Source organism: Vigna angularis, chromosome 8, assembly GCF_016808095.1.
Source record: "Vigna angularis cultivar LongXiaoDou No.4 chromosome 8, ASM1680809v1, whole genome shotgun sequence".
NCBI lineage: Eukaryota > Viridiplantae > Streptophyta > Magnoliopsida > Fabales > Fabaceae > Vigna > Vigna angularis.
This window is the reverse complement of record NC_068977.1, coordinates 16,281,620-16,425,798: the sequence shown is the minus strand read 5'-3', so window position 1 is coordinate 16,425,798 and position 144,179 is coordinate 16,281,620. Positions and strand designations below refer to the sequence as shown.

General features: G+C 36.4%; 5 protein-coding genes and 1 long non-coding RNA gene across 6 annotated transcripts; 3 read left to right on the top strand and 3 right to left on the bottom strand.

The window, feature by feature from the left end:
- Positions 1-66,497: 66,497 nt before the first annotated feature.
- Positions 66,498-68,317, bottom strand: LOC108344893 (uncharacterized oxidoreductase At4g09670). Its single transcript, XM_017583427.2, has 2 exons — positions 67,742-68,317; positions 66,498-67,295 (listed from the first exon to the last, which is right to left on the bottom strand). The coding sequence occupies exons 1-2, from the start codon at positions 68,204-68,206 to the stop codon at positions 66,675-66,677; spliced, it is 1,086 nt and encodes a 361-aa protein (XP_017438916.1). The 5' UTR covers positions 68,207-68,317; the 3' UTR covers positions 66,498-66,674.
- A 1,894-nt stretch (positions 68,318-70,211) lies between these two features.
- LOC108344400 (protein MAIN-LIKE 1-like) lies at positions 70,212-71,094 on the top strand. Its single transcript, XM_017582845.2, has 2 exons — positions 70,212-70,598; positions 70,672-71,094. Exons 1-2 carry the CDS (start codon positions 70,212-70,214, stop codon positions 71,092-71,094), a joined length of 810 nt encoding a protein of 269 aa, XP_017438334.2.
- Positions 71,095-72,568: 1,474 nt separating this feature from the next.
- On the bottom strand, positions 72,569-82,774 carry LOC128193735 (uncharacterized). The gene is made up of 8 exons (XM_052867820.1): positions 82,585-82,774; positions 75,839-75,919; positions 74,784-75,199; positions 74,046-74,329; positions 73,721-73,968; positions 73,018-73,586; positions 72,837-72,908; positions 72,569-72,643 (listed from the first exon to the last, which is right to left on the bottom strand). Exons 1-8 carry the CDS (start codon positions 82,772-82,774, stop codon positions 72,569-72,571), a joined length of 1,935 nt encoding a protein of 644 aa, XP_052723780.1.
- Positions 82,775-107,297: 24,523 nt separating this feature from the next.
- On the top strand, positions 107,298-110,033 carry LOC128193734 (uncharacterized). The gene is made up of 5 exons (XM_052867819.1): positions 107,298-107,684; positions 107,773-108,018; positions 108,332-108,461; positions 109,060-109,203; positions 110,017-110,033. The coding sequence occupies exons 1-5, from the start codon at positions 107,298-107,300 to the stop codon at positions 110,031-110,033; spliced, it is 924 nt and encodes a 307-aa protein (XP_052723779.1).
- A 9,918-nt stretch (positions 110,034-119,951) lies between these two features.
- LOC108346049 (uncharacterized) lies at positions 119,952-124,266 on the top strand. The gene is made up of 5 exons (XR_001833768.2): positions 119,952-120,382; positions 120,548-120,592; positions 121,479-121,517; positions 122,066-122,208; positions 124,140-124,266. It is a non-coding gene; the product is annotated as an uncharacterized LOC108346049 (long non-coding RNA).
- LOC108346048 (uncharacterized oxidoreductase At4g09670) lies at positions 124,052-126,141 on the bottom strand. The gene is made up of 2 exons (XM_017584983.2): positions 125,487-126,141; positions 124,052-124,843 (listed from the first exon to the last, which is right to left on the bottom strand). The coding sequence occupies exons 1-2, from the start codon at positions 125,949-125,951 to the stop codon at positions 124,223-124,225; spliced, it is 1,086 nt and encodes a 361-aa protein (XP_017440472.1). The 5' UTR covers positions 125,952-126,141; the 3' UTR covers positions 124,052-124,222.
- Positions 126,142-144,179: the final 18,038 nt, after the last annotated feature.

Genomic DNA, 144,179 nt, shown 5'->3' with positions numbered 1-144,179 from the left:
TCCAGGATTCAATTCTTCCTACCACCACTTCATTGTCCAACCACTTGGACTCGTTCATGCCTTGCTTGTTCTTGGTTATACCTTCCGCTACTCGGTCTTGGTCATACCTCACTTCGATCATGCCTTCGACTGCTCGGTCTTGACCGCTCGGTCTTGGTCATACCTTCTATTGCTCGGTCTTGGTATCTTTTGTTATGCAGAAATGCTTTTAAACTTAATGCAACAAGGGTCTTCATATTCTTCACTTTGTAACATCGTCAAAATCATTATCTTCAAGACACCAATGCTTCCCATTGGTAACAATCTCCCTCTTTTTGATGATGATAAACAATTCCCTGTTTAAAAGCATTTTTTTAAAATTTGCACAAAATTCAATCTTACAAACAGGTTAGTAGTAACTGCACTCTGCACTAGAAATTGTTCTCCCCCTTTTTGATCATAAGCAAAAAGTAAATGTACTCCCCCTCAAAATGTTCTCCCCCTCACAAAGTGAATTGATGCGATGAAGGAAAATGAAGAAATTTTATTCATTCAATCAAAGGAAAGTACAGTGCACTCAAAAGAGAAAATATAACACATAATAAAATTTTAAGACAATTATTTAATTCCTAAAAAGTAGGACTAGGGGGATGTTCTGGAGGTTGAAGATTGAGGCGTTCCTCAATGTTGCCTAAGCGAGTATCAAACTCTTCAAGCCTTTCATAGACATATTCTTGATGAGTTTGTTGCATTTCAATAATCTGATCAAATCGCGTTTGATGAGCAAAACTCATGTCCTCCATTTGTTTGGCTAAATTTGCAAAGTATTCTTCCTTTGAGATAGAGGAGGATGAAGGCATGGTAGAAGGTCCAGCTTCAGATGGAGCAATAACACCTACTGGATCTGTCATACGTAATCATCATCTTTAGCTTCCTGATTTTCGTCATCCTTGTGAATGATCACATGCCCATGGGCGACAAAACCCATTTGACGAAAAGTTGTCTCTCCATTTTTAGTGCCAATTGATTGAATGGCTTGGGTGTGCTCACCATCTACACTAACTCCTTTGTATTCAAAAATTCTAGAAATTAGAAGAGTGTAGGGAAGATGATAAGCATGATACTTCTTGGCTTTCAGCATAGTATATGAGATGAGTGCAGGCCAATCAATATGGATATTATTTAAAATCCCATAAAGAAGAAGAAGGTCCTGCTCAGAACATTGAGCATGATTGGTAGCACGGGGACACAGAAGCCACACGATCAGATAATGAATTAAACGTTCCTCTACCTTGAAGCCACCCACCAGTAGTTGACGGTGATTGGTTTGTTGTTGAGGATGTCGTAGAAAGGATTGAAATGCTAACAAGCGATTGAAGTCCGGGACCCCAAGATGAACTTTGACAGCATCATCCCAAATGGTTAGCTGTGCCACGTTTGTCCATATATCATCATCCAGAATAATTGGGACCCCCTTCACCTTGGTTGTGACGATTCCATCGCGGTATTTTAGGTTGAAGTAGAACACTCTAATGAGATCAGGATATATGCAGCCTTTTTGTTCTACTAGATGAGTGAGACCTTGAGCTCCAAATAAATCAGGGAATTGGAAGCCATATAATTGGTAGAAATCCAACCTGATAAATTTAACTACCATGATCCGATGTTCCTGCCAAAAATTGGCAAAGTCGGCATGCTTTTCTTGATCGGAAATCCAGTCTTCAAGGGATGCAGGGTGATGAGCACAAGGTCTGGATGAAAAGCTCCAACAACCCGTCTGCAAAATCGTCTTGAATCAGCCATGACAAAGGGAGAAACGATGGGATATGTGAAGAGTGATGAAGGGAGGAGGGAGATTTGATGCAAATTTGAGATGGGCAGAGTTTTGGGTGCAAGGGAGTGTCTATTAATCGATTATGAGGGGTTATTTATAGGAGAAAGTGAAAAACTAGCCGTTTATGGTCGTTTTAGAACTTTTGTAACGACTCTTTTTGTAATACTACACGCGTGATAATCAATTATTACTAATGATAATCGATTATTTCATCAAACATTCATTTCCAGAAACTCAATGATAATCGATTATTGATGAAGTTAATCGATTATCCGTTCATGAATACCCAGATTTGAAGAATGAGTTAGGATAATCGATTATAGTGTCTAATATTCGATTATATGTGAACCGAAACCTTTTCAAACGCTCGAAATAATCGATTATATCCCTATGATAATCGATTAAATACATTGGAAGTACGAAAAACTTGAAAAAGTCATGAGTCTTAATTCTAAGACATATCTATTACTCCTAACTCTCTTCTAAGATCATAGAACGTATCCTTAGGTAATGCCTTGGTAAAAATGTCTGCTAATTAATGTAATGTATCAATATACTCTATTGTGCAATCACCCTTTTGAATATGGTCTCTTAAGAAACGATGTCTTATCTCTATATGTTTAGTTCTAGAATGCATTATAGGGTTCTTGGTTAGATTTATGGCACTAGTGTTGTCACATTTCAGAGGAATGTGATCAAGGAAGATATCAAAATCTTCCAATTGTTGTTTCATCCACAAGATTTGGGCACAACAATTTCTTGTAGCAATATATTATGCTTCTGTGGTAGACAAAGCTACACACGCTTGTTTCTTTGAGTGTTGATAACGATTGATTTTATCGTTATCTATGATGCAAGTTTGATACTAAATTAACTCTTTTCTAGCTTATAATTTGCTTAATCCTCTTCTTTTATCTTGTTTTAATGTTATATATATATATATTTTAAGTTACATTTATATAAATTCATCACTAGTCCCCTTATTTTGTAGCTAATAATGTGCTTGGAAGAACCTCCACCAATGTAGAGAACTGAACCAGCCAAAAAACCAACAAAACAACACAAATAAAGAGTTCTGGAATGCTGCCGCTGGGCTACCACTAAGCTGCCGCTAGGCTACCGTTGAGCGGTGAAAATCTTGAAATTGCTAGAATTTTGTGTCCGAGTGCCTCTTCAGGGGCGCTTAGTGCTAGTTGCAGTTAATAATTCATGCCCGGGCGCCCTCTCCAAAGGCGCTAAGTGTCAGGCACCTCGCAAGCTCGCCTGGGTGCCCCCACAAGGGGCGCTGAGCGCTGGCAGTTAGGGTTTGTTGCAAATCTGTTCTATTTAACCTAAATTGCCAAGGGTTTTGGGTCTTTGGTTCTTTGGAGGCGCGATTTCACTCAAAGGAGAGCTTGAAGGGCAGCTAGGGTTTGTGGGAACATTCCCTTCTTCCTCTTTGGGTTCTTCTTCTTCTTCCATGGTCATGTTGTAAGCTTTAAGGCTCTACATGACAATGGAGAGCCATACCCATCTTGTTGGGGAAAGATGTAACCTTTGAATTTCATGTATTTGAACATGTTTTAAATACCTTATGCTTCTTTCGTAGAATGTTAGTGATTTTCTCCTATTCGTAATGCTTGTTGTGTTTTGGCCATTCATAGCTTTATGATTGGATTTCTTTGTTATTGGGAAATACTTAGGAACCATGATATGGAGGATTTCACCTAAAGAAAATATTATTTAGGGATAGAGATAGGACGTTTGCTTGTCTTAAGCTTCTTTTCTTAATGAGGAATTTGTTATTAGGGATTAAAGGGATTGAGGTCTAATAAAATTGATCAATAGTAGAGTAACACAGAGATGAACAGATGTTGTTTAATATGAGATGAATATGTTGTTGGGATTAGATTTCACCAGGTTCCCTCTCATGTATATAAGAATTCCTCTTTATGCATTAATGTTAACGTCACTCAATAGAGTACTTAGAACCCAATCCCTTGGCGCAATAAGCTTGCCTTAATTCTTAGTTCGTGAAATTCCTAGCGTTCCTAGAAAATTAAGTCTGAAGATCAAGAGCTTAAGACGACCAAGTACTCATACCTTCATCCCTGAGAAATATTAGCCTTGGGAGAATTCAATAAGAACCTGAATTGTAAGCAACCTCCCAGCACTCATGCAATTCATAAATCATGCAACTAAATGAGTTAAATAGAGCAAGCATTAAAACAGATGAATTCCCTAAAAATTAATGAATAAAGCATATATGATTAAGAATCAATTCAAATACATGAGAGTTCACAAAGTTACATCATTCCCCAACAACAAATAGAGTTTAGTTCCCCATAGACATGGAGAAACTAGATGTACAATGGAAAAGCATGAGATAGTAAAACCCTAAGAGTAGAAGAGGAAGCTTCCGCCTCCAGATCCGCCTTTAGAGAGTAAAAGAGTGTGTTGTTGTGTTGCTCTCGCCAGAGATACCAAACCTAGAGCGCCAGAGTCCTTTAAAAAGTAGTCGAACAAAGTAGAAACAGGGCCCGATCCATTATAGGAAGAAGAGCATGCTGTGTTCTTGACTTTGAGGGTGGCTCAAAGGGTTTGGACGACAAGAGAGGTGATTCTTGCTGCTAGCCTGTTTGTATATGCCTATATTTTGATTAGAGGGTTAGAGAGGTGTTTTATATTTTTGACGTGAGATTGCTATAAAAGCCTTGTTGTAAAAACCTTGACCATTATAGTGGATTGACTTCCTGTGATTGGAAGGACATTGGATGTAGGCTTGGTCGAACTAGTATAAAAACTCAGTGTTTGATCTTTCCATCCCTATAGTCTTTTATTCAGTCGACTTCTTACTGTATTCAATCAATTTAATTTCCACTGCATAAACAAATCTTTTTTCTTGCGTTTCAAGAAACCTTTTAAAGGCATCCACTTTGCGAAAAAGATTTAAAGAAAACATTGTTTTTACATTTCACCAATTCACCCCCCTTCTTGGTGTGAGAAATTAAGCCATTCTATTTTCAACAATTGGCACCAGAGCTGGTTTTCATAAGATATTTGAAAAACAAGTCGATTATCTTTTTCTTTAAATCGACTGATCCTGAAAAATGGCTTTCAATTTTCAAACCTTTGGTGAAGGTGCATCCAGAAATAGACCACCACTATTTCCTGGAGAAAACTATGCTTTTTGGAAAATTAGGATGCAAATCTCTCTTGAATCTGTGGATAAAGGAGTTTGGGATGCAACTCTAAACGGTCCATTTGAGCCAACTCATGTTGTTAATGGAAAAATTGTTTTGAAAAACTTTTCTGAGTAGACTAAAGATGAGAACCGAAGAGCTCTATGATGTTAAGGCTAGAAATGTTATTGCTTCTGCACTAACCCTGGATGAATTTTTCAGGATATCACAATGCAAGACTGCCAAGGAAATGTAGGAGGTTCTTGAGGTGACACATGAAGGAACATATGAAGTAAAAAGGGCCAGAAAGAATTCTCTTACACAAGAATGAGTTATTCAGAATGAAGGCTGGTGAGACGATATATGAGGTACATAAACGATTCACACACATAGTCAATCACCTCATGGCTCTCAGGAAAGTGTTTGATAAAGAAGAAATCAACATAAAGATCTTGAAAAGCCTCAATAGAAGCTGGCAACTGAAATTCACTGCTATATCTGAATCAAGAGATCTTACAAGCATGAATATGGCAACCTTGTTTGGCAAGCTGAGAGAACATGAATTGGAGCTTGGAAGGCTAAAGGAGGAAGAAGAAATTAAAGAGAAGAAATCGATTGCTCTAAAAGCCACAAGCAAGAAAGCTACAAAGATTCATGAACCTGAAACAGATTCAGATGCAGATATACCAGAAAAAGAAATGATGAATATGATGGTAAGAAAATTTGGAAGATTCATGAAAAATAAAAATTTTGCATCTAACAATGTAGGTTTCTCAAGAGGAGGAAAGAAGAATTCAAGAAACAATGATTTTCAATGTTATGAATGTGGAAAGGATGGTCATATCAAGCTTGACTGTCCAAACTTGAAGAACAAGCAGAAAGAATTCTCCAAGTATCCTTAGGATAAGAACAGGAAACAGAGGAAAACTTATATTGCTTGGGAAAACAGTGATACAGATTCTTCCAGTGATGAAGATTGTGATCATGAAGAAAAGTCACTACAAGAAATAATGGAATTACATACGGAACTTTATATATGGATTTAAATTCGTATATAAATAAGGTATTATATACGGAAGTTATATACAGATATCATAAAAGGCGTTATATAGGAATATTATATACGAATTTTTATATACGGATTTTTTTGTATATAAATTCTGTATATAAAGTTGGCGCGTGGTGGCGGGAAAATTACCCTAGGATATCTCCGTATATAACCTGTATTATCCGTATGTAGTTAGAACGAAGTTGTTAACTGCGGATAATATATACAGATCTGGTAAATAGTTTTTTAAAATTTTTTTTTTCTGATTAATTGGATGGTAGAGCTGCGTATCACTCTCATTCTGAAGCTTTTTCCCCTCTTTCTCGAACACTACAAACTCTCTTCTCTCTCTCGAACTCTCTCTGCTCTCGAACCCTCTTCTCTGTCGAGCCCTCTTCATCAATCCTTCATCAAACACTGTCACCTCTCCTCTCCAATCTTCAGTCAGCTCTTGTCTCGAACCTTCAGTCACCTCTCCTCTCGAACCTCTCTTCTCTGCAACTGTCGGTTGACTTCTCCGGTCGCGAGCCTTGTTAATCATTATGTCGAACCTCTCTTCTCTACAACTGTCGGTCGACTCCACCCCTCTTCTGTCGAACCCTATCATGCCCTAAATCATTCTTCTATCGAACCCTAAATCATTCTTCTATCGAGCCCTAAATCTGGTAAGTGATTCTTCTCTTCCTTCATTTTTCTGGTAATCTGTACCTAGAAATCTTTAAAATTGAACCCTAATCTGTGTTAATTTTATTTTAATTGGCCCATTTTTGGTTCTTCTGGCAAGACGTAGTTGGATTTTGACGAGGCATTGATTGAGGCTGCTGTGTTGCGGTTTAAGCTGAAACATAGAACTTGATGCTACGAAGGCCGAAGGAACTAGAAAAAGGTGTTTTTAATTTGCTCTCTTGCTCGGTTTGGTATGCAATGTACTTTGGTATATATATATATGAACTATATATAATGTTAATTTTTGAGTTTTGTGGACTGTATTAAGTATGTAAAGTCGTGAATGTTATGATATATGTTAGTGTAATGCATGGACATTAATTTGTGGCTATTCTGCATTGCTAGAGTTGGCTGCCTTGTATTATAGCCTTTGTTAATCTTAACCTGGTGTAATATGTTATTTTTATTTGGTTTAGAATTTTCTGGTGTAAAGTCAAAGAAGTCCTCTGGTTCAGAGGACTCTAGCTTGCTTCCTTTAGATCTTCCTTCCTTTGTTCCTTCATTATAAGGAAAATTTTCTTCTATAGTAGTGGTAACAAATTAAGTATACTCTCAAGAGGTGTCCCGTTATGGGTATTATTGTTGTTGTTAAGGTACTGGTGTTGGATTTTACTAAGGTTTTTTATGGTGGTGTTAGTTGCTATGGTTGTGGTTGCTCTTCTACCACTATAACTACACTAGATTCCCCCATTTGAAAGGGTCTGTCTCCAGGCCAAGCCATTAGGTTCAGAACATGAAACTTTGAAAATCTCCTCAGTTATGACATCTGTTATGTCCAACAAGTATCCTCTTTTGATGTAGTATATGAATTAGGCTTAAGCAATGATGAAGCTAGGTACATGGGAGCTAGGGGTCACATTAGAAATCAGAAAGGTGACTCATATTTGTGATAGTTTTCCTGCTTTCACTTTGGAAGTCTTTGAGGTTGTCCAGACCTCCCTAGCTTAGTGTCACTCCTCTTATCAAATCCTTATGTCTAGTGAGCTACAAGAATCCTTGATACTTTTTTTAATATGCATTTCTCAATTTTCTCCAACTGAAGTAAATCATCAATTGAACTTTTAAATTCATTCAGCACCGCATTAGTCCCAATGAAAAAGTTAAGTTAAATGAATCTGAACTTTTGGTTCAATGCTGCAGCATGTAACAACTAATAAGATGCCTCATTTGAAAGGCTTAGACAACTAATATCTGTTTGGACACACGTCTTAAACGTATAAAATCATGTTCACTATGTGAAAGTAGCACATATTTTGATTCATAACTTCTGAAAAGATGTGTAACATAACATGTCAGTAAACAAAAGTTAAATGAATCTTAATTTTAGGTTCCATTCAGTGGTTACATACTGCCAGTAAGCAGAAAAGCCAAACATGCCCCAAATTAGTTCTCACACGTGAAAGAATTCAAAAACTTGTACATCAACATAATAGCCATTAATATCCCTTGCTATAATCTGCTGAATAGTAGTGAAGGTGATTAGTAGAGGAAAAACAAAGAGAGAATGAAACTTGCACTCAAATTTTTATGACTGTGGCAAGAAGTTTCCATAATACACAAAAATCGTTGCATTTAGGATAGTGAACCACTGAAACAAGACATTATGACATCTGTTTTTACAATAATCAAGGGATCTATAATTTCACCATAGGTTTGAATCCTATGTACATGTATTAGGTTTCTTGTAAATGTTTATTTTATGCCAAAATGGTTTGAATCCTATGTACATGTATCAAGTTTGAATAATTTCTGATTGTATCACATCATTCTTCCTTCACTGGATTGATCATGTTTTGATTAATTTGGATGATTGTTTAATCAGTTTGGTTTCAGCCCTAAATCACATCCATTTTCATCTGGTTAATGGTACATTTCCATGTGTATTTTACGGGATTTTGAGTTGACTTTGTGTGTGCATAGCTGATTTGTTGGAGTTTGTCTTTGTTTTCTGATTGATGCTTCTCCAGATTTGAATCCTGACCATGTAAGTCATTTTTTTCTCACTATATCTTTTACTAATACATTGTTTACTATGTGATTGTAACCTAGGTATTTAAACTAGACCAATTTTTGGTGATTAATTTTATAGTTTAAAACAGTAATCTATGCTACTATTTGTTACATCTGGGTTCATTGCAATGCGATTATTTTATTGTCAAGGATGTCTTTTAGGTAGTTGAACATGCACGAGAATGGAATCTTATAGCCATGGCATAGTTCTATTTTGAATTATATTGTATGTAAAAAAATTGATAAGTGTACGTGTGGCTATCTATTCTTAGTATGGGGAGCTAAATTTTCCTTGGGATTGTTTGATGTTCAATTGCATTCTATGTAATATTTCTGCTTCTGTTATGTAGCTTAATTAGGTCAAGTACTATGCACATGCACCAAGTTGGTGTTAGTTTCACATGCTTCTACCCTTAATTAAATATGAGTTAGATGAATAAACTATTAGGGATTCTCCCAAACTTCATTCCCTTTCCCTTCAAAAATTGTTGCACATAAGAATGAGTACTGCAAGCAGCTCCCATTGCTTGCTTTGGGTTCCTTAGTCATTAGTTTAAGGAAAGTTTTAACAAAGACAATTTCTTCATATTTATATACTACATGTTGGGTTTGTACAAGTAGCAATCGATGTGCATTCTATAAATGTAGATGACACTTCTAAAGACATAGAGGGGCTTTAATGAAAGAATACCGTTGAAGGCTATCCTAGATCATGGGCTTATTACTATATAATTGCAGAACTTTGAGGCTCTGCATCTCTCAATGCCCAAACACCCAAATCATCTAAAATTGAGAAGATGGAATTCCTATAATTCTTATTTCTTAGACAAACATGACTAATTACTTACCTAACATTATCTTCCAAAGACTGGTGATGGAGATTCAATTACTGATTGTTCAGTGTTGTACTTTGTTATTACTTAACCTTTAAGGAAAACTTGTAACACATAATTAATTAGGTGTGTATTAAGTATTGGCTAATTTTTCGTTAATTGGTATATATACAGAACATGGATCTTGCTCCACCAAATCGTTCATGGATGTACAATAGGTGTCATAGAGGAAGAGGTGCTTTGAAAGAGTCTTTTGTATTGGGTGTTGAAGAGTTTATAAGTGAAGCTTGTGAACAAGAACGTTATCGTAGAGACGGGGGTCTTCAATGTCCATGTTTAAAGTGCGATTGTACAAAGATTCTGAACGAAAGAGTTGTCAAGGTTCACCTCTACAAGGTCGGTTTCAAGCCTAATTATTTCATTTGGGATGATCATGGGGAAAGAATGGCAGAAGATGATGTAGAGAATCATGAAAGTTGGATGGGTGTAGAGACCGAAGGTGGTCCAGTTAACCAATTTATGACAATGGAAGACATGGTGCATGATGGTCTTAGGTAAAATGAGTCGTGCCAAGCATCTAATTCAGATACCATTGAAGAGGCTCCGAATGAAGAAACACAAAGGTTTTATAATCTTTTGTTGGATGCAAACAAGCTGTTGTATAAAGGAGCATCAGACTCGAAATTATCAATGTGTGTTAGGCTATTAGGTTGCAAGTCAAATTGGAATATTCCTAACCAATGCTTAGATTTTATTGCAAATATGGTTATGGATGGAACACCCATCAAATCAGGTTTGCCTAAAACATACTAAGATGAAAAAAGTGTGTATCAAAGTTGGGATTACAATCGTAGAGGATTGATTGTTACGTGGATGGTTTCATGCTCTTCTATGATAATGAATGTGGTAAGAATGATGGCGCGTTGCTTCAATGCAAATTTTGTGAAAAGGCAAGATATCAACCACGTAACACGGGAGCAACTACTACAAAAGAAGTTCCTGTGAAATCAATGTTCTATTTGCCATTAATTCCTAAACTACAAAGAATGTATGCCTCAACACAAACTGTAGGACATATGACATGGCACTATCAGAACAGGTCGACGAATGGTGTTTTGCGTCATCCATGTGATGGAGAGGCTTGGAAACACTTTGATACAGTATATCTTGACTTTGGTATCGAGCCACGCAATGTACGACTCGGTTTATGCTCTGACGATTTTAACCCATATGTACAGGCATCAAATATACCATATTCATGTTGGCCAGTTATTGTTACCCCTTACAATCTTCCTCAAGAAATCTGCATGTCTAAAACTTACATGTTCTTGACATGTCTTATTCCCGGGCCATTGAATCCAAAGGTTGGCATAGATGTTTACTTAAAGCCCTTGATTGACGAATTGAAGAAGTTGTGGACGGGTGTGATAACATATGATATTTCACGGAAACAAAACTTTATTTTGAGGGCCATGCTGATGTGGACAATTAATGATTACCCTATTGGAAGGATAATTTGTTAAGGCATAATCTTGATTTCATGCACATTGAAAAAAATTTCTTTGACAACATCTTTAATACTGTAGACGAAAAGGCACGAATGGATATAGCTTTGTATTGTAGACGAAAAGATTTGGAGCTAAAAAGTCATAGCAATGGAAACATGTACAAGCCAAAAGCAAATTATACACTTTCAGTAGATCAAACAAAACAAGTCTGTCATTAGGTAAAAGATCTTAGGATGCTTGACGGATATTCTTCTAACTTGTCAAGGTGTGTTGATGTGAATAGCGGAAAGCTCATTGGGATGAAAAGCCATGACTGCCATGTGTTTATGGAATGCTTACTTCCTATAACGTTTAGTTCTTTACCGACTCATGTTCTCAATCCCATTACAGAGATAAGTCATTTCTTCAGAGATTTGTGTTCTACAACATTGAACGAGAATGACCTTGTGAAGATGGAAGAAAACATTCCAATCATTCTGTGCAAGATGGAGAGAATATTTCCTCCCTCATTCTTTGATTCTATGGAACATCTCCCTATCCATCTTCCATATGAGGCAAGACTTGGTGGACCAGTCCACTATAGGTGGATGTACCCGTTTGAAAGGTGACAATATGACATCTTATTGTTCAATTTGCTTGGCATAATTCAAAAATCCTAACATGTCCCTTTCGTAATTGTAGGTTCATGGGATATGCTAAACGTTCGATTAAGAATAAATCTAGGGTTAAAGGATCTATTTACGCATCATACTTGCATAGAGAGACAACTCATTTTTGTTCCCACTATTTCAAAAACTTCATGTTAACACCACAAAGCAGTAGAAATGAAGTAGACACTGAAACAGAAAGTCTTACGACAACATTATCAGTGTTTGACCAACCTGGTCGTCATTCTGGGATGGAATCAACTCATTGGTTAAGTGATGAAGAATTGAGATCAGCTCATGTTCATGTTTTGATCAATTGCAATGAAGTTCAACCTTACCTTGAGTAAGCCTCCAAAATCAATTATATTTCCCAAATATTTCATTTGATATATTTAATTGTCTTTGATCTAATCTCGTCATACATGTCGACAACTTATTCTTACATACCTATCAACTATCTGAGTCAAATAGTTCGGCATAAATACATGTTAATTTCCCATTGTGGTTCAGGCAAAAAGTACGACAGCCAATCATTCTTACTCATTCATTTCTTCCTTAATTATTTAATCATTACATTATTGAATAGTTTCATATCCTCTATGGTTGTAGGTTCAATGTGAGCCTTTAAGTGTGAGGAACCAACATCTTAGAGATTTATCACTTGCTCCTTTAAGGTGTGTAAAGGAATGGCACACCTTCTTTGCTAATGGATACAAATTTCATACCCATGCATGGAGTCAGGGCAAGTGTGAGGTCAAGATGATTTCTATGGTGTGATTAAACACATCTATGAGTTGGAATACAATTCAACAACCACTGAAAAGAAAATTGTATTATTTTATTGCGATTGGTTTGATCCATCGAGAGTAGGTACAAGGGTGGATTCAAAGTATGGCATTGTGGATATTCGAATGGATAAAAAGATATGTGTTGTTTGATCCTTTTATAATTGCACATAATGTACAACAAGTTTATTATGTACCATATCCTACATCATGCACGGACAAACAATGTTGGTGTGTTGCGATAAAGACGAGGCCTAGAGGACGCATTGATTCTAATGATGTGAAACCGATGTGCCATACCATGTGGAGGAAATGTCACATGTTAATGACGTCATTGAAGTTGAAGAAGTTGTCCGATTACAAGATGTAGAAGTTGGTCTTGAAAAAGTGGACCCCAACAATATTTCAGCATTTCAAGGGCAAATGGATGAAGATACAATTGAATCAGAAGAATACAATGAGGAGGGAGAAGGTGAAGATGACAACGAAGATGAATTTCAAAGTTCTAGCACTGAATAAAGTTAGGGCGTGTTCTTGATTTATATTTGTTGCATTTATCATGTTGTCCAGTTTATAAATGTAGTATTCCAATGTACTAGGCCTTTTAGGCTTCTATTTTGCAACACACCTAATTCAATTGTAGTTAATTGTCTTACTATGTTCCAACTATTCAATTTGTATTTGCTTGAAGTTCATTATCACCAAATATTTTTGTCAATCCCATCGATTATTTTGACTCTTGTTCCCCAATCTAAAAATAGCATCGTAAGTATTATCTCAAAAATGTAACCTTATAGGTGTAGAGCAAAAATTGACAGAGAGGTTTTATGTTAGATCTCTCTGTACAGAAATTAAAATTTGAACTAGTTTTAAATTTGAACAAGCCTAACTGATAACCGTGGTTTAGATGATTAAATAAACTGCATTATTTCCCTATCCATTTGAATGATTAATGTGATTGTTCTGAAGATGGTAGTGGTACAAATGCTATGCAAAATTGCTGATTCATTCATTGAGGATTGTTGCCTTTCTTTTCTTTTTGATTGTGCCTATAGCAGTTCTTAAATTGTCCTGAAACTCTTTTAAAACTGGAAGCTTGGATTTGTAGTTTCATTCATGTGTTTATGACGCAATTGATGTTATTTTCTTCCTTTAATGGGTTCGGGGGGAGAATGAAACTAAAGTAATTTTGAAATAAAATAAGGTCCCTATTACACGACTAAGTATTAAAGGCTGGAAGCATGGTAATGCAGGTTACTCAACAATGGATCTTATAATAGCCTCTATTATCATCTTAAAATTTGGATTTAAAATTTCACTTATTTCTACAAAACTGACTTGTCCAACAAGGATGGGTCAAACTTTATTAGCATTGCTTAGGTTTTATCTCTACATGATGTGATTCAACCCCCTATGAGATGATGTCTCAGTTGCCTCACACTACCTCTCCAATCAGTCTTTCTGGTCAACCTCTTCATTGGTAGCCTTTTCCTAAACACTGACAACTTTGATAGGCCACTATATTGATGTAGGCTAGGGGTGACTGCAATTAGGGCTATCTCCCAAACGAGAATCATATGTTGTAGGAATTTATGAGTTTGACTCCCACCTATAGTAGAAATGAGAAATTTGAACTAAATATAAGAAATAAGACCTCTTCTTTCCCATTGATTCCAACTCAGGCTACCTAGAATGCATAGTTCCTAATAACTGTTTCAGACCTGCTTCCTCCAGAACCAACAGTTCAAATTCCAGAAAGAGCAAAGTGAGCAATCAAAAGGCTAACACAAACTCCAGTGAGAGTACTAATCATCATGGACAGTACTACTCTCAATAAATGGCAGGAATGGCCTCTAACTTTTCAGAGTTTTGTTATCCAAGTGAATTGAGTCAAAGATCATGGGATGATCAACAGTCATGGGACAATAAAGGTAGTCATGGCACAAGCATATCCATCAAACAACATATATAGCTTCACATATATAGTTTCCTTCTTTTCCTCTTCCTTTTTCTCTTTTCTTTCATCACCTTCTAAAACAGGTTTAACTTTCAAACCAAAAATCAAACTTCTCTGCTTTATTAACCAATATCATCGTGGGAAGCAGGACACCCAAGATCCCAAATAAATCTTATGACTTCCATTTTCTTTTTCGATCAAATTATAACAAAATACTTACCAAATAAATTCTAGACATCTTATTAGGATCAATTTCTCTAAAAATACTAAGAGTATAATGTTATAAGAAAATTTTATATCTTGCATTTTCTTTTCAATTAGGATTAATGGTCTCTTTGTCATGCTTAAGTTCATTGGTAGCAGAAGGACTTAGGTTCACTTTGTCATGCTTTACTTAGAAGTTGAGAGGAAGATCATTTCTAAATGATTTTCTCTTTTAATGTATCCAATAACCAAACATCAGAATACCTACTACAAGGAGCTATTCAGTAGTACAAACAATTCAAAACTAAGATATCCACCTCCAAAAACCATTAGAAAATTCTACTTTGTCTTCAAGTTAGTCTTAACACATCAAATTTCCATAGCATTATATTGGGTGTGTCTTACAATTTCTTTTTTGATTTGTTACAGAAAGAAGAGTTTTCTAAGAAAGTCTTGATTATAGTTTTTAAAGTTCTGCAACCTAACATGAATACAATGAATTTCTCTTATTGATTGAATCATTTTTTCTGGCATGTAATTTATATTATTACCATTGCAACATATTTCTCTTGTTGATTGAATCATGTTTACACTCTTAATTCCATCATTGCACCTTCAGCAATATGGCATCAGGTGGTTCTGGCCCTCCTCTTCCACCTTCAGAAAAATCTGATAAGGGGAAGGGGAAGAAATCTTATGTAGTCAAGTTGATGGAGCGTTTCAATAATGAAATTGGTTCAAGCAGTCAGCCAACTACCACCCCTACCTCTACCTCCACTAGTAGATCTGTTCCATCTCCATTACAAGTTCCTGGCTTCACTTCCACTCCACATACATTTATACCTACCTCTCTTCCATCTCCATTACAAGTGCCTGGCTTGACACCTACTCCATACCAAGTGCCTACTAATCAAATGGCATCGCTCTCTGCCAATGTTGGTTCTAACCCATCAACTCCCACAAATATTGCACCATCACTTGGTACAGTGGATGCAGATCCACATTCTAGTTCAGCCGCCAATGACGTGGAAGAATGTTCCAATAGTCGTCCAATGATTACAGGAGGGTAACAAAAAAATTTAACTTAATTAATATATATATATATATATATATATATATATATATATATATATATATATATATATATATATATATATATATATATATATATATATATATATATATAGACAATTCATTGTTGTATTATTCTAATATTTGAGTTTAATTTTGGTTTAGGTTTTATCCTACAAGAACTCCATCGAAGGCAATCACAGCTACCATCAAGCAACAGTTTGATGAGCCATGGCTAACATGGGGACAAATCCCTAAGCCAGCTAGAGATGTTTTCTTCGATCATTTTAAGGTGCACACTTTTAGAAATTAAGATACAAAGCAACATGATGTTGATTTATAATGTCTGTGTTTCTGTCTTTGTAGTACACAATGGAAAATATTTGTTATACCTTCATTCTCTCCTTTACTCCCATTCTTCTTCATTTTCACTAACCATCATAAATCAAACTAGTTATTCCTTAGACCACATGCATATGTTATAAAGATTTTAACATTTCTACTTATTCAAACCTATTCTTTATAATATAACAGAGAAAGGTTTCATGGAAGCATGAAGATGAGGAAAAGGTAAAAAAAAAAATTCACACCAAGGCATCTCATAAACTCTCAAAGATGTATAAAAAAGCTAGAATTGTAGGAAAAAAACCCGATTGGCTGGGGGATGATACTTGGAATGCTCTTCTGGAAAAGTGGAACATGCCACTTTATAGACAAAAGTGTGAAACAGCTAAGAACAATCGGACATCTGAAAAGGGTGGTTGTTTGCACACTGGAGGATCTATTAGCGTGCATGAGCATGCTATTCGTTTGGTATGTAACTTGTGCATTTTATTTCTTAAATTTTTAATCATAAACTTTACAAATATTTATTCACAACTCATTTTGTTTGCAGTCACAGGAGCTTGGTCGGTCTGTGCATGTTGATGAAAAATTTCAGCAAACACATATTCGTCAATCAACAGGGGAATTTGTGGACGAAAGGTCTAGGAAGACCCATGTAAGTTTCTACTAACTCTATCACATTATACATTGTTGGTTTTTAAACCTTACGTTTACTAATAACAGGAACAATTTCAAGCAAAATTTTCTCAAATAAGATCTAAGACTACATCTGTTGGTGCCTCAGCATGTAGTCCTCTAGACCTTGCGGATGAGGAAAGATTGAGAAACCGATGTTGGTTAGAGGCTACTAGTGGAAAATACAAGGGATGTGTATACGGAATGGGAAATGTCAGTTTCCAAGATGCCTGTGTCGATAGTTCCATCCAACAGACACAGGCATCTTCTTCTACTCAGCAACAAAATTCAGAAGAAATTGTTAACCTTAGATCGCAGGTACAACAATATGGTCAGCAACTTGAAAAGTTTCAAGACTTTATTGGAGACTGGCATTCCTTCCGCCTTTGGCAGCCACAACTGCACAAGACTTTTTAAACCTCGAAAATCCTCCAGCTCAAAATCAAGCACCCAATGATGTCCAACCAGAACAACAACGTCCAGACCAGCAACCACCGAACTAGCAACCACCGGACCAGCAACCACCAGACCAGCAACCACTAGACCAGCAACCACTAGATGGAAATAATTATATGCGTTATTAGGCATTTTATACAACTTATTTCTATTTCTGTTGAACTTATTTAGAACTAGAACCAGTTTATGAACTTAACTGATGTTTAATGTTGCACTTATATTGATGTAAACAATATTTATGTATTCATGTACAATGTATTCTTTGTGGATTACGTGTATGTGAAAAGCTTATTGGTTTTATGTCAATGTGTAATGTGTAATGTCAAGGTCTACTTATATTGTGAATGTTGAGTATCCAGGTCTGCTTGTATGAATTGGGCATGTTCAGGGGAACTCTATATGCAGGACATGTAGTTATGTCTTCTAAAACCATTATATACGGATATATCCGTATATAAGTTATATACGGATATATCCGTATATAAACCTAGCTACGATAGTATTATATACGAATTTTTGCCCGTATTTAATCCGTATATAACCAAGTATTATATACGGATTTTGGTACGAATTTGGGTTGTAAATAATGACGTTTTTTCTTGTAGTGAGTCAAATCTATGCTTCATGGCTAGCTCGGCACAATCTGATGATGATAGTGATGATGGCTTTGAAAATGAACCAATAGAAGTCAAGTACCACATGCTACTGGATGCATTTCAGGAAATTCATGCAGAGGCCATGCGATTTCAGTACAAAGTGAATCGATTATCATCTGAGAAAAGATTATGAATACATAATTGATAATCTTTTGCAGGATAATAAAAAGCTTGAAAAAGATCTTGAAGAAGCTCTGAAATCTGCAAAGACAATAAAGACTAAAGTACAAGTTATGGAGAAAGAGTGTGATAATTGTCCTCTACATGTTGAAAAAATTCAGTACTTAACCAGCACATTAGCAAAATTCACTCAAGGCAAAGAAAATCTTGATGTTGTGTTGAGATCATCTGGAAGAGCTATTTACAAACAAGGTATTGGTTATAAGGGTAAAAGTAATATGATAAACTCAAAGAAATTTATTGATCTGAGTAAACCTACTACTAATGCATGCTTTTACTGCAATACACTTGGTCACACAGTAAGAAACTGCTATTTTAGAAATGTTGGCGTTCCAAAAGGAAAATACAAATGGGATCCCAAGGAACAACTACCTGCTACTAACAAGACAAGACCCAAATTAAAATGGGTACCCGCGTCAAAACCTTTTAACTGTTGTACGAAAAGGAGTAGTGGCTATTGTAGCAGTGCACAACTCAAGGATGAGCTAACTTGACTACATCAAATTTCATGAGTATCTACAAGCGGTAACAATCATCTTCACATTGCATCATGTATGATATGTATCTAAATGATTGTTTGATGATTAATTGTTTGTTGATTGATGGATTGAGATTAATTTATGTGAAAATCAAATTTTACGATTTTTAATCCATTGGATTAAGTGTGTAGTCGATTATTTGTTGTTGTATGTGTATTTTTGTTTTGTGAAAACCTTTGGAAATACTGAAGTCAACTTTACAATTAATGAAATCGAGTAGATATCTCTGTTTTAGGGCTTTCTATGTTTTTGAAAATTTAAATGTGAAAAGGTTATGTGAAAAGGTGTTTTGTGAATTCTGTGAAAATGGCATCATCTTCTTCGTCTAGGCGTACCAAAAACATTTCTCCATCCGAAAGAAATGCAAGTCCTTCAGGGTGGATCAGTGACAGTGATGCTAGAGAAAGATAAATATGTTGGAAGAATATCAAAGAAGTGGTTCCACACAAATCAATTGAGCTAGCTATTCTCAGAACTGAAGGCTTCACATTTCTAGAAAAACTTGATAATCAACGTTTACACACCTTTGTTCAAATGAAGGGTGACTGCTACACGAATATGGTAAATGTGGTTTATAACAATCTGAAAGTTGTTAACGGGGAAATCCACTCAAGAGTAAAAGGAGTATACATTGTTATCAACAATGATACCTGGTTACAAGTTGCCAATCTCAAAAATGAAGGACGCATGTCACATCTACCTGATTGCTTACAAAACAGATGGACTAGGAAGGCGAAAATGTTCAAAGACTGCATGAGGTATCTAGGAAGATACAAGAAGGAAAAAAGATTTCTACATAGATGGTTGGACAAAGAAGAGAAAATCATTGTTTTTATCATTGGTCGTGTTTTGTTACCTGGAAGATCTAATTATGAAAAATTAACTTCAGAGGATCTATATCTGCTAAATGCTATAATGTTCAAAATACCAACAAATTGGGTAGCTGTTTTCAAGTGACATATTATTGATGTCAGTATCAATGACTGGTGTGATTTACCTTATGGTGTGTTCATAAGCAAAATATTGTCTCTTAGTGACATTAATCTCACTAGTGAAACCAAAGTCACATGCAATAAAGCCAATCAAAATCGAAAGGCGGCTCTAACATGTATTGGTTTGAAGAAAACCACTCTAGGATGGATTTTCAATAATGAATAGGACTCAACCAAGAATCAAGATGAGTTACATGACTCCGACAGTAAACAGATATTACCATCTCCTATCTTTGAATTTCAAAAGTTTGTGGCAAATAGATTTGAGAAGGTTTCCAAAAGAGATAACCTGATGAAGAAATCTCTTATGAAAATGAATGAGAAGATGGATGAAATTATAGAGAATTATGCGGAAAGTTCTGCATCAACAGAAGAATCAATAGATAAAGATGGTGAAACAGAATAGGGATCTTGTGTTTACAGTCTAGTGTCATGCGTTTTGTTTGTTTTGTTTTAGTTTGTTTGTTTAGATGTTTTGAGTGTGTCTTTTGTAGTAGGCTTTATAAGCCATTATATTTTGGTTTATTTGATTGTAATATCTTTTGAGGATTAATGAAATCAAATATTTTGCTTAAAGTTAATCTGTATTGGTTAAGTCGATTGTGTTGTGTATGAAGTTGATTGCTTTACTGTTCACTATTGCATTCATAAAGTTACGCATAGAGATTATATCTGTAACATTGCTTCTAAAATGCTTGATCTGGATTCTAAAATGCTTGATCTGGAAAAGATATTGAAAGGTTTTACAGGAACATTGCTTCTGGATTAACTACTAGAGATACAATTCAAATGGAAAGCAATGAAGTCGATTGCAACAGTGGATAAATCGATTACTATTTAGCAGGGGTTATAAATTCCATGATTTGGAATTCGGTTATTCTGATTATTGATCATATATTGTTGATTGTTTCATTTTCAATATATCTCTGTTCTTATAATTGCTTGAAATTACCTGAGATAATATTGAGATTGTTGATTGATATTGTATCGATACTGCATTGATGTGTTTGCACAATTTTTGTCTTGATACAATATTGTCACATGCTTATACATGCTCTGAAATATTTTGTGAAAACTGTATTGTGCATTTGGATTTTGATTATATAACATGCATAATGGCAGGGGGAGCATTGCATAGGATCTTAGATAATTTCACATGCCTACACTTTAGGGGGAGATTATATCTTTATCATGTGATTATCTTTGACAAGGGGAGCATCATTGTTTGATTAATATTATTTACTAATGCATCTCTGACTAACTGTTTATCAGCATATCAGTATCATCAGGCATACCTTTTTTGCTAATGCACAAAGCGGGAGAATGCTAGAGAATTGCTAGAGAATGCTAGAGAATTGCTCTGATTTTTGTTTGCTCTGATATGAACTGATAATTTTTTGCTTTGAATCAAAATGAGATATTTCAATGTTTGCTTTGATACATTTTGATCATTTGCTCTGATACATTTTGACATGATATGATTTGATTTATACAACATGGTTGTTTATTAATCATGGTTGTGGATCATCAAAAAAGGGGGAGATTGTTGAGATTATTGATAAGAGGAGCACTGGATTAGCTGAACCTACAATCTCAGAGCTTCTGATTTTTAATGATGACAACATAATTAATAACACATGTGTTGTTTATGTGTTAATTATTCTATTGCTTACATGCTATATGTTTTAATCATTGTGTAAATCTGTTTATTCTTGGTTAAAAACAACCGGTATCTTCGAGTCGCGCATCGAAATAAAAATTGCGAAAAGCATGTACGGTCACTTTAAAAGTGGTTCCTTTAATTTTCTCTTAAACGTTTTATCAATCAGTTGATGAGAAGAAAATATAAAGAGTGCAGGGAGTAGAAAAAATCACACAAATGATTTTTATCCAGGTTTGAATCAAAAGATTCTACGTCCAGTCGTTAATCACTATGAATAGTGATTAACCTTTTCACTAAGACAATTTCACAATTACAATGAAAGTGAATAGAAAAATAACAATAACCAAAACACCTTCCTTCGACAAACGAACCAGAAGAATGCAACAAAAACCTTCCTTTGACAAACGAACCGGAAGAGCTTCCTTCGACAAACGAACCGGAAGCAACAACTCTGCCAACTTGAAGAGAATCGCTCCGACCTTTGACACACAAAGCGTGAGCTTCTCCTATTCACAAGACTTGACAAGAGCAGGAACTTGCACTTGAGAACTTCCTCAGATTTCCCTGTATTCTCAAATTCGCAAAAGTTATTTTCTAAAGTGTTTGGCAAAGGTATATATAGCCTACTGGTCCCAATTTGAAAAGACTCATTACAACTATGAGTGATAATCGATTATTGTAAGTGATAATCGATTACCCGCGAGACTTAGAATAATTAGAGTATTGACTATTCAACCGATCGGTTCTAGTTCTTCACCTCCTTCTACCGCTCAGTTTGCGCTCTGATTACCTTTTGCCATTCGGTTTGAGTTTGACATTGTTCGGTCTTCAACTTGCTATGCTCCATTAAGCCTTTTAGCAGTGTTCAACTGTCAACTGTGTTCAACATCGTTTGGTCTGTCAACTGTGTTTAGTCATGAACAATGTTCTGCCTTCAACTGATTGTAGCTGTTCGGTCGTTGACAGATAGTGACCGTTCGATCTTGATCTGCTTATCTTCTGTTCGGTCTTGGTCATCACTTTACCGCTCGGTCCTAAGTTCTCGGTCATAACTGCTTGTGTCTTGATTGCTTGGTTTTGGTCATGGAGTCTACCATTCGGTGTTTACCGCGAGATCATAACTTCTACCGCTCGGTCATTACTTATGTTGTTCAGTGCTTACCGCTCGGTTCAATTGTTACGACTGTTCGGTCTTAGTTGCTCGATCCTGCTGTCTTTTCTTATACATAAGTGTTTTTGAACTTCTTTTTTATAGCATTGAGAACATGATTGTGTTGATACATTGCATTTCACTGTGCTATATAATTGATTTTATTAGTGAATCCTTGTCTGATGTTTTATAGAAGGAAAACCACAAGCACTTATGTTGAACTTTTATTTGTGTGGCAAAACAGCAGTTTTAGGTCAACTTCATTATGGGGTGAGTCGATTAAACTCGTGGCTTTGCACAAACCATTTTCAAAGTGTGTTGTTAGATTTTCAAAGTTAAAGTTTTTCAAAACTTTGTTTAATTGTGTTATATAGTCTATTATATGCAACATGCATTTGACTAAGTCTATTATAGTTTTGAAATTCTGTTAATGCTTGAATTAAATGTTACAATGACTATATTTTTAAATATGTTGACCAAGCATTAAATGAGATTCGACTGCATGAATTGTATATTCAATTAACTGCATTGATTGCGGCTAACTGCTATAACTGAATTGTTATATTCGACTTCATTAGTAGCTAAGTCGATTAAAATGCGTCTAAATTGTGAAAATCTATAAATTGACGCGAATTTGATTTCTGTAAGAACTTTTGTGAATCTAACAGTTTGTGATATCTTTTGCAAAAAGTGCATTCTTACAGAAAGAGAGAAAGAGCTCCAAGAAATAAGAAGTGACCGTGGTGATCATCTACTTGTGGATTCTTGAAGAGAAAGTTGACTGCACATACAAAGGCTGATCATATTTGCACATTGGGTGTAACTGAGAGATCAGAGGCTACAATCTTGTAAAGATTGGATTGAGGTTCCCTATTGCGATTACATGAAGAAGAGTGTGCTGCGTTCTTCACTTTGAGGGTGGCTTAAAGGGTTTGGACGACAGGAAAGGGGATTCTTGCTGCTAGTCTGTTTGTATATGCCTATATTTTGATTAGAGGGTTAGAGATGTGTTTTATATTTTTGACGTGAAGTCGCTATAAAAGCCTTGTTGTAAAAACCTTGATCATTATAGTGCATTGGCTTCCTATGGTTGGAAGGACACTAGATGTAGGCTTGGTCGAACCAGTATAAAAACTCAGCGTTTGATCTTTTATTTAATCGACTTCTTACTGTATTCAATCGATTTAATTTTCGCTGCATAAACAAATCTTTTCTCTTACGTTTCAAGAAAGCTTTTAAAGGCATCGACTTTGCGAAAGAGATTTAAAGAAAACATTGTTTTTACATTTCACCAATTCACCCCCCTCTTGGTGTGAGAAATTAAGTCATTCTATTTTCAACTCTTTGGAATCATAGTTGATTTTGCCTGAGTTTCTCTGTTTGAACTATTTGATTGCTTGTTACAAATTATCAAAGCCATATGTTCTTCTCCCTTTTAAGCCAATGCCAATATTTTAACCCAAAAAAAGAAAAAAATTGTTTTATCCTTTGAACCTTGAGCTGAATATTAAAAAATAAAAACCTTTGAAATCCTTGCCTTGAGTTGAGTAGAGCATGTTTGTATGGTATAGGAGACTAGTTCAAGTTTGGGGTTGTTGGTAAATTGAGAAATTTTTGAAAAAGAAATTCGAATAAAAATGAAAAGAAAAAGGAAAAGAGCAAAAGCAAGAGAAGAAAGAAGAAGAAGAGAATATGAGCTCAATGAATAAAAGTTGGGATAAGTTGAGAAGTGGTATCCAATTGTAAAGCTAAAAGAGAGACTAATGCTATATCTTGAAGTAAATTGTTTTCTCTCTTAGCTTAAGGTGCTTTGTTGTCCAGAAAAACCAAATTTTCTTCTTAGCCTAGCCACATTACAAGCCTTGAAAAGTCCTTGTGATGATAACTTGCTTGTGAATGTGTTTGATATTGTTGAAACAAAAGGTGAAGTTGATTTGTGTAACACTGTGATAGTTGAGAGTTAGACACACATCCTTATACACCATTGTGCTTGAGTGAAACACTTTCCTTGGTGAGGACTGGTTCAATGCATTCAATGAAAACAACTTGTCGTGTTTGTTGATCTATCATTTGCATCTATATTGTGATTTTGAACTATGAGTACCATGATTGATGTTTAGCTTGTTGAAACCATATTATCTCTTGAGTGTGAATTATTAGATGAGCAAGCATGATTGATTTTGTTTATTTTGATTGAAATTGTTCTTGAGTCATTCGACCATTGCAACTGAATTGTTTTCTAGGTGAAGTACTTTTGCTTGAGGACAAGCAAAGTTTTAAGTTTGGGGTTGTGATAACAGTTGATTTTACCATTATCTGTGATGCAATTTTGATACTAAATCAACTTTTTTCTAGCTTATAACTTGCTCAATCCTCTTCTTTTATCTTGTTTTAATGATATTTATATTTTGGGCTACATTTATATAAATTCATCACTAATCCCCTTATTTTGTAGCTAATAATGTGCTTGGAAGAACCTCCACCAATGTAGAGAACTGAACCAGGCATAAAAGCAACAAAACAACAAAAAGAGAGTTTTGGAATGTTGCCGCTGAGCTACCGCTAGGGTTTGTGGGAACACTCCCTTCTTCCTCTTTGGGTTCTTCTTCTTCTTCCATGGTCATGTTGTAAGCTTTAAGGCTCTCCATGACAATGGAGAGCCAAACCCATCTTGTTGGGGGAAAGATGTAACCTTTGAATTTCATGTATTTGAACATGTTTTAAATATCTTATGCTTCTTTCATTCAATGTTAGTGATTTTCTCCTATTCGTAATGCTTGTTATGTTTTAGCCATTCATAGCTTGATGATTGGATTTCTTTGTTATTGGGAAATACTTAGGAACCATGATCTGGAGGATTTCACCTAAAGAAAATATTATCTAGGGATAGATGATGGAAACCCATTTAGGGCAGTCCATTAAAAGGAGTATCAACTTAAGCTAAGGCTAAGAAAGGGAAGTGAAGAAGGACTGTTAAAGACTCTTTCTTAATTTTCTTTCTCTAAGTCTTAGTAGGATTCTCTTTAATATGTTTATATGCGTTTTGTAGGGTCTAATAAAGCTAGGAGATCATGGATCAACTAGCCAAGAAACTTGATAAATCAAGAAGCAAGGAAACATCAAGAATGAAGAAGCAAGCCAAATCTTCACTTAGAGGAATGTTGGAATCTTCACTTGGATGCATAGTAAGCTGCTTTGGAAGCCCACATGAGTCACATTCCAACCAGCAGCTCGGTTGAACTTGAAGAAAGCCTAGTGCTCAGCAGATGAGGGTTTGCGCCCAGCGTCAACAAATGCACCAGTTGCCACTCACGTTTCTTCACCAGCTTCTTGTTTGATAGGCCACGTAGCCACTCACGTTTTCTTTCCACTTGCACAGCTGGCCCTTGCATCATAGCTAATGTAGCTAAGTGTAGGCGTGAACCAGGAGCTTTGTTTCTCCTTTAAATACCTTGCTCCATTGCTTGTAACCGGCACCTTTGATTTGAATGAAGAATTGTTTTCTACTAATGATGTCTAGAACTTTCTTCTTATTGAAGGTCACCGAGAGAGCTTGAGAATTTCCTTTAGCCTCTCTCCCTATCTAGGCTTCCATTCCTAGCATTCCTCTACACCATCCGCATCATATTTCAGCACCTAAACTTCTGCCTTCATTCTATTTTCTCCATCACCACTTCATCTATTTCTCATTACCGAACCATTGTTCAATTCAATATTCCTCTGCTTCAACCTTATCATCATCACCGAATCATCCATTCTCCTTCAATCCAGCCACCGAAGGTCGTCCACGCACCAAGAGCTAAGCTATTTCATCCAGTTTTATTCCAATTCTGTTTCTGTTTTTGCATTTTGTTCAGTTTTTGTTCCAACACTGTTTCCATTTTGTTTTGGTTCTGTTCTTCTTAATTTGGTGTGTTTAATCATTGTTTGGTGTGCTTCCATTATGTTATCATGTTTATCCTTTATTTTAAACGGTGAATTTTCTTTGTTTGAGTCATTTCCAGCTTTAATTTTCAATTTCAGTGTTGTCTTGGTCATGTGCAAGTGAATATTGCAGTTTTAATTGCTGTCACTACTTTAGTATTCTTTTCTGCAAGTTTAATTCGTTTTGCTTGAGTTCAAGTGCTAGATAAGTCATATATCAACCAATAAAGGCAATGAGAATTTGTTCTAGCCTTGGTGATACAAGCTAAAGCACTAGAAATCCATTTTGATTTCAAATCTGTGTTGAACTCTGCTTCAAAATTTCAATTCTGTTTTTAAATCATGAATCTGTTTTCTAGTTGATTTCTTTTGATTCTAGTGCTTTATACAAATTTGGTTGATGATATTGAATGATGCTAAAAGTGTAGCAGACCATTACAAGCAATGAAATGCAATTTGCATAGCTTGGTTGCTCACAATTAATAGCATTCCACTGTTTCAGCTTTTAATCCAAGCTTTTCACCGTGCTAAGTTTCTTTGAATTGTCCAATCTGAGTTTGGACATGCTAAGCATCTCAATTCTAGCTTAGTTCCATAGAGTAACATAATCTTGAGTCATTTTCTAGCTTTTGATGGTATTTTTGGTGCATTTTTGCTTCATAAATAGGTTATAGCAAGGGTGAATTGTTGAATCTTGCTATTTCTGTGCATTTACAACGCTTGAGCAAGTTTAAATTGTCATTTGAAAGTTGTTTGCACTGTTCATTTGGTCATTTTCCAGCCTATATGCAGATTTGCCTTTTAAACCTTCAAATTGTGCTTTAAATGGAAGTGAACCAGTGATTTTGCATTGAAGTATGTTTTTGATTGGTTTAACAGTTTGCACATGCTTAAATTCATTATACAAAGTTGTTTGAAGAAGCAATTCAGCTGTTGAATCACTTCCACACAGTTTTGGGTTTAAAACCACAAAATCAATCCAATTTTTCTGGTGCAGAGTTGAAAACTGAATCTGTTTTGATGAATGTGCTTTGAAATCCAATTTGAGGCATTTCATTGAGGCAAAATCTGGGTTTCTTTGAGGCATTTCATCGAACACCTTCTGTTTTTATCAAACTGTTTCGTGCTAACTGTCTTTCAAACTGCATTTTGGGTTTTCTTGCTTTATTAATCATTTCTAGAACCATTCATAAGTTCCTTTTGACGTGCCAACCTGATTTTAAAGCTTTAAACTCATTGATTGGTCATTCTTGGAATTCTGATTTTGTTCATCAAAGTAAATCTATTTCAGTTAAAAATCCTGGTCATTTGGTCACTTTTAATCTGATTTGTGGTGCTATTTAGATGCTTATTGGTGCAGATTTTGTGCTAGGGTTATTGCTCATACTAGTGGCAGCATCTTGAGGGGTGGAAACTTGTATAGCTCTTGATCTAAGTACCTTTACAGTAAGGGAAAATAGCTTCTAGAAACACCATTATGTAGTGAGAAAAAGAGTGAAAAATTGGCAACTCTTATAGCCAAATTTTGAGAGGTCAGCTCCATATCAAAGTGAATGAGAGATTGAGTGTTTTGAACCTGAAAGAAACTTGCTAGAGTACCCTAAAACAGTGCAGAAATAGAGTTGTGAGGTTGCACCCAAAGCTAAATAGCCCTGGTCGAGAGGAAAATTTTGGCACTGGAATATCCATTTTCTCAAATTAAATTGTGCTGTCAAGGTGGTTTCTACAGTTTCTAATTTGATAAACATTTTACATGATCAAAAGGATTTTGAAAACTTGTTAATTGAACTGGTTTCTATAAATGAAGGTGCAGATTTCAACTTCTCAAAGTTTTTCAAAATAGATTTCTTCACATCTTGTTTATATTAGTTCAATTTCTAGTTTTTTGGTGCTATATCTGTTTTAGCCAGTTTGCTCTCCAAATTCTGTTTAATTTAAAATCAGTTTTGCTAGTTCATTAATTTGTTCAGTTTGGAGCATTAGATATTCTTGCTGATTTGATATAACAGTGCAGGTTTTCACTTGAAGGGTGTCTTACAGCTTGTGCAGCAGATTTTCAAAGTAAAGAATTGAATTCAGTCACAGATTAAGAACCAGATTTCCATGTGATTTTGGAGTTTGAATAAGCAAAATTCATAGAGGGAAACCTTGCAGCAGAGTGCAATTGCTCGTGATTTAAGTTCAACCTATGCATAACTGTTTTGGAGAGCTTTGTGAAGACCATTAAGAGTGAGATGAATGTGCTCTAATTGAAGTTTCATGGTTGCATAAGGAGCTAAACAGCAGAATCAATACTCTGTAGTAGCCAATACTGTTCCAGAAGATTGAATCCTCTTTGAGCAAGGACTGAAGGGCTAAAGCACCAAGAGAGATACAGAAACAAATTCAAAATCAATGAATACATGGAGCAGTAGAGTAGTTTAACTTGATCCTATTTGAGTTTTGAACTAGTAATCTGTTTTCATTTGTTTTCTTGTAAAAGACCATTAAGACCAAGTGTGTTTAGAAGAGTCCTTGGTGCTCTCTCCAATCCTGGAAATTTTCTTTGCTTGCTTTGATAGTAGACGGTGAGTGTGTCTTGTTAGCCAAAGCTATAAGCCTCACCTAGGATTTCTTTTGTTTTATTTTCATGCTCTAAGATTTTGTTCCATTAGAAGTATAGGTGTTTTATCTTTCATTTAGATTGTTTGAGTCCATTTTTAAATTCAATAGTGAATCTTACTTTGAAAATGGTCAAGTAAGTAACCTTAGACATTCTGGCTAGGTAAGACTTGATATTTAAGCGGCCTTTGGCTCACCTCTCTTACCTGGGAATTGTCTCTAGGTAAAATCTTAAACATTTTCAAACTAAGAATCCACTTTCGAAATTAAAGAGATGAATGAGGAAATCATGATCACCAAGAGAGAAATAGAAATGAGTGAGCTTAGGAATTTGTTTGCCCAATACATGAAAAATCAAAATAAAGGTGAACAAAAAGAAAGAAGGAAGGATGAAAGGTACAACCAAGCTAGGAAAGATATTCCATTCTTTGGTAGGGACATTAGTGCTTTAACATATTTAGCTTGGGAAAGAAAAATTGATAAAATACATCCTTTTCTTGCTAGAGATAGTGAATCCTTTGCTCTTAACATATATCTTTCTAGATTAAAAGAACATGCAAGTGAGTGGTGGAATCATAGCAATATAGTGTCAAGAAAGGTAGAAAATCCTTCATTCATGATTGGTATGAACTAAGAGCTTGCATGAGAAGAAATTTTGTTCCTCCTTAAGGCAAGAGCAACCTAGAATTAATGGGACACCTCATTCAAGAGGGAAAAACATTTATGAAAGGTCTGGATTGTTTCTCTAGTAGGGAAATTGAATTTAAAGAAAAACTCGAGAAACTCTTGGATAAGAGAAGAAAGAGAGAGACTAGAAGGAGAGAAGAGGAATTGAGAGAAAAGATAGAAGAAGAAAAGAGAAAGGAAGAAGAAGAGAAGAAAGAAGAAGACGAGAGAAGAAAAGAAGAAGAAGAGAGAAGAGAAAAAGAAAAGAGAGAAAAGGAGAAATTGCTACTGATGGCAAATTCTACTCCTACAATTCAAAGGGAACCAAAAAGGGAACATTTCCAATCCTTTAATTCTTCTTCAATTATCTTTAAGTCTTTGCATGATAACTTCTCTTTTGAACCAATTGCCACACCAATTATCATTACACTACCTTCTTCAAAATATGGCAATTTAAATCTTGAGTTATTGTTACCCTTAAGGATACAAGAAACTCAAGATAAAAGAAAAGTGACTTGTGAAATAGGACTTTCAGATTTCTTTAAAACTATAAAACAAAGTCCTTATTCTAAAGTTACTTCCATAAAAAAATTCTTTCTTGGATTGATACTAATTAGAGATATATTTGATGCTTATTGTAGATATATTTTTGATCCAGGAGGAAAGTAACAAACCAAAGTTGTGCTTCTTTATATCTTCCCGATTTGAGGACAAATCGTTTTTCAAGAGGGAGGGTATGATGGAAACCCATTTAGGGCAGTCCATTAAAAGGAGTATCAACTTAAGCTAAGGCTAAGAAAGGGAAGTGAAGAAGGACTGTTAAAGACTCTTTCTTAATTTTCTTTCTCTAAGTCTTAGTAGGATTCTCTTTAATATGTTTATATGCGTTTTGTAGGGTCTAATAAAGCTAGGAGATCATGGATCAACTAGCCAAGAAACTTGATAAATCAAGAAGCAAGGAAACATCAAGAATGAAGAAGCAAGCCAAATCTTCACTTAGAGGAATGTTGAAATCTTCACTTGAATGCATAGTAAGCTGCTTTGGAAGCCCACATGAGTCACATTCCAACCAGCAGCTTGGTTGAAGTTCAAGAAAGCCTAGTGCTCAGCAGATGAGGGTTTGCGCCCAGCGTCAACAAATGCACCAGTTGCCACTCACGTTTCTTCACCAGCTTCTTGTTTGATAGGCCACGTAGCCACTTACGTTTTGTTTCCACTTGCACAGCTGGCCCTTGCATCATAGCTAACGTAGCTAAGTGTAGGCGTGAACCAGGAGCTTTGTTTCTCCTTTAAATACCTTGCTCCATTGCTTGTAACCGACACCTTTGATTTGAATGAAGAATTGTTTTTTGTTGATGATGTCCAAAACTTTCTTCTTATTGAAGGTCACCGAGAGAGCTTGAGAGTTTCCTTTAGCCTCTCTCCCTAGCTAGGCTTCCATTCCTAGCATTCCTCTACACCATCCGCATCATATTTCAGCACCTAAACCTCTGCCTTCATTCTATTTTCTCCATCACCACTTCATCTATTTCTCATTACCGAACCACTGTTCAATTCAATCTTCCTCTACTTCAACCTTATCTTCATCACCGAATCATCCATTCTCCTTCAATCCAACCACCGAACACCGTTGGAAGACTGGGTTCCAGAGTTTATGCTTTCTCCGGTCATCATCATAATTCATCTTCTTCCGCTGCAACAAAATGATGCTTATCCTCCTTTCCAAATCAGATTCCAGAAGTTCCTAGAAGAAGTTCCATTGATTCCATCTTCCACCAGAATCAGTTGGATCCTTCTTCCATCAATAGAGATAGGACGTTTGGTTGTCTTAAGCTTCTTTTCTTAATACGGAATTGGTTATTAGGGATTTAAGGGATTGAGGTATAATAATCAAGGTTAGGCTTTTTACGTCAAGGGATTGGGTTCTAAGTAATTTAGTAAGTGACATTAGCATTCCAACGAAGAAGATGAGTTCTAATATGCATGAAAGTTAAATAGGTGAAAACTAACCTTAACATTGCCATCTCATGCCAATTCTAATTTTTCTGCGCTTAAGCGTCTCCGGATGCCAAAGACCACTTTTATTTTCTATCAATTTATTTTGTTGCACTTAATCTTATATTCGTTAATCTAAATGAGTGGTTAATCGTGCAATTAACTAGTGTTACACGAGTCTCTTGGGAAACGGTACCTAGTCTTACCATTTTATATTACTTGATATGATTTGGTACACTTGCCCATGAGTTAACAAGTGCCAAGACACTAAAGAGAAACCCAGAAAATGACAAGTACCACTAGTACTTTTCCTATCTATTTTACAGCCTCCATAATATGCATTGGAATAACCTATCAAACTAGGTGTTGCATGAGAAGGATACCAAAGTCCAAAAGAAATAGTTCCTTTAAGGTACTTTAAGATTCTCTTAAGAGTTGTTAGGTGCGATTCTTTTGGATTTGATTGATATCTAGCACACACACAAACACTCTGCATAATGTCTGGTCTACTAGTAGTAAGATACAACAGAGATCCTATCGTCCTCTCAACATAGTTTTATTTAGTTCTTCTCCAGATTCATCCTTATTTAAGTAACAAGAAGTTGCCATAGGGGTGTTGGTTTCTTTACAGGTATCCATTCCAAACTTCTTAAGTACTTCTCTACAATATTTGGTTTGGGAGACAAAGGTTCCCCCTTCCACTTGCTTTATTTGTAGTCCTAAGAAGAAATTCAGTTGACCCATCATAGACATTTAAAACTCATAATGAATCATTAGTGGATCCAAATATAATATCATCCACATACACTTGAACAAAATATGTTTTCCTACTTTCTTAATGAATAAGGTTGAATAAACCTTTCCTCTAGAAAACTTATTTTCAATCAAGAAAGTACTAAGTCTTTCATACCAAGACCTAGGTGTCTGTTTAAGGCCATACAATGTCTTTTTCAGTTCATACACATGATCAGGAAATTTAAAATCTTCAAATCCAGGAGGTTGATTAACGTATACCTCCTCTTTTATAAAGCCATTCAGAAAAGCACTTTTTATATCCATTTGATATAATTTAAATTTCATCAATGATGCATAAGCAAGTAAAAGTCTAATTGCTTTTAACCATGCTATCGAGGCATAGGTCTCATCATAATCTATATCTTCCTCTTGATAGTAGCCTTTCGCAACTAGCCTTGCTTTGTTTTTTGTGATGTTTCCATCTTTATCTAGCTTGTTTCTGAACACCCATTTTTTCCCAATGACTTGATAGTCCTTTTTTCTAGGAATGAGTTCCCCAATGTCATTCCTTTCAAATTGTTTTAGCTCTTCTTGCATAGCAATGCTCCACTTATCACCTTCAAGAGCTTCTTTTATGTTCTTGGGTTGTATTTGAGACACAAAAGCTATTGTTAGGCAAAAATTATTTAAATTACATCTAGTAGTTACCCCTTTTGATATGTCTCCAATGATGTTGTTCAAAGAGAGGCCACGAGGTTGTTGGTAGCTCTTAGGATCCACTTCTTGATTTTGAGTTTCTCTATGATTGTTTTCATTTAGGTACATCTCTTCAAGAGCTTCCCTTAAGTAATCCTCATCACCTGCAATAGGTTTGTTTGACTCAAGAGGGTTTACCTCAAGGTCCACAATTTCATCAAAGACATGTTGACTCCTCAATTATTAAAGTTCTTCTATTAAACACCCTCTATGCTTTGCTAGTTAATGAATAACCCAAGAAGATAGCTTTATCAGATTTAGCATCAAATTTTCCTAGATTATCTTTACCATTATTCAATACAAAGCATTTGCATCCAAAAATTCTTAAATGAGACACATTTCGTTTTCTTCCTTTAAATAGTTCATAACGAGTTAACTTGAGAATGGGTCTAATAAGCATCCTATTCAGCACATAACAAGCAGTACTTACTACATCAGCCCAAAAATATTTAGGTACACTAGATTCATTCAAAAGAGTTCTAGCTAATTCTTCTAATGACCTATTTTTCCTTTCAACAACCCCATTTTGTTGGGCAGTTCTAGGAGCAGAAAAATTATGACTTATTCCATACTCATCACAAAACTTTTCAAAAGATTCATTTTGAAATTCACCACCGTGATTACTTCTTAAAGTTTTGAATTTCAAATCCTTTTCATTTTGAACACGTTTTGCAAAAGTTTTGAATGCTTTAAAAGCTTCACTTTTCAAAGTTAAAAAGAAATTCCAAGTAAATCGTGTATAATCATCAACAATCACAAGAGCATAATAGCTTCCACCAAAACTCTTAATTCTAGATGGACCAAACAAGTCCATGTGCAAAGGTTCTAGAGGTTTTCATGTAGAAATCATGCTTTTAGATGAAAAAGAGGATTTGGTTTGTTTTCCTTTTGGACAAGCATAACATAATTTATCTTTTTCAAATTTTAGCTTAGGCAGACCAATCACAAGATCTTTAGAAATCAATTTATTTAGATGTTGCATATGAATGTGTGTAGCTCTTTTATGTCATAGCCAATGATTTTCCTCTTTTGCAACTAAACATGTTATGCTATGACTAGATGCACTTTCAATGTCAATTAAATAAATATTATTATGCCTAACACCTTACAAAGCAATATCAGAACAATTCTTAAAATAAACAGTACATTTATCACTTTTAAATGTTACCTTGAGACCTTTGTCACATAATTGACTTATGCTTAGGAGGTTGTGTTTGAGACCTTCAACATACAATACATATTTTATAGTCAAGGTGTTTCCTCCTCTGATGGACGAACGCCCGAGAAGCTGACGACCGAAGCTGTGCGAGCTCGATTCGGATTCCTCGAAGCTTCCTCCAGAGAGATGACGCAGCGGAAAAAGGACAAAAACTCGAAGAAGAACAAGAACAGAAGGTTAAACTTGAATAGAAAACCCTAAAATCATGAATGAACACTAGAAAAGAGGGAAAACTCAAAATGAACCGATTAATCGATTCAAACATAAGATTGGAGGAAAACAATCGGTGGAAAAGAAGGATGAACGGAGGAAATAAGGTTTGTTCGGTGAAAAATGAAGGAATAATGAAAATGAAAGATGAAGTGAGACGAAACCCTAGAGGAGAAGATGAGATTCGGTGGAGAACCTGGATCTAGGGTTGCAATGACGGAAGCAAGGTAGAATAGAGGTTGAACCTGGAATCTGTGATGAAATCAAAGCAAAACGGTGAAGAGGATGTGGTTGATGGCCGAGAAGCTATTGAGAGAGTGAATTGCGAATGACTGTGGCTGAGGCGTGATGGAATGAAGAAAGTGAGGTAGAGCGCTGACGCATGCTCTAATGAGGTGGCAGCGAAGGAGAAATCAGTGTGGAGGATGAGAGAGAAAGCACCGTGGAATTTTGGAGAAATGGAAGAATGAAAGTGTGCTTGGAAGGTGGCTAGAGGAAGTCTTTGGACTCTCTAGCCTGACTTTCAAGAGAGAATAGTTTCTATTTCAGAAAGTCTAATTCTCATTATTCTCAAAAGTCCTAATACAAGAGAGGAGTTGGGTATTTATAGTAACCCATGCTCCTTAAGAGCTAAGCTAGGAAAAGTAAAAATACAAAAGGAGGACTACGTCAAGGAGGATTCCATCATGCCCTCCCTCTTAAGAAAATATTTGTCCTCAAATCTGACAATCGCCTTATGAAGAAGCTCCACACAATCTTTGGGAGCATGGCCATCTTGGAGTGGCCTTATTCTTTTAGATCTAGTTTTCTTCCGCTTGGATCAAACACGAATCTGCAATACACATCAAATATATCTTCGGTTAATATCAATCCAAGAAAGAATTTTTCTTTAAAAACAAGAGAATAAGAACTTCTAATACTTTGATTAGTAATCTTTAAAAATTTTAGAAGTCCAAATTCAATTTTATCTTGAGTTAATTGTTTTCTTAAAGATAACAATAACTCAAGATTTGAATTGTCATATTTTGAAAATGTTTTCATGACAATTAGTTTGAAGGAGAAGTCAAAAATTGAAAAGTAATCAATTATCGGAAAAGAAGTAAAGATTTGGAAACCTTCCCTTTTAGGTTCCACAGTCTTTGAAAGAATAGGATTTGTCATCAGTAACAATTTCTCATTTTCTTTCTTCTCTCTTTCTTGCCTTTCTTCCTTTTCTTTTCTCTCAATCTCTCTTTCTCTTTTCTTATCCTTGATCTCCTTAAGTCTTGCCCCAAATTCTAATTCTCTACGAAGAAACCCATGATCATTTAAACTCTCAAGAAATAATTTTCCATCATTAATGCAATCCCTAATTAGTTCTAGGTTTCTTTTAATGCTTGAAGGCACAAACTTTCTTCTCATGCAAGCTTTTAAATCATGCCAATCACGTATGGAAGACTTTCTACCTTTCCTAACATGATATTGTCTTTCATCCCACCACTCACTTGCATGCTCTTCTAACTTAGAGAGATATATGCTAAGGACATAACATTCACTCTCTTCATAAAACCAAGGATTTATTTTATCAATTTCTTTTTCCCAAGCTAGGTATGTTAATGCACCTATGTCTTTACCAAAGAATGGAAGATTCCTAGCTTGTTTAAACATTTCATCAACATTATCTAACCTAGAAGACCTATATGAACCATAAGAAGACATCTTTGTTTTTAAAAATTTTCTTAATCTAAAGGGTTCAAAACTTTCACTTAGACAAGTCCCAGGTAAGAGAGGTGAGCTAAAGAGCTGCTTAAGTACCAAGTCTTGCCTTGCCAGAAATGTCTTAGGCTACTAACTAATTACCCCTTAAACTAAAATCACCTTTAGAAACAAAGTACACAACTCAAACAATCACAAACAATTAATCACAATTAAAAGACTAGACTCTCGGACTCTAATGTGATAAGGCTTAGAGTTTAATCCCTTTTAGCCTAATCAACCCTAAACGTGAACACAAAAATCAAAGAAACAAAAACACTAAAGAAACCAGCGGACTCTAATGACCCCTACGAGATACACAAATTAAGTCAATATTAAAGTCTACTCCTATGGTGAAGCTTGTAGCTTTGGCTAACAAGACACATTCACCTGTCTAGCTATGCTAAAAATAAAAGCAAATAAAGTTGCCAAGAGTTTGAAAGAGCACCAAGGACTCTTCCTAAACACTTGGACTTTATAAAAGGCCCTTTTACAAAACAAAAATTAAAGCTACCAGTAGGCTAACACAAGCCTATTACAATCCAATGTGAACAAATCAAATTACAAAAGAAAAACAAAAAAATTATGCTAGGCTGCTACGGTCCTGGTCTACTTCATTCATCTTGCATGAAATCTTCAAGAGTCCAGATATTGCCTTCAACTCTCGGTCTAAATCAGGAACTAGTTGTTCTCATCCTACAACACAATTGCACAAAGTTTGTCACTTAAAAACCCTTAGCAAAACTGATTGCACAAAAAGATATAGGGCAGTAAGAACTTCCCTTTCTCTTGGCTGCACAAGCTTTCCAAGCTTTCTGGTGAGATTCTGCTGCTGTTCAATTAAACTCCTGGATAATTTGAATTCCAATGAAAGCAACTCTGCACAGATAATTCACATCAATTCAGCAGAACATGCAATCCAACAATGAACAATTTAAATCCAAAACAGTTTGAAGAGTCAGAAACAATTAAACTAGATAACTCCCTTTAGTCTCTAGCCTTCACCGTGTGCAAGTGTTGTGTTGCTTCTAAATGTCTTTCAGGAAAGAATTCTTATCCCACTTAATGATGCAATTTATCTATACACCAAGATCCCAGAGAAACAAAAGAATCAGTATTTATAACAGCACATTTCAGATTATCAACACAGAAAACAAATCCCAGCCCTAATCTAAACTTTCTCCCTGCATTAGTGTTTTTTTTTTTTAACCCTTAAAGGATCATTGCAGCTTTCAAACAACAATTACAACATACGTTAAATCTGCTAAGCCAACAATAACACTAGACCAGCACTATTACTTAATGTATGGATGTCCAAACTTGCTAAATCAAATTCAATTTTCATGAAAAGTGAAACCATATGATATCCAAGCATAATATTCAAGCAAATATGGTTTACTATTTCTAATCATGCACAAATCTAACACAAAACTACACAATAGAATGAAGATACTCCCTATTCAGCTTGGTGTAGTTTATGCAGGTAGCAAAGCTCCTTTTGCTCCACTTGAAGTACTCTTGTGTTAGACTTCCCACACTTACAAACTGCTTTTGAACAACTTTACTCCCTGTAAATGTTAATCAGAACAAAAAACTGCACAACTAAATGGTCAGCACATTTCAAGTTCAAAACTTATTTCAGCACTTTAAACAAGAACACACTCTCAACAAGAAATTTGGCTCTTAGATGCAGCCACACAAAACTCACAAAAATCAGTCTCTCTTAAAGCTTAAAGCACTCAAAATGGAAAGGTTTGGAAGGAAATTCTCCCTTGGCAGTACACAGCTGGAGAGTATTCCAGACCACCACCACCTAAAATGCTACCAAGCACACAAACCCTCTTTCAAATTCCAGAAACCAAAGTGTAACAAGCTTCTCAATCAAGAATGGCTAGGCTAAGGTCAAAATCAGAAACCAGAACAGAACAGGACAGCCACTAAAGCAAAGGAATTGACAGTTCAACAGAGAAACTGACTCAAGATAAACTCTAGACCAGATTACAAAAACAAACAAAAACTTCAATTAGGAACAGCAGAACAGAATGCACATACATTGAGACAAAACCAGGAAAGTCAATCAAGACAAACAAGAAACAAGGTAATGAATAAGGTGAGCACACAAACAGAACCTAACAAGGGATCTAGAACAGATTAATAAAGCAAATAAAAAAATGCAGTAATGAGTTGCAGAACTGGTTGGTGAACACAGATTTCAGATGCAAAATTGAACATGTCCAATAGCTATTTTTAGCAATTTCAATTCTGGACACAATTACACACTGAAATCCATTCGAACAAGTTTAATGATGCTTGTTTTGATCATTCAAGGCCAGTTTACACAATTTCATATGCTTTTACTCAAATTCACATGTTCAGTTCCTTGTTTTTCTTTTCAGAATTTGCCTCTTTTGAACTGATTTACTCAACTCATGCCTTTATTTCATTTTGGACCAAAACAGTGATTAACAAGCATTGAAACAACTTAGTTCTGCAGTTTAGAAAGTTTAAAAACGGTTTGCAAAGACTCTAGGATTAAATATACAAAATTCCAGCAATGATCTACTACTGAAATGAACAAAAACAAAGCAAAAGACTCAAGCAATGAAATATGCAGTTCGGCCAACTGCAAATAAGACTCTATTAGAGTTTTCTCAGTGGAACCAAGCTTTGCCAAAGCAATTCATTGCTTATATAGTATGCACGTGGTACTGGCTCAATCAATCAGATGCATCTCAATGCCAAATTCTCAATCAAGTGCAGAAATAACCAGAAACAAATTAGGCACTAAATTAGTGTTGTGAACCAATGCAAAGTTGCATCTCATGTCAAACACTAAGCACCCGAGCTCTTAATGAATTTGTCATTGCTCATATGGTGTACTGATGTTAATCAAAAACTAGCATGCAACAAAAACCTTAAGAACAGGTTACAACTGATTTAAAAGACAAATAACCAAATTAACATGACTTTGACACTACAGAAATAGATTTAAAAACTTAAAAGACTCAAAGATTAAATTGAACTGAGCAAAATGATGAAACACTGACTCAAAGCACCACAAGCACAGATCAATCAACCTTGTCAGAATTTGGAAACCTAAACATATGAAGAGATTCAAAACACGAAACACAAACAACATTCGCAACAATTCAAATCAGAAAACAAATCAAGACATTAAAGAGATGTAATGAACAACACATAAGTGAAGGAAACTCAGAAATTAACAAAACACAACAGAGAGGCGAAACAGAAACGCAAAACAGAAACTCAGAATCAAATGAACGCAACATGACTCAAACAAAACCGAATGAAGAAAACAAAACTCAAACAACGAAGGAAATAGAAACATGATACTTACCTTTGACGCGTGGACGACCAAAGCTCTGATGACACTTGATGGACGAACGCCCGAGAAGCTGACGACCGAAGCTGTGCGAGCTCGATTCGGACTCCTCGAAGCTTCCTCCAAAGAGATGACGCAGCGGAAAAAGGACAAAAACTCGAAGAAGAACAAGAACAGAAGGTTAAACTTGAATAGAAAACCCTAAAATCATGAATGAACACTAGAAAAGAGGGAAAACTCAAAATGAACCGATTAATCGGTTCAAACATAAGATTGGAGGAAAACAATCGGTGGAAAAGAAGGATGAACGGAGGAAATAAGGTTTGTTCGGTGAAAAATGAAGGAATAATGAAAATGAAAGATGAAGTGAGACGAAACCCTAGAGGAGAAGATGAGATTCGGTGGAGAACCTGGATCTAGGGTTGCAATGACGGAAGCAAGGTAGAATAGAGGTTGAACCTGGAATCTGTGATGAAACCAAAGCAAAACGGTGAAGAGGATGTGGTTGATGGCCGAGAAGCTATTGAGAGAGTGAATTGCAAATGACTGTGGCTGAGGCGTGATGGAATGAAGAAAGTGAGGTAGAGCGCTGACGCATGCTCTAATGAGGTGGCAACGAAGGAGAAATCAGTGTGGAGGATGAGAGAGAAAGCACCGTGGAATTTTGGAGAAATGGAAGAATGAGAGTGTGCTTGGAAGGTGGCTAGAGGAAGTCTTTGGACTCTCTAGCCTGACTTTCAAGAGAGAATAGTTTCTATTTCAGAAAGTCTAATTCTCATTATTCTCAAAAGTCCTAATACAAGAGAGGAGTTGGGTATTTATAGTAACCCATGCTCCTTAAGAGCTAAGCTAGGAAAAGTAAAAATACAAAAGGAGGACTACGTCAAGGAGGATTCCATCATCCTCCAATGTCTTCGGTTCCAATAATTCTCCCTTTGTTGTTATCCCCATATGTCACAAATCCTCGCTTTTTCTTCTCAAAAGAGATGAACCTTTTTTTGTCATCGGTCATGTGTCTTTAACAACCACCGTCAAGATACCACAATGACTTATTTGACTTTGCAAGTTCCTACAAAACAAATTTAAACAAGAATTTAAGTCCTCAATCTCATTATGGGTCCTTGGGGTTAGTACATGCAAGCAAGCATCATGTAACAACTTTAATCCATGCATATTTTCCAGTTGGAACTCCAAAATGTTTAATATTGCATTTGTTTGATGTGTGACCATGTTTCATGCAATAAAAACAATAAACCTCATGCACCTTATGATGGAAGCTACTCCAAGACATGCAGAAGAAGCTCCAAAACTCAGAGAAGTGGCAGCGGATTGAATGAACTCAGTGGAGTTCTGGATGCACGTAAGGTGTTTGTGAATATGCTGGAGGTGTTTTAGAGTGGCTGTTTGGTAGAGTTCTAGCTCAGTAGGCTTTCCAAAGGGGAAAGAAGCTAGAGGAGGTGCTAGATAACAAAGCACAGAGGTGAACTTGAGAGTAATAGCTGGAAATTGGCAGCATTTCTTTACTTCAATTCAAGTTATTCTTACAATGGATTGAGGTTCTCTTTTATAGATGAAGAGAGGCCTTCAAACGTGCCTAGCAAGCTACTAGAAATGTAAGAGAGACGTGCTGGAGAAGCTATACGGACTAAGCTACATGTTCCATGTGCACAACATTGAAAACGTGCTCAAAAGAGATGAAACTACACTGTTGCTTTATGTTTCATATATAACATGTGCTTCAAACTTGGACATTGGTGAGTGGCAGCGGCTGCAAGCTTCTTTGGCTGCTTGGTTACGGTTCCAAGCCTTATTATTGTCCTACAAAACAATGTAGATATATTTAGTAAAGTAAACATTCTAAGACTTAGAAAGAAAAGAATTTTTGTTTATTCAACTTCCCTTTCTTAGTCTTAAGTTGATACTTCTTAGGATGGAAAGTCCTTAAAGGGGTTGCCATCATTCCCTCCCTCTTTAAAAACAATTTGTCCTCAAATCGGGAAGAAAGAAAGAAGCACAACTTTGGTTTTTATTTTCCACTTGGATCAAAAATATATCTACAAAAAATAGCAACAATTAGTATGAGGAAAAGGATGTATGCAAAGATAAAAAGATAAAATGAAGGCCTTTTGACAAAAAATTTATTAGAAGTATTGGCCTTTAATATTTTTTTGAGTTCACTTTGTTTTGAACATTCCCCATGATAAAATGAAGAAACATGCATACCTTTGAGAAGAAGATTCAAGGTATTTACCTTTTAATGAAGAAGTTAACAACATGCATACCTTTGTGTCCTTCTTCTTTTCTTGAGAAGGTTGCTTGGCCAACCTATTTTCTTGTTTTCTTTCTTTTTCAATTTTTTCTTTGATTATTATCTCATCCTCTTTCACTTGTTCAGGTGTAAGAGGAATCAATGTGATTTTATTGCCTTTATGGAAGAAAGTTATTTTGTTGGTATAGCCATCATGAGTGGAATTATGATCAAATTGCCATGGCCTACCAAGTAATACATGCCCAGCATCCATTGGAACAACATCACATAAAACATTTTCTTCATAGTTGCCAATGGATATTGGTATGGTTACCTATGTGTTCACTACGATTTCTTCATCCTCTGTTATCCACTGAAGCTTATAAGGCTTGGGATGAGAAATAGTAGGTAAGGCCAATTTGTTCACCACTCTAGAACTACAACAATTGCAAGAGGAACCACTATCCACAATCAATGAACAAGTGTTTTCAAAGATTTTGCATCTTGTTTTGAATAGGTTTTCCCTTTGTGATTGCTCTAGTTCATGGGTTTGACTTCCAAGAAGTCTTTTTACCAATAATAACTCACCTTCACAAGGTAAGGCTTCTTCCTAGGATATAGAAGTATCTGAGTCACTAGAAGAATCTTCATTTTGACTTTGATGGTCTAAGAGATAAGTAGACCGTTTATGAGGACACTCAGAAGAATAATGTCCTCTCTCTCCACACTTAAAGCATTTGGTCTCTCTACCCCTTGTTTCTTTTGAAGATTCTTTGTGAAAGGTATTTCTTTCTCGCTCTCTCACTTTTTCTTTACCTCTCACTTTCTCTTTTTCTTTTTCTTTTTCTTGAGGCTTTTCATACCTCTTTGGACTACCCTCCCTCTTAGGATCTATCCTATAGTCGGAGGTGGTAGGGTAGTTCCTTTTAGTGGAAGCTTTTCTTCTAATTTGTTCTTCCATTCTCACACATAGCTGCACAAAATCATTGAGATCTAAATAAGGTAAAAGTTCTACCTTATCTCTTATCTCATAGTTAAGACCGCTTTGGAACCTAGCTATGGTGAATCTCTCTTCCTCTTTTATCCTAGCTCTTAACATGAGTAATTCTAACTTTTGTCGGTATTCCTCAACACTCATGTTTCTTTGTTGAAGTCGATGGAGCTTGTCCATGACTTCTCTAGCATAATAGGCCGGGACATGTCTTCTGTGTAAGGCTGCTTTCAATTCATTCCAATATTGGATGGTGTAGTCGCCATGCATCTTTTGATCTCTTATGATGGATGTCCACCAATAGAGGGCTGCTCCTTGAAAGGTCAAAGTAGCTAAGGTCACTCGCCTCCTATCATCTATGTGGTAGCACTCAAAAATCTGTTCGACCTTCATCTCCCACTCAAAGTATTCTTCTACATTGTCTCTTCCATAGAAGGGTGGAAGGTCAAGTTTAGGTTCCACATGATGGTCTCTATGGTTATGATGACGCCTAGGAGGGCGTTGATAGTGATCATAAGGGTGATAACTATGGTGATCACTATGTTGGGAATGATCATCATGATCATGGTTTTGCCTATGAGAGTGATCCCCTTGTGAATGCCTTCTTTGAATGAGAGTAAGATTGGCGACCATTTCCTTAGTTCATGTAACTCAGCCTTGGTTCTATTGAGCTCTTCTCTCAACTCTATGCTGTCCTGATCATGATCAGTGTTACCTTGAACACTAGAGTGACTCATGCTTGTGAAGTAGAGAAAGTGTTTTCAAAAAATTTGAAAACCTTGCACAAGTATGAATCAAAACTTTTGGAAAAGAGGATTTGTTTGTATTTGGTGAATGACTTCTATAGAGATTCTAAAGGTGAAGAAACTGAATAGCTCCCAGGAAGGAGAGGTGAGTCACAACGGACAAGCTTAGAAACCTTGTCCTTCCTTAGCTAGAGTGTCTCCTGACGTTTCTTACCCAAGTTTCTAGATAGAAGTCTTTCAAAACCTTTTTGGAATGTAACGATGTTATGCCCCTAATAAACCAAACGAAGGTTTGTCGATATGGTAGCACACCTAGCTATCACGGAGACGTAGAACACGAATATTCAATAAGCAAAAGAAAGGAAGTATGAAATGAATGGAAAAAGAAAAACGGCCCTAAGTGAAAGTGCAAATGACACTTGGAGCCACTTGACACACTTCCACACTAAGATGCGCAACTAGACTACTACAATGTTTAATGGAGTACTTGGAATTGCTTGATAAGCATTTTCCCAAGTAACTCAAGTTGCAAAAGCAAAGAAGAATTTACTACAAAGGTTCCGTGATAGAAAGCCAAATATACAATGAAATGTAGAATTATTTTAACAAAGCCAAGTGTGGCTGCAAAGGCAAAGTAAATGAGCTGAAATGGAACTTTAGAATGGTGTTTTTCTGCTGCAATGAGGTGCTGGACAGCCAATGTAAAGTCCTCTTGAAGTCCACTTGAAGCAATGTTAGCAAGACCTCCACTCCTTAAGATGCTACCCCTTTGATAAGGCCCAGCTGGATGTTAAAACTCCACCAAAATATGATGTTCCAGCAGACAAAAGTCACAAAACTCGTGAGTGATCAAAAGAATGCTGCAACAAAGTTTAATGCAGAAATAACATGACAGTAGTATATGATAGCCAATAAAAGTGATTTCTAAGCACTTTGGGGCTGGAAGAAAGGCTAGCACCCAAAAGGAACTTAAGATAGGGTCTAGAACAGATTAGAAAAGCAAGAAAAACCCAAAAACAGTGATTGAATTCTGTGCTGGAAAAGTGTTTGATGAAAATTCAAAACTGTTTTATGAAATGCCACAAAGAATGACAGATTTTGTGTTTTCTGGTTTTGACCTTTCAAATCTGGATTGCAGGGTGTAAATTGCTTTTTATGATTGCTATACACTTGGATAAGCATATAAATGTATCTGGAAACTTAAACCCAGCTTTTGCCAATCCAAAGATGAAAAACCAAAGAAGAACAATGGCAAACAGCAATAAAAATGAACTCTACACCTTACAAAGTGGCTGGAAAAATTAACAGCAGTGGCTAAAATGAGCAGCAGTGTATGTGAGGTTCAAATGATTTGTCAAACAAGTTTATATCATCAAATTGGATGTGTGCAAACACTTAAACAGCCAAGGAATACACTACAACAGAATTTCACTAGTGCACTTCCAAATGTAGGCAAAATGAATGATCTAGAAGGTGATTTTGAATATGGACTGACAAAAGACCAAATGAACAATGTGCACAAGTTTTAAATGGTAAAATAAACTTGTATACACTTTGAAAATGCACTTGCAGAGACAGATTCACAAAGTCACAGCAACTGAAGCCAAAAATGCAGCAAAATTTGGTGGTTTACAGAGGAAATTTGCATATAGGCTTCTTAATGACCATTTGAACAGTAGAAACCGATTTCAATTCACAAAATATTCTTGCACAAACATTGAAACATCACAGAAACACACAGTAGCAACAAAGGACAGTGGTAGTTGCTTAAAAATGCATAAGAATAAGGCAAAACTACAGCAGAATTTGAAATTCATGTGAATCAATGTTGGATGGATCAAGAAACATGTAGGAAAAGTACTAAGCAACCAGATCTAGCTTGAACATGTGAGCTAGGAGAATTCAAATGGCCTAAAACATGGCAAGGATTCAAGGACGATGCAAAAACTTGTGGAGAATACTGTGACAGTTTGTTTAGTGAATTTTGAAACAACTCAGCAACTCATTTTGCAAATATGTGATTGATTGGAGTTACTATCACTTGAAACATGCTTAAAATCAGAAAAGAAAATTGTCTCAAGTATTAGATACAACAAAACTGGCAGAAACAGTATGCACCAAATCAATGTAGAAATGAATTCTGATGCAGAATTTGAAACCAGATTTTATGAACTCAACCACACATTTTGCTTTTCTGAGTCTAATATGAGTTTGTACACTTCTAGCAATGCTTAACAACACCAAGGAAACTTACACAAAGCTTTAGAAGCAAGAAATCTGGTCTGAAACAGATTAAAGTACAGATACCAGATTTGAAAAGATTGTGCAGAATTTTGTGAAAACTGAAGCAAATGTTGGATGCTTTAGCTCATATCATCCAGGCTAGACATTGTGTCTTTGCCTTTGTGGATTGATTCATTGCTAAACGTGCATCTAATACATAGTTTGAAAATAAAAATTGAAAGCTAGAACAGAATCAAACATTTGAAACAGAAATAACACTGGACATAAGGCACATGACTGAGACAAAGCTGGAAAAGATGAATAAAGCTCGATTTGAACTCAAACAAACAAAGTGCACCAATTAAAATGAAGAACAAACACTAAGGAACAGTGAATGAACACAAACATCCACAACAAACACGAAATCAAATCAGAAAAGTGAGGAAAAAAAAATCAAACAGTGGAAAAACTGGAACAGCACATGACGGAAGTGAAAAATGAATGAAAACGTGACTTATCTCTTAGAGACTTGCGTGGACGACCTGGCTCTTGATGCCAAATGATGGAAGCTACTCCAGGACATGCAGAAGAAGCTCCAAAACTCAGAGAAGTGGCAGCGGATTGAATGAATTCAGTGGAGTTCTGGATGCACGTAAGGTGTTTGTGAATATGCTGGAGGTGTTTTAGAGTGGCTGTTTGGTAGAGTTCTAGCTCAGTAGGCTTTCCAAAGGGGAAAGAAGCTAGAGGAGGTGATAGATAACAAAGCACAGAGGTGAACTTGAGAGTAATAGCTGGAAATTGGCAGCATTTCTTTACTTCAATTCAAGTTATTCTTACAATGGATTGAGGTTCTCTTTTATAGATGAAGAGAGGCCTTCAAACGTGCCTAGCAAGCTACTAGAAATGTAAGAGAGACGTGCTGGAGAAGCTATATGGACTAAGCTGCATGTTCCATGTGCACAACATTGAAAACGTGCTCAAAAGAGATGAAACTACACTGTTGCTTTATGTTTCATATATAACATGTGCTTCAAACTTGGACATTGGTGAGTGGCAGCGGCTGCAAGCTTCTTTGGCTGCTTGGTTATGGTTCCAAGCCTTATTATTGTCCTACAAAACAATGTAGATATATTTAGTAAAGTAAACATTCTAAGACTTAGAAAGAAAAGAACTTTTGTTTATTCAACTTCCCTTTCTTAGTCTCAAGTTGATACTTCTTAGGATGGAAAGTCCTTAAAGGGGTTGCCATCACCTTATTTTTCACAAAAGTTCCTTTTTCAACCCAAACTCTACGAGTTCTCTTAACTTTAGACTTCTTATGATGATGCATGTTCTTATTTTTAGCATTGCTTTGTCTAAAGTTATTTTGAACATTTGAGTTAGCCGTAGTTGCATTTGCAAGTAAGTTTTAAAGTATGTCAATGTCAAACATATACCTCTTACAAGATAAAAATTCAACAGGTTGTTCATTTGCATTAGATTCAGACAATTTAGTTTCAAGATTACTAACTTTATTTCTTAATACTACTTCTTCATCTAATGCTTTTTCATATGTCAATTTTCATTCATTATGTTCTTTCTTTAGCTTTTTATGGGCAGCATTAAGTTTTTCAAATTCATTCATCAATTCAAAGAAAGCTTGTTGTAAATCTAATTCACTATACTCAAAGTTAGAATCACTTACTTGACTTCCAGCATCTTCTGAGTCCGCCATTAAACACAAGTTTGCTTCCTTATCTAACTCACTTAAGCTTGAAGAACTAGAAGCATTTTCTTCCCAAGCTATGCAAGCCTTCTTCTTCTTGGGAAATTTCCTTTCCTTCTTTTCTTCACTTCTTTTGTTTTTAGGATAATCAGTCTTTACATGTCCTCTTTCTCCACATCCAAAACACTTTATGCTTGATGGAGATCCTTAATTTTCTTTTCTTTCTCCATGGTATTTATCCTTTCCTTTTGCTCTCATGAATTTGGCAAATTTCTTTATCATGGGGCTCGTATTTTCCTCATCATCAGAGTCATCATCCTTGGTTATTCTTGAACCCTTTCCTTTTGAAATTTCTGATTTAAAGGCTAAGGTTTTCCTCTTGCCTTGATCCTCTTCCGCAGTCAATTCATTTAGCTCAAGCTCGTGCTCACGAATCTTCCTAAAGAGAGTAACCATTGACATTTGAGAGAGGTTTTGTGACTCCGAGATGGCAGTCGGCTTTGGTTGCCAAGACCTGTCCAACGATTTTAGAATTTTTACATTAATTCATCAACATCAAAAGTCTTACCCAACCCTGTTAAATGGTTCACAATGTGAGTGAAGCGCTTTTGGACATCAGAAATTGTTTCTCTAGGCTGCATCATAAACATCTCGTACTCTTGGATGAGCGTGTTCTTCCTTTCGCGTTTCACATCATCAGTACCCTCATGTGTGACTTTGAGGACCTCCCACATTTCCTGTGTTGTCTTACAAACAGAGATTCTGTAGAACTCATCAAGCACAACAGCAGATGAAATAATATTACGAGCCTTAATATCAAATTGGGCTCTTCTATTTTCCTCAACAGTCTAGTTAAAATATGGTTTTTCTTCTTCTACACCATCAACAATACTTTTCGGAATATAGGGACCATTTAGTACAGCTTCCTAGATGCCTTTGTCAACACACCCCATGAAAATTTCCATTATGACTTTCAAGAATGCATAGTTATCACTAGTAAAAAGTGGCGGTCTGTTAATAGAAGCACCTTCGGCATATACTTGACTTTGATGACCGGCCATTTTTGAAAATTTTGAAATAATATCAAAGGAAGCTCTGATACCAATTGTTGGTATCAGCAATCAGTATCGTCGAGTTGCGAAGCGGAATAAAATAGATTAAAGCGTGTTCGGTCAATTTAAAATGTTTCCTTTAATTTTCTTTTAAACGTTTTATCAAACAGTTCATGTGCATAAAATGTAAAGAGTATGGGGAGTAGAAAATCACAGAAATGATTTTTATCCTGGTTCGAATCAAACTATTCTACGTCCAGTCGTTAATCACTATGAATAGTGATTAACATTTTTCACTAAAAATAGTTTCACAGTTTGTACAGATTACAAGATAGGGAATAGAGATTAAGGAACAAGAACACCTTTCGTTCGACAAACGAACTGAACAATCTTCCTTCGAAAAATGAACTGGATCCAGCTTCCTTCGACAAACGAACCAAAAGCAAGAACACTCAGCCAACTTGAAGAGAACAACTCCAACCTTTGACACACAAAGCGCGAGTTTCTCCTTTTCACAAGACCTGACAAGGGCACAAACTAGCACTTGAGAACTTCCTCAAATTGCACTATATTCTCAAAATCGCAAAGTTGCCTTTGAAAGGTTTGGAAGAAGAGTGTATATAGCCTACTGGTCTGAAATTGAAACGACATATTACAACTGTCAATGCTAATCAATTATTGTAAGTGATAATCGATTATCTGCGAGGCTTGGAACAGTTTGAATATTGACTCTTCAAACCAGTCAGCTTCAGTTCTTCAACTCCTTTTGTCGTTCGGTTTGAGCCCTCAAAATCTTCTGACATTCGGCTTTCTTGTTCTTCTTTCTTACATCTTTCCACCATTCGGTGCTCTTCTTCTTCTTTCTTACCACTATCCACCGTGCGGATAAATTTCTCTCCGCCTTCCAATTTCTAGCATTTTATTCTACACTTAACATCATTCGGCTTGAGTTCAGTTAGTGTTCAGCCTTCATCTGTTAGTGACCGTTAAGTCATAAGCATGCCTTTGCTCGGTTGCCAGGATTCAATTCTTCCTACCACCACTTTACTGTCCAACCACTTGGACTCGTTCATGCCTTGCTTGTTCTTGGTTATGCATTCCACTGCTCGGTCTTGATCATACCTCACTTGGTCTCGGTCATGCCTTCGACTTCTCGGTCTGGACTGCTCGGTCTTGGTCATACCTTCTACCGCTCGGTCGTAACTGCTCGGTCCTAGTATCTTTTGTTATGTAGAAATGCTTTTAAACTTAATGCAACAAGGGTCTTCATATTCTTCACTTTGTAACATCATTAAAACCATTATCTTCAAGACACCAGTGCTTCCCATTAGTAGCAATCTCCCCCTTTTTTTATGGTTAATTCCTTTTACTTTGACTAGCTTTACCATTAACTCGCTAAATATGAGTTGGTTGGTTAAGTTATACTAAGGACCTTACCTGCTAAAGAATGGACTGACAAACTAACCTATTAAAATAGATAATTTCTCTAATAAATCAATTAAGAGAATATATATATATATATATATATATATATATATATATATATATATATATATATATATATATATATATATATATATTATTTTTATTATATATATATGTGGGTTAAATATGTTTTTCGTCCCTTTAGTATCACACGATTTTGGTTTTAGTCCCTACTCAAAACTTTGATGGTTTTTAGTCCTTGTAGTTTTGAAACTCTTAGTATTAATCCTTAAAAATGGATGGCGTTAAGTTTTAGTAGATGTGGCAAACGGCGAGGCTAGGTTTGATGCCAGCTGCGCTCTGCACTCTCTGCCACGTTAGTTTTCTTTTTATTAATGAGATTAAGTGGCACAAGTTATTGATCGAAATCAGATTAATAAGCACCTCTCCACCAAGCACATAATCTTTTTATTCCCGCATTGAATTCGGCCCGAATTCCCTTTCATTAAACCCCATTCTCACACCCTGCACATAATCCACTCCAGAAGGAGCCATCTTAGCATTCACATTCACATTCACATTCAAATTCACATTCCCATTCGCACCACCGCTTCCATTGTTAGTCAACTCATCCACCTCCAAACTAACACTCTTCCTAACCGAATTACACCTATCAAGACTCTTCCTCCTCCTAGAACTCGAATCAGAGTAGTACTCTTTAGTTTGTGCATTCCCACCAGGAACGCCCTCATCGTCATTCACCGGCTCCTACTCCACAGGAATCTGCGTATCAGTCCTCATCACATTTTGCACCGGCCTGTCTTCCACCACCGATAGCATCGTCGGCATCCTTGGAAAATTGCTCCGTCCGAGCAAATAACCGTCCCACGATGCTCGTGGCTCCTCAAGCGAGTACCGAGGGTCGTCGAATGACATCCTCCCGGCGTCAAGCGAGAACTGCCCCGCGTCTAGGGAGAACCACCCTACGTCCAGCGAGAACCTCGGATCGGTGTCGCAAGACCGCCGTCCGAAGCCGTAGTCGGCGATCTCCGACTACGTGTCCTGGAACTACCGCCCGATCGACTTCTCCACCGGAAGAGCACTGTTCCTCTGCTTCTTCCCTTTCTGCTTCTTCGCTTTCTGCTTCTACCGCCACTTCTGCAATTTCTTGCTGAAAACCGAAGCCGTGGAAAAGAAGCTTCTCGCGAGGTCCTTGAAGTCACGCGCTTTTTGCTGCTTCGCTTGTGATGAGTCAAGGTCGATGTGGTCCTTCATTGTCTTCAGCTCCTCCTCTTCTTCAACGATGGCAACAAGCTCTTCTTCCTTAATTAAGAACCCAATTAACAACCCTAATTCTTAATCTGATTTGAATCAAAAACTCGTGCCACTTAATCTCATCAATAAAAAGAAAACTAACGTGGCAGAGAGTGTAGAGCACAACTGGCATCAAACCTAGCACCGTCGTTTGCCACATCTACTAAAATTTAACGCCGTCCATTTTTAAGGACTAATACTAATAGTTTCAAAACTACGAGGACTAAAAACCATCAAAGTTTCGAGTAGGGACTAAAACCAAAATCGTCTGATACTTAAGGGACGAAAAACATATTTAACCCTATATATATTAAACTATATAATTAAGTTTTACTAATAATTTAAATTAGGAAAACGTTTCGTTGACAACCCAGATTTGTCAACTTTTTGACAACGACACTGGTCTTTTTTTATTGGTTGGTTTGTATTATTTTATTAAGAAGGTGCATTTTGTCGTGGAAGGTACTTTTGGAAAGGAATTTGAGATTCTCTTCTTCATTTCGCGGTTTCATTTGAGACTTCCTCTATCTTCACCATTTTCATTTTTGTCTTCTTCGTTTCTCTCCACCATTTTTACTTTCAGTGAAGTATTGCTTTCATTCTCGCGTGTCTTCTTGTCCATCGAAAGAAATTTCGCCTTCGTGTGTTTTTGTTTTCGGGTTGGCGGCATTCTCCTCTTCTTCGTCTCTCTCCACCATTTTCACTTTGTTTGGAGCATTGCTTTCACTCTCACGGGTCTTCCTCTCCATCGAAAGAAATTTTTCACTCGAGTTGGAACTTGTACATGTTTTTTGTATACAAAAGATTATGATTATAAATGTCGGGTAATATGTACTGATAATATATTACATGAACAAAATTTCAATTTTGATCTAGTACCATACGGTTTCTACTAGTATTGTTTAACTATATATATTGAAGCCTTTATTTGGTTATGGGTGCTTGGTACAAAAATTGATTTTGTAAGCCACCTTGATAGGCCTGAGCGTTCACTAGTGCAGAATTGGCTTTTAACGTCACCCGAAAACGTCAGACCAAAAAATAACCAACGTAAATTATTGACCGGTGGCATTTTCGTAAATAAGTTGGGCATATAGATCTCGGTTAGGAGGGGCCCCGACGTTTATAATATTATAGATGTCGGGGGCCCCCTACCCGACGTCTATATGCCTGACAGGTAGGTGAAAAGTCATTTTTTTCCGCCATATAGACGTTTGATCCCGCCAATCCAACGTCTATATACGATTATAGACGTCGGCCCCTGTAACAGACGTCTATATGGCTGACAGGGTAGGTGAAACATTAACTTATACGTCGGGCACCATTCTAACCGACGTCTATATGCGTCAGAATGTGAAAAGTCATTTTTTCGCTGTTTAGACGTCGGATCCCGCCACATCCGATGTCTATATACACCACGAATATGAATTTTTAAACCGAATGGACGTCATATTAGTGAGGTCCTCGACGTCTAGTCGAGAATAGATGTCGGGCACTGGGCACCGACGTCTAGATTCCTGTTAAATCAGAAATCGCGAACCCGTGGTTACGAACACTTTATCGTCTTTCTCCTCGCCTTTTCTCAATGCGGCATTGCATTTTCAGGTTCGTTTTATCTCTTTTGAACTATTTAAACTTACTTTTACTCCGATTAAATTAGTTTTTGATTGATTATCTTCCATTTGAACCGATTAAAATGAGTTTTTATTCTGTTTTGGTGTAGTTTTTCTCGTGTATTTGGGTAGCGTAGTAGCATATTCTCCCTTTGCTAGTTTCCTCATAAGAAAAGCTTGCGTTTTTTGGATATCTTATAGCGTTTCAACCCAAAACCAAACCTGGGTCCTTGCCTAGTTCTCAAGTCACCGTATTCGTTTTCCTTGCTGGTTGGAATGGAACTAGGCAAGGACCCAGATTCGGTTTTCGGTTGAAATGCCATAAGAGGTCCAAAAGACGCAACCTTTTTTATGATGAAACTAGCAAAGGAAGAAGGTGCTACTAAGCTACCCAAAGACACGAGCTGCAATAGACATCGATTAATGCCATGTCTGACTTTTATAATGCCCTTAGTCGTCGATTAAAGGCATTAATTGACGTCTATAGTGCCTTTAGACATCGGTTAATGCCATGTTCGACGTCTATAGTGCCCTTAGACGTCGGTTTTGGTGTAACATGACGTCTTTTATACACGTCAGACGTCTTTTATACCCCTTAACGTCACCCGTAAAGACGTCGGATCGGGATCTGACGTTAAAAGCCCAAAATAATAGACGTCTAAAGCCCTTTCTGCACTAGTGGTTGGTGCCAAAAAAAAAGATCATCCATTCAAGATATATGAAAAAAATCACATAAAGTGTCTTTGGCTACCTGTGTGCCCATAGTTGGCTCCTACAGCACAGGTTTTTGTACAAAACCATAATTTTGTTCGTGTAATTTTTTACAAGGTCCTTGTAATCAATTACAATTGCCAAATATACACTTGATTACCAAGGCATAACTTGGGCAAAAATGGTCATAGACTGCACCTACCTTGGTTCAAAAACCTTTGCTGACTATTTTAATCATAATTTTTCCCACAGACCTCCAAATGATGTGATTCTTTTTTTATTAGAAACTAGACCCAAAATTCTTTCCAATGACTACTGATTTGTAATTTTTGGAGTTCTAAGTAGGTACAGTTAATTCTTTAAAGTAACCTTTGCTGACTATTTTAATCATAACCTTTCCCACAGACCTCCAAATGATGTGATTATTTTTTATTAGAAAATAGACTCAAAAAGATTTATAATGACTACTAATTTGTAATTTTTTGACATCTGATTAGGTACAGTTAATTCCTTAAAGTTAACGTTTTATGTATTCCTACCACCTCTAACCTTTGCTTGTTGTTTTGCTTTTAACTTTCTCCGCCGAACTCCGAATGAGTTGATTCCTTTTTTAATAGAAAAAAGACTCAAAAATATTTCCAATGACTACTAATTTGTAATTTTCCCATCTAAAATAAGAAACATGAAACAATAACTTGAAAGTAAATCATTTAGGAAGCTTAGAAAAACGTTGTTTTTGGGAAATTAACTGCATCTAGTAAAGTGGTCTAAAAATTATGTGTTGGTAGTCATTTGAAAGCTCTTTGAGTCTAGATTTAAACAAAACAAGAATCAACGCATTTGGAGTTCGGTGGAGAAATTTAAGAGCAAAACAACCAGCAAAGGTTAGAGTTAGCACGAATATCTAAAGCGGTAACTTTAAGGAATAAACTGTACCTACTCAGATGTCCAAAAATTACAAATTAGTAATGATTGGAAATATTTTTTAGTCTAGCTTCTATTAAAAAAAGAATCGTATCATTTGGAGGTCGGTGGAAAAGGTTATCATTAAAATAGCCAACAAAGGTCAAAGTTGACAACATGTTGTCTCACTAAAATTGTCTTTGGCTACTTATGTGCTCACAGCTGGCTCCTGCAAGTTTTTGTACAAAATCATATTTTTTTTCGTGTAATCGTTTACAGGGTCCTTGTAATTGATTACAATGGCCAAAATGGCCTACACTTGTTTCATGACTTAGCTAACATGATCATCATACCAACATTGGTTCTTTCCTCCACCACGGGTTTCCCAAACCTCAGTTTTCAAGCTCTAGTCACACTTAAACACTAAAAAGAAGTCTCATCCATTCAAGAAACATGAAAAAATTACGTAAGATTTCTTTGGCTATTTATGTGCCCACAACTAGCTCCTACAACACAAGTTTTTGTACAAAACCAGATTTTTTGTCGTGTAATCGTTTATAGTGGCCTTGTAATTGATTACAAGAGACTATATGATAACATACAAAACTCAAATGCAATAAAAATGGTCATATCATTATTGATGGATGGTACTCAATCACATTGGCCACTTTGTTTATTCACATTCCAAACAACAACACATTTGATAATGACAATAATGAAGAGAATAAAACTTCAATTAACATTAACAATAATAAAGGTAAGTAAAGATGCATCTTTTATAACATTCAAATAATTGGGTACAATACATTTATTTGTTCATCTATGTACAATGTTGTATTCCTTTCTAAAACAAATGAATACACAAATCACTCATGTTTCGCCCAATTTCTAGTATACAGAGTTCTAAGTGCTTTGCTCTTGTAACGATTTCTTGATCCCACTCTCAAAAACCTCTGTATAGCGGGTTCGTTGGTGTAAATGTCTCTTGGGCTAATGAAGGCAGTGTTCGTGTTGGATTGTTGAAAAGGTGTATTGTATACACCATCATCTTTATTCCTTTATTTATTTTTCTCTTTATCCAACTTTTCCTCCAAAGCAACCACCTTTGTTTCTAGTTATTCAATTAGAGCTTCTTATTCCTCTATAGCACGCATAAAACTTTCTCTGTGTTTTCCTTTTTTTGTGCTTTTAGGTCTTGCTTAGTCCTCCTTCTTATGCTCTCCAACAAGGTAAATCCCAAAAACGAAAACAACAAAAATTTAAACACAATAGGGAAAACCCAAGTCCAAAACGAAAACGCAATCAACAAAATGGATAAACCTATTTACCTTGGCCGAAGGACCATCGTCACCAGACATTGCCATTGCGCACAATAAGGAATATGACAGTGGACGAAATGGAGGACCAAAATGAGGAGACAGGACTTTGAGTTCGTCCCACGCAAATGACGAGCTTCACCAAAGGTTGAAGCTTTAGGTTCGTCCACAGGCGAGGGGCTCAATCGAATCAACAGTCGTTCGCACATGCCCAGACCCCGCCCATATTGGAATTCCATGAGACTCATCAGAACACTGATCAGGACACTGACTAGGTTAATGATTAGTGGAAAACAGTTCCCGGAGGAGTTTTATCCGTTTGGCTCATGCCGCTCTGGCCAGTGCGCTTTACCCCTTTATAGTCGCGATCATGGGGAAGGAAATGTCGGATAGGGCGCTCCCAACTCTCAAAAAATATGATGGATCAGGGGATCCAGAAGAGCATTTGAGGTCATTTGCGACCTTGAGCCTAGGACCTTAAGCATCAGAGGTTCCACTACCTTCAGCCCAGGACCATTGATAGTTTTGCGACCTTGAGACACCTGTTTGAACGACAATTTGCCTCCAGAAAGACGCAAAATCTTACATACATGGAGCTGACTAAAATCAAGCAGGAGAAGGACGAATGCTTGAGGGATTTTATGCACCGTTACAATCGGACCGCACGTAAGGTGAGGAGTGTGGGCAAGAAATTCATAATGAGCACCTTCTCTACTACTTTAAGACCCTGTTCTTTCGCCGACAGCCTGTTTACACGGCCACCCATGACAATGGATGAATTGCAACATAGGGCGACTGAATTCATTCGCATTGAAGAAATGCGGGCTGTCCAGAAAAGGCAGCACAAAGACAATACTTTGTCCTCAGGCCAAGAGAAGAAAGATGGCAGGAAGATGTTCCTCTCAGACGAACGAAAAAAGGGGAAAAAGTTCAAAGATGGCCCAAAAGGGTCTAGATTTGAGTGGTATACCCAGTTGTATGCGCCAAGGGCAAGAATTTTGGAGGCAAACTTCATTCGTGAAGTCAAGTACACTACTTGGCTAGCGAATGTGGTTATGGTGAAAAAGTCGAATGGGCAGTGGAGGATGTGCACAGACTTCACGGACTTAAACAAAACTTGCTCTAAAGCCTCCTATCCTCTGTCGAGCATTGATGCTTTAGTGAATGAGGCGTCCGTGTATCAAGTTTTGAGTATTTTAGATGCCTATTCGGGGTATAATCAAATTCCCATGTACCCCCTGATAGTGATAAAACAACTTTCATTACTCAGCGATCAAATTACTACTATGAGGTAATGTCGTTCGGCTTGAAGAATGTAGGGGCTACATATCAGTGGTTGATGGACAAAGTCTTTTGTAATCAAATTGGGCGGTGCATGGAGGCTTACGTGGACAACATGGTTGTGCACAGTCGTTTAGTGGAGGATCATGTGAAAGATTGTTAACGCTCGGCAAGTGTACCGAATCGTATCAAGTAATAATAAAATGGTAAGACCAAGTATCGTTCCCCAAAGGACTCACGGCCTAAATAGTTATGTGATTTCTTGATTAAATTAGACTTGTAAACAAAATCTTTTAGGTTTAGATGCAAATACTGAAAAGTAAATATGAATGCATGTGTTGATCAATTGAATTGAAAGATGCAAAAGTGCTTGATGTAAAATATGAATGATTATGTTGTTGGGGTTTCCGACTCATCCTATACACTCTCATGTATCCAAGAATTCATCTTTCTTCATTAATGTTAATGCCACTTTCTAATTTACCTTAAACCCGATGTCTCGGTGAACAAAGCCTACTCCTAATCACTAGTTTACATTCGCATAGAAGCTTAAAGGCAATCGATCCTCCTATTCCTATGTCTAGGTAATATTGCTTCTGGGAGAATTTCCCCAGTTCTAGATTTACCTATATCTATCCATATAGATAACATCAATGATCAAGCAATTGAATGAGTTAAACAAAGCATGCATAGAGTAAAGAGGAAAAACCCTAACAATTAATGAAGTAAAGCATATAAAATCAAGAATCAATTCAATACATGAGAGTTTCAAAGGATTACATTGGTTCTCCAACAACAATGGAGGTTTAGTTCATCATAGACATGGTGAAAGTAGATGAAAAACAATGAAAGAATGAAAGATAGAACCCTAGAATTTGAAGAAAGGAGCTTCCGCATCCAAAATCCGCCTCCAAGGGGTGAAGAAAGTGTGATTTCGCCTCTTTCTGTCCAAAGATATCAACCCTAGGTCGACTAAACCCTTATATAGTTTATTATAAATTACAGAAAATAGGCCCAAGCCCAATAAAATGGCGCTCAGCGGCACTTTTGGCGCTTAGCGGTAAGTGCGGTTCTTCTAAATGGCGCTCAGCTGCAGTTTTGGCCCTCAGCGGTGACTGCGGTTGTTCAGAACGCCGCTCAGCGGTAAAAGTTGCACTGAGCGGTGAATACGACTCTTTTTTTGTGCACTTTTACTTCCTTTCCTGAGTCCAACTCCTTACTACTTCAACTTCTTTCATCTAATTCATCTTAATTCTTGCCAAAACAAGGAAAACCAAGCACAAAACCCATCCAACTCTCTTATTTCCAAAACTTAAGCAAAAGCATGATTTCAAGCTGATTTCTAAGTCATAAAGGTTGTTTTTAATATCAAAATTAAGTATAAAAATAACGGCTTTTCAACCGTTATCAAAGATCTTGCAGAAGTGTTCGGTCAGGTACGCAAGTATGGGATGCGTCTGAATCCAGCCAAGTGTACTTTTGGGGTGCCGGCCGGAAAATTCCTAGGCTTTATGCTAACAACTAGGGGAATAGAGGCAATCCTGATAAGGGTAAGGTGGTGCTAGAAATGAGAAGCCCACAAAATCTTAAGGAGGTACAACGCCTGGTGGGACGACTGACTTTGTTGTCTCGCTTTATTCCAAAACTGGCGGAACATATAAAGTCGATTGTAAAGACAATGAAAAAGAGTGTCGAGATCAACTAAGACGATCGGTGTGAGGAGGCCTTCAACGAGGTAAAGGACATACTGGCTAGCCCGCCCGTTATGGGTCGACCTGATCCAAAGCACGACTTGCAGCTATTCTTTACAGTTTCAGAGGAAACGATCAGTGCGACTCTAGTGTAGGAAAATCCTGAATTCAAACTCATCTACTTCATCAGTAAAACGTTGCAAGATGCGGAGACAAGGTACAAGAAAGTAGAGAAAATCGCTTTAGTCCTTATCGTAGTCGCACCACGATTGAGGCCTTACTTTTAGGGTCATCAAGTAGTAGTGAGAACTGATCATCCGATTGCTAAGATCTTGTGCAAACCGGATTTAGTGGGGAGGATAGTAGGTTGGCCAATGGAGTTGTCTGAGTTTGAATCGTGCGGATTTGTGCAGGGGCAACATTTAGCTTATTTTGCAGTTGAATTACCTTTACAAGGAGAGGAGCCTTTGCGGCATTTGGCTACTATAACAGTCGCACAGGTCCAAAATTTTTTGGACGCTCGTATGTCGGTTTGGTTTGAAAACCTAAAGAATGGAGCTTATCGGTTGGACAACCCGACTGGCAAAACCATCCCCAACACTTGGACTGCATCGCACCTCAAGTTCCCGTAACTCTCACCTTAACATGACCTAGGGAACGATCTAAGTGAACTCTTAAGTACACGCATAAATGCTAAGTTAAAAAATCGAGAACACGATCGGGAAACAAACATTTAAAAAGCAGGAAGAATAAGCAAGTGAAAGGAAAAACTTGTGTATTTATCAAAAATAGTTCAATACAAAAGATACAGACTCATGAACGAGCCCTAATACAAGGTAAAGATTGAACTGCACTAAGCATTAGCCCCATCGATTTCTACAATAACTTCAATGACTAGAGGGGGCTGAGTAGCTTCAACGGTCGGAGCTAGGGTCTCGGGGACAGGTATGGGAACAAGCTCCCCATTAACTATCATCTTCATAACATTGAAGCGAGAATCATCAAGTGGAACATGGTAGAGTAGGTTACACTGGGAGAAAGCCTTCTCGAAATCGAGGACGTGCTCGTTGATAACCTCTTCGCCTAGGAACTTATTCTCATCTTCCAATTTTTGCACATTGTCGCGCAGAGAATCCCACTTGCTCAGAAGATTGTCCCTCTCAGCTATCAGCTCCTTGCCTTTTTCAGTAAAGCGCAGCAGGTCAAGCTTCAAGTCGTCATTGGAGCGCTGCAGTTTAGGATGGAAGGAGCGAGACTCGACAAGAAGAGTGTTGGCTTTGTTCTTGTCATCCTCCGGCATCTTCTCAACCTCGGCCAACCGAAGGGTCAGATCCTTGTTCGACTTCATTGCTTTATCATACTTTTCTTGAAGCGCTTGAATCTCGATCGAGGTTGTTGCCTTCTTTTCAACGGCATAGGCCACGCACATGGTTGACCGAGCGGCCAGATCGAAGGCCATGTTCGAAGCCTCCTCCTCAGTCATCCCCTTCACAAAGCCCTTTTCTTCAATGAAAAGGTCAAAGTCGATGTGCTTGGCCACCCATAGGCTAGGGTCGACCGGCCCGGAAAGAGGAGCACTGTTAGGGAGGGCCCTTCTGCTGCGTTTGGAGGAAACCGAAAGCTCCCGAGCAGCCTTTCTTTTATTCTTTTTCTTCTTCTGAGTTAGATCAGAAAAGATGTGAATGGCCTCAACCACTTTCTTGATAGCAACAATGGTCGGCCGAGTCAAAGCGGTGGTTTGGGCCTCAAGATTGGGCGGTGGAGGTTGAGTTGGTGGCACTTGGGCCGACTAAGTTTGCACAGTCGATTAGTAGCAGTCGCACAGGAAGAGCCCTTACCAGACTTTTTCAGCTCTGTCTGCTTGCTGGCCATTATGCGAGCAAAGGTGCTGCTAGCTCCTTTGTCCATCTTGGTCAGATAATCTGCAGAGCAAAAACAAATTTAGATAAGTTACAAACGACTGTTCGGAAAAAAGTAGTGAAGTATCTTACTGAAAACCAGAGAGTAAAGACTTTTATTGCCCAGAAATCCTATCAGCCTACGAGAGGAGGACTTTAGGGGCAACTGACTGAGTTGGCGGATCAGGTCTAACTCATTAGGCGTCATTCTAGATTTAGGCCAAGAGACAACTTTCTTTGGACGATCAGTCCAGTAGAAGGGGAATTTGGGTTGGCCGTTCGGGAAATAAAAGCTTGGACGACCAGCCTCCAGAATGACCACCTTGACAAAGTTTCCTTTAAAATCCTTGTAGGAGGTGTTTAACAGCATAAAAATTTGTCTCTCCGGTATGGAATTAAGGGAAACCTAAGGCTTGTTTGGGTGTGGCATCACGCGGAAGAAGTAGAGGAAGGTGCCAAGAGTGGAACGAAGGGCAAGAGCCGTGTAGACAGCTGAGAATGCCCGCATGAAGGCCCAACCGTTCAGGTGCAATTGGGTAGGAGCCACATTGAGCTCTCGTAAAACGCCCATCTGGAACTCAGAGAATGGGATAAGGACTTTTAGGTCCTTGAACAAGGTGGAGTAGGCATAAAAGAAGTCTAAGGCATATCCCTCCCAACCGTGGCATGCCCGCTCCGTCATCCGGCAAACGGCTATTTTAAAATAGTCAGCATCCTTAGCCACCTTCACTAAGCCAAGTCCTCTGTTAAGCTCTTTGAGAGGAGGGCCAGAGTGGAAAGAGGAAGTGATTTGCTTTCCCTCGTGGGGAGCCAAATCATAATCGGCGACGATGGGCCATTTTTTGGGTCTTCCGTCCCAAGCACCGGTGAAGTCCACGTTGATACCCACTTCTTCGACGTCGTTGTTTTCCAGAACGCGTGAGGAATCCTCATTGCCCGATGGCCCGGCTGGGTCGTCAGCGGGGGAATTTCTTTCGTCGAGGGCACCCAAGGTGGCAGAGGAAGATGTAGCAACTCTGTTGTTAGCATACCCCTCGCCTTTTCCTCCGGCGGAGTCAGAAGAAACAGGTTGAGAAGACATGTTTACCTGAAAAACTGAGTTTGAAGCTCTTGAAAGAGGAAAGGGTAGGAAAACCGTGCGGTTGATGGAGAGCTCGAGGGTAAAAGTGAAAAAATAGGGTGACCCAACCACTATTTATAGATGGTAAAGGCAGTTCGCCAAACTCATCTAGGGTGTTCAAAGGGAAAAGATCTTACGGTTCAAGCATCGTGACGTTTTCACCTTTTCCCGCCCATTTTTTCAATCGTGACACTTTGACTTCCGCTCTTCCCACCATTTTGCAGATACTAAAGGGATGTGACGACTGATGAGCTCACAACCCAAAAACCCTAAACCGAACGGTCAAGACTTCAAAACCCTACGCAAAATCCAAGATGTTGTTAGGGCTTGGGGGGCCTATGTTACTATGGGCTTATAACTTACCGATCGGGTAAGGTGGCAAGATAGATGGAAAGGACCGAGCGGTTGACATGCCAGGAAAGCATATCATGACCGCTTAGTCCCAACAACCGTTGAGCATAGTTAAGGCGCAATTAATGTCACAACGGCTACTGTTAAGCAGTTAAGGTTTTCATTAATGATTATTAAGAGGTAAATTAATTGGTCAAATTCTTTTAAACTCCATAAATAAGGGTTTAATTTCAAGGTAAACTTTACTTTTACTTACGATTGAATTACAAAATACCTACAGAGAAAAATTATAATTTGAGCGTCGGAGTGTATTTTGCACGTCACATCTCTACACTAATCGGTTATCTGGAACAAGAAGCAAGGACGACGTTCGACAGGAACTCTTCAGGTGGCTATGCTCGTCCCATTTCAACAGAAACACATACCATAAAAATATGTCTTCCTTCTTTCACTTAAAATGTATCAAACAATTATACATTTAATTTTTTTCAATTGCATTTTCTTTTATTTTTTTTATTTTTGTGTAAGAACCTAGAAATGGAGTATTAGAGTAGATAGGTGTTTTAAAATATTGAGATCGACTATTTTATTTTAAAATAGTAAATAAGTCGATATTATAGATAAAAACTTCATACAGTTGTCTCATTACTTAAAAAACACTTCATATCTATAGAACTTGTTCTCTAAACTCTCTCTACCTTCTCTCTACACTTTCTTTCCCTTTGATCATCTATTTGACGATCAGGAAGTTCCTATGTGATCATCGTTGAGTTGTCTTCATTATTCACCAATCAATTTCTGCAATAGAGCAAGTAAGTTTATACCCTTTTTTCTCGGTCTATCTTGGTCTTTAGTCATATGTATCAAATCTGTCCTAAATGTATAAAGTGTGTTTCTTCTTCTATTCTTGGTTAATTATGGGTCCTAAGATTTCATCCCAACTATCATTCTGTCAATTGTAGGCGTTTACCTAAAATTCTTCGTGGTGGGAGTGTCAATCGAGTAATTGTTGGACTGTCCTAGTTTTCCCTAAGGTAAGGGAAGCTAATTTGCTTTTCATAATTGTAGTAAGATGTTTGTAGTCTGTCATTTGGTGTGCATTTTATTATATGATTGTTAGTGGTGTGAAATTTGGAAAAATATGAGCAATTGCCCTTTATTATGTGTTTTTGAATAATTGTGAATGTATGATTGTAGTATAACTAATAATATGATGAAATGGAGATGTTGTTGATATAAAACTGTGTTATTATTGATATTTGGAAGAATTGAGGATTTGATATATAAATTGGAGATTTAAAGTGATGGGTGTTAGCATGTCAAAATTTGGATTAGTGAATTTAAAGAGAATTATGCAATTTGGTAAAGGTCTTTGGGTATATTATTTTTGGTTTAAGTCCTAAAATAGTTATAGTATGAAGTTGAAATTGAGAAGTAACACTGAGTGCATTTTATACCATTTTAGAGTGAAATTGGGGGTTTTGAGAGTGGATTTTAGAAGGAATGATGATTTAATAGCAATAGCAGTTTGGGGACTGTTTTTGAGCTATTTTAGACTTGTTGGAACTTTTAAAACCGTAAAATCTAATCTATATTGTAGTAGAGGTCTTGTGAGGGGGTATTTACATGGTTTTTTGTCAAAAAGAAGGGTTTTAGGTAGTGAATTTCTAAGGGAGTAATTCTAGGTGGAATTGGTGAATATAGAGTCCATTATTAAGTCAATCAAAACTGGTTTATGCAGATTTTGTAGTGTAATGGTTGTTAGAAGAATTGGAAATGAGTTTGGGTAGCTTAGAGAGGTTGTTTTGGTTTGGAATGGTTAATTTGAGCTAGAAGAAAGTTGGGAGGAAAGTGTCCAAGGTCAAAGAAAAAAGGGATTGGATTTGTCACGGCATTGAGCGCCAGCCTCGGGCCAGCTCTCGGGTAATAGGACGCTAAGCATCACCCTAGGTACCAATTCTCTGTCTCGCTAGTGCTGGGCGCCAGTTTGTGGCGTTGAGCGTCAGTTAGCAGGGTTATTTTTTTTATTGTTGTTGTTTTGGGTATTTTGGGGCACCAGTATGGGTTATTTTCCTTTCTTTCATTATTGTTGCATGGTTCCTTATGCTTGGATGAAATGTATAATGAAGATATCAAAGTGTTGTGAACTATTGTGAATGAAAATTCTAAGGAGGAATCTCTTATTGATGGTTTTATGGGAGACTAGTATAAATTGTAAGAAGTCGAAATGATGGTTATCCTGACCCTCTAATGATTATCCATGCTCAATTAGAGAGTGATGAGTCATGTAGTGAGAGGAGCGGGAGGTTCTGGCTTGAGGCCTTTTTTCATGGTTGCAAAGGCGTTTTAAGAACTAACCTTGTGTGACAACTTTAAGTGAGTCAGTTGTTTCACCACACAGGTGAAGAACTATTCATGGCTCGACATTTATACTAGATAATAAAGGGTTTGGCCAAGTTTGAGTCGGTATGTGTGAAGAGAAATAATGTTATAATTATAATGTGTTTGAAATTGTATATTGTATTTACTTAAATATGAATGATCGTTTTACAATTAGTTTACCCTTCTTGTATGTTCTTGGTTGTTTGTTTTGTGTATTTTTTTTATGATGATCATCCGGTAGGTATTAGTAGAGCACGATGATGTATTTGTTGAGCAAGCATTAAGCGGAAAGGCTTCTGTTGTGTAGTGATATTAGTATTGTATTTTCATAGTGTTGTAGTCTTCTTGATGGTGTTTGATACATCATTATTGTACATAGTTTTAGTATTAGTACATGTTATATATAAAGTTAGATTTATGGTTCTTTTGGATGATTGTAAAAATAACTTTATATTGTTAACTGATCTATTTTATTGACTATACAATGTTTCTGTTATGGTTCAATATTGTATTTGGAATGTTACATTTTGTGTACCTGGATGACTGTAAGGGTCATATCACATGGTAAACCATACAATCATCACTTAACCATTAGCATGAAATTATTATTATAAGCTTAAAACAAAATACAATTATCATTCGTGATTAAACTTTATTAATTAAAAATCTATTTCAAAAATTTTAAATACAAATTTAAATAAAAAAATAATTACATTTATTACATATTAACTAACATAATTGTTAAATGATTATTGATTTTTGTATCAAAATACCTTCTATATATAATATCTAACTAGACTGAATGGACATTCTAGACAAGCAACATCAAAGACTAAATCACGAATGTTAAAAGATACATAATATAATAAAACAAATATACAAAATATAGTAAAACAAATAATATCATCCCAATAACCGAAACACTTTGTGTTTTGGTTTGAGCTTGGAGAGATTGATAAACATAGCAAGGATTGGTCAGAGCGTGCAGAAGATGAATCAAGCATTGTTTGGAAGCTCGGTCCGTTCATCCAAAATATGTCAAAAAAAAATGTCTGCAAAAGATACTTTGAAAGCAATAACTTTATATAATAATATTATAATAAAAATAATTAATCAAAATTAATTTTCTGATCTCTTTCCAAATATATTTATAAATACTATCACGTCAATAACTTTACATAATAATATTACAATAAAATAATTAATCAAAATTAATTACTTAACTTCCTCATATATACATTTATAAATATTATAATAAACTTATCATAAATCTGATTATTAATAAATAATTTTTATTACTTTTATTAATTCTTAATCAATTATTATTATTTACATTAAATTAATAATTATTATTATTTAAATTAATTATTGACTGTTCCGAACTAATCAATTAGTTATTAAATAGTCAATCAATTTGGCTTTTAAAAATAATTTGATTAATATAATAAATTTGAAAAGAAAAGTATAAAACGACCAAATTAATTTTATCATTATAAATTAATTTTAATTAAATATCATACTAAAATTTTTTTATTATCATTATTTTATCAAATTTATTTTTGTTATTACAATATTTTTTAATTGTATTATTATTAGGTTAATGAGAGACCCAACCAATTTCATGTCTTTATTTTGAATGTTCTATGAATCAATAAATTCTTTTTGTCAATTCATGTCATTGATGTAAGATCAAAATTTTCTTTTATAAATTTATTATTATTATTAATTTTAATTTTACTAAATTTTTATTATTTAATAGTTTTCATCTTTAATAGTTTTCTTATTATTTTATAATTTATTAATGTTATTATTTTTTATTATCATAATTATTATTTTATAAATTAAATTTTATTATTTTATATTATATTATATATTTAATCATATTACATTGCATAACCAAATATAATAATATTAGTGATAACTACTTTCAGTGATAAAAAATAATTAATCATTATAATTAATCTTTCTTCCCCAGCATTATCAAACACAACACTAAAACTGACTAAGTGTACATACCAGGTCAACAATGAACTGCTCAAAAAAGATAAACAGATATTGTTTCTGTGATGCACAGCTGGAACACTGACCTCGGTTCATACACATCACTCCTGAAGCTGAACAGGCTCAAAACCCCTATCAATTGAGGCCTTCACAGCATCAACTACCAGTTGAGTTTTTCTACTAATTGTTGGCCACTTCTTCTCAGGTTTTGCGTTCTTGAATTTGATATCTGCCACCAAATGGGCAAACTCATTCACCATAAGAGCCTCCTGAGGTATGTCAGTTTTTATTACATGCGGTTTTGGCTGATTAATCCACTTTGTAACACCTTCATCAAAACCTGATTCTGTAGCTGCCAAAAATGATGCTTCCTTCTCTTCATAAGGGATAACGAAGTCATGAACATGTAATGCTCCTTTTGTCCCGAGAGCAGTTATATCCATTGTCATGTTAGCTAAGAAGGAACAATAGAAGGTTGCTACTTTTCCATCTTCCCAGTACAGAGTGGCCCCACATGCCAATAGCACCCCAGATTGGTTATGCACAGGGCTGCGCAAGGCGATTACGGTTTTTGGTAGTTCATAGTCGGCAACCCACAGTATTGCCCTAAGACAGTACCAACCTTCATCACCAAGAGCACCAAGAGCATCAAGATCTGGCTTCACACGAATGTCATTCTCAAGGAAATCCGGACTACCAGTAAATGTAAAATTGCTGCTAATCTGGGAAAGTAAAAACCAAACAATGTGTGTCAATGCAGTACATGAATATCTAAGGAATGTCTTTTACTTAGATTGTCATTGGTCACATTATTAAGAGTTCCTTATTTACTTAGAGGTCTGAGATTAAAATCACTGAAAAAATCTATAGATGAAAAAACAAACCTCTAGAAATGGATGTTCAACCATGTAAAACAATTGATAGAGAACCCGAATACTGAAGCATATCAAGTTTAGATGAAAAGGTAAAACAGAAAAGGTTTTAAATATGCAACCAAATCTTACCCTTGTTAAGGCGTAAGAGATGTCTAATTAGATAATAATATTTTAATTTTAGAGTTGATTCAGCCTAAGAATTATCATGTAATTGGTGTTTGAGAGGTGCTTAATGAGAAAAGCTGAAAAATTAGGCCGATAAAAAGTAAAATTGAAGTTAAACAGGTTCATACCGATTTGAGCTGGCCAAAACGGTTTACATCGGAGAGAAACTCCTTCATCTTCGAGGTGCGGGGATGGTGCATCCACATGGTACCGTCCATGAGCTGCACCCCATTGGATTCGCACGCCGCGATGATCTCATCGAACTCAGTAACATTAAGAGCAACTGGCTTCTCAAGCATCACGTGCTTCTTCTTGCTGGCGGCGAGCACGGCCCAGCGCAAGTGCAGACTGGTGGGGAGCGGCACGTAGACGGCGTCGACCTCGGGGTCGTCGAGGACGGCCTCGTAGGAGCCGTACACCTTGGCGCCGGCGGGGAAGCCGTTGGCGGCGGCGAAGGCGTGGGCCTTGTCGAAAGAGCGGCTCCCGACGGCTTGAAGGACGGCATTTGGCGCCAGCGCGACCGCGCGGGAGACTTTACGCGCAATTTCCGCGCAGCCGATGAAGCCGAAACGGATTTTGGTGGTTTCCGCCATTTGGAGATTTGAAGTAGGGAGAGAAGAGGGTTTTGGAGGGAGGAGGTGGTGTGTGTGAGTGTAGGAACTTGTGGGTGGATAAGGGTTGATTGCAACTTAACAAATTAAACAGTTCCAGAATAATCCTAGCTAGAAAAATCATGGATATACATCAAAATAAAAGATAAAAGTAATATATATAAATTATAGGATAAAATATGGTTTTAGTTTTTTTAAATTAGATAAAATTTTTAGATTTATTACTTTTTTTCAAAATTCGACATCATTTCATTTAGTCTTTAAAATTTAAAATTTAAAATTAAATAAATATAGTTATTTTAATTTAATTATATGAAAAATCTTTTTCATGTTAAATTATATTTTAAGATATTTTTAAATTATTTATACTATTTGACAAGTTTCAATTAATATAAATTTAAAATATAAAAAATTGTGTAATTAATATAATAAATTATATTTATTTGGGTTAAATATGTTTTTAGTCCCTAAACTATTGGCCGTTTCTGGTTTTCGTCCCTCTTTCAAAGTAAGGTACGATTTGGTCCTCAATCTTTAAACGTTCGTTTTAGTCCTCAAAATTTTGTTTTTAGTCCTCGTTTTAGTCCTCAAAACGTTCGTTTTTTCGACTAAAACGAACGTTTTTTAAAGATTGAGGACCAAATCGTACCTTACTTTGAAAGAGGGACGAAAACCAGAAACGGCCAATAGTTTAGGGACTAAAAACATATTTAACCCTATTTATTTTTAAAATATAAAAATCAAAATTATTAAATTATTATAAGAATAAATTTTAATTTTACATCCAAATTTATTAAAAATATATTCAACTAAATTATATAATTGATAAAAAAATAAGTAAAATATTTAATCGATATAAATAAAATAAAAATTTAGTATATAAGGTTAAAAGATAAAAAATCAGACATTTGTGATGTGAGTGATTCTGTCTGCACCTCACAGCCTTCGTCCTGCACCTCCAAAATACATTTTAATTCCAAGTATACCCTTGTCACAGTCAAGGAGAATAAATCCAAAATATTCTACACCCCCTTTTCAAAATATTCTACCGCATCTCAAACTCAAACTCAAACTCTACACCTCCTTTCAAAATCACTCCTCCCTCTTTTTGTCTCCCTCCTCCTCTGCCATTCTTCTCTCCCCCGTATCCTCTACCACCGCTCTCTCTCTTATGCCAACGTTCGTCCGTCCAGGTTAGTACCCTTCGTGCATCTGCTTTGTTTCCTGTCATACATGCATGTGCTTGGTTGGGGTATTCAGTTTGTTCGTCGCCGCACGTTGCTTAAACGCACACTGCTTAAACGTCGTTCGTCACAGACTTCCGCAGTTAGAAGTGCGGTGGAGAGAAACCGCATTTCGATCTGCGGAAAGCGGCCAGACTAACCGCACATGGAAGTGTGTTAGTTGTTGCCGGATTTCAAATTGCGTTAGGTTTTTGAAAGGTTTTTTAATTAGCTTAGTATATTTATTTTATTAGGTTTTATTTTTATTTCAAATTGCGTTAGTATATTTATTTTATTAGGTTTTATTTTTATTTCAAATTGCGTTAGTATATTTATTTTATTAGGTTTTATTTTTATTAGCTTAGTATAATAAATTTAATTTTTTATGTTAGTATTTAAATAAAATGTTTTCTTTTAATATATTTTGAATTATTTTATTTGTTTGTTAAATTTTGTTGAATTTTTTATTTCTGAACATATTATTATTTTCGTAATATATTATTTATTATGTATTTAATTTTATTTAAGTTTTTTTATTTTTTATGAAATTGAAATAATTATTAAATTGTTTATTGAATTAAATAATAATTATTATTCGTAAATTTTGTTAAATATTATTTTGGATTTATTTGTAATTATTATATATGTAATTTTTTTGGAATTTTATATTCTTTGATTACTTATTATTTGTTTGAATATTTTTGATTACATAATTAATTACTTTTTTGTATATAATATGTTAATAATATAATTGGTTAATAGATATGGTTAAAACTAGAGATGCATATCATGGTGAGGCTTCATCCTTTCGTGGTGAGCCATCATCTTCATCACGTGATGAAAGAAGACGACCTATGACATCTGCTCATAGAAGACGAGTAGAAGAATATCACGTGGACGTTATTGATGAACATGATTATGAGGAGCAAGAAGAGTTATTACAACATGGACATGGTCAGGATGATTACGTTGAAGAGGAGGATATTCAGCAGCAGCATGACTGTAGTCAAGAAGAACATGAAGCTGAAGGTGAAGATGAAGATGAAGATGAAGATGAAGCTGAAGATGGTGGATTCCCAGGAGGTCCACATGACACCTCCTTACTTACTCACTATACCCAGCATGTTGCATTTGCCATATGGAAAGGCCGGGTTAGTCATCAACCTAAATTTTAATTGTTTAATAAATGTTACATTTTTTTTATATAATTATGTTTTTATTTAGGATCGAAGGAGGATAAAGGTTGTCACCCATGGCAAAAAGTTGAAGCATTTTGGAATGTATCATGAAGCCATTGAGCCTTATATCTCCATGTCGGGGTTGGGTTGTTTAGTGAACCTCTCATACGAGTATGCCGATCATGGATTGATCGTTGCCCTTTCGGAGAGGTGGCACGTAGAGACTAATACTTTCCACCTACCGATAGGTGAGATGAGTGTCACATTAGATGACGTTATGAATTTGCTCCACCTACCCATCATGGGACAATTTTGTGAGGTTGAGGAGTTAGAGTATGATGAGGCTCGATCTCATATCATAGAGCTGCTTGGCGTGGACCACGCTAAAGCTTCAGCTGAGATGAAACAGTCACGTGGTCCAAAAGTTAGGCTCAGCTGGCTACGCGAGGTCTACCAGGAGTGCATCTAGCAGGAGCGTTGGGAGTGTGCTGCTTGGGCATACTTGTTGCATCTGCTTGGATGCACAATTTTTACGAATAAGAGTGCGACTCTAATTCGAGTATCGTATCTCCTTCTCTTGTGAGACTTGAATGCTTGTTCGAGATATGCTTGGGGAGCAGCAACACTTGCACATACATATGAGCAGCTAGGAGATGCTAGCTTCAGTGAGGTCAGACAGATAGCTGGATATTCCAAGGTACATTACCATCTTCTAAGTTTATTTTAATATTGTTTGACAATGAATCCCACAATTGAAGTAATGTTTTTTGTAGAGTTGAATACATGAGCACTTTCCTACAATGGGAAGGAGGCAAGTGTTTGAGAGGTACACAGAACTTGATCCACGTGCTTCACGATACATACCCCCGAGGGTGGGTTGGAGTTTGACAGAGGGCCGAACATTTTTGGATGCCCTCACTTATGATGTAGTTATCTGGAATCCATACGTTTCGCACAAACGTACATGCCCATTCATTGCCATAATTATGTACTCGGGTTGGATCCGATTAGGCGACATGATTCATCGACATCTACCTGAAAGCGTGTTGCGTCAATTTGGTTTTCAGCAGATCATACCACGGTCACCCGATAGTCTTCCGATGCCAGACATTCCTAGAATTGATCTAAATTGGTTGCGGTATGTAGAACATGCCATTACTAGTGTCATTGAAGCTCATGAGCCACATGCGTGTGTTGATGGATACATAACGTGGTTTAGGCAGGTGTCACACCCGTACATCACTCCAGGCAACGACGATGAACGACCTAGTCTTGCACCGCGCATGAGGCGAGACATTCCAGATGACAGGCTGGTGCCTCCAGTTTGTCGTAGACGGTCGGCTGAATTAGGATTGTTGGTATGTATTGAAACTAACTGATTTTGATTTTTTTTTCATCAATTTTTGTTCTTGTTTACTTAAATAATTTTTTTTGGTTATCTTAATTTCAGGGGGGTATGAGGCGTGTGATCAGGATGTTGCAGGGCATGTTAACCTGTCGAGATGTCACAGAGGGCACTGTAGCTTATCAGTGTACTACCGAGACACTACAGGTAGCTCGTAGGTCTGTTGAGGAGTATGAGTCTAGTACTAGAAGAGGTGGTCGTCATGTGTGTGGACGTGTATCATTTTCTTGAAAGAACATTGTTATATATGATTGTCTTTTTAATGGTTATTTATGTAACGATTATTTATACTTTAAGTGTTTAAAATATTGCATAATTTTGTATGGTTTTAATAGTTTGACTAATTATAATATATTTAACAAGTTGTATGAATCGCCATGTGCTAATGAAATTATATAACGAAAAGTATTTAATGAATGCAAAAAAAGGCTACATAACAAACTTAATTTTAGTCTTCTCTAAGATCTACATAAGTCGTATTAATTTTCATTAAATTCATAAATGATTGCATCCTGTGTGTATAAAATGTAGACCATGCTCACGCTTGTGGGTAATAATGGTTTGACGAAATTATGTCCACCATGGGTAAGGGACAAACCTCTTGTAATTGAACCTGAAAAATTAATATTAGTAAGTAAATCATAACATCCAATGGGTAATGCTTCACTTGTGATACGGAGGTTTACCTGTACAAAATGACATCCATTAACAAATCCAATGCATAACATCCGATGTTGTGTGACATCTGTAGGCGGTGAAGTTCGTAGTGGAAATATGGTAAAACTCTAAACATATGAAAAACATACTAAGATGACATTGTATCGATTTGCAATTGCATAACCAATGTCAGGTATGGTCATCCACTTCTTAGCATTAACCTGTAATACATGTAGGTCAATAAGAAATACTTATGAAAAGAAATACAAAATTATAAATATATTACATGTTTATAAGGTAAATAAGAAATACCTATGATCGATCATGGACAATCAATGATTGTCGTAGTTCTTCCAATCGATCGTAGCTTCCTACTAATTGTGCGTATTCATCACGCCACTGAGTTAATTCTTGGTAGAGGTCATGTCGGATAACGGGCCATGCCTCTTCACCTAGGCCCAACATAGCAGCAATACATCGATAACCACAATGACCATCAACAACAACATCAACAACATCTACAATGTATGGATGACAAATCGAATGAAATTGATTTAACATAGGTATTGTCCTTCGCGTTTCTTCTTTGGCCTTCGATTTCACTTTTGTTTTTCGTGATGAAGACTCTGTCATCGAATGGAAAGTGTCAACGTGCTCAAAATATGATGGGTCACGTTTCGTAGACCTCTCATGCCGTGCAACTTTAGACTTCTGTGCACCCTTTGTTTTCACTTTATGCGAAGGAGCAACCATAGATGTCATCTCTAGGCAAGCAATTTCGATCATCTTTTTCTTTATGTTGACCTTTTCACCGATGTCAACCTTGTTGAATCTTTCTTGTACCAATTCAACTTCACGGTCAATGCTAAACTCTAGAAGCGATTCATAAGAAACAATACCTGAAATGCTTAAACGGGTCCAACATGAATTTCACCAAGTGGAATTATTCCAGGTTGATATCGTGCTAATACACAAGCACATGGTAGGCCGTATGTTGAGCTCAAAATGCATCCACAACGACCACTGTCCATACCTATTTTATTGACTCGCTCAATTTCATCAGCAATAAGTCCTAGAGCGTATCGTGAAACACGCCCAACAAGTCTTCTATATATTAAACCTTTGTAAGCATCACTCATTACGTTCAGACTTTTTTCAAAGGACGCCTTGATCTTGTTATGTTGTAGGACTATGACGTTATGCATAGCATCCCAACACGAGCATAGGTCTCCCATACTAGATCCCAATAATCTCTTCAGGTTCCAGTGCGTAGACTCAACCCTGTCACATATCACATTAATACATTACACACAAATGTGAAATACATAAGTACAAAAGCCGATGAAAATAAAAATTACCTGTTTGTTGTAGTGTTGCCTAGATGCATAACTTTGTTCATCCACGCCTTGACAAAGTATGTCTTGTACGGAATTATCCAAGTGCGGTTGACATAATCAAAAAATAGAGGCCATGCAGAAGAGGCATACTCAAGACGATGAACATAAGCACTAAACATGGACTGGTCGTCACAATCCATGACATTCTGCCACACTTCCATCAACACATCCACTGACTCAACCTTATCCACTAACATCTTGCATTTTGCTCTAACATTTTTCGCAATGTGGAATGTACATAGCATCTGATAAGTCTCCGGAAAGACATTATTAATTGCATTTATCAAAGCAAGGTCTCTGTTAGTGATAATAACGCGTGGACCGCCCTCTGATGTCAATAATAATCCTTTGGTGTTCACTTGAAAGTAATGCAAAGGCGGCTGTGAATGTCAAACCAGTTGATGTGACTCCCACAATCTCGAGCAACGGAAGTCGATATTTGTTCGTCTTGTATGTCGTATCCATTAAGAAAACAATATTAAAAGAATTGACTAAGTGCACTGAATCGGGATGTGTCCAAAACAAGTCACTTACCATGTCAGAATCGTCCAAACATCTACTTCTCTGGATGTATTTGTCTCTATCTAACAACATCATCAACTGCTACATTTCAGTTCTAGACCCTCTCAAAGATCGTTTGTACGTGTACCTCGCATTATATATTTGCTTTATCGTGGTCACAAGAATTGACGGCTTTACTTGACTATTAGTCATGTCCACAAGAATTGATTGTTCAGTAGCATTTAACCTACCCGCGAAAGGATGACCGACCAAAGTCTCTGCTAATTCATGGTTGTGATAGCCACACATAACCTTTAACACCCAACCATCTCCTTTAGGTTTACCCCTCAACCTAAACGAACACTCACATTTTCTTGTGCCGGAGAAACTAGGTTGAACATCTGGCTTATACTTCCTATACTTCCCGCTTCTTTCAAAGCCTAACAAAATAAATGTCTTTCTACCAGCTTCACCAGTTGCTGTGTCAGATCTTATAATGACGACAACAAATCCAAGATCAAATGCAATCTTTCGAACCCATTCAATTAAATTGACGCGTGTTGGGAATATTTGATCAGTGGAAAATTGATCTGTGTAATCACCCTCACCCACTTCTTTTAAAGAATAAGAAAACTCCGATATAAAATCAGAATTTATTTCAGATTATGCCCCGAACTAGATACAGTATCTTTCTCTCGTAAGTGGACCTTAAGTTGCTGAATAAGGCAAGATAATAATATTGAGTTATTGGATAAGCCAACAGAATAATATTGAGTCAACATAATAATATTGAGTTGTTGGATAAGGCAAGAGAATAATATTGAGTCTAGTGGGATCTTAACTTTCATATTCATCTTTTCAACATAAAAATCAACTAACCTAAATATTATTAAAGAGGTTTTTCCATATCATTCTTTGACTAATAGTACACTGCCTAATGACTAACCATAATCCATGAACAAGAAATTTAAAATAAAAAATCATAACATAAAACAAAAAATTTAAAATAAAAAATAATACCATAATACAAAAAAACATGAAAGAAAAAAAAATTATGAAATAAAGAAAAAAAGCATGCACGAATATAATAAAAAAAACATGAAAGAAAAAAAAAGCATGAAATAAAGAAAAAAAAAGCATGGAATATAACAAACGCACTTCAAAGTGCAGCTAAAAAATATGAAACGCACTTCAAAGTGCGGCAACTAGTTTCCGCAGTTCGAAGTGCGGTTAGGAGATTTCGTGAAACGTACCTCTCTTCTTCCTCTCGCCGAACAATGTCACAACAGCAGCACCACCACCATATCTCCCAGCACACCCAGCACTATCAAGCACTACCAGGGAGGGAATGATAACCAACTCAGTACACTAAAAGGAGTGAAAAAATAACAAACAATGCTTGCTATACTACAGTGAAAACGAAGAAGACGGCTGCAGCTTAAAGTTTATACCCAAAAAAAATTTTAGTTGTTGGCAGTTACGAAAATGGTTGGTGGTTAAGAAACATTAAGTCATTAATTAAGTTTTGACTTTTTATTAAATGAAGAGTAAAAAGGTAAAATTGGGGGTGGAGGATGAAGGGAGTGAGGTGTAGGAAGAATGACTCTTGTGATGTTTGTATCAAAGTTAAAGTACTACACGACTTTCTAATTTCAGGATGCCTTCTCTCTCTTAATTATTTGTCACTATTAGTAAAACTGTCACTGTTAATTCAAAAGTTAATAATGACACACATTGTTGCTTAAAATCTTGATGCAATAAACAACATAAGCTCTTCAAAATAAAATGTTTTAACTTGTTAACACTATCAAAGCAATTTAATGTACAACTTCTTGAAAGTTCACTAAAATTTAAGAATAAATGAATAAGACATAACATAAAAGCTAACATTTTTGTACATTCAATCATTAACCCAAATAAAACAAATAATTCAACAGTATTAGAGTGTTCAATGTGCATTATGAACATGTGTCAAAACAAAAAGTTATACCGTCAAACTAATAAAAATTAATCACGCATCATATTGTCGAAAGAAAAAAGTTATTTTACAATCTTTTTCACAATATTTTTACAATCGTTTATGTAGTAATTTATAATTATGCGTTTTAAATATACGTACCAAACACGTAATTTATTATAAAAAAATTGTTAAAGTATCATAACTTTCGTCGAAATTCACCTGATTTCAACATTCAATATTTTACACTTCTTATAATGTTATTCAAATCAAAACACATTTAAAATAAAACAAGAAGATTACAGTAAACTAATAAAGTTTTTGCACCAATGACAATTTTTACAAAACCAATAAATGTTTGTTTGATAAGAAATATTTGAGGCTTTGAACAATATTTAAGAATCTGTTACTATTTTCTTAATTTTCTTATATGCCATGTTTCTAGTAAAATTCAAATAAACTAAGGAAACTTGAGAATACGTGTTAAAAAAAAAACAAAAGAAATTATCAACACAACTTTCATGCAACAATAACCAAACTTTCAATGGTCGAGTGTAAATTAACCAAAAATATAATGTATGGTGCTTCTAAAAATATAATAAATTAGAATTCTTAACCCATAAATTATTTTTATTTTATAAGTTCCGTAACTTTATTCCTACCCTAAGTACCGAATAAATGCTATCACTTTTGCAATTCAAAAGAGATTTGTGTCAAAAGTTCGATGGAATACTATGTATGGTACCTCTAAAAATATAATAACTTAATATATCTTTCAATCTTCAGTTTTTGTAAATTTAAAAATAATTATTCGGACTCAATAAATATTGATTTTGTTTCTATATATTTTAATTCACAATGAAAAATCAAAACTTTATATACATTTTTTGAAATAGATTTGTTAAGAGTTTGTATTTCTTTAGTTCTAAAGTTTTAATATTTTTGTATTTTAATGAAATTTTACATTTTTTTTATAATTGACCATATTTAGTGTATAAAATAATGCGAGACTATAATTAACATATTTAAAAAACATATGATAAGCAAATATAATATGAACTATGTCAATATTAGATTTTTATATGAATTTTTTTTAAAATAAATTTTAGTATACATAAATTATTTTTAAGTAATTAAATATTGAAGATAAGTTGATATATATACATATGACTTTTAAATATATAAATGTAGTATGAATTACACAATTATATTAAAAGAGTTGGTATAAAATATTTAATTACCTTAACAAGGTGTGTTTATAAAACTTATTATCCATTTTAGCATCTAATAAATTGTTTATTGCAAAAGATTGTTTTAGAGTATTTTATTAACTTTATTCGTTTTTTACTCTAGAGTTGGCATTTTTTTAATTGCTATTAGAGCTAACTTTTTAAAATTTGTTTCTTCCAAAAACGAGTCTGATAAATATATAAAATTGCAATTTAACGAAGGTCACACATTAAGTAAGTTGTCTTTGTTTAAAGGAAAAAGATTGCATTCTAGAATTAACAAATAATAATCTTCTTATAGTCTTGTCATATCGACGTGATGAATGTGGTGGATAGTAGTAGCTATATTTTAATACACTGCCCAATTTATGAACAAATGAGAAAAGACAAAGATTATAACGCATATCCAACACTCATAATGCGTTATATGTGTATTGTTAGAACTTAAACTCTAAGAACTCGATTTCTGAGATGTTATAAATTATTAAAACTTGGTAAATTCAAAATTTATTATAGTATGGAAATGTACTTAAAAAAATATTATTTCAAATAATAAAATAAGGAAGGAAATACTAAAATTATATTATCTTAACTTATAAAACAAAATAACTTCAAATGAAATCCAAAGTCATTCTCCATTCTCTCTCGAGTCAATCATGCATAAGTATCAGTAACATTATCTGCTCACACGTATATATAATACATAACACGATCATTGTCGATAATTTTATTTACAAATACACAAACATAAACATGTATAGGGTAAACTACTGATAAAACAACCATAACAATAAGATACATACATATTGATTATATCAATTATAATCAAACACACAACAAGATATATATCTTCTGATTATACCAACCATAATCAAACACACAACAAGATACATATCTTCTGATTATATCAACCATAATCCAACACCTCATACATAGTAATAATAACAATAGGATTCTTAACCCTCTAACATAAACAATTAAATCATACTTAATTACTCGATCCTCGATCCCCAATTCTTGAACTTCGATCATTGATCATTGATCTCTAACCATTGATGTCATCACTAATATCTCGCACATGGACTCTTAGTCTATCCACTCATTCGCACCCATGTTAACTACTTACTATAACCATTATAGTAACACCCACTATCGACATAACATAACTTGGAGCATCTCAAGTACCATGATCATCATAATAGACACCACCATATTGACTATCTCAGTCACGAACAACACCATGAGCATCATCGTAGCATAATACCATAATGAAAAGAGTTCATCTCACTCTTGTACCCTACCTTATCGACTGTAGCCGCTCCTACAGCCCACCTATAGCCTCCCCTACGGGACATCTATAGCCTCCCCTACATATCATCTCCTTCCAATGTACACATGACAAAAGGAAGCACCTATCCGCAAATAGAACAAGATTTACGAGCTACAACAAGTAGCTTTATCCCCCATTCTTATGCTTATCAATCACATATTCAGGTATATCCCAACACTCACTCATGTTCCACCCTCAATCACAAGTCAAACTGACCATAAACATAACTAGCAACCTCAATCTCTTATTATCATCATGTTTCCACAACTCCTCATGCTTGGTTAACATTCGTTCTTCATCAAATTTACCATTTTTCATAAAAATGCACTATGATAATCGATTATCACTTAAGATAATTGATTATCTCAGTGAAATTTATTAGAAAACATCACATAGGAAGGGATAATCGATTATCATCCCAGATAATCGATTATTCTCGAACACTACAAGAAAATAGCCAATTACTCATAGATTATTACATACGGATTGAGATTCGTATGTAATGAACATGTTACATACAGATATTACATACAAATATTGGAAATTTAGTTACATACAAAAAAATCCGTATATAATGAAATAAATCTTTATTTACAGATTCTTTTGTATGTAACATCCATATATAATGACGACTCCTTTGAGCGGAAACTTTTCCAAAGATAAATGTGTATGTAAAATCACATGTAAGTGAATAAAACCTTATATACTGATATTACATACTGATTTTAAAAAAATTAATTATTAAAAATTAAAAATAATTTTTCTCCTAACTTAACGCTCTCTCGAAATCACATTTTCCCCCCTCTCTCAAAAATACTCACATTTTTTCCTCTTCTTAGACTTTCGTTCCCTCTCGTCCTTCGTCCTTCTCGCGAACTCATCTCACTCTCTCACTGAATCACTTCGTCATCTTCCTCCTTCAGTCTCGCTCTCTCAGGTCACTTCTTCATCTTCTTCATTCAGTCTCGTGTTGCACTCGCACTCCCTCCCTCTCGCTCAGCCACACAAAAGATCTTATGGGGTCCTCAAGCGTAAACCTTTCTTCTAGGGTTCCTGGGCCAAACCATGGAAGGGAGAGTGCAAAAGAAGAAGAGACAGATCGGAGAGTGGCTCGTTGATAATGTCAAGACCAAAACCCTATTCGAGCTCTAGACAAGGTAAAATCTCTGACCTTCCTCATTCTCCCTCACTCTCGCAACTACCCTCCCTGCTTCCTGACTCTCGCTCACTGGCGCAACGGCTTCCCGTCACTTTCACTCGCAGTTGCCTCTCTTCCCCCTCACTCGTAACTGCCTCCCCTCACTCTCGCTCACTCTCACTCTACAACTACAATATGCTTTCAATTTTCTTTTTCCTTCCAGTGCCCTAACCTGCCATGGGTGTTGGATTGGAGCTCCATGGTTTCAGTTTTGTTCTTCCTTATAGTTCCCTAACCTGCAATGGGTGATCGAAGCTTCAGGTTTCAGTTTTCTTCCTCATTACAGTGCCATGTACACTGATTTTCTACGAAACCTTCGACATTTGTCAACCATTATGCTAGGGAAATTTGAATTAACGATTAAGATGCTACAAGCGTGTTTTATTTTATTGAGATCTACTAATATTAATTTCTTTTTGGTTGTAGAGCAAGATTGTAGTGCTTCTGGTAAAGGTGCGTGAGCCATGTCCAATGATTAAAAAAGTAGGTATGTAGGAAGAGTAACACTTTTGTTTGTAGCCATGTCCAACTCTTATTCTCACAAGCGGACCAAAGAGGAAAAAGAAAGAAGAAAAAGAAGCAGGTTCATTACGTATGCCTAGTCTTGGGTTTTATTAAGCTCCGTCATTTATAGCAAATTATCCTTTTGTTATTGATTTCATTAAATTTATTTTATTTTATGTCAACTTTTGCTTCTCCAAATCAACTCACAACCTGCTTCATCTGCTCATAATATTAGTAGTTAACTTGATTATTTATGCCCATGGCTGGTGACGTAGTGCCAATTCATTTCTACATGCATGTGTTTCAATGATTGCATATTTGTTGAATGCCGCATTTTCAATTTACACACATGTACATTATTGCAGTATTGATAATTTTTTCTTAATTTTAAATAAAAGGCAAGGAAATATTGAAATTCTTTTAAAACTCTATAATGATTCTTTGGGCTTTTGCACCAAACTAGGCATATTTGCCTAGAATATTATGTAAATGGACAATTTTTGACCAAATATGAAGTTGTGGGGCCAAAATGACTTCAAATGAAGAAGTCGTGTCCTCCTGCACGACTTCACACTGTTCATTTGACCAGTGGTGAAGTCGTGCACCCCAAAAACGACTTCTAGGTCCTGTAATCGATTAAAAGATCCTGTAATCGATTACGACACTTCTGTAATCAATTACCAATGTTTTAAGTGTGCAAGAACCACCATGGTAAGCGATTACAAGCTTGTTGTAATCGATTACCAGTGTGTTGTGGTTGGTTTATGAAAAATTCTATTGTGTTGTAAAGCATTATTTGAAGTTAATTATGTGTAATGATTTGAATATTTGTAAGTACACATTGTTGTTGATGACATTGTGATGTATTATTATGTATAGGAAGAGTAATTAATTTAATGTAAATAGAACAAAGAAAGTAAAATCATAATACAAAATCATAAATGAAATTTATAGTCTTTTATTGAATTCAAAATGCATTACAAAAGGAAGAAGCTTAAATTAAAAAAAAAAGGACAGTACACATTGAAAGGTATCTAGGAAGATGATCCACCATGTGGACCAAAATGACGACGTAGATAGTCAATGTCGTGCTCCACATGCTCAACTCGAGTATCAATAGTATTAAAGCGGTCACCCATATCAGCTCTAATTGTTCAAATCTTGCATTCATGCTTTAATTCAGTTTATTGAAGCTGTCCCAACAAATGTTCGGAGATCATTGATCCCCCTCATGACGTCATCAAATAAAGTAGTTTGTTGTTGAACAAGTGGTGGTGGTGGTTGTAGTTGAGGAGGTGCTTGATTTTGATGTTGAGGTGGAGGAGGAGAATTTCTGTGAATCCATCTGTTGTCAGCATTTCTGGTCAATCCAAATGACTGTATCACTCATCCTAATATTGTGGTATGCCTATTAGGTGGGACAGATATTTCATCCTCCAATTGAATTTGAAAATGTTCTAGGATCCGGGTGACCAAAACTGGATATGGTAAAGGAGCACCTGGCCTCAAAGCCTTCTTCATCCTATGTCGGATGACATGGGTCCAGTTTATCTGCTTTTCCGTCATTATTATTCACATTAACAGAATATCTTCCTTGGTTGCCTATGCAAAGTTAGAAACACGTGGAAACAAAACACGACATATAACATAATGTAATATTCTAGCCTCAGCTGTCATATTGCCGGCTAGAACTCTACTCGTAGGAGGATTGTGTGGCAAAAAAATCAATTGTCTTGCTACGTCGATATTGTATTGATCGGCCCAATCCTCAAATAATTTACCTTTAAAGTTCAACCCAACAGAGGGGAGGTTGGCTATGGAAGCAAAAATGTTGGGTTTGATAATCATTTTGACATTGTTGACCTCAGTTTTCATTGTTCCATTATCAGAAAATTTGAGGTTACTATAAAAGACACGTACCAAATTAGGATAATAAGGCGCAACATCGTAGACAAAATCATCCAATCCCATATTTTTCAGCATGCCAAAAAATTCAAAACTGTGATCTTTGAAATATTGGTCATTTAGGTGTTTTGGGTCAATGATTTGACGGTCATTAAAAAGTGAGAAATACCTTTCAGCTAGTGCAGGAGTGGAAAATTGAAGATTTTGGTGTGGGTGAGGGCGAGCTTTCAGGGGGTGAAGGTTGACGGCGGCGACATCCCGCAGTTGTAGAAGATGAGCCCCTAACTCTTTGCCTCTTTGAAGATTCCGCCATTTGAGATTTCAATCGGTGCAAATTGAAGATAATTGAAAGGAGAGTGGAAAAATGTTGTTTAGAAGTGAAACTAGTGGAAGAGGAAGTGATTTTTGAGGTTGGAGAGCTGCTGAAGCCGTGGGAAGGCACTGTAGATCGAGTGGGAATGGGTGTGTGTTCGTGAGGAGAGAGAAAAAGTTGAATTTATAGGGTAGGGTTTGGCTGGTAATCGATTACAGGGTTTCTGTAATTGATTACCAGAATATGGTAATCAATTACAGAAACCCTGTAATCGATTACCAGCCACTTTGGTAATGGATTACAACAAAACCTGTAATCGTTTACAGGATGTATCTGGTAATCGATTACAGTATAAACTATAATCGATTACCAGTGTCTTTTGGTTGAAAATTTGATTTATTTGTTGCTTTAGTTTTAATTCAATGCATTATATATTAAAATTGATTTATATATATATATATATATATATATATATATATATATATTTGTTTTTACATGATGTGCAATAAGAAATGAAAACGATAAAAGTTGTTTATGACATAAGTATTTGTGATTAATTAAGAAAAAATAGACAAAGTACATATTTATAAATAAATTGAATTGGAATCTATCTATGTCCTCTAGTACCACATGTTGGTCTTTGTCGTTGTCGTTGGCCTCGCCTTTGTTGTTGTTGTGGTGCGGGACTCTGCGTGTTGGTCTTCATCACTGGGATGACTTTTAATGGACTGTTGAAGGTATTGGAAATCAAGGGTCGATCGATACACATTTTGTGACGAAGAAGCGTGTTGGTATGAAGATGGTGGAGTGATTGTCGAGGTTCCAAAATAATTGGAAGGACCTCCACTGAACGGTGTTGTTGGTGGAAAGGCGAAATAAGAGGTTTCAACCTGAGGATATGTTGATGTCGGTGGGATGTGTTGTTCGAACCTTGAATACGGAGATGGATGTTGATAGTTGAGATGGTCAGAAGAAGACCTTTGTGGGTCATGATATGGTGGTGATGCACAGTATGGACAAATGACCACTAATCTTGCTGAGTGCACCAACTCCATTTTAAAGGGAGCACGTTCATTAGCAATATGTGCTCTCATTAGAACAACATTTCAGAGGACACAATCACGGTTTGTTGAACGAGAATTAAAGGCGAACTATATGCTACAAATCACCGACATCATTAGGAAAAATCAACAACAATCCGCATTTTGTCATGTTCATCGCTACAACCGTGAAAATTCTGAATTTGATGTTCAGAAAATTTCAACACCTCACCAATACCGCCCTGTTCCACTTTCCTATAAGGTCAGCCTAAATGAATGGTGGTGTGATTGTGGTCACTTCTAGGCTACTCGTCTCCCATGTCATCATGTCATTGCTGTTTGTGCATTTTCGCATATCCCACTAACCCAAGTAATCGATCCAGTGTACAGTCTTAACAACATTTTCAAGGCATATGAAGTACAATTTCACCCAATCCAAAATCAAGATTATTGGTCTGCGTATACAGGTCCAAACTTCATACCAAATCCTAAAATGCGACACAAGGCATCTGGAAGACCATCTACAAATATGATTCATAATGAAATGGATCAATCCAATCCAGATAAGCCAAAAAAATGCTCTTACTACCGCAATGAAGGTCATCATAGGGGAAATTGTCCATTTCGTCATTAGTTATTTCTTAATCTTACCCAATTGTAATCAAATCGATTATTAATATATTACTATTAATATTTCTTATTAATATTTTTTTTCTCTTTTCTTCAAATTTGTCTCCATTCATTAAATAATAACCACAATTTCTTTTTTCGTATAACACAAACAATACATAAAATATGTAAACTGCCAAATAATTTTCATAAACCAACCAAAACACACTGGTAATCGATTACAACAAGCTTGTAATCGCTTACCAGGGTGGTTCTTGCACACTTAAAACACTGGTAATCGGTTACAGAAGTGTCGTAATCGATTACCAGTAGCATTTTTTCCTACTACACTGAAGTCGTGCAGGGGGTCACGATTTCAACATTGTGTAATCGATTACAGGACACAAAATTCGTTTTTGGGGTGCACGACTTCACCACTAGTCAAATGCACAGTGTGAAGTTGTGCAGGGGGGCACGACTTCTTCATTTGAAGTCGTTTTGGCCCCCCATGACTTCCCCATTTTGGTATTTTGAATTGAATTTGCCTATTCTCGTAATATATGATCTATTTTTGCCTATTTTGGTAACAAAGCCGATTCTCTGCCTCTGTTATTTCTTTGCTTCACACGAACTTAATTAATAGTTGATGGCTGAAGATTTTTCAATTTTCGTATTGGTGCTTGGAATTAATCTTCTTTTGGAATAGTATAGTTGACTTGTAGAAAGAAGGAAAAGCCAAATATCGAAGTTCATAATATTCTCTCTGATATCGAAGTTTTAAGCCAACTAACTTGACTTTTCCAATTGCTTGCTTTCTGGTTTATAAGGAAGTTTATTCTTTTCTATATGTTTAGAAGTTTGGTGATATAGGAAATTATTAAAAAGACACGTGGCAGCCAAATTACATTCTGTTGTAATTCTGTTAGAAGGTTGTAGCAATTGTTATGTTTTTGGGATTTTCAAATAATAAATACTCCTCTCAAAGGGAGGAGGAAGAATCCATTATTACCACAACAAAAACAATTTTCTTCTTCTCAAACTACTCTAGCATTATTTCGTATTCAAGTTTGAATCCCTAATTCTCGAAGTTCTTCGAATATTCTATATTCTTAGACTTCCTTTATCAGTGGTATTAGCTTGGACCTTCCATCGACAATTATGGCAGACACAACTCGTCTTCAGGCAACAATGCGTGAACAAGAGGAGTGCTTAGAGAACAAAATCATTTCGAAGCTTGACGAATGTTTAATGGAGATGACAACTTCATTTAGGCAAGCCATCGAAGCATCTGTTGATCGGCGCATCTTGGAGACCTTACATCGGACCTCCGAATCTGCGAATGACGCTTCAGGGCGCAGTCCTAATTCTAGAGGTGCTCGCAACTCCAACTATTCTTGTGGCACCCGTTTGGCTAGAATCGATTTCCCGCGCTTTGGCAGTGATGCAATCCAACAGTGGATTTATCAGTGTGAAACGTACTTTGCGGTGACTCAAGGTTTCATCTAAATCAATAGGTCTTAAATGGCTTGTAATGTACATGGAATGAAATGTTAAAACAGAAAAGGTTGGAAACTGAAATGAGTAGAGAAATATAAAGAACAAGGGAGAAAACTAGAACTCAGAACATACTCTTTCTCTCAAACTTTGGCCAGATGATTTTTTTCTTTCTTTTTCTCTGGTTTTCTTTCTATTTCATTCAGGTCCCTCTTTTACTTTCTTTCTCTTCTTTTTCTTCGAATTTTCTCTATTTTTTTTCTTTCTTTTTCTAGACCTGTTCATTTTTTTTTTCAACACAACCAGATTTCTGTATCATTTTTCTTTTCTTTTTCACCTCTTGCCTCACTCTTTTCATGTACTCACCAAGTTCTAGACTTCTCCCTAAATCTCACAAGTCTCTAAGGTGATCAATGGGTGGGGAAAATGGCTTGAAATGGATGGAAACAAGAAAAGAGGCTAAAGCTCAAAACAAGGTGCAATGGTAAGAAACTGAAATGGGTAAGCTAAAATGGAATCTTGAAGGATGCCTAGATCATATTTAGAGTTACCAAGAGCAAGCACATCACAGAGAATCAATGCAAAATCAGAATGACAATTAAACATGCATGTTATCACACAAGAAAGACAAAAATTGGCCCAAAATCTCTCTTGGTTAAGAATTTGTTAAAGCTGACTTGCTACTCATCCTATGCAAAAATTACTAAATTGAAATTAACTAAAGACTGCAAAAATTAATGCTAGAGCTACCTCTGCCTAAATCTAAAGCTAAGTCTACTTTTGACAACTCTAATATAAGGAAATAAAGCTAAGAAATGAGTGAAATCAGCAAGAATGAAGAAAAGCATGAAACAAAACTTAAAAGCACTTAGAAATGCCTAACAGATTTACCTAAACCTATGTACAACCCTAACAACTAAAATAACACAGTATGTAACTAAAAAGAACTCAAATCAAACTAGAACAAACTATACTAAGACCTACAATAGCTCCTAACTAACACTTTTATGCAAAAAGAAACAATAAAAGGGAAAAGAAATAAGCAAAAGCAAGAAGCAACAAGATACCTAAAGCAATGAACCTAAACCAAAACCTAAACAATCAAAACAGAAATGTAAAGAAAGAAGAAACTAAAACAAGAAAAACCTAAAGGGAATTCTAAGTAAAGACTAAAACAGAACCTAAAGAATAGAAACAAAGGTTAGAGAAATAAAAGGAACCTGGAATCAGTCCTAAACTACCTAATATATTGACAGAAGATAAACCTAACCTATTCCTATAAGCTACCTAAACAAGGACAGATTAACCAAAGAATTCAAAAAGAAAAAGCTAAACAAATTCAAGGAAGAAAATAGAACCTAGTTATGAAAAGAATCCTAATTAAAAACTTGAAGCAAAGCATGAAAATAAAATGAAGAATATAAACACATGAAGAACTAAAACAGAGCAAGAAACTAACATAAGAAAGACAAAATACTAGAAATAAGAAAAGAAAGGAATCCTAAAAGAAGTTCTAAAATGAGACTTGAAAGTAAAAGAAACTAAACTAAAACAACAAAGCTAAAAACTGAACAAATTCCTATTTACAAACTAAAACAGCTCATGGAAGGTATTTACAGATTAGAACAAGAAATAGTAATCTACACTAGGGATTTATAAACTACCAAACCTAAAACTAAAGGAAAAATAGTTCAGGAAAAAAACAATTACCCCTATTTTACTACAAATACTAATGCTAACAGGGTTATATTTACATTAGAACAAAAAATTTAAACCTATACCTTCCCACCCCCATTCTTAAGAGGCACATTGCCCTCAATGTGTGAGTGGGTAAGGCTCCTAAACAGCACAGAAACAAACTGATATGCACAAAACAAATAACTAATGGATATATGCAAATATTAAAGGCACAACTAGAACAAAGAATGTATATAGCAAAACCAAAAGAAACAGATTATTCAATGTACAAAATGAACAAGAATAGAAACTGAAACTGAAAAACAAGAACAGAAAGCTTATTCGCTGAAGTTCTATGTATTGCTTGGTGATTCCTTTGGGTTCACCACTGGCTGAGCAGGGATGCCTCCAGCCTTTTGATTCACCAGTTCATTCACAACATGAGCCAGCTGCTCAATCTACATCTTCAGATCTTGAATGGTAGCTTCCATAGTTGGGTCCATCGCTGCATTTGTGGCTGGTTCTGCCTATACTGCTAGTTCTGTCCTTCATAAGATGATGCATTATGCCTATTCTACTATGCATATTGATTCATACTCTGCATCAACCCATTTGACTGCTGTCCACTCTGCTGATTGTATGGAGGAGCTTCGTATCTTGGGTTCATCATGTTCCTCCATCCTGAATTATGTGAGTTGGAAGCTTGGCTGTAATGTTGTGGCTGATTCTGGGTTTGCCATGGTTGTTGATTCTTCCTGAAGTTTCCTTACTGATATTGGAATGCAGCTACCATTGATTCAGATCCAATGGTGTCTTGAAGTTGATAACACTGCTTTGTGAAGTGTTGATCTGATGCACACAGACCATAGTGCTTTCTCACTGCATTCACTTGGCCTCCTAAAGCCATCTGCCTCATCAACTCAATTAGCTCCAAAATTTTGTTCCCCAGCAGCAGGTTGTTCTCAGTAAACATGTTGGTCCTCACTGAATCTGAGATTGCATTTAGTTGCATCTCATGAACTCCTTTACTAAAGCCACCTCTGGTGTAGGTCTGCTGGTAATTCTCAGCCATGTTTGCAATGAGGTTTCTTGTTGCAGATGATGTCTTGTCCATGAGAGTGCCTCCACTTGCTGCATCTATCATGTTCCTTTCTTGAGGCAGCAATCCTGCATAAAAGTATTGCAACAACAGCTACTCATTAATCTGATGGTTGGGATAGGTGGAGCATAACCTCTTGAAGCGTTCCCAGTATTCAAACAGATTCTCCCTAGGCAGTTGTCTAATCCCACTTATTTCTTTTCTCACAACTGTTGTCCTGGAGGCAAGGAAGAACCTTTCCAAAAATTTTCTCTTCATTTCTCCCCAGTTGACTATGGGTACATTATGAGAAAACAGCCACTCCTTGGCAACATCTTGCAGTGAAAATGGGAAAGCCTTCATCTTGACAATCTCTTCAGGCACATAGAGTGGTTTCATAGTTGAACAAACCACTGTGAACTCCATAATATCCTTGTGCGGGTCCTCCCCTGCTGACCCATGGAACCTTGGCAGAAGTTGGATGAACCCAGACCTAAGATCAAAGCTAGGAGCTCCCTGGATATGAGGCACTTGAATGCACAGGGGTTGATATCCAATGTCTTGATTGGCTAGCTCCTTTAATGTTCTTTCACCCTGACCAGCAGCCATCTCCTTAGTCTCAAATGTATCAAATAAGCACTCAAATGAAGGAGGAATTGATCCAGTAGTCTCAGATTCACTCTGGTGCCTTTCTTTCTTGATCCCTTTCCTAGTTGTGCCAATTTCTGGGTCCAAAGTAAGCAAAGGGCTATGATTGGCCCTGGTCATACACTTTTACTCTCACAGCTGGATGAACACCCATTAGTTTTACAAATTCAGAGAAAAAAATATAATCTAAATAAAATGCACTTTGAATTCAGCCTCGACCTCCTCAACAAAGGTGTTAACCAATCACTCAGCAACACAAACACATTAAACACGAACAACTTTCAAAATCAAAGACCAAAACAGCACAAAGAATCAAAAATCAACATTCACACTGCTACAGTTTCAAAAATGATCCTAAACAAACTAAAAAGAATTTGCAAAAAGAAGAAACAAATCCTAAGCTAGAAAGAACAAATATGAACACAAGACATACTTGCAAAGAAAGAATTAAACCTACACAAGACTAACCTAACACTCTAAGACTTAATTCGCCGAGTCCTCGGCAATAGCACCATTTATTAAACTGATTTTTGTCCCCTAAAATCAGAACAAACTAAGTTTCCCCACTAATGAAGTATAGGAACAACCTAGGTATCAATCCTTGGACTCGGTACAATTAAGTTTAAACTGTTTGGTTAATTCTTACTTTTATTTACCACCTAATTAACTACTAATGCAAGGTGGGGAAATTAAAATTGATACAATGAAATTTAAAAAGAAAAGAATAAAGCGATGAAATCTGTTTAATGAAAGAAAGAAAATAAAGAGAAATAAAAGAATAAAAGACAAAAATCTAAACAACTGGCAATTGAACCTGTAATGTATAATGAAATGCGATATGAAACAAAATTGAAACAACACTTAGAATTAGACACTAACAGAACCTAGTCAATACCTTTACAAAATAAGACTCATTACTAAAAAAATTCAAATTCAATTGAAAAGGAAATATGAAATGATTACCTAAGCTAAACTACTCTAAAGTAACTTCATCAAGTATAAAAGCTAAAAAAAACTAACTAAAGATAAAATCAAAACATGAAGTCAGAGGCAAATGCACATTAGTTTGGATGAAAAAGTCACAAATGCACTCACAGGAAGACATCCTGTTGAAATTAAATGCACGTTGGGTATTTTTGATTCATATTCCAGAATTTGGATTGGCACTTTTCAACCTTTCATCCAATCAATATACACCACATCTAATTCCAAATTATGATTGAAGAAACAGTAATATCTAATCTACAACTATCCATCACTAAATCAAAACACAACTTCCTAAACTAAATCAACCAAAGCATCAAATCTTATCCTAATCTAGGTAAATCTAAAAAGAAATGGCTTAATCAACGAAATTCAACCTAAGAAAATACACTAAATGTAAACAAAATGTAATATCAAGCCTAGAACCAGTATGAACGAAAATGAAATTGAACTATAGAATCTAAATGTTGAAACAAAACAATACCAAATCAGAAAATGTAACATGCACAATTCAACTAATTCAAAACCTAGGGAATCAACACAGAATCAAGTCGATTATTATCAAAACAATAAAAAATCTCAAAGCAAAATTTAATTCACAAGTAAATGCACATTAGAGTGATTAAAAGAGTGTTACGAGTCTCAAGAAGACATCCTGTTAAGGTGAATCCCACCATGGGGGTATTCTAGCTCATATTTCAGAACCTAATTTTGACTATTTCCAGTCATTCATTCCACTAGTATACAAAACACCTTTGAACTAAATCAACCAGAAATCATGAAGCAGAAGCAAAGAATGCTATTTCTACAAAAGTAAAATCATGTGCAATCAAAAGATTAACAAAAGTATAGAACAAAATAGAAACACAAATTCAAATGAATCATGCATTGGACTTATCTCTGACTCGAGAAGACATCTCGAAAATGAATGCTCACTGTGGAGTCATTTAATTCCAAAAGGAATCACATAATGCAAAGTTCTAGAGTTCAATTCATTTCCAAAGCAACACAATTACAGAAAATCAAAAGCAAAGAAAATTTATTAACAAGAAAAGAAGATTATAACTATACCGGAAGTCACCAAGATTCTCGCGGCCTGTCACCCTCACAATTGTCTCGGTGAAATCTAGAAGAAAATGTAAACCCTAATCTATGAAAGTGATTAACCTAAGTTAAAGTTGTGTCTCTGGAAATGTAAAAGTGTGTATGTGTAGTCTGTTTACAAAAAGCCCTTTTTTATAGGGTTAATCAGCAAAGAAGGAAAGGGGAATGGTAATAAACCTCTTGATGCTTCATGCTACCCATCGGAAGACTCTCCCTTTCTTCCTCGTGCTCCACAACTCTCAGCCTTCCGATCAACTTGAGCTTCTCACCTATCAACATTCGTCATGTGCTTAAGCTTCTTCTTCCTCGAGCTTCTGATCAGTGGCACGAGAACTAGGAGCTTTCTTCCTCTCACATTACTTTGCTCTCTACCCGCATAAGCCCTAGCTCTCAAGAGCGTTTTCTACCAAATGAAATCACAAAAAGTAAAGACCCTTGCAACAACATCTTCAGTCTCTCCAAAACGACACCGTTCAAATAATTGGAATCAGCCCATGCAACCCAATTCACTTTCAACCTAATGTAGTGGCAACTCAAGCGACCCAATTCTCCAATGCAACAGCAATGTTCAAATTTTCACTTGCAGCACCCAATTTCAGCAGCCCAGTGCCAGTCCAGTCAGTAGAGAAGCCCCATTTATTTCATATCTGCACCAAGGAAAAAAACAATCAAATTATAGAAAAGAAAATAAAATCTAACAATTAAAAAGAAAGATTTTTTTATTAAAGATTTTCTAAAAAAAATATAAATTCTCTAATGATTAACAAGAACTAAAAAAAACTCCTAAAAACTTATTTTTAACTAAAATTATGAAAAACTAAAGAATTTAAGAAAAAAAACCTAAAATGAAACTAATTCTAGACAATAAGAAACTAAAATAAGCTAAGAAAGACTTCTAGACACAAAAAAAAGATGCAAAAATAGGGAGTTATCATACCCCGACACTTAGACAACTACCCTCCGGGGCAAGGACAAACTAAAGAGAGAAAGGAAGAAAGACTCAATCTTCAAAGGAAAAGACTAAACAGATAACAAGGACTTCTAAATTCTATTCCAACTAACTCAAACCTGCCAAAACACACCAATTTCCAACCATTTCATCAAATCAGAACTGCACAAAAGAATTCCTAACTTCAAACTCAAGCTTCAACACTTCCAACAATTATTATAACAACTCAATCCAATCAAAATCAGCAAAGCAAACATATGGAAAAGTAGCAGTCAATTTCAACCTCACAGGATGTAGTGTATGCACTCAAATCACTCAACTGTTTATGGCTATCCTGTTTCACTCAATCATGACATGCTAAGTACCATTCACAACTTTGAAAAGACTCTAAATGACAGTGCTTGACTTAAGGTTTCATCTAAATCAATAGGTCTTAATTGGCTTGTAATGTACATGGAATGAAATGTTAAAACAAAAAAGGTTGGGAACTGAAATGAGTAGAGAAATGTGAAGAACAAGGGAGACACCTCTATTTATAGACCAAGGGTTCTCCTTCTAACCCTAAAAACGTGATCTTCCACCTTTGCTCTCATTGGCCAAAAATGAGGCCTTCTAAGGAGTGGACAAGTGTCCATAAATCCTCTCCAATGATGGGAGGACATGTGGCCACTCACAAAACACAATCCTCTCCATTCCTGGAGTGCCATGAGGCGACTACTAAAATAAAAAACTGTCCACTCCTAAGGAGCCATGTGGCTACCTTTTAAAAAGTAAATCATTTCCAATGGAAGCATGACATATGGCACACACTTTCCACTTGGTTTGGATGTATAACTTTTAAGGAAAATCCTATGCTACTTAGGCCTTAATACAAGCCTTAAACAAACCTACACTACATGGCCTAATACAATGGCCTAAATTCCTACACTACTCTTCAATCCATGCTTCATGATGGATCCAAAGGTGGTCCACAAGGTAGAGTTGACACCATCTTCAAGGATGACTTTAACTCTCTTGAAAGTGCTTGACCATGGCTAAGGGACTTTCCATCACATAGTTAAGACATCATACATACATTCAAGTATCACATACCCATGTAAACATACTCAAACACATATAATACATCACTTGAATCATCAAGATCTAATTATTTACATGTTATACCCTCAATAATAGGGTGCAAAAGAGTCTTCGATAAAACACCAAATAGGGTTTTCAATCAGCCAAACTAATTAAGCATAATGCTTATAAATAAGAACCAAGAAGATGAAAATTATCCAAAATAGAGCTACTGATGCTAGCATGTTTTTTCCTAACCTAGCCTTCGATTGAATATCCGAACGGTCAGAATGAAGAACCATATGTTTGGAACCAATTGTCCAAAAATTGGCCTGATCCAACGGTGAATACAAATGTAGATTTTATAAAACTTTCCAAAATAGAGTTGTTGATGCAAAACTATTTTCTTCCAAATTAGACCTTCGATTGATGATTCGAACGGTCAGAATGAAGAATCATACGTCTAAAACCCACTTTCCAAAAAGCAGTCTGATCTAACGGTGAACAACTTCACAATGACGAAACCACTAGTGCAGGTTTTATGTTATGCGGGAATGACTTCTTCTCTTCCTTTCTCTCTCACTTGGCTTTTCCTTCTCTTCAAATGACTATAATATGCTCCAATAATCTGACTCATCTCCACTAAAGCAAAGTGAGACATAATGGTGCACATTATTTGGCTTGTTCTCTACACAGGAAGTATACCCTATAACCCAACACTTACAACATATATTTGCATGGAAACCCCAAAGCATCATAACTTTGTTCTTCCTTAGCATCAAACCCTTTGTTGGGATAACCCAACAAAACATACATAATACATTCATAGGAAAAACTCATCACAAATATTACATAAACCCTATGCCCATTCATACACAAACTCTTACCCAACAATAACAACATATAATCATAATCATATACACATGTATCAAAACAAGGATTACTAATCAAGATAATCAAGAACACATAGAACATACAACCATAAACAAACAAAGGTAAGTTTCCCCATTTCTTGGTCAATCATAAGGCTTTATATACAACCCTAAAACACCATCAATCTTCTTTTACACTAAGAGATTATCGTCGCTCTCTCTCTCTTTTCTTCTCCCAAAACGTCAATCTCCTCTCTTCCTCTGTTTTCTCTCCTTGATTTAGAGTTTCTAGGGTTTATAAACACCAAACCACCCCTTAATTAATTTCTACATCAATTCAATAAAGGTAAAAGACCCTTTTGCTCGTAGTTAAAAATATAAAAATAAAGAAATAACATAACAATTATGTTCTAACAAAAATATACAATCAAGAACACTAATTTCCAAGCAAAAACCCAGAGTCTCAAAACTACTTTATTTTTAAAACCCTTATTTTCTCGGATCTTACATTCACCCTTCCTCAAAAGAATTTTCGTCCCCGAAAATTGCAGTCACCCAAAAACATAAATAATGCTAAACTTCATAAACTCCTCCAAAATTACATATACTTTTAAGCACATAATTTTCATAATATAATAGCAACACTAATTCCCAAAGAGATCTAAAGAATATCACAACAAATTGCTTAATGTATTTTACATCATACAAAATAAAACCATCATTTATGCACAACTATAAATAACAAGAAAACTCTTCATATATTCTCATCATCCAAACAATAAGCTACAAAGATTCACCATATAACTAAATCAATTCTAGAACAATTTACATATAGATCCCCAAACCATAAACATGCACACTTAACATCCACCTATAATTCGTAACAAATTCATCAACATGGCATCGTGTTCAAGTTTTAACACCTAATTACAAGTTGATCATGCTTACATTATTCATCCAAACAATATTTCAAACAACCATTTGTAAGCCCAGGCACACTATCATGCTCCAACTTTAGTAAAACAATCTTTGACTTAAACATTGTATAATCAAAGCCTAAACTCATACACTTGAATCTGTTGCAATTATATTTAACAGGAAAAATACATCATTCTCAACTACCATAAGTCATACTAACATGAATCACCTATAATGCATAATGAATCTAGTATAGTAATCAATATCAACTGATCATACTCGATCACACTAACACAATCTTTCATCCAAAGTATTATAATTTCACAGAGAGCACATTATTCAAATACCTCGTATTCATAACTAATATGCAACAAAGAAACTAATCCAATTACAATTATTTACAACATAAAGTGCATAAGAGAAAACAACATATCATTACCATCACATCATTTGGTTAAAGCCTTTTTCATTACCTAGAGACATCACAAAAGACCATACAATAACCCAGAGTCTTGCAACACACCAACAGTGACACATATCCATATGTACCTTTTGTAAAATAACACAAAAACCAAACGTAAATCCTAGAAATTTGTAAAACACCTAGTATTGTTCTCACATCACAACAAATGCGGTTTATAATATGGTAGCTTTAGGCTAGTACCTAAACTAATGCACCAACACACATTAATGATCAAAATCATTGTTAGAATTGATGAGCTTTGTTTCTCAACACCAAGAGCGGGGGGGGGGGGGGGGGGGCGGGGGGATTGGTGTTTTATAAACATGTGCACTTTTGAAATCTTTTTCGCAAATGATATTGTTCTTGAATACTTTCTTGTGCTATAAGAAATGTGCGTGCAATGTAACAGTATGTGTAATCAATTAATAACAATACGTAATCGATTATGTAAAGAGATAGAGAGAAGAAAATCAATCTTAGTTTTTATACTGGTTCGGCTTCATTGCCTACATTTAGTGTCCTTTCAATCAACCTGAGATTGAAAGCCAATTGCACTATAAAGATTTGAGTTTTTACAGCAAGGCTATACAGCGACCAATCTGTCAAAATGTAAACCAGCTCTCTAACTCACTAATCTAATATAACCAATAACAAGACCCTGCAGCAAGAACAATCCTCTCCTGCAGTCACCCCTTTGAGACACCTTTCAAAGTACAAAGAACTTCCCGCTCTTTCTTCTTGGCCGCACGCACAAGGAACCGTAAATCAAAGATTGTGAATCTTCTCCTCCTGATCACACAGAAAGCACCTCAAGTGTGTAGGATCAGTCTCTTCAATCCAGTTACGTTTGCTACTCAAGAATTCTTCAAGATTTGTAAACCACTTTCTTTCTTGATTCTTGGAGCTTTGTATCACTCTGTAAAACTTCTCAAACAAATATCAATCAGATATGAAAGTGTAATTCTCATTTGTCTTACAGAAAATCAATCAATGCGTCAATATATAGTTTTTGTCAATCTTGACGCTATGAAATCGATTAGCCAACTTACGTAATCGGTTACATTAAACAGGTGTAACATAATTACAACCAATTTGGCTCCTTAATTGAATATAATTAATACAATCGATTTCCATTAAATATTGGTCAAACATATTTAAAAATATGACTGTTATAGCAGTTATGACCATATGGAATCATTATTCAAATCTTAACAAACTTAATTGAATACACAATTCACGTAATTGATTAAGCTTTAACACTTAAAAGATTTTTGAAAACTTTCCTTTCCAAAACACATCACATCACATTTTGAAAAAGATATATGCAAACACTCGAGTTTTAATTGATTCACCAACTAATGTAATCGATTCAAAACTAGTTGTTTTGCCACAATTTAAAACTCAAGCCGTTTGATGGCCTTCATTGATTATCATTCCACTGTAATCAATTTACTCATGTAGATATGCTTTTGTGCTTATGGTTTTCATATCACCAAAACATGTATTGTGCATACAGATATAATCCCTTTATAAACACAATAGTATACATCAATCAATATAATATGTTCAACAAATGTGATAAACACAATATGTGCATATTACACAATAAGCATGTACACATTCAACTTATATATCACACAGTACTCACACATATGTTTTTATTAACAATGTGTTGTCATCATCAAAAACCAACATCACAGGGATTGGGTTTAGCTAACACCATGCTCCCCCTATCAATAATCATACATCATATACTACTAGCTTCATGTGAATGCCCCTCTAGTGCCTACCAATCTAAACTGAATGAACTTACTCTACAAGAGCAATGAACTCGAAATAAAAACATCCCTTGCAAACCTTATATTCATAAGTTTTCTCCTTTCGCAACCCTAGCTGCAGTTCTAAATTGTTACTACCCAAACCACCCATGAGTATAATCAAAACAGCACACCCCAAGAACCACACCTACAACGGTAGAGAACTTTACCCCTCATGCGTGAGTTACACCACCAAAAACCACACTATTTAAACCAAATAACGTGATCTAGTAAATATAAAACATCTAATTTTACCACCAGAGAGATTTAGCTCCCCTTTCAACATCATCATAAATTTATAAAATTTATGTAAATTTTATATCAAAATTTATGCATTCAGAATAATACCAAAATAAACACCAAATCACCAATATAAAATTTATATCATAGTAGTTAAGTCCTTATTACAATTCCATCACACCAAACAACATCAATTCCTAATAAGACTATAACAACTAATGCGATAACCACACATTCATTCTCTCAAACGAAATCATGTTCAACCCATTAGTTTTACACCATCTATCAATTTAAGTCAACTTGTGCCTATCCAACCATCATTATAAATGTATGTCAACTCTCATATTTCACCGTATCATTCTTGTTTATCAAAACAAGATGATTATAAGGGTCCTCTACCGCAGCTTTGGACCTATCTCCCATGTTCCCAACTATTTACCCTAGCAGTAAACTCAACACGAGTCGAAAGCCTTTGGGCAAGACCTTCATCCCTTTCTACCCTCTCGCAAGTGGAAAGAGCAACACTCGAATCCCAGTCCCTTTCACCGCCCCTCTAGGACGAAGAGATTCATGTTTTCCATCACCACTTAAAGACGAAGAGATCCACCTTTCTACCCTCCTGCAAGAGGAAAAGGGACTACCTTTTTACCCCATCGAAAGAGGAAAGAGCAACACTCGAATCCCAGTCCCTTCCACTGTCCTTCCAAGACAAAGAGACTCATATCTTCCATTGCCTTTTAAAGACGAAGAGATTCACTTTTCTACCCTCCCGCAAAAGGAAAGGTGACTACCTTTCTACCCCCTCGAAAGAGAAAAGGTACAACCTCAGATTAATGAAATATAGCCAGAAGACCATACTTAAAACATACCCACCATCACACCACATGGTTGGTTCAACACTGTGACTCTATCACTAAGCTAACCAATGATCACGAAAAACCATTACTGCTCTTCTCGTAAGCCATCCTCTTCCCTTGCCTCACATAGGTGTCAGAAAGACCCTAACATTAAGGGTATCACCGCCAACATACTGGATCACTTCCTACTTTTCAACAAGTCAAGAGTAGCTTTGTGAGTGTCCCACCACTCACAGTTCTCTCCAACAAAGTTGTCTAATTTCTATCCAGTCACAAACTCACTCCAAACTAGTATATCCATGTTAGTCAGTGAAATATACAATCAAACAGTCTGGGCAACTTTTAAATAACTCAAATAGCATCACATAAATTCATGTAATGAGTTCCTAACAACTCATGCATTATAAAATAACCACAAAACCATATTAGCACACCATATGAATCTAAAACCCGCGTCTAGGCCCAGATTCAAACCCTTAAACATCAAACTCGAACAAGATTTACCAATTCATATCACTTACGCAACAAACGTAGAAAATTCAAGTAGGGTTAGCTCCGCACATTCACATATAATGAGGAAGACCTTATACTTTCTAAATTATTTGAGTGAAATACACCCTACTTCCACTATCATAGGACCAAACTCAACAAGTTCTATTATCTCATATACAACCCCACCACTTGGTAACATCCAAAAAAACATTGTGAAAACTAAAACTAGACCTTGCAAACACATACAATAATATACAAGGTTACACAACAATACCAATACCAAACACCACAACAATCAAAATACAAGACACATAATACTTCACACTTTAGAGGAACACAACTAAAGCTAGATGAGCTCACTCTACAAAGGCCCCAAAAGGTTTTTCAAAACCCTGACTCTGATACCAAATGTAACACCTCGATTTCTAAGATGTCAGGGGTTATTAAAAATTAGTAAAATTTAAAATTTATCATAGCATAGAAACGTACTTAAAAAAAACCTTATCCATTTACATTATTTCGAGTAATAAAATAACAAAGGAAATACTCCATTTGTATTGTCTTAACTTGTAAAACAAAATAGCTTTAAATGAATCCCAAGGTTATTCCCCATCCTCTCTCGATTCAATCACGCATCTGGAATATCTTTAACATTATCTGCATACGTATAACATAATATACGATCATTGTTGATAATTTCATTCACAAACACACAAACACAAACATGTATGGGGTAAGCTACCGATAAAACAACCATAACAACAAGATACATACATACTGATTATATCAACCATAATGAAACACACAATAAGATACATATCTTCTTATTATACCAACCATAATCAAACACACAACGAGATACATACCTTTTGATTATATCAACCATAATCCAACACCCCATACATAGTAGTAACAATAATAGGATTCCTAATCCTGTAACATAAACAATTAAACCATACTTAATTACTCAATCCTCAATCCTCGATCCTTGAACTTTGATCATTGATCCTTGATCTCTAACTGTTGATATCATCACTGATATCTCACACATAGACCTTTGGTCTATCCACTCATTAGCACCCATGCTAACTACTTACTATAACCATTATAGTAACACCACTATCAACTTAACATAACCTGGAACATCTCAAGTACCATGATCATCATCATATATACACCACCATCATGATTATCTCAGTCATGAACAACACCATGAGCACCATGATACCATAATACAATAGTGGAAAGAGTCCATCTCACTCTTGTACCCTACCTTACTGATTGTAGCCACTCCTAAAGCCCACATGCAGCCTCCCCTACATATCATCTCCTTCCAATGCACACAAGGCAAAAGGAAGCACCTATCCACAAATAGAACCATAATTTACGAGGTACAACAAGTAGTCTTATCCTTCACTCTCATGCTCATCAATCACATACTCAGGTACATCTCAACACTCACGCATGCTCCACTCTCAACCATTAGTCAAACTGACCCAAAACATAACTAGTAACCTCAATCTCTTATTATCATCATGTTCCACAACTCCTCAGGCTTGGTTAACGTCCGTTCTACAACAAATTCGCCATTTTTCACCAAAATGCACTGTGATATGCAATTATCACTTAAGATAATCGATTATCTTAGTGAAATTTATCCCGAAACTTCACGTAGGAAGGGGTAGCCGATTATCAACCCAGATAATTGATTATTCTCGAAACCACACTTACAACGAATGCGTAGATAATCGATTATAACTAATGATAATTGATTATTGCCGAATCAAAACACATCCCGGACATGATTCAAGCATTCAAACATACATATATTAATTCTAGATCACGTGTAAACATAGTTAACACATCATACATGCATTCAAGCATCACATACCTATGTAAACATTCTCAAACACATATAATACATCACTTGACTAATCCAGATCCAATCATTGAAATGTTATACCCCAATAACAGGGTGCAAAAGATTCTCCGATAAAACACCAAATAGGGTTTTCAATAAGCCAAACTAACTAAGAATAATGCTTAGAAATGAGAACCAAGAGGATGGAAATTCTCCAAAACAAAGCTACTGATGTGTGGCTATTTCTCCCAAATAGATCTTCAATTGATAATTCGAACGGTCAAAACGAAGAACCATATGTATGGAACCCATTGTCAAAAAATCAGTTCGATCCAACGATGAACGACTTCACAACGACGAAAACACTAGTGCGATTTTATAAAATTCTCCAAAATAGAGCTGCTGATTCGAGACTGTTTTCTCCAAAACTAGACCTTTGATTGATGATCTGAACGATCAGAATGAAGAACCATATGTCTAGAATCTACTGTCCAAATTTCAGTCTGATCCAATGGTGAAGTACTTCACAATGACGAAACCACCAATACAGATTTTATATTATGTAAGAATGAGTTATTCGCTTCCTTTCTCTCTCACTTGATTTTTCCCTCTCTTCAAATGACTCTAATATGCCCTAATAATCTGACTCATCTCCATAAAACAAAGTGAGACATAATGGTCCATATTATTTGACCTGTTCTATACACATGAAATGAGCCCTATAACCCAACACTTACAATATATATTTGCATGGAAACTCCCAAGCATCATAACTTTCTTCTCCCTTAGCATCAAACCCTTTGTTGGGATAACCTAACAAAACATACATAATCCATTCATAGGAAAAACTTATCATAAGTATTACATAAACCCTATGCTCATTCATACACAAACTCTTACCCAACAATAATCATAGGTAATCATAATCATATACACATGTATCAAAACAAGGATTACTGATCAAGATAATCAAGAACACATATAACATACAACCATAAACTAACAAAGGTTAGCTTCCCAATACCTTGAACAATCATAAAGCTTTATCTATAACCCTAAAACACCACCAATCTTCCTTTACACTAAGAGTTTCCCGTCTCTCTCTCTTATTCTTCCAAAACGTCAATCTATTCCTCTGTTTTTTCTCTTTGATTTAGAGTTTCTAGGGTTTCTAAACACCAAACTAACCCTTAATTAATTTCTACATTAATGAAATAAAGGTAAAAGACTCTTTTGCCCCAAGACAAAAATATAAAAATAAAAAAATAACATAACAATTATGTTCTAACAAAAATATACACTAAAGAACACTAATTTTCAAACAAAAACCCATAGTCTCAAAACTACTTTATTTTTGAAACCTTTATTTTTCTGGATCTTACATAAACTCTATCACTAGGAAAATTATTCATATATAATGAAAAATCTTCACCATTGAAATTAAGTAATGGACAAAAGAAAAACTTAAACTCCATCAATTGTTTATCCTAGCCATGGAAAAAAGCGATTAAAGATATTAAAATGTCAAAAAATTTAATGTAGGAAGTCAAAAGGTAATTTAACTAATTTCACAAGTTTAACCATATTCCACATTTGTCTTAACCAAAACTCCACCTTCAATGATACAATCAATCACAACTATCTCTAAATCAACCTACCAATAGAAAAACAATTGTGAGTAACCATAAATTGTATAACCATTCCTTTAGGCATTATGTTCTTCTAAAAGGAAAGTCCATGTTCATCAAATCTAACAAGATCTTTTAACCAAATTTACATATTGGGTAACCATATTTCACCATGTCTCCAACACACTCCACTTTATTCTCTCATGCTTTCTTTTCAATTTCTAATGTCAATTTTCCTTCACTCGTCTCATTCAAACTTCGCTATTTATTTTCCAACATTTTCCTTGCGTTTTGCTCTCTTCCCTCTTTCTTTCTTTTAACATTCAAATTCTCAATCAAAATATGTTTCTATCTTTGCGACCACGTCATTTTGCTTTTGTCAAACATTCCATGCCACCTTATATAAAATTTTCATGTAGTAGTCACTAGTAAAAAAATGCTTTTTAACTCGCTTAATAGACATCGGTCTAAGAAAAACCGAAGCCTATCAGAAACCGGTGGCAATTTTGTAGTTTTGATGAATTTATATGCCTCGGTTCAGTGAGAACCGAAGCATATAGCACACATTCCAGCCTATTAACTCGGTTAAAGGTACAACCGAGTTCTATAATTTGAATATTGACTCGGTTAAAAGAGAACCGAGGCCTATTACCTCTCGCAGACCTATACTCTCGTACGTATCTCCTTTTTCATTTTCCAAAAACGCTTTTCTTTCTTCTCGCAGAGCAGAAGCAGAAACTCTCGCAACAGAAAAGGGGAATATCTCTTCTCCCACTTGGCAGCCACGGCGCGAGGAGGCTCTTTCCTCCATTGCAGCAGCTTGCGCTCCGGAGGGGAGGCATGATGGTGGCCGGCGTCGAGAGCGGAGGAGAGGCGCGATGGTGACCGACGTCGAAAGCGGAGGGGAGGCGCGATGTTGGTCGGCGACGAAAGCAGAGGGGACGCGATGGTGGCTCGCCGATCTAAGGGTTGAACGAATCGCGGTGGTTTCTTGGAGGCGAGGTGGCAGCTAGGTCACAGCGAGACGGCAGGGAGGCCGCGGCGAGACGGCAGGGAGGCCGCGGCGAGATGGTAGCGAGGCCGCGGCGAGACAGCAGCGAGGCCGCGGCGAGACCGTAGCGAGGTGGCGGCGAGGTCCCGGTGAGGTCGCGGCAAGGGCGTATTTTTGCTTCTGAGATTTGCTTCTGAGATTTGCATCTGAGATTTGAATCTGAGATTTGAATATGAGATTTGCTTCTGATATTTGTTTTGTATTTTTGAGATTTGGTAGGACCGTTTTGTTTTGCTTGAACTGTGCTTGAATTCTGGACTGTTCTGGACTATTTTACTTGAACTGTGCTTGAATTATGCTTGGACGGTGGACTGTGAAAGGAAGAGAGACTGTGGAAGGAAGAGGGACTGTGGAAGGAAGAGGGACGTGGAAGGAAGAGGGATTGTGGAAGGAAGATGGACTGTGCAAACCAAAAAAAAAACATGTTATTGCCTCGGTTATTTAAGAACCGAGGCATAATCCGATATCGTTTTAACCCGGTTCAGAACCGAGGCATAAAATCACTCATTTTTTACCTCGTTCGTATATGCCTCGGTTGCAGAACCGGTGCTATAAGCAAAATTAACCGATGCAATTTCTCATTCCTGTACTACTGAGTGTTGGTATAGTAACTCTAAGTTTTACTATATAGGAGATATTTTCTATGTCTACAACCTTTTGTTATAAGACAATTTTTTTTCATTATTATCCTTATGTTTTGTTGAATTTAGAAAGAAATTCATGGGACTTTTTATAGTTAATAAGAATAAACTTATGTACATTAATTTAATTAAATATACTTAAATTTATAAATTTAAGACTTGGTTAAAGTTTTTTATGTGAAAATACTCAAATAATGATTGTACAAAAATACAATTAAATTTTTAATTAAAATTCAGTTAAAATATTTAAATTTGTGGAGACAAAATTAAAATAAATATTTTTTATTATGAATATAAAATTTACTTTTATCTAATCATAATTTTAATTTTAATTAATTTTGAATTCTTTTAGATCTTCTCAAATAAGATTTTGATTTAAGTCTTAATAGAAAAACGTGAGTACCAAAAGAAAAATAAAAATAAAAACACCATCAAGTATACCACTTTCAGATACAGAAATAGTACTTTGAAACTATTGAAAAATACAAACAGTCGATAATCCTTTTTAATAATGCAATAATATATATTATAATTTTAAATTAAAAAATATAATTAAACTATGACTTTTTTATTTCTGAATATATTTTATGTGGTATAAATATATTATTACTCTTTTCGATTTCATATTTGTTTTTGAGTACTAATATCCTCACACTCAGAACAAAATACATCCATTTAATAATTTAAAATATAATATTTTAACAATATTTATTTTAATTTTTAATTTAAATTTATAATATATATTAGGATTAAATATTTTTTTATTTTTAACTTTGATGTATTTTGGTATCTAAATTTATAAAATGATTTTTTTTATTGCTTAATTAAATTATTTAAGATAGAGACTAATTTTAGTTTTGGATTAAAAGACTTAAAAACATATTTAATTCTATATATTACTAGTAAAAATAAAACTAAAATTCTTTAAAAGGTGTTAAAACTATTTGAAACGGCTAGAATATTTGTACGATAATTGGGTGTGTTTTGATAAACAACGTTAAAAACGACGATAGCACAAGGGATTTTCATATATTAACAATTAATTTTTGTCAACTTTTTGACAACCCAACGTGTTAGCATTTGATTGACCCGTTTGAATTATTTTATTTTAATAAAAAGCTCACGTGAAAATGGTTTAAGGGTTCAATTTTTGATGATTCCAAAAATACCCTTATTTTGTTCTCTCTTCATTTTCTCATTCTATTCTTTGTCGTCGTTTCCAAAACCCTTGGCATTCTCGAACTCTGCCTCCTCTTCCTCCTACTCTCCTAGCTCCTCATTTCCTTTGCCTCCGACGAACCAAAATCTTTTCTTTTATCTTCAAGTTTTGAGCTTTTTGGTTTCATTTTGGTGGTTCGAGCAAGGTGATTGGGTTTTTCTCTTTTTTTATTTGCGTTTTCGATTTGCCTTTTCGTTTTTGCTGTTGTGTTTTTGTTGAGTTTTTCCCTTTTCTTTTTTAGTTTTCTTTGATGGAGTTGTGCGTTCGTCATTCTTTCAAAACCAAGTATGTTTGTGCTTTGGAGGCAGAGTTGGTTGAAGAGAAGAATAAACAAAGGAATAAAGCACTTAGAACTCTGTAAACTGGAAATATGGTGAAACATGAGTGATTTGTGTATTCAGTTGTTATAGTTAATAATACAACATTGTGCATAGATGAACAAATAAATGTATTGCACCCAATTTTGTAAATGTTAAAAAAGATGCATCTTTAGTTCCCTTTATTATTGTTAATGTTAATTGAAGTGTTATTCCTTTCGTGATTGTCATTGTCAAATGAGTTGTTGATTGGAATGTCAATAAACAAAGTGGCCAATGTGATTGAGTATCATCCATCAATAATGATATGACCAATTTTTATTGCATTTCAGGCATGCCTAGCCTATTTTGACTCTTGTAATCGATTACACGTACAAAAATTTGATTTTGTAAAAAAACTTATATTGTAGTACCCAGTTGTGAGAATGTCACTCCCCAAAGGCAATTTACGTAATTTCTTCATATTTCTTCAATGGGTGAGACTTCTATTTAGTGTTTAAGTGTGAGTAGAGCTTGAAAACAGAGGTTTGGACAGTCCATGGTGGAGGAAAGACCCAATGTTGGTGTGATGACCAAGTTAGGTGAAGTCCTTAAACAAGTGTAGGTCATTTTGTCCCTTGTAATCGATTACAAGGACCTTGTAAACGATTACACGAAAAAAACTTTGGTTTTGGTACAAAAACTTGTATTGCAGTACCCAGCTGTGGGAACGTAACTCCCTAATTGCAATTTAAGTATTTTTTTCATATTTCTTCAATGAATGTGACTTCTTTTTAGTATTTAAGCGTGAGTAGAGCTTGAAAACAGAGGTTTGGGCAATCCATAGTGGAGGAAAGACCCAATGTTAGTCTGATGACCAAGTTAGGTGAAGTCCTGAAACAAGTGTAGGTCATTTTGTCCCTTGTAATCGATTACAAGGACCATGTAAACGATTACACGAAAAAAAAATGGTTTTGTACAAAAACTTGTACTGCAGTACCCAACTGTGAGAAAGTCACTCCCCAAAGGCAATTTGAGTGAGATAACATGTTGTCAACTTTGACCTTTGCTGACTATTTTAATCATAACTTTTCTCACAGACCTCCAAATGATGTGATTCTTTTTTGGCTTAAATGCTTACTTCGTCCCCATGTTAAGAGGTGAATTTATGTTTAGTACCCGGTTTTAAAAATGAAGACATTGGGTCCCTATGTTACGAAAAGTGTATGAATAAGGCCTTGTCCGTTAAGTTGACAACAATGACGTTAAGTCTATGCTGATGTGGCCGTACTTTTTCTCTTCTCCCCTCTGTTGTCCAACTTTTTCTCTCTCTTGTTCAACTTTTTCTCTCTCCTGCCACGCGCCTTCACTTCCACACTCCTATATTTTGGAAACCATTCTTGATCCAAGCAACCTTTTACCAGCCAATGGACTTGAAGAGGTCTACCAAAATGGTGTTAATGGCAAATTGTCTAACTCTAAAATGGATGGTATTGCCTCAAATGTAGACCCTGCTATCACCAAAATTGCACAAACTGAAGCTCCAAATGGAATTTCTAAAAATTTCATCCAATATGATAGCACTGCGACTGATTTCTCATCCAAGGCAGAAATCAAGGAAGGATTAGGTGACTGCATAGGTGTGAACAATGTCACCATTTCTAAGGTGAGAGGATTTTTATTCCCTTGGTTTAATTAAATCATTAATACTATTCAAATTTAGTATTTCATCTCATGTATACTCACAATGTTAGGAAGTAGAAGCAGAAATCGTAGATCAGACAGAGCAATCAAAAGCAGGAAAATGTATTGTCAAGAGTAAGAATGCAAAGTCACCAAGCCCCAGAGGTGTTCATGCAAGTGCAATTAAAAAGAACATAGATGGAAAAGGTGAAAAGGTAGCATCTACTGTTTCCAATGGTACTTTTGCTTCAGACTCCATCCCAAGAGAGCATATTAAAAATAGATCATTGACCGACAAGCAGGCTCGATTGTCGAAGGTAAACTAACTTTTTAGTACCTTTGTTTGTTTATGAAAATTTTCATAGATGGTCAGGAATTCAAATAGTTATGTGCCCTTAGTTTCTTCTTTTATTATTTTGATTTTGATTTATAAAAGTTACAGTTTTGGCACTCTTTGATAGTTCCTATATTTTATGCTTGCAACATGTTGGGAAGTCTAGCGTGACAATATTTAGATGTGGTATCCTAAAGAAAGTTTACATTGTGGTGTAGAGACTGTTCCACCTACTTTTGGTCAGTTTTATTTATGAAAAATCATATTTTTGAATATTCTTTTTTGTGCTTGTAAAGGTCTGTCTTAGTCACATGGCATGCCAAGTTGGTGATGGAATTGCAGGTTTAGACGAAGTCACCTTTCTTTACAGGCTAACGCCTGGTGCTTGCCCCAAGAGCTATGGTGTTAACGTTGCTCGGATAGTTGGTACGTTTTTGTTGTTTTGAAATATAATAAACATGGAATGTGCTCCTCTATAGTGAGTGGTATACTTTCAGAGGGTAAACTAATAACCTCGTAGTTATAACACCTGAATTGTATTTTATAACAATTTCAACCAATAATTTTCCAATCAACATTTATATCCTTGCACTTGCCCTCTAAAGTGCACTAAATTTAGAGGAGAAAAATCTGCATTGGTAGTCAGCATGTTCTCATCCAATATAGGCAGTTCATTAATTGTTGGTTCATTGAATTTTAAGATTAAACATAAGGTTGAACTATAAGGTTGGTTTAGTAGTAAAAGTTGGAAGAGTGGGAGAGATTGTGGGTTCAATTTTTCCACTAATATTTGGAAACCATAAGATTGGTTTGAAAGGTTTGAAAAGGAGAATGAGAGAGGTTGTAGATTTAACTCTTCCACTAACAAATAACATTTGCAGATAAAAAAAAATATATTATCAAACTAAGTTATGTCTATACATGACTTTTGGACCGTAGTGGAAAACTGTTAAATCAATGTGTTTGATTATTAACAAATGTGTTATGCCTTATTTTATCATGAAGAAAAATAATTCAATTTCAGGACTTCCAACTTCTGTGCTTCAGAAAGCTGCTTCCAAATCTAGAGAATTTGAGGCTAGTTATGGTAAATGTAGAAAGGTGTCTTCTGAAACAAACTCTCCCAATAAAACTAAGTCGCACGCGATCGACAACAAGACGCGCTTCTGTAAGCACCTGAACTGCATTCTGAGTAATCACTTTCCATTACAACTCCTTCAACCGTTATCTTTGTTCTTTCGTTTGACTCTTCTTCTTCCTCCCTTTAAAAGTACATTATTTTAATAATAACACTAATCATATAAAACAACTTTTCTATACAAGAGAGAGAAAAAATTGAACAAGAGAGAGAAAAAGCTAGACAACAGAGGAGAGAAGAGAAAAAGTACGACCACATCATTATAGACTTAACGTCGTTGCTGTCAACTTAATGGACAGGACCTTATTCATACATTTTTCATAACATAGGGACTCAATGTCTTCATTTTTAAAACTGGGTACTAAACATAAATTCACCTCTTAACATGGGGATGAAGTAAGCATTTAAGCCTTCTTTTTTTATTACAAAGTAGACTCAAAACTTTTTCCAATGACAATTAATTTGTGATTTTTGGACTTTTGAGTAGGTGCAATTAATTCCTTAAAGTTAATGTTTTATATATTCCTACCACCTCAAACCTTTGTTGGTTGTTTTGCTCATAACTTTCTCCACTAAACTTCAAATGAGTTGATTCTTACTTTGTTGGAATGTAGACTCAAAGATCTTTCAAATGAATACTAACTCATAATTTTTAGACCACTTTAGTATATGCAGTTAATTTCCCCAAAACAACGTTTTTCTAAGCTTCCTAAATGAGTTTACTTTCAAGTTATTGTTTCATGTTTGTTATTTTATTCAATTTTATTTTATTTCTTTATAAAATGTCTATAATTCAAGGTAAAATAGTAGTATAATTAAGGTGTGATGTGATTCTTTTTTTAGGCACCAACACTCAATAGAATTGGATCTTTTTTTTAGGCACCAAAACTTAGGCCTATCAAGGTCACTTACATAATCAATTTTTGTACCAAGCACCCATAACCAAATAAAGGTTTCAATATATATGGTCAAACAACACTAGGAGAAAACGTATGATACTAGATCAAAAGTGAAATTTTATTCATATAATATATTATCAGTACATATTACCCAACATTTATAATCATAATCTTTTGTATACAAAAAACATGTACAAGGCTCATACAATGTTAATATCTAGGAAACTAATGAACATACAATTGAAAACCTATAAAATCATAAGTGTTGCAGCACTTGTTGTCTTTGCACGCTGTCATTGTCTAGAATCCAGTCCATACATATTTTTGTCTAAATACTTGCAACTGCTCCTGAAATCAACACAAGCCACTTTAAGAAATTAACACAAGCTACTTTAAGAAATTAACACAATACCATATATGAACATAAGCCACATTACAAAGTTGCAATTAGTTATATGAAATTAACTTTCAACTACACAAATCTCATAATGATTTATTCACCAAGCGTTTCAATTGCTTTTCAAACAAACTCAGTTACTACATTTCCCTCAAACTCCAATATCCACAAAATAAAAATAACCATGCAAAAAACCATTTTCTCACCGAACAAACCTCAAACCTTGGAGAAAGAAGACACCTTTACTCGTTGATGAAAAGTGCGACAGAGGCGGAGAGGTGAAATGCTACAATGTTAGGGGAGGTCACCTTCGAGCTCGCAATGGATGGATGAGAAAGCAAGGACAAATCGTGAGAGAGAGAAGGGGAAAATAACGCGACACAAACGAAAAGAGAGAGAGGAAAAAAAGGGAAAATGTCGGCATAGAGAAGCGAGAACGATAATGGAACCAAGTTTGTCGATAATGGAACCAAGTTTGTCGACGATGGAGAAAGGAAGAGCGAGACGGATAGATGAGGGAGACAAAGTGAGAGCTTTGGTGGAAAGAGAATGGGAGCTTTCGCGAGAGATGAAAAAGATACAGAGCGTAGGGATCTTCTCAAATAAAACCGTAGAAGCCCTTTCTTCTTCTAAAAATGCCCTCCATGTAACATTTTTGCTTTTAAAAAAAAATGGACCAATCCCATCTCGCCACTTGAGGTTGTCAAAAGGTTGACAAAAAATAATTGTTAAAGAAACGTGACTACCAAAAGAAAAAAAAAAACACCATCAAGTATACCACTTTCGGATACAGAAATAGTACTTTGAAACTATTGAGAAATACAAACTCGATAATCCTTTTTAATAATGCAATAATATATATTATAATTTTAAATTAAAAAATATAATTAAAATATGACTTTCTTATTTCTGATATGAATATATTTTAGGGTTAAATATGTTTTTAGTCCCTAAACTATTGGTCGTTTCTGGTTTTAGTCCCTCTTTTAAAATAAGGTATAATTTGGTCCTCATTCTTTTCGAAACTTTGGTTTTAGTCCTCGAAAACTAACGCTGTTAAAAATGTGCTGATGTGTATAACGTCTCTGTCCAAGTGTAATTGCTTTTTTGCTGACATGTGGACAGAGACGTTAGACACATCAACACATTTTTAACGACGTTAGTTTTCGAGGACTAAAACCAAAGTTTCGAAAAGAATGAGGACCAAATTGTACCTTATTTTGAAAGAGGGGTTAAAACCAGAAACGACCAATAGTTTAGGGACTAAAAACATATTTAACCCTATATTTTATGTGGTGTAAATATATTATTACTCTTTTCAATTTCATATTTGTTTTTTAGTACTAATATCCTCAAACAAAATACATTCATTTAATAATTTAAAATATGATATTTTAACAATATTTATTTTAATTTTTAATTTAAAGTTATAATATATATTAGGATTAAATATTTTTTTATTTCTTAATTTTTAACGTAAAAGTAAAATTTATTCTTATTGAAACTTTGATGTATTTTGGTATCTAAATTTATAAAATGGTTTTTTTATTGCTTAATTAAATTATTTAAGATTGAGATTAATTTTAGTTTTGGATTAAATGTAAGAACCTATAAAATAGAGTATTAGAGTAGATAGCTATATTAAAATAATGAGATCGAGTATTTTATTTTAAAATAATCTTATAATATTAATAGAATTTTATAAAGCTCGTCTCATTATTTAAAACATTGTCTATCTCTGTAAACTCTTTCCTCTTCGTTCTCTCTCACTTCTCTCTACTCTTTCTCACTATTGGACTATTTATTCGACGATCAAGAAGTGTCTAGGGATCCTGGTGTCGAGGGCTACAATTCCTACCGATCAATTTCTTGATTTGAGCCGGTAAGTTTCGTTCCTCTTTTCTAGGTTTTCCCTTAAATTTGTGATTATGCAGATTTTTTGTCTTTGCATGAGAATTGTGTCTCTCTTTCTTGACTCTTAGCTCAATTTAGGTTTTAAGGTTGGTTTCCTATCACCAATCGGTGATTTGTAGGGTTTTTTAGAGTTTCCTTGCGGTGCAAGCATCGATTGGGGTTTTCTAGAGCTTTACATCGTTTATCTAAGGTAAGGGAAGCTAGATTATTGTTTTAATTTGTGATTTGGTGTGGATGTGTGATTACTCTATGTTTATTGTAGCGATTGGACTAAATTTAGGTTTTTAGAGTAAATATACTATGTATAACTTGACACATTTTAAAGATATATTGAGGAACTGTGATATTGAAATGAATTGAATGATGCTTGATGTGTTATTTACTATATGGAATGTTGGAAATCTATTAGAGAGTCATCAGTTAAAAATTGAAGTGATTTATACTTGTTTAAGTTAGTTTTTGAGGAAGTAGGGTACTGAAATTTTGAATTAGGAGTTGGGTACTGAATTGGTGAGTTGGAATAGGCTAGGTAGGTTAATTGGGACTTTCTTGAGTCCCTAAGTTGCTGAAAATGGTAGCAAAAGTGGTAGAACATTATTTGGGTCAATGAGTTGATGAATTGGATGTTTTAGAGCAGAAATTTGTTAGTAAACACTTTAGAATGGGGTTAAGAAGGTTCAAAAACACTTGGTCAAGTATAATTAGGTATATAACACAATTTAGGAGGGTTAAAAGTTGGGGAAAAAAGTTGGAATTGGTAAATTTGGTGTATGTTGTGTAATTTTGCAGATTTGGTGTTGTAGATTATGCAAACTCGTTGAGCGAGTAGAGTCACTCAACGAGTGGTCGTGGAGGTTGGCTCCCTGTTTGTTGGTTCATACAGCGAGAATGGTCATTGAGCAAGAGGTCTGGGTCTGGGAGCACTATGATTCTATTCGACCAGAGCATTGAAGTGATTAAGCGAGTGAGTTGAGGGACTAGTCTACTGTCGGGTGAGTTTTGCTTAGCTAGTGATGTCGCAGAACGTGAGTTCAGGGTCTAGTACCATTGGGAATTTTATTCGCTCAGCAAGTTGGGTCGCTGAGCGAGTGAGTTGGAGGTTGGGGTCACTTTTAGTGGATTCGCATAACGAGCTGGGTCGTTGTGCGAGTAAAGTCTGTGGTCGCTCAGCAAGTGTGTACACGGAGCGACTATTCCAGATTACCATGTATCCTCTTATTCTTTTATCTTTATTGGTTTGAGTTATGTAATTGATTCAATTTTGGGTGATGTATGACTATATGATGTATGACTATGTATGGTTATTATGTGAGTATCAAAAGTTATGTGTGTCATGAAATTGTGAAAGTGTGCATAATTGTATTGGTTCAAATGATTCCACGGATGGTTATATGGGTTCCACGGGAGGACTCTTTCGGTATGGTTAAGTGTTATTAGAATGAATACAAAGAGCTCAGTATTGGGGGTTATCCTAACACTCTAATCATCTTTCATTCTCACATAGAGAGGATTGATTCATGTGGTGAGAGTAGTAGGAGGTCCTAGTGTAAGCGCTACTTGGAGGCCTATTATGCGGTAACGGACTAACCTTGTGTGTGTGGTAAGGTGAAACCCATGGTAATGGCTTTGAAAGCAGTAGAGGCCACCACAAGTCCACAACTCGTCATAGTTCGATATTCATTCTAAGTCCGGACAGTCAAGTCTAAGTTATAACATGTTTAGGATGTTTGAAGTTAATTATATAATATGAATGAGTTACGTTTTGATTGTATGTTATTGATGAGTGCATATTTATGCCCACATTTATGTTTGAAAATTAAAATTTTGATGGGATAATTATGTTTAAATGATTTATTTTAAGTGAATTTGTGATGATTGGAATTATTGGGTTTGGGAAATAAAGAGACGTAAAAAGTAAGTTTTAGCGCATAAATTATTCTTGGATGTTCTAATGTTTATTTGTGCAGCTGAGATTATAAAGTCTATTGGTTCAATTGGCAATTCAAGGCCCAAAATCAGGTTTTATTTGGAAAATAATGTACAGATGGGCCAAACAGGCAGACTTTACCCTTGCACCCCCTAAAATCCCTACATACACTCCTATTTCTGAAACAGGCTAAAAACCAAGCCCAAACACTAAGCCATTTCTACTACACCTCCCTAAGTTTCCTATACACACCCCTCCTAAGCTAGACTCCACCAGATCATGCCATGTGTCCAAATCCTCCCCATACAGATCTAGCCAACCACATTTCGCCACCTCAGCCCTAACCCATGAGTATCATCTTCCACCTTCTCCAACAGAACCCTAGCCGCCGCCACCTTCCCGCCGCGCCGCTCCGTCACCGGACAGCCACTACCGTGCCGCCGCCGCAAGCCCAACGCCACTGCCGTGCCGCCGTCACCACCACGCCGTGACCTCCGTTCATCTTCTCCCTTCTCGAAACCAAATCGCGCCACCATCTCCATGCCGCTGTGAGCCGCCGCAACATCCACCTTCATCGCGCCATTAACGGAGACGCCACCACAGCGCCTCTCCTTCATTGATGCAAGCTTCTTCAACAACCACCGTCACCTTCATCTTCTCCATTCTCGGAACCCAATCGCGACATCTCCTCGCGGGACACCTTGCCGCCTCCTCCGAAATCATCTTCATCACGCCGTTCCATCATTCTCGCGAGGCCACCACTGGGTGAATCTCTCCACCATAGACGCGAGTCAGCCTTCGCCGTGAACCTCCATGGAAGCCACCGAGAAACCGCGCCTCCGCTGCCTTCGTTCTCATCATCGTCTTCGCGTCTCCACCATCAGAATCGCGGCACACCTTCAACATCAACCACCTGCACTCAGAAAAATCACACAGCAAAACCCAGAACAAGAAATCGCCACTGCAACCAGCGTGGCAGCTCCACAATCTCGAGCCTCTCCTCTTTTCCTCACGGCACGCAGACGGCAAAAGGGGAAGCCCTTTCCCCAAATCTGAAACCCTCATTGGGGAAGGAAGAGGGCAGCCACGTGGCGAGCTCCCATTGGTGCGTCCTCCTCTGGTCAAAGTCTGGTCAACTGAGGGGCTTTCTTGCAATTTCAGAAACTCAGAAGGGGCTAAAGTGCAGATAGAGGAAATTTCAGGGCATTTGTGCAATTTTAGAAAGTTAGAAAAGTTAAAAGATAAAATTCAGTTGTTAAATTAATTTAATTAAAGAATATCAACAGAAAATATCTTCCAAATAATGTTATAATTATTCAAATCTTTTAGTTATTTGGAAGATATAATATATCAACAGAAAATATCTTATCAACAAACTATTCAAAGTCCAAGCCCAATCAAGCCTATATAAAGAGACCTAGGGACTTCACTTAAGGAATTCATTCTCTCATACTCCTCTCACTTTTCTTTCATCTTGTATTCAACTCCATTCATGGAGAGCTAAGCATCTTGGGCTATTCTGCTGTAATTCCCTGATGGATTCTGAGGTTACGTTAAGTTAATGCAATTGTTTATTTTGATTATTTATTTAAGTTGTTCTCTCTCTATGTCTTTCATCTCTCTATCTTGTTAAAAGCAAAGATTTTTGCATCATAATATGTTTCAATCTACATGCATATTGATTATATGAGTTTTAGGGTTTCTAGGTTTAAATTGAGAATCTACTTTGATTTAATTTAGGAACTTTCATATGATTAAATGGTTTTTACTATCAATTGAGAATGTACTTTGATTGATTAGTAATAATTTCAACTATAATCAATTGAGAATTTACTTTGATTGATTAGCTTTTAATTTGGTTAGGAGATTTAAGAATAGACATGATTAAACACAATAGAATTTGATTGAGAATGTACTTTGGTTGAATTTATTGTGAATAATCTAGAAAGGTTTTGCATTTGATTGAGAATTTACTTTAGTTAAATGCATGATCGCCCTCAAATTAATTAAGAATGTACTTTAATTAATTTGAAACTTAAACAATAATCAATTGAACAATTATCCGTGAATAACCGATGATGAATCTATCTTGGAAAAGTAGTGGAATTAGCCTATTTCATCGTAACTGTTTTTAATTTCTTATTTATTCTTTAAACACTCTTCAACCATTACTTTTATTCATAAGCATTGCATAGCATTCGCAAGAATCACAGATATTCAAAAGCAATTTCGTGTTCGTTGGGAGACGACTCAGGGTTACTTCAACCCTGTCTACTTTCTTTAATACTACTTGGCAATACTGAAGTTGCCTTGAAAAGTAGTATTAATTTGATAGCTTCAACAACAGCTTATCAGTTATACTAATGTATGAATCTTTTATATCTAGCTTACCCTTATGTCTGTGTTTGTATTTTGTTTCGGTGGGGATTTGAAGGACCGAGAAACGTACCTTTCCTGATGTGCATTTCCTACTTTCCAATGCCTATGTCGCCTGCTCCGCTCGGTCGCCACCTGCTCCGCTCGGTTGTCGCCTGCTTCGCTTGGTTGTATTCTTGACCAGGGGGAAGGTACCTGCAAAAGGCACTCTGACGCTCAAGTTAGGAGCGGTTTAGTGAACTGTTTATCATAGTTGAGTATATTAGTTTTGATCGAACGTACCTGACTTTTGGCCCTGTCATTATATTTATAAGTGCTTCATAGATCAAATAAAAACAAACTTACTTGGAGATTTGGTTAGTTACTCGTAAACGACTTATCAATATCTCTAATGAGATATCTTTGATTATTTTATCGTCTGCTGGACTATTGGGCCAATAATAACTTGAATGTTGGCCCAATTAGGACCCAACATTGTTGATGTGGCGGATGGACCGAACAGTCATGGATGCTAACTGTTTGGTAGGTATTATACACCATACATATGTCCCCAAGTCCGAATTAACCGTTCGGCTTTAGCCAAGGTTAACTATAGGACTTATATGAGCTTGAGAGAGACTGTCCTCGCTGTATTGGGGAGGTTGTTTTGATTGTACTTTGAGTTGTTGCTCTTTAGAACTTTTTCTTGTGTGGCCGAATTGTGGGATACCTTTGAGGCTGAATGGCCGAATGCTTGAGCACTTGAGGCCATGGAAGGCCGAAGAGTAGAGGCCGAATGGCCGAACACCTGTGAGGCCGAATGGATGAAATGTAGATGATTAAACTCATTTTATAAGACTGAACGGTGAAGCAAGCAAGACTGTTCGGTTGAAGATTCAGATGAGAGTGATTGTTCCTCTATTTTTAGCATCCCTCCTAGGAGTTCACTATGGGATTTCTTGATGGCCGAGCTTAATCAGATTAAGAGCAGGAGTTTATCGGACAACATTCCCTGGGTTTTGCTGACGAGATGGACATTTCACGTAGCTCACCAATCGGTTTAGTACGAGAGTGAGAGTTCACGAAGGTCACCGCTCGATTTAGGACGAGAGTGAGAGTTCACGGAGAACGTACCTCACCGCTCGGTTTAAGACCCGGGGTTCTCGGAGAGTGTTCCCTGGGTTTTGTGGACGAGACTTTGCCGCTCGGTTTTTCAACATAGGAGTTCATTTTGGAACTTTTTAGTGGACGAGAGTGTTAGTCCTTGGGGACGTGCAACACCGCTCGGTTTTTCGACCTAGGAGTTCATTTTGGAACTTCCTAGTGGACGAGAGTGTTACTCCTCGGGGACGTGCAACACCGCTCGATTTAGGACGAGAGTGAGAGTTCACGGAAAACGTTCCTTACTGCTCGGTTTAGGACGAGAGTGAGAGTTCACGGAGAACGTTCCTCACCGCTCGATTTAGGACCAGGGGTTCTCAGAGAGCGTTCCCTGAGTTTTGTAATATCGCCATGCAACCGTTCGGTGACTTGAGACGATAATCTCCAAGTTGACCAAGTGGTTGTATACAGGATCATGTCATCTGTACCTGTAAGTAATAATTTTCTACACAAACTTTCTCCGGTCATATGGATAAGAGCGATCGACCTGATGGCTTGTTGACAATTGGTACATTTAGAAATAACAAGGAAGCAGTAGAGAAGAGCATAAAGCCTGTGATGCCAAACGGTATAATGGATTGAACACTAGATGCCCAATTTGTTTAGTACCTGAGGCCATGGAAGGCCGACCAGTTGAGGCCGAAGGGCCAAATACTTGTGAGGCCGAAAGACCTAATAGTTGAATGGTTGAGCACTTGATGCCAAATTTGGCTAAGTGGTAAGTGCGTCATTAGACCCTTTATAAGTCTTGAATAATATTATAATATTGAATTAAGATATAATCTAGTAAGGAAGAATAATTATCACAATATATGTATTTTTTGAACAAAGCCGAATGCAGGCAGGTGCTGAAGCTATTTTTATGATGTTGGTGAGTCTTTTCGTAAGTGATGCATCAATCACAAAGGATGCTTTTATATGTTGAGATGTATAACATGAATATTCCAAATGGTTTAGAAGTATAAATTAAATCATATAATATAAAATGAATTTAAGATGGTTAAATCAAAATATTTATCTGTAAAGCCGTAGAAGCTTGCTGACGTTGATGGTGAGAGTTTCTTCAATCGGGATCAATATGTAGGGGCCTGGTCGACATGAGGATGTTGAGACTGCGTCCTTGTTTGGTTCCTTACGGTTTCAGCGGGATGTCACTCGGCCCCACGGTGGGCGCCAAAATGTTTCGGTGATGATATGTAGGACCGAGAAACGTACCTTTCCTGACGTGACTTTCCTGCTTTCCAATGCTTGTGTCGCCTGCTCTGCTCGGTCGTTACCTGCTTCGCTCGGTTGTCGCCTGCTTCGTTCGGTTGTATTCTTGACCAGGGGGAGGTACCTACAAAAGGCATTCTGACGCTCAAGTTAGGAGTAGTTTAGTGAACTGTTTATCACAGTTGAGTATTTTAGTTCTGATCGAACGTACTTGGCTTTTGGCTCTGTCATTATATTTATAAGTGTTTCATAGATCAAATAAAAACAAACTTACCTGGAGATTCGGTAAGTTACTCATAAACAACTTATCAATATCTCTAATGAGATATCTTTGATTATTTTATCGTCTGCTGGACTGTTGGCCCAATAATAACTTGAATGTTGGTCCAATTAGGACCCAACATTGTTGATGTGGCGGATGGACCAAACGGTCATGGTTGCTAACCATTCGGTAGGTATTATATACCATACATATTTGTATATGGCTATGTTTCTTGTTTAGCTGTGATCATCCGGTGAGTGTGAGTAGAGGGAGATAAGCTTACTGTGAAGTAGGCGCTTGATGGGATAATCTGGTGGCTTAGTTATTTTAGTCTAGTTCGTAGATAGTTTTATTTTATCGTGTTTGTATATAAAGTTTAAATTTATAATTGTTTTAGATAAATGTAAATTATACTTTATATTTTATTTAAGTGTTTTATCATATCATATATGTAAGGACTCTTTTATATAATATTTTACTATATTTTTGAGATGTTAAAACTTAAAAACATATTTAATTCTATATATTAGTAGTAAAAATAAAAGTAAATTTCTTTAAAAGGTGTTAAACTATTTGAAACGGCTAGAATATTTGTACTATAATTCGGTGTGTTTCGATATACAACGTTAAAAACGACGATAGCACCAAGAACCGCAAGAGAGAGACGTTAAGTACAAAGAAAAATAAAAAACTTGCAGTCACCAACCAAAATCCCAAAACCGCTAATCACAGCACAGTGACACTACCAAAAATCAAAACAAATTTGGCGGATGCAAAATTTTCTTCCATTCTCCAATCCCACCACAACAACGAAACCACTCCAAAATCTAAAACTGTGAATATAAACAAACAATCCAAGCGAGAGAAAACATGCTACTCCATCCCGTGCTTCCTCTCTCTCCCTATCCATCTTTCGTTTCAAACCGTTCGCTCCGATTTCGCCCTCGTTGGAGCAACTTCGTTCCTCGTCGCGCCGTCCAGTGCACTGCCGCGGTCTCCGGCGGCGACGAGTTCACTGCGAAGACGGGGTGATTTTAGTAGAGCTTTTTAAATGTTGAGTGCATAAGTTTATTTTAGTTTAGGTAAAATCTAATTTGGTAGTATCTTCTTATTTTCTTTTCTTGTAAGTGTTTACAAAGAAGTTCATTCAAATAAGGCCGAAATGAAGATTCTTGAGATTTTTTTTTGTGATTTGTACTGGAAAGAATATTTTTATTTGTTTATATATTTTTTCTTTTGTTTTGCAGGTTAGAGCTGCTGAGCTAAGGAAAATGTTGACAGAGTTTGGGCCGGTATGTAAAGCTGTTTTTTAGTAGGATTGAACTTGTTTTCTATAACTTGCATTTTTGTCTTTGAACTTTGGCATTTGTGGGACATTGATGTTGTTCACCTATTCATTCTTCCATGTTGATAAATTTTGTGACAGTAGTTGTGAATTTGTTGCCTATCTGTTTTCTTATTTTTTTCTTCTCATGGATTTTTTGTTGGGTTTCAGCCCTGTATGGACAACAAATTGATTTCAGTTTGAACATTTAGGGTAAATTTGATTTCTCCCTTGAGATGGAAGGGGGATTTCAGAAATTTAAATTTTGAATAGAAAACTAACCCTGAAAACTTCTATCCTCACTTTTTTGGGTTAACAAATTGTTCCTTACCGTAATTCCCTACATCCTTTTTGCACCTATCTGTCCCTACATTTTGTCTTTATTTTTCTTCTGAATCTTATTTTATTTTCTTGTAACTTGTTCGACAGTGGGACAAAATGAATCAAATGTTTCAATTCCTAGATATTGTTCCTCTAAATTTGGAGGTCTTTCTGATATTTTCTTTGGATTGTGTTTACTTAAATCTGATAAATTTGAACTTTTTTTTGTCCTAAAGCGATCTATTGTGACACCTCAACAGTTTTTTTTAAAGCCAGGGAATCGACATAGGTTCCCTTCATCTCCTACTCCATCCTCTTTGGTATGAACTATTTTCCCTATTCTAGGTTTGTATAGGGGGGAATATATCCTTTAAAGTGAGTCTTGAAGATTACTAATGACACAATGGATGAATGCTATATTGATGCATAAGATGAATAATAATTTAGTTTAGTAGTGGTTTTTGTTAAATCAGCATGACCACAAGCGAAATTGTCTTATTTCTTAATTGCTATTTTATACTACTTTCTTGCAGGCATATATTAAAATTGCCCAGGCTATATCATCTCGTGCTGTAAGTTTATTTTTTATCTGTCACATTAAGACTTATGCCCATGTTCTTCTGTTTTTTCTCATCTTTGTGATCCTTCTTATAAGGTTTTCCTGTTATTATATGTCAATTGCCACTTAAAAGATGACTATAGGTGAAGGAATTCAATGAAAACTGTGATTTACTTGTTGGCGATAAAGCTGTACTCTTCCATCCTAATTATGCTTTTTAAAACTGTTAAAACTGTATACAGCATAACCAGGAATCAAGATTCCTATTAAATTTTATAATTGATGAAGACTGCATGCAATGTAACATCAATAAGGAGGCTTTTTTTCTTTCATTGAGTATATTTTCAGTTCCTTTAGGACACACATCAGGGGAATGTGAAAATAAAAAAGAATCAAGGGACAGTTAGTTAGACATTTACAATCCTGTCTTCTAAAGTTTTGCACTTCAAACCTTGTCTATTTTGAATTAAATGTCCTAAACATAAATACCTGAAAATATTACATATGATGATCAGATTTTGTGTTATATGTGTTTGATTTACAGATTTGTGATTTCAACAGGTGTGATTGCTACGTATGCCTTATAACTTCAATACCAGTTGATAGGGAGTTATTTATTTTTCTATGAACTCAGTTTTGGGGGGAGTGAGGCATAGTACATGTTGCCTACATGGTACCCTTCAATCTTGTATCTATCTGATTGGGTATGTTATATTTTGAAGTTCTATATTGCATTGGTTTATTAATTATGGATTCCTATATATGCAGGCTGTTATTGATGAGTTGGCATTAAGTCACTTCCAGCATGCATTGTTTTCTTGTATTTGCACCATAATGATGTTCTAGATAGAGTATGTGTGATTGCATTTGGTAGAGAATTAAAAAAAAAACATGAATGAGGGCTAGAAAATCTAAACAGGAAAGGATTTTCTAGTCGGTTTGAATCATGCTTCTGTAATCTTGGGAGTTCTTTCTTGTTTTGCCTTACCGGCACTCTATCATGCTATTCTTAGATCTCTATCTGTATGTCACTCAATAATGTGAAATTGTTTTCACTATTTCTGATACAAACATATCGAAAGAGAATTGAACCTGAAAAGTGATTGATTTTTATAACTAAAATTGAAAATAGAAAAAGAAAACATAAAGCATTTTCCCACCGTGGCTTTGCTTGTATCCTAAGGAAATCATTTTCATATTCGAAGTATGCTCTTGGAGATTTCTTAAGACCATATAAGGCCTCCTTTAGGAAACATACCATACCATATTCCTTCCACTATGAATTTCAAATCCTGAAAGAATCTCCATGTACACTTCTTTTTCTAAAGCTCCATGAAGAAAGACATTCCTCACATTCCAATGGTGCAAGTCTTAACCTAAATGAGTTGCCATAGCAAAAACAACTTGAACTGTATTTATTTTTAATACTGTAGCAAATGTTTCTCTATAGTTAATTCCATAAGTATGAGTGTATCTGGTAGGATACTAAGAGTCTATAAGAGAAGGAAGAGAACATAGACTTTTAAGGGGTTAGTTAACTACTGTGAGTAAGGGGCGATGCATTTGTTTTAATGCAGGGGGTAGTAGTTAGACTGTTGGGGGGAAAGAGCAACCTATATAAGGGTTGTATAATTCTGTAAGAGGGTTAGCTATTGTTTTGATTGTTGTATAGACAGGACAATTCTTATCCTGTGGAGGTGGGATTAATTCCCCTTTTGGAGGCTTGTACAGTTGGGAATACTATACAGAGGAAATATACAATTCTTTTCTTCTTTCTGATGTTGGGTGTGTGTTTTACTGTTGAGCCTTGATAGTTCTTGGTCCTTCTTGACCCAAGAACCTATCAGTATCCCTATGCAACCGATTTGGCTTTATATATGCTTTCTATTGATTTATATTTCATTGTAAATATCCATCTGCACCCCATCCTTCAATGACAACAATAAAGTTTCGATATTTATTAAAAAGATTGTGAATACAGACATAGTAAGAAATATAGTATTTAATAAGATCTTTTCCTCTTTCTCAATGCAATGGTTAAATTCTAAATATCAATAAGCTCCTCACAATTCTCTTCAATGATCCTCACCTTTGAGTGAAACATCTCTTACGCTTATTGCTTCTGAGTCAAAGCGGGTTGTTTCCTCATTATTTGTTTTCAATTTTAAATAAATCTCATGCCATTCTACACAACTTCAGCTTAACCCGCACAACACCAAAGTCGTGTAAACCATGCTGGACTTCATCTTAAAACACAATGAATAAAACAAAAAACGGATTAGGCTAATCAAAGTCGTGTGTATAGAATATGCAAGTTCCAGTAACATTGTAGTCGTGTTGGCCTACCTACCAGAAAGCATGACTACTTCCTAATGAAATATTTTCTTTTTAAATTGTCCATTTTGGTAAAATTGAAAACAAATTACATCAGTTTGGTGAATTTTCCCATTGTATAATATATCATAATCTACCATAATCGATTATTTTATACAAGTCAATGTATGTTGTCCTTTGTGCAATGTAATACAACGCACACAATCATCACTCTTTCTTCCCAATCTGTAGTACATCTTTATTAACAAACATAACGTGAACAGAAAATTTGTCTAAATCCTTTATGCCTTTTTACGCACAGGTCAGCAATGAACTGCTCATAATACATAAACAGAAATTGTTTTTGTGATGCACCACAGGAACACAGACCTCAGTTCATACACCTCACTCCTGAATCTGGACAGGCTCAAAACCCCTATCAATTGAAGCCTTCACAGCATCCACTACGAGTTGAGTTTTCCTACTAATTGTTGGCCACTTCTTCTCGGGTTTTGCTTTCTTGAATTTGATATCTGCCACCAAACGGGCAAGCTCATTTACCATAAGAGCCTCCTGAGGTATGTCAGTTTCTATTATATGCTTGCTTGGCTGTGGAACCCACTTTGTAACAGCTTCATCAACACCTGATTCTGTAGCTGCATAAAATGATGCTTCATTTTCTTCATATGGGAGAACGAAGTCATGAACATGTAGGGTTCCTTTTGTCCCTAGAGCAGTTATATCCGTTGACGTGTTGGACAAGAAGGAGCAATAGAAGGTTGCTGCTTTTCCATCTTCCCAGTACAAAGTAGCCCCACAAGCCAATATCACCCCAACTTGATTACGCTCAGGGTTGCGCGAGGCGATAACAGTTTTTGGTAGTTCATAGTTGGCAGCCCACAGTATTGCCCTAAGACAGTACCAACCTGCATCGCCAAGAGCACCAAGAGCATCAAGATCTGGCTTCACACGAATGTCATTCTCAAGAAAATCGGCACTAGCCCTAAACGTAAAATTGGAGTGAATCTGGGAAAGTAAAAGAAATGATGGTCAATGCAGAACATTAATGCATAATACAGCACTCCTCCTCCCCAATACTAACATGGTCAAGAGTTTAAGTCTCTAAGGAATGTCTTTTAACCTGTCTTTTCATTTACAGTAGTAGATGGTCATTGGTCACATTATTTAGAGACCCTTATTTCCCTTGATTACTCACGTGACTGAGATTAAAATCACAGTCATAAAACTTGCGAAGAAATCTATAGGAGAAAAAAAAAGACCCTTTGAAAATAGATGTTCAACAAGATAAAACAATTAGAGAGAACCAGAATATGAAGCACCTAAGATTTAGATGAAAAGGTAAAATAGAGAAGGTTTCAAATATGCAACAAAATCTTACCCTTAATAAAATAATAATATTTTTACTTTAATAGTTTATTCACCCTAAATTATTTCATATTTTAAAATAAAAATTATCATGTAATCGGTGCTGAATGAATGAATGTTTAATAGGATTTTAAAAAAACTATAACATCTTTTCTGATAAAGTTCATCTATCCCAAAATGTTTCATATTTTAAAATAAAATTTGTTGTGTTATTTGTGTTTAATAAGAAAAGATGAAAATGATGCCAACAAAAAGCAACATCGAATATGAGACAGGTTCATACCGATCTGAGCTGGCCAAAACGGTTTACGTCGGAGAGAAACTCCTTCATGTTCGAGGTGCGGGGGTGGTGCATCCACATGGTACCGTCCATGAGCTGCACTCCATTGGATTCGCAGGCCGCGATGATCTCGTCAAACTCAGCAACATTAAGAGCAACTGGCTTCTCAAGCAGCACGTGCTTCTTCTTGCTGGCGGCGAGCACGGCCCAGCGCACGTGCAGGCTGGTGGGGAGCGGCAGGTAGACGGCGTCGACCTCGGGATCGTCGAGGACGGCCTCATAGGAGCCGTACACCTTGGCGGCGGCGGGAAAGCCGTTGGCGGCGGCGAAGGCGCGGGCCTTGTCGATGGAGCGGCTTCCGACGGCGTGCAGGACGGCGTTGGGTGCGAGCGCGACGGCACGGGAGACCCTGCGCCCAATTCCGGCGCAGCCGATGAAGCCGAAACGGATTTTGGGGGTTTCCGCCATTTGGAGAGTTGAAGTGTGGAGACGAAGTGCCCGTAGATAAAGGTTGTTTGCTTTTCAAGAAATTACACCATTACTATGAGACCTTGCAGTTCCAGATTTGACTCTGTGCATGCAATTCACCTAGAGCAGGAGCAGTGATTCGTTGACTCTCATCTTCCTTTCCATACTCATCCTACAACATTATAAATTATTGTTTTATTATAATATAATATTTTATTATAATATAATGTTTTATTAAAAAAAGTAGTTGTATAATGGAATTAATTTATAAATGATAATGTCAAATTACTCATTCCCTCACCTCACCCACCAATGATAAACGTGCTTCAAACTTCAAAAAAACATGTCTATTTTTAACCTAACATATCATAACTACATGCCCCTTGACCCCGACAAACCACACCAAACGAATCTCAATTGTTACACATTTCTTAACTTATTTCTTCTTTATTTCCATCTTTCTCTTCTTCTTTTTTTCCTTCGGAAACGAAACACCCCCAGAAACAACGAAAACAGAACAACTATATTTTTCTGTGTATTATCTACTTTATGTATCTTTATGCAAAAACGACTCAAGGTTTTAAAAGATTTTAAACAAATTTAAGAATATATATATTTTTTGTCTAAAACAATTAATATTAAAAAGTTTTTTGAACTTTTTTTCTTAGAGATTTAAAGTAATTAGTACTTAAAAGAAATTGATGTATTTTTTCCTTTAAAGCTTAAAGCAATGACTTTGCTTAGACCTTGAGTTGATCTGTGTTTATGTTTCTGTTCTGTATGAGTTTGTATCTATGTTTGTATTTATGTTTGTGTGAGTTTGTATATCTCTTTCTTTAATTATTTGCATTTTTCTAATTATTTGTGTTTGTGACTCTAATTGATATCAAAGTTGTCAAATATGTCAAGTTATTTTCAGAGTTGGTTGAACGTAGGATAATCTTTAAAAGAAGTTGAAAATTTACATTTCTTGTTGTCATTTCCTGATTATGTGTTTTTTCTTTACTAGTTTCATTTATTGGTTACATTTTTCTTCTATCTCTAGAGTTTGAGATTTAGTTCTTTCACCTCACTAACATTTCGTTTTTCAATTTCTAAAATTTTTTTATTTTCTTTTTAATAAATTGTTCATTACCGTAATTCCCTACAACCTTTTTGCACCTATCTGTCCCTACATTTTGTCTTTTTTTTTCTTCTGAATCTTATGGGAAAAAATAATCAAATGTTTCAATTTGTAAGAACCCAAAAAATAGCCTCTTAAGAGTAGATAGATGTATTAAAATAATGAGATCGAACACTTTGTGTTAAAATAAGCCAACAATATAAATAGAAATTTCAAACACTCGGTTCATTATCTAAATACTTTTCATCTCTCTAAAACACTATTCTCTACTCTTCCTCTCCCTTCTCTCTAGAAATTCTCACGGTGCCTCATCTGTTCAACGATTAGGAGATACCTAGGTGATCCTAGCGCAAAGGGCTTTCTTTCACCGATAAGTTTGAGGAAAAGAGCTGGTAAGTTTCGTTTTATTGTTCTTGGTGATTTCTGGTTTTTGATGCATGTAAGAAATGTTTCTCTTTGCATGTGTTCCGTGGTCTCCTTCTTCTCCTTATAATTTCATTTTGGTTCTACGGTTGATCTTCTTAGAATTTTCTTGAGGTATAAGCAAATTTCTTAAGGTTGTTGAAACTGTTCGGTTCGGTTAGAGGTAAGGGAAACTAGTTAATTTAATTGATGAATTTACTGTGTATGTAACTGCTATTTTGAAGATTGATGTGTATGTAATTGAGTGATTTTGGTGGTTGGTATTGCTTGTATGAACTGTTAAAATCTGTGATCATGTTGATTTGGTTTTATGCTGAGTCACTAGTACTGTCTTACAATGAATTTTTAGGAAGCGTGATAGTGAAAATGGGAATTTGGGGTTAGATGTTAAATTGGTCAATGGATAAAATTGAGGTAAGATATTTAGGACTTGATAAAGACCCCAAGTCACTCAAACTGTGCCAAAAACCAGTAGAATAGAATTTGAGTCCTTAAGTTGATGATGATGTTGTGTTGGAATGTGAATCTGGTAGCAGACCCTTTCGAAAATGTATAGAAAGGTTTTAACACCCTTAGAATAATGTAATTTGATATATGATACAAGTTTGGAGGACTAGAAGTTGGGAAAATGTTATGAATTGAGAAAGTTACGTGTAATTTCATAATTCTGCAGTTCGTACTGCAGAATTATGCAGTTCTGGCGAGTACAGGGAGTCTCTGACCGCTCGGTCTTATACTGGTGTTCGGTCTTAATCGCGTTCGGCCTCTTATGGGCCTTACTAGTTAATGACCGTTCGGTTTAGTGATAGCGTTTGGTCTTGTATTAGTATTCGGTTTAGTCATAGTGTTCGGTCTTGTGTTAGTATTCGTTTTAGTCATAGCGTTCAGTCTTGTATTAGTATTCGGTTTAGTCATAACGTTCGGTCTTGTATTAGTATTCGGTTTAGTCATAGCGTTCGATTTCGTACTAGTATTTGGTTTAGCTATAGAGTTCGGTCTTGTTCTGAGTGTTCGGTCTAAGTTATAAATGTTCCTTCTAAGTTCTTAGTGTCTGATCTAAGGTAAAAGTGTTCGGTTATCCTAGTATGCGGCCCTCCAACTACATTAGGCTCATGTTTGAGCCTTACTCATTAAATGATCGTTCGGTCATGTTCACAGGTTGTGAGTGTTTTCCGTTCGGTCTCATTCCTAGGCTATGTTGATCCTTTCCGTTTGGTCGTATTCATGGGGTGTGGTTGTTTTTACCGCTCGACTTTACTCTACTGTGATCTATTCGGTCTTTAAAAGATTGTTGCTATGTTTTACTCTGAGTATTTATTTCAATTGCTTAAATGTATTATGTATGAGAAGGTATGTTGGTATTGAAGTATGGTATGCTATTTGTAATGTGGGTTTGAAAGAGAATTCCAAGGAGGAATGTCTCAATGGTGATTTTAAGGTGGTAAAGTATGAATATGGACAGTGAAATCCACGACGTTCATTCTGAAATTCTGATGATTACCAATTCTCAAGTAGAGAGGGGTAAGGCATTGCGTGAGAATGGAATGAGGTCCTAGCCTATAGGTTTAGGTGAGTTATAACGGATTAACCCCGGGTGACAGCTGAGGGTGTTCTAGTTACTACACCTCCGGGTGCAAGAACGACCTCAAGCTACATATTCATATTGGTCCAGACGGTCTAGTCAAGTGGTCGATCAATATATGTTTATATGTTTTGCACATGTTTTATGAGCATCCTAGTTGTTTGTTTGAATTGTATTTCGCACATGAATATTAAATTACACGAACTTACCCTTGTTTTTCTGTGGTATGTCTTTGTAAGTTGTTTTCTCTTTTGCAATGATCACCTTAATGGTGTTAGCTTAGGAATACCATCTTTCAGTTGTCGCGACGGGAGTTTGGAAGTGAAGCTTGCAATTTAGGTTGAATTTTTATTCTTGAAGTGAAGAAATTCTGTTCATAGTAATTTTGTAGTTCTTGTTATATCATTATCCATGTAATGTTCATTTTAGTAGTTTTATATTACTAAATTGGGATGTTACACAATTCCTAGATATTGTTCCTCTAAATTTGGAGGTCTTTCTGATATTTTCTTTGAATTGTGTTTACTTAAATTTGATAAATTTGAAATTTTTTTTCCTAAAGCAATCTATTGTGACACCTCAACAGTTTTTTTTAAAAGCCAGGCAATAGACATAGGTTTCCTTCGTCTCCTATTCCGTCCTTTTGGTATGAACTACTTTCCCTATTCTCGATTGGTATAGGGGGAATATAGCCTTCAAAGTGAGTCTTGAAGATTACTAATGACACACTGGATGAATAGTATATTGATGCATAAGATGAATAATAATTTAGTTTAGCAGTGGTTTCTGTTAAATCAGCATGACCACAAGCAAAAATGCCTTATTTCTTAATTTCTTATTTATACTACTTTCTTGTAGGCATATATTAAAATTTCCCAGGCTATATCATCTCGTGCTGTAAGTTTATTTTTTATCTGTCACATTAAGACTTATGCCCATGTTCTTCTGTTTTTTCTCATCTTTGTGATCCTTCTTCTAAGGCTTTCCTGTTATTATATGTCAATTGCCACTTAAAAGATGACTATAGGTGAAGGAATTCAATGAAAACTATGACTTACTTGTTGGCAATAAAGTTGTACCCTTTCATCCTAATTATGCTTTTTAAAATTGTTAAAACTATATACATTATAACCAACAGTCAAGATTCCTATCAAATTTTATAATTGATGAAGACTGCATGCAATGTAACATCAATATGAAGGCTTTTTTCTTTCATTGAGTATATTTTCAGTTCCTTTAGGACACACATCAGGGGAATGTGAAAATAAAAAAGAATCAAGGGACAGTTAGATAGACATTTACAATCCTGTCTTCTAAAGTTTTGCACTTCAAATCTTGTCTATCTTGAATTAAATGTCCTAAACATAAATACCTAAAGATATTACATATGATGATCAGATTTTGTGTTATATGTGGTTGATTTACAGGTTTGTGATTTCAACAGGTGTGATTGTTACGTATGCCTTATAACTTCAATACCAGTTGATAGGGAGTTATTTATTTCTCTATGAACTCAGGTTTTGGGGGGAGTGAGGCATAATACATGTTGCCTACATGGTACCCTTCAATCTTGTATCTATATGCCTGGGTATGTTATATTTTGAAGTTCTATATTGCATTGGTTTATTAATTATGGATTCCTATATATGTAGGTTGTTGTTGATGAGTTGGCAGTAAGTCCTGTTTTGGGTATGAGGTCGAGTTACTAATACCTGCCCAATTTCTCCTGGAATATCGTCTGGTATATGCTCTTCTAGTCCTTCTCTTCGCTCCACCGTCCGGAGGTGTACCTGCCAAAGGTTCTTCGATGCTTAAGTCAGTTGACTATCCGTACAGAAGTTCAATGCAATAGTAATAAATGTCTAGTAAATGCGAACACCTACCTCATACCTTTGACCTATATTTATAGTTTTCAGCATGAGCTTGAGATTGGTGAAATCATAATCACAGCCCAATCTCAGCCCAATACCTCTAATGACTATTTACCTTAATCTTTGTAGGGAATCTAGTTATGGACTATGGCCAAACGCCAATACTCTGCATCGTCGGGTCTTGTCAACGTTTTCTACCATGTTCAATTACTTCTTGATTTTATACAACCCTAGGCCATCCGGCTTGCCTGGTGTGGGGAAAGTGTATGGTCGTCCGAGCCATACAGTACACAGGCCCCAAGGTCCTAGGCAACATAGTTGGCATTGGGTTTATGTTGTGGGTGACCCTGGTACGTGATGTGTTGGATGATGTCCGATCGGTACACATTCTTTTAGGAATATGGCTTTGGCGGGAAAACACGTGTCACAAGGTAATGTCGTGTTATCGGACCATTGATCGTGGGGAATTTCAACGGTGTTGATGGCATGACTGTTGTCAACTTTTTTTATAAATAGGGGGAAGGTAAGCCGTCATTTTCACTACTCTCTCTATACCTTTCTTTCTACCATTCGATCAAGAAGCATTCTTTTTCCAAGGTAATGGCAACTGTGCACGTCAGTTCATCGTCGGAGTCAGCAGGCAAAGGTGTCAAGGGCATGGCGAGTAGAGGCAATCAGTCTTCATCTCCGAGCTCTGTCTCGTCGTCTTATCTCGAGAAATCCGACGGGAAAGGCGTTCGGAGCCTCAGTCTCCTGTTTACAGTGGCGAGAGGGTTATCAATAGGATAACCCTTGAGCTTCATAAGGTAGGGTCGACATTGATGATGAAGCGGAGGAGCCTGTTGGTGGTTGGCGAATCGTCCGAGGGTGCGGATGAGCGCTGCATGACGTTGGTCTCTATGTGTCTGATTACGACAGTAAAAGGGGATTTGTAGTGGTGGGTCTACCGATCGTTTGTAGTTAAAGATGAGGTGGACGCCACTTTGATACGACTAAGTGTTAGCCATCTGAAGGGAAGGGATCCAACGAAGAGGATCTTTTCTTCGTGTACACCTACATGTTTAGCAAATGTTCGTTCGGGTGCCTTTCACGGCTTTTCAATCGGTTATCCTCCGTGAGCTCAATGTCATTGTTCCCAACTTCACCCGAACAGTTGGGCCTCCATGCAAGCCTTTGTAGTTGTTTGCTCTGCCCTAGGGATTACCCTTACTGTCCCTGTTATTCTTCATTATTTTAATGTTCGCCCCTTTGCTAAGCAAGGATGGGTATCTTTGACGTCCATCAAGGATTAATGCTTATTCAAGTCTTTTTCCGACTCTTTTAAAAATTTCAAAAAGAGATATTTTCAAATTATAATAAGGGAGTCCGGCTAGTCAAAATTTCATGACGCAGTTGGGCTTCCACTATTTCCTTTTTATTGGATGAGGGACCCTAGAAAAATAAAGGCTTGGCCGATCGACATTATGTCCCCTGATGAAGTGGAGGCCGTTATAATTATAAATAGTCTACCTCGGCATCTCTCTGCTCGCGGCCTCGTTGATTGTCTTGGCCATTAAGATTTTGATCAAATGGCGTTTGGTATGTTATTTTTCGTTGATTTTTGCATTTAGTGCTTTGATTTTAACTTAGCTAAATTTGTGTTTTCTTTACAGACATAATGTCCATTCTTGCTCCCCCCAAATCCACCTTTATCTCGTCGAGGAAGGAGATGGGCGGCACCCCTTCAACGAGCAAGGATCCCCGACCGCCTTCCATTGGTTGGCCGGCTGTAACTACAAAAAGTCGTTTGTCTACAACCATTGCGAAGGTTGCAAGGGCTGCTCAAGCCGTTGCTCCTCAATCTACCCCTTTGGTGGTTCTCGAGAAATCGTCGGAGGTAGCCATTGCTTTGGCTATTCCTTTGGAAAGAAAAAGGAAATCTTACAAAGAAAGGGACAAGTCCTCTACTAAGAGGAACCGTCGGGAGGGGAGCATCCCCCGGCCTCTCCTGGGCAGTGTCTTTACCCTTGAGTTCAGTGTTAGTCACAGGACTAACTAATAGACGGGGCCCAAGCCCAACTATCTTAGTGTAGTATTTCGTTTACTTTTATTAAAACATGTATAAAAGGTGTTAGGGAAGTGGTAGATAGGAGGGACTTTTGTCTTATATATGGACATGCCACCACTTCTTGTAAGACACTTTTAAACATAATGAATTGTTATTCTGTTGAGAGCATTCCAGAGCAATTCTACCTTGAAAGTCAAGGCTAGAGAATCCCAAAGGATCTCCTCTAGCAACCTTCCATCTCACACTATCATTCTCTCATTTTCCATAATCAGATTCTCACCCCTCCATTAAAGCATTTTCCTCCAATCTTCATTTGCCTCGTGGCCTGTGTCAGTCACGACCTCCAAAACCTTAACCACGTCCTCACTGTGCCCATCAACCACGCGTTTCCAATTAAATCCACGTCATACATTCTCCATGTCTTCATTCAAGTCGCATCTTCATTCCATTCGACCATCGCAAGCTCTGGTCTCCGTCTTCCATTTCTCTCTCTCTCTCGAAAGTTCTTCCACTAACTAAGATCTCTTCCATTCCACCGATTCAATCGGTTAATCCTCTCTCTCCATCGTTTAAAACATCCCAAACGCCCAACCCTAGAATCTACACCGATCAAACCACTAAATCTAGAGTTGTCTTCGTGTTCGTCTTCTGTTGCTTCTTCGATAGCGAAACTACGGGTTCACGGTTCAAATCGCTTCCTCGGTCGTTTCTTTCCGCTGCGATCTTCTTTAGAGGATGCCTCGAGGAGTCCAAATCGCTCAAGTTTTGTCTTCTCCTTGGAGCATCGTCGATTAAGTGGTATTCAGAGCGATGGCGCTCCTCCGACCAGCTAAGTATCTCTCTCCATTTATTCGCTTCTCTGATTCATGAGTGTTTCGATTTTGTCTTGATTCTGAGTATCTTTTTGAATTTTCTTCAATGTTTTTGCGTTGTTTGTTACAATTCCTTTTATGTATTATGGTTTGATATTCTGTCTTATGTTGATTCATGTCTTTTGGGTCTTGATTTGATTCATTAGGTTTGTGCTTGCGTGAATTCTTGTGTGTGTTTTCCTTACTTTGAGTATTGTTCATCATTTTAATCGGTCCAAATTTTTGTTTGAGTCATTTTATTTGAGCATCATATTCTGTCTTGTTTTTAGTCATGTGCATTTGATTAATTGTCAAAATTTCTGGTTAAAATCGTGTCTCTACCTCATCTATGTAATCTGAAGAGTGTTCACTATCTGCACATTAAATGAGCTATGACAAACTCAATGAGAGCTCAAGTGCATGAGTTGTGACACCAATTTCAGTTTCAGAAATCTGTGTAGTAGTATGATTTTTGTGTGTCATTTGCAATTTGAATTGATGAAATTGGATCTGTGTTTGAATGATTCAAATTGAGCTAGTACTTGATGCACACCATATAAGCACTGAATTGCTTCTGCAAAAGGCTTGGTAGCATCATTGGAAATCTCACATTGCATCCAAATTGCAGTTGGCCGATCTGCATTATCTTTGTTTGAGTCCTTTTATGTTTTTAAAATCTGTTTGGCATATAGATCTTGCTAGACATCTTGCAGTAATTTCCTTGTGTCTTGTTCAAGCTTCAATTGCTGTTTTAGAGTCATTCTCATCAATAATTTGTCAATTGACTCAATAAAACTTAAAATTGGTGGTGTGGTTGAGCTGTTTGACTGCATAAAATTGGCTCTAACAAGTTCAATTTTCGAATTACTATTTTCTGCATCCAATTTCAGAGCAAAACAAGTTGTTTTGATAATTCAAACATGATGCAATAGCTTAATTTGAGTTATATCAGCCGTTATGCAATTTCACCTTTGAAACCTCCAATTTTTAAGTTCAATTTTTTTTTAGTACAAGTTGGAACTGCATTGCTGAATTTTTTGAATTAGATCATTTCATGAGGACTAGATTGTAGCAATAGCAAGGATCTGTGATGATAAAATAAAAAACAACAAGATGAAGATGATATATTCAATGTAAAAAGCTTTTCAGACCTGTACAATCAAGTTAAAACTAGTTTCAAAACACAAATTCAGATTTAAACATATAAATTGGTTTCTTTGGGCATTACTTTAATAGTTTTGAAAATTTCTGGACATTGCATGTGATTTCAGTTTCGACTTGCTGTGGTTTTTTTTTCTTGCTTGCTAAATCTGTTATAGTGCCAATCATAGGTTCAATTTGAGTGCTCCCATCTTAATTTCCCTTAATTGATTGCTTGTCCTTGTTAAACTTCTAGTTTTGTCTCAATACATGTGAAATCTACTATGCCAATCTTTAATTGAAGCTTTTAATTTCTTATTTCATCTGGTCTAGAGTTTCCTTGAGTAGAGTCTGCTTTGCTGTCATCTCCATTGCCTTGTGCTTAACTCTTTTGAGTGGCTGATCTGTCATGTTTTTCCCATTACCTTGTTTAGCCTCGCCATTTTCCTGATTGAGAAATCTGATTCCATTCTTGATTTTGGGATTTGAAAAGAAGGTAAGTATGAATGGTAGCATTTTAGGTGGTGGTGATCCACAGGATTCTCTAGCCTAGACTGAAAATTTCTCTTTTAAACCTTTCATTTGAGTGCCTTATATTTTTAAAGAGAACCCTAAGTGTTGTGAGATTAGTACGGCTATTGGCATTTGCAAGAGAGTTCGATTTCAATTAACCATTTGTTGATTGTTCATCGTGCAGGAAACAAAATTGAGATGATGAGTGAGATATTAAATGCTTGAATGTGATTGTTGATTTCCTAGTGATGCTATTTGTGCTTGTGAATGTTCAAGCTATCAGTGCACACATTTTAGTTTCAAACAGTGCTTGCTAAATTCATTGATATACTCACTATTTTGAAAGTAAATTGTTGATTTCATGGTTTCATTGGGCATGTTGAATGTTGATTCTGAATTGATAAGATTTAGTTGAACTTGTTAGATGAGATAGGAAGTTGCAAACACTATTGTGATTGCATTTTGAACTTCTTCATTTCTGCAATAACTTGTTTCAACTACATATGCATCATTTCTGATGGATTCTGCGTCATTCTTTCTGCATTGGATTGAATAAATTTTAAATTAGTTGGAATGGTTGTTTAAATAAGTTTGGTTCAACTTATAATTATATTCATTTGCATCTGGTTTAATATCCATGTCCATGTGTATGTTTTGCTAGCTGTGGTGTAATTCCTGTGTACAGAACTTAACTGAATCAGTGTAGGGAAGACGTGCAACATTGGTGTGTTTGTATGCAAAATTGGTCTACTTGGAATCAATAATATTTTAGTAGACAACAACAACAAATATTTCAGTGTGGAGCTTGAAACAGCTACAAATAGCATTTGAATAGGGGAGTTGTCTAGCTTACTTATCCCTGTTTTGAGTAGTTGTTTTTGTTTTATATATTGATAACATTGAAGGTTGTTTGCTGATCTGAGTGTGAATATTTCACTACAGTTTGTCCTTGGAGAGCGAAAGAATTCTTTTAACTACATTAGTTGCACAAGATCGAGTGAAAGGGAAGATTGGACACGAGTTAGGAGACCCAAGGCTGGTTAACAACAAGAGTGTACGTGTTGAGCACAAGAAGTGGGCCAGGACCATAGCAGCTGTCTTTATTTTTCCTTTATAATTGATTTGAATTCATTTTGTTTGTAATATGTTTTTGTGTTAGCTTTCTTTTATTTTCATTGTAAAAGGCCATTTAAAGTCCAAGTGTTTTGGAAGAGTCCTTGGTGCTCTTTCAACTCTTGGCAACTTTTCTTGTTTGATTTGTGTTTGTGTTTGAAATTTATTTTGCGTGTTTAGGAGTGATTTAGGCTAGAAGAGATTAAACTCTAAGCCTTGTCACATTAGGTGTCCGCATTTGAGTCTAGTCTTTTAATAGTGTTTGATTAGTTTGTTTGTTTGTGAGTCATGTCCATTAATTTTAAAGGTGATTTTAGCTCAAGGGATAATTAGTTAGTCTAAGACATCTCTGGCAAGGTAAGACTTGGTACTTAAGTAACCCTTGTGGTTCACCTCTCTTACCTGGGACTTGTCTAGGTGAAGCTTATAACTCTTTAGATTAGAAAAACTTTTAAGAACAAAGGATGTCAAGTTATAGGTCTTATAGCAGTAGTACTTTTAGTTTTGACAAACCCCATACTTTCAAAGACATGATTGAAACACTTGAAAGAACCATGAAATATTGTACCTTTTAGGAATTGGATAGGATTGAGTGTGATATATATGATCAAGCTAATAGGGAACTTTCATTTTTTGGTAGAGACACAAGTGCATTAACCTACTTAGCTTGGGAAACGAAAATCAATAAAATACATCCACTCTTGGCTAAAATTAGTGATCCTTATAAATCCTATACTTTTTCTAAAACAAATGAAAATTGTGTTCCTAGGTTATACATTTCTATGTTTGAAGGGCATATAAGAGAGTGGTGGGATCAAAGGAAAATTAGTGTTATGAATTAAGAGCTTGCATGAGAAGAAGGTTTGTGTTTTTATCATTTAAAAGAAACCTAGAGCTAATGAGAGAGAGCATTAAAGAGGGAAAATCATTTCTTAAAAATAAAGATAGGTTTCACCATATGGAAAGAGAGTTTAGAGAAAAACTTATGACATTCTTGAATGAGGAGAGTAAAAGAAGAATTGAGAGAGAACATAGGGAATTACAAGAAATAATAGAAATGATAGAGAGAAAAAAAAGAGAGAAGAGAAGAAGAAAGAAAAAAAGAGGAAGAGAGAAGAAGAGAAGAAGAAAGAAGAGAGCAAGAAAGACGAGAAGAAAAAGAAAAGAGAGAAAAGGAAGAAATTGAAAGAAAAGAAATGGAAGAAAAGGAAACAGAGAAATTAAGGGAAACATCTCCTACACTCACAATCAAACCTAGTCTATTAAGGGGAGGTTTTCTATTCTTTCACTTTTCTCCATTTATCTTTGAATGTCCAAAATTTCACTTTTCTTTCAAAGAATTTTCCATTCCATCTTTAAAAATGTTACAACTTTCAACATATGGCAATTCACAACTTGGGTTATGGTTACCTTTACGGTTACCACTAACTCAAGATACAAATAAAATTTCAAATGAAGAAAGGTTTCTTTGTTATCTTAAAAGTAAAAATTTCAAAATAGAGAAACCTTCTTCTAAACATATTCCTTTATATATATTATTGGATCAAATAAAACTAATTAGAGATATGTTTGATGCTTATTGCAGATTCATATTTGATCCAGGAGGAACTATTGTGAAGCCAACAAAAATAAGTCCTCATAATAAAAGCGACCCACCAGATTTGAGGACAAATCCTTTCCAAGGGGGAGAGGATGATAGACAGGGCCTAAGCCCAATTATCTTAGTGTAGTATTTCGTTTACTTTTATTAAAGCATGTATAAAAGATGTTAGGCATGTGGTAGATAGGAGGGACTTTTTGTCTTATATATAGACATGTCACCACTTCTTGTAAGACACTTTAAACATAATGAATTGTTATTCTGTTGAGAGCACTCCAGAGCAATTCTACCTTGAAAGTCAAGGCTTGAGAATACCAAAGGATCTCCTCTAGCAACCTTCCATCTCACACTATCATTCTCTCATTTTCCATAATCAAATTCTCACCCCTCCATTAAAGCATTTTCCTCCAAATTTCATTTGCCTCGTGGCCTATGTCAGCCACGGCCTCCAGCACCTTAACCATGTCCTCACTACGTCCATAAGCCACACGTTTCCAATTAAATCCATGTCATACATTCTCCATATCTTCATTCAAGCCGCATCTTCATTCCATTCCACCAATTCAATCAGTGAATCCTCTCTCTCCACCGTTTAAAACATCCCAAACACCCAACCCTAGAATCTACACCGATCAAACCCCTAAATCTAGAGTTGTCTTCGTGTTCGTCTTTCGCTACTTCTTCGATATCGAAACTACGGGTTCACGGTTCAAATCGCTTCCTCGATCGTTTCTATCCGCTGCGATCTTCTTCAGAGGATGCCTCGAGGAGTCCAAATCGCTCAAGTTTTGTCTTCTCCTTGGAGCGTCGTCTCTTGGGTAGAGTCTTTACCCCTGAGTTCAGTGTTAGTCATAGGACTAACTTTCACGTGAACTCTATTCAACGGGCGGTCGTTGAGTCGCTGTTTGAAGCCGAGGTTACTAACGCTGCGTTGGAGCTTTCGACTCGGGCGTCTATGCTAGCATGGTACCTCCATGAGTTCATCGATAAGAGAGACGTGGATCATGTGCAGGTAGAATTGGCAGCCGAAAGGAAGGCCTCTGTCGATCTTCGTGTTGAAGTTGAGGCGCTAGGAACTGCCTATGGAGGGTGTGATAAGAAACAAGTTGACCTTCAGCTTGAATTGGATGAGGTCGGCGACGACTGACTAAGACTATCGAGACAGTTCGGGCCGCGCGAATAAGGGGTGACCTGATGGTCGAGGAGTGCGGTCAATTAAAGGCAGTGGAAAGGGAACAAAAACTAGTCGCTGAGAACAAGGCCCTTTCTCTCTGGCTGGAGCGGGTGGACAGGCGGATTGTCGAGTTGAACTCCTCGATAATAATTGAGCATGAGGAGGGTTTCAACAAAGGCCTCCGTCAGGCTTCCTTTTTGCTGGGGGTTACTGACCTATATGCCGAGGGCTTCGACATAATGAAAGATGTCTTTGATGGAGAATTTGTCCATCTTAAAGAGTCGGCTGTTGATGAAGAGGGGGTGCCAACCAAAGATGAGCAGTCGACTGAAGAGGAAGTGTTGGCGGCTGATGAGAAATTTATGAGCACCGAAAAACGGCACCAAAAACTTGTTTAACCCTCGGCAAGTGTGACCGAATCGTATCAAGTAATAAACTCAGTAAGACCAAGTATCGTTCTCCCAAAGGACTCACGGCCTAGTTAGTTATATGATTTCTTGATTATTTAAGACTTGTGAACAAATTCTTGTGGTTTCAAATGCAAAAGACAATAAGTAAACATGTGTGCATGAGTTTGATCAATGAAAAAGAGGAACACAAACACTTGAAATGAATTATATGGATGAGTATGTTGTTGGGGAAATCAATTTCATCTTATCCACTCTCATATATTTTAGGAATTCATCATTCTTTTCATCAATGTTAATGCCACTCTCTAAATTACCTTAAACTCGATGTCTCGGCGAACAAAGTCTATCCTTAATTATGAGTTCATACAATTCCTAGCATCCCTAATAATTAATTCTGAAGCACAAAAGCTTAAAGGCAACCAACCCTCATATCCCTATGTCTAGGCAATACTGCTTTTGGGAGAATTTCCCCAGTTCTAGATTTCCCCGTATGTGTCCATATCGACAAAATCAATAATCTTGACATCGAATGAGTTAAACAATGCATGCTTTGAGCAAAGAGGAAAAACCCTAACTAATGATGAAAGAAAGCATGTATCATAGATATGATGTTTAAACACAAAATTCCATATATGAGAGCTTCAAAAAGATTACATTGATTCCCCAACAACAAGAAGAAAGTTTAGTTCACCATATTCATGGTGAAACTAGATGAACAATAATGAAAGAATGGAAGAGATAGAAAACCCCTAGAAAGAGAAGAAGAGAGTCGTCACCATCTCCAATTCTACCCCCAAGGGGTGAAAAGGTTGTTTTGCGTCTTCTCCAGCCAAAGATACAAACCCTAGGAAGTCCTAAAGCTTATATATTATTCGAAATATTACAGAAAAGTGGGCCTAAGCCCAAAATAATGGCGCTCAGCGGTAAACTACCGCTCAACGGTAAGTGCGTGTGTTGAATTCTTCCCCTCAGCTGCACTTTAATCCCTCAGCGGAGCCAACGGGTGTTTATTAGTGCCGCTCAATGGTAAACTGGCGCTGAGTGGTACTTGTGGCTTCTCTTCTTTTGCACTTGTTTAGTTCTTTTCTGATTCCATCTCTATCCTTTTTCACTTTTTTCATCAAATTCACTTTAAAACCTACATAAAACACTGAAATCAAGCATAAACCTGTCCAACTCTCTTATTTCTAAAAATATGAACAAAAGCATGATTCCAAGCTAGTTTCTAAGTGTTAAAGGTTGCTTTTAGTATCCATTTTAAGCATGAAAATAACAATTTTTCAACTGTTATCAGTGGTTGAAGACAACAACGAGGACGCTGGAGACGAGTAGGGAAACTCAGTTATTGGGGGTTAACACTTGTTTTTTATCCATTATTATTTTTGTAATGTGGCCGGGAGGAAAACATTTTATGTTTTGCTAGTGCTTGCATCGCCGGCCCATTGATACGATCTGCTGTATACCTTAAGTTTACTTTTAAATATAATGATTTTTGTTTCTCGCACTTTTTATTGCTTTGTGGCCGTTCGACAGTGATTTCGCAACACATTCTTTATCGTATTTTGTTTTGAAATGATCTTTGGCCGCTTGTGATCATTTCAATTTGTAGTTTTGCATAGCCTCATTCGATGCTTTATCGATAGTGGTTCGTTTGTAGAACGCACTGTTCACCGCCCGGTCCAGTTGACAATGATTTTTCTTTCAAAAATTCTTCGTTCATCAACTGTGTTGTTATTTGCATCGGACGACAATGGTTCATTTACGGAACGCGTCGTTGGTCGTCCGACAAAGTTAATAGTGGTTCCTTTCGGAACTCGCCGTTCATCAACTTCGGCTCGTATACATCGGGCGATAGTGGTTCATTAATAAACTCGCCATTCACCGCTCAGCTAAGTTGACAGTGGTTCCTTTTGGAACCCGTCGTTCCTCAACTTGGGCTTTTAATTTCGGCAACATTTTATCCTTTCGGCCTCGATAGTCTTGTACAATTCTGCTAAGGATGAAATGTTCTGGATATTGTATTAGTATTTGACAAAAAGGAAAATACAAGGAATGACAATATAACTAAAGTAAAATTTTAAATGGGAGGCGTTCCAAGTGTTTGGAATTGGTCGTTCGTCAAGATGAGTGAGGCGATACACTCCATTTCCAAGGGCTTCGACAACCTTGAGGGATCCTTCCCACTTGGCCGCTAAATTGCCATGTGAGGCCGTTTGTCGTGCTTCTTTAGTTTTTCTCCACACTAGGCCTCCTTCTTGAGAGCTCCTAGGTCGCGCCTTGGTTTTATTCCTTCTTTCAACCATCAGCTTGTACGCTTCTTTCGAGAGTGTCCAACTCCACTCTTAGCTCTGCTTCGTTCAAGTGGGCATCTTTGTCGTTGTAAGGAAGGTTCTCCTAGCTCGATGGACAGCATGACATCAGTACCATACGAGAAATTGAATGGTGTTTCACTGGTCGTTCTATGCGAAGTGCACCTATATGCCCAAAAGACCTCAGGGAGCTCGTTCACCCAAGCTCCCTTCCTTTCTCCTAATCTTCGCTTCAATTCTGCGACGATTGTTTTGTTCATCGTTTCAACTTGGTCGTTTGTCTGAGGGAGCTCTACTGAGCTGGTAACGTGTTTTATACCAAAACCTTTGTAGAATTCGCCCAATTTTTTGTAAATGAATTGTCCACCGTTGTTCGTTACGACCGTTCGGGGAAGACCGAAACGGAAGATCAACTTCCACACGAACTTCTGTACCTGTGGAGCCGTGATGGTCGCCAAAGCTTCGGTCTTTATCCACTTGGTAAAGTAGTCAATGGCGACCAAAAGGAACTTCTTTTGAGCTTGCCTGGGGGGAAGGGGCCGATGATGTCCATACCCCATTGCGCGAACGGCCAAGGGGAGACCATGGTATGTACTGTGGTTGCTGGAGCATGCACATCATTGGCGTAGGCTTGGCAAACGAGGCATTTCTGAAAGAAATGTTTGGCTTCTTCTTTCATGGTGGGCCAACAATAGCCGGCTCTAACGACTCACGCCTTCAATGTGCGTCGCCCGGTGTGGAAGTCGCAGATTCCATTGTGGAGCTCATCCAGCACATATTGGGATTCTGGTCCTGATAAGCATTTGAGGAGGGGGGGTGGAAAACTCTCTTATGTAAGGATCCCCTCCCATTACAACGTACCAGACGATCTTCTTGGTGTTCGTCGGACGGATGGATTGTCCGGCATCCTGTTGGTCCATGAGTTTCCGAGTCTCCATCCTTCAGTCGTCCGGTGCCACCATAGTCGTAGCTAAGCACTCCACCGATGGTTGTGACAACACCTGCCGAATGATCGTGGTCAACTGTCCCTTCTCCCTTCCATTAGACAACTTGGAAAGCATATATGCCTAGACGTTATCCTCTTAGGGAATGTGCTTGATGTCTATTTTTTCAAAAATTTTTGCCAGAGTAGAGGCCTTGTGGAAGTAAGGCAGCAGATGTCGTCTTTGACCTGAAAATCGCCATTCATTTGCCCCACCACTAACTGTGAGTCTGTGCGACATGTTAACCTTTGCACCCCTATGTCCCTTGCCAGTTCTAGACATGCCACCAAGGCTTCATATTCCGCCTGGTTGTTGGATGCCTTGAATTGGAATATAAGGAAGTGCTTTAGCAGGAATATGTTTGGCCCTTCCAACACTATTCCGACGCCACTACCAAATCGACCAGATGCCCCATCCACGTATAGGATCCACTCAAAACAAGGCGTTGTTGGAGGCAGTTCCACTACAAAATCCGTTAAGTGTTGGCCTTTGATCGACCCTCTTGGTTCGTACTGTAGGCCAAACTCTAATAGTTCTACCGCCCAACCTACCATCCGCCCGGCTAGATTGCTCTTCCTCAAGATTTTGGAGATGGGATGGTCTTTTCGGACCACTATTTTGTGGCCTTCGAAATATGGTTGAAGTCTTCTGGTCACGTTGAGCAATGCCAGCACGACCTTTTCTACCTGCTGGTAGCAGGTTTCGACGTCCTGGAGAATTCGACTTATGAAGTATATGAGCCTTGGTTATGGTTTTTCTTGTAGCAGGGCAGCGCTAATGGCTTCGTCCGATACCCCCAACTAGACCTATAAATCTTCACCCGCAACAGACTGATTCATGACCGGGGGATAGGTCACACCGCCTTCACCCCTCAAACGCCTCTTCGTAGTCGGCGTCCCACTTATTCGTTGACCCCTTCATTTTCCTCACGACCGGCCAGATACGATCAACCAACTTGGGGATGAACCGAGATAGAGTTGTTAGTTTTCCGACTAGTCTTTGGACCTCCTTCAAGGTCGTACGACTTTCATTTCTAGGATGGTGGCGCATTTATCCGGATTAGCTTCTATCCCTCTGGCTGTTAGCATG

Excerpts from the sequence above, each read along its gene's own strand:
- LOC108344893 (XM_017583427.2), bottom strand. The coding sequence starts at position 68,206 with ATGGCGGAAACCACCAAAATCCGTTTCGGCTTCATCGGCTGCGCGGAA. Across the intron at positions 67,296-67,741 it reads GTTTTGGCCAGCTCAAATCG|ATTAGCAGCAATTTTACATT; the intron begins GTATGAACCTGT and ends TTACTTTCCCAG.
- LOC108344400 (XM_017582845.2), top strand. The coding sequence starts at position 70,212 with ATGGTTAAAACTAGAGATGCATATCATGGTGAGGCTTCATCCTTTCGT. Across the intron at positions 70,599-70,671 it reads TTGCCATATGGAAAGGCCGG|GATCGAAGGAGGATAAAGGT; the intron begins GTTAGTCATCAA and ends GTTTTTATTTAG.
- LOC128193735 (XM_052867820.1), bottom strand. The coding sequence starts at position 82,774 with ATGGGATTGGATGATTTTGTCTACGATGTTGCGCCTTATTATCCTAAT. Across the intron at positions 74,330-74,783 it reads TGGACATGACTAATAGTCAA|ATGCTATGTACATTCCACAT; the intron begins GTAAAGCCGTCA and ends GAGACTTATCAG. Across the intron at positions 72,644-72,836 it reads ATCGATACAATGTCATCTTA|GTTCAATTACAAGAGGTTTG; the intron begins GTATGTTTTTCA and ends TTAATTTTTCAG.
- LOC128193734 (XM_052867819.1), top strand. The coding sequence starts at position 107,298 with ATGTGGCCGTACTTTTTCTCTTCTCCCCTCTGTTGTCCAACTTTTTCT. Across the intron at positions 107,685-107,772 it reads ACAATGTCACCATTTCTAAG|GAAGTAGAAGCAGAAATCGT; the intron begins GTGAGAGGATTT and ends TCACAATGTTAG. Across the intron at positions 108,019-108,331 it reads AGCAGGCTCGATTGTCGAAG|GTCTGTCTTAGTCACATGGC; the intron begins GTAAACTAACTT and ends GTGCTTGTAAAG.
- LOC108346048 (XM_017584983.2), bottom strand. The coding sequence starts at position 125,951 with ATGGCGGAAACCCCCAAAATCCGTTTCGGCTTCATCGGCTGCGCCGGA. Across the intron at positions 124,844-125,486 it reads GTTTTGGCCAGCTCAGATCG|ATTCACTCCAATTTTACGTT; the intron begins GTATGAACCTGT and ends TTACTTTCCCAG.